Source organism: Phalacrocorax aristotelis, chromosome 4 (genome assembly GCF_949628215.1).
Source record: "Phalacrocorax aristotelis chromosome 4, bGulAri2.1, whole genome shotgun sequence".
Classification (NCBI taxonomy): Eukaryota; Metazoa; Chordata; class Aves; order Suliformes; family Phalacrocoracidae; genus Phalacrocorax; species Phalacrocorax aristotelis.
Window position 1 is genome coordinate 24,901,306 of NC_134279.1, and position 144,179 is coordinate 25,045,484.

Below are 144,179 nucleotides of genomic sequence, written 5' to 3' on the forward strand. Positions count from 1 at the left end.
TGCAGTTACTGTCTTGCATTATTAGTCCTATTGAATGAACTATAAACACCACAAAACCAGGAAGTAGGGCTATATCTTCTGAACGAAACAAGCCAGATTATTTCTCCCAGCATCACATTGCACTGGAGCTTCAATTACAAAACAAGTCTGCCAGAGAAAATCTTCCCATCAAAGCGCAAGGACTGATTATAAAGAGCCAGCCACATACAAGCCTAGGAAGACTCTCCACTGCATGATACACTCAAGTCCAACTCTCCGTTTATCCAAATGGTTCAGTAGTATCAGGGTCATAATATAATTTTGGTGCCAATATATAAGCTTGTGTACTGTGAGGATAGGGTATATCACAACTGTTATGTACGTGAGCCACCGTGCACCTTTGGGCCATCTCTCTAGGAAAGGGACTACTAAAAAAGCATAGATACAATCAGATTTTTCTGGTGATACACCATGCTGAAATCAGTGAATGGTAAGAAAAAGCGGCTCCAGGGAGGAAAGGAGTTTGCCATAAGACAGCCAAAATGCTCAATTTCAATACCAGTTCAGGCCAGCTGTGCACCTAGTCTGCACTGGCCTTTTGGGCAGACTATAAGAAAGACATCAAAGACTGGGCAATCTTTAGGCAAAGTTCAGGACAAAAAAAAAGGAAAAAAACCTATTCTTTTAAGATTTGGCATGAAAGAGGAACAACAGGCTGAAGTTATGATTTTTTTTTTTTTTTTGCATTCAAGCATCTTTCTGCAGGAAATATGGGATAGAAAAAGCTAGTGGCAGCTAACTCTAAAAATAGGACCTGTAACCATCACAGAGAAACAAGGCTGATTAATTAAGCAATTTGGAGAACCTCTAAAATTACTCAAGTCAAGATTATTGTGAGGTGGTCCAAATCACCCACTCTTATGAAAGGTATTGGTAAAGTGTATTAGCAGTACCTTGAAACACATTATGCAGATAAGTCATCCCATGGTTGTTAACTGTATTTGATTAATTAAAAATACCCAAAACATTAATGATCTAGAAAACATCAATCTTTTACAAGTCTTTCCTGTAAAAGCAAGAAAAGTAACTTAAATGTGCTGACATTCAGTACAAAAGTTCATGTTTGACTACAGGATTTCTTTTAGAAATGTATTTCATCTTAAATATGAAGACAGTAAAAGATGGAGAGTTGACTCCATTGCTGCTGCTGCGTTTTTTTTCCCCAGCTGATTATCTTCACTCAAACATTTTTCATTTTGAACTAGAAGGACATTGTTTCTTGTCATGCTTCTCCTCTATATTGAAAAGCCCTTTACTATTGAGCCCTCTCCTCCCCATAAAGACATTTAGACATTGTAATTCAGTAACAACCATGTTCCTTTCAATGAACTAGAGCTCCTTAATTCCTTCACTCCAGCACATTTTCTCCCTTTGTTCTTAATTCATTTTTGTGTCCTTTTTGCCCTCTCCAATTTTTCAACACCATTTTAAATGTGCAGACACCAGATGAGACTACACCAGGATCACTTAGCATCTAGAGACTGCTAAATTCTTAACCAAAAATAGAGATGACCTAACCCTTGCCCCAGACTTGTTTTATACAAAATTTAAACTTTTTAAGAGTATGACTTAGAGACATGAAGCTTTCTCACAAGAAATTTTCAATGAAGAACAGACAATTCACTGCCAGTGAGTCTTCAGCTGTCTGTGAATGGAGCTAACATGTGACATTATTCGTGCTCAGTAAGAAGAAACTGCTTTTGAAGGTACAGGAGAATTTACCCAAGATGTAGCTCATAAGTCAAACACATTTTTAATGATTTAAAAAAGCCAATTTACTATCATTAACATATTATTGCTAAATATTGCACATGACTGCGATTCCTGTCTCTGGGCAGAACATTTTACACTCCCTGGGGACCACAGGGGTGAAGAGTTCTTCCTGATCTTGTGGATTCTGTGCATCTCACCGGTGCGGCCATCATTTTTTCACATACTTAAATCAAAGATGGGTGTGAAGCAAATACAAAAGTTTTGGATACCATGTAAGCAAGTCTGAGAAACCCTAAGCTCTTACAAGGGTTACTATAAGGCCTTATTCCCAGGCATTGACAGGGTGGAAGTCGTATCAGTCACGTTTTCTATTAAATGTTCCAACAGGCTTCACATCTTTTTCATCCTGGATTTAATTATTCTCAACACCACCTTGATTGAAATTTTACCAGCACAGGATTATTTCAGTACAATTACCTGACTTGCATCATGTGAAAGAATATAAATGTTCGCAGGACTGAATTAGTTTACATACACCAATTTAACATGACACACACTGCTTGTGGAGATTGTCTGAAACAGTGGAGCTCCACCTCAGTATATAGCATATTTACAGAATTGGAGTTGTGCATTATTTGAGCTTTCCCTTTATTCCAAAGCCTCAAGTATAGGCTAAAGTGAGAGTAGGACAAACCTAGTAGATCTTATTTCAGTTGCTAAGTAAATTAATTAATGAATCTTGTTACTTTCTTATGTACAGTTTATTCCCAGTCTAGGTTTTCAGTTTATGCTCTTCTGTTTGTGGACACACACAAAAAAAAGAAGACAGGGGTGGTGTCTCTTTACTGTTTATCAGATAGCCCTGTCTTGAACTTCAGTGTCTCTTTATCCAACTTCTACTAGAATTATACATTCTCTGAATAATGAAGAAATTCTCACTTGAACTTAAATGAAGTGTGATTAAATGAACTACAAACCCTATTTGCTCACACCCACATTCCGCACTTGTGAAAATTACTGCATTTGTCAGATGTTGCTTGAATAATCCATATGTTTTTATGAACAAGACGCTTGTAGTTTTAGTGAGTTCTAAAAAAAAAAACCACCAAACCCAACCCAACCAACTGGAAAAACAGAAGCCTGGTCGTAAGAAAAGTGAATGTAACAGAAAAGGAAAAGCAAAAATGCAACCACAGAAACACCCCTGACTTCCAAGTTCCAAAAGAAATGAGATCAAAATATGAACACTTATGGGCTGGTGAATGAGAAGGGCACCTGCTTTAGTCACATTTCTTGGCTTGCCATTTAAAGGACCAAAAGAATGCAGATAGCCACTGAATATTTTTTTCTTCAGATTTTCCTTTCAAATGCTATATCGTAGAATCTGGCTTTTAAAAAATAATTGACAATCAAAGGCTCTGCTTACAAAAATATTGATATAACAGTCCTCAATTCACTGCATGTGGAAATAATGAAATCAGTTGGCTTTTGACCTTGATAGCAAATCATTGTGATGATGTATTTGTAGGAATAAATTCAATTTCATTTTTGTTTTGTTCTTCCACAGTGAATGTTTCACTGCACAGAAGGAATAACTGATATGCTGTGTATTTAACATAGCCAAGATGCTCAAGGTCAACTGCAATGAGGGGTTTTCAAAGGGGAGAAATCAGGGTAGTCTAGCCTTAATTTTGGCTGCAGGTGAACCTCAGACCTGAACTTCTAAAAACAGAGATAGTCAGATTGGATAAGAATCCAAGTCTTGGTCAAACCTCTTTTAGCCTGAAGGCTTAGGTAAAAGTTTTGCTTCAGGGATTGCTGTAGGATCCCAGTTTGTGCTTCAGGGAAGGAGCAAAAATACCATGCCAGTTGCCTTTTCCCCCAAAAAGTGTAGGGGGAGTCAGAGATTAAGACCACAATTTTCCGTTTGACACAAGAACTCATATAAAGGAGAAAAGTAAAAATACAGTTGGAAACCTCTTCCTAGCTAACACATCAATGAAAACTGTTCAAGAGAAAGTTTCCTTTGCTTCCTGGCATTATTGCAGAACCGCAAGGTGTGGGGTGGCTGGAAATACAGAGCACAGATCATGAATTGAAGAATTGACCTATCATGGAAGTAACAACCGCTGCTCCTTCTTCACATTCAGAGTTGAACATTTTACCAATCAGGCAAAAAGTGTGCCCTACTGCAAGATTTAAACTTAAAGCTTTTATCACTTACAGATTTGGAAAAAGCACATCTTATTAACAGAGCCAGATTTACCTTCCTGGGAAGCCAAATGCCACAATTAAGTGTGCGTTTCTGGAACAGCCTTAAAATTTGAACTGATACAAACCAGGGAGAAAGGGATTTTTTTTTTTTTTTTAACTTCTCTCCCCCAGACAGCTGTAGTCAAAAATGTTTGAAGATGAGGCATAATGTTTCACATCCTTCACCTCTGTCCACATTTCCTATTTGAAAGTAACCAATTCTGAATGTGCCCCAAAGCATCTCCTCATTTTAAACTTCCCACTGCCACAAACCAGGCTGATACAGAAGGATTGAATAGGTTTTGCTTGGAAGAAATGGGCTTCTCTGCCCTGCCCCAGAATTAAAAGGCTAGGTCTTCATTTTTACAGACTTCCTGAGCCTGAAATGCAGCTGCTGTGTCCGAGTCCCGTAACCTTCTCAGGCTCATTTCACACCAGTGCTGGGACACATGCTGGGACTGGCAGCAGTGTGTCATCTTTTCCCCCCGAAACATACACATGCATCCCAGCAAAAGCAGCAGGAGAACAAGGGAACACAGTCTGACCCCGTGCCAGATTCTGCAGTGCCGGGAGGATGCGAATCGCCCCATCACACTGCAGACTGGTAAACCACGCCCCATTTTGCAAATGCATCCTCAGCTTAAATCTGCTTCTTGAGAGGAAAAGCAAGAAACTAAGGATTTCCTTCCACCACCATTGCCACAAGGACTGTATCACACCGATGGCAAGAAAAGCAAGCTGAAGATAGCTTTCGCTCAAATTTCACCAGCACGTTAATTATCCCTAAATTATTCTAAGCAAAACAATACCCTTTCAGTTTAAATGGAAATTACTTTGAAACCGGCTGTGGCCAGCAAAAATACTGTACAGTTGCTACTGGTTCTTAAAAGGAACTTACACAGGAACTACTGAAGTCTACTTTCTTCCTTTTGTGGAAATAGTAGGAGCAAGTGGAGCTAGCACAAGGAGTAGTGTGAGACAGGAAGATACCATTTGAAAGTAAACTCTCACATACATACAAGAGTTTTTGCCCTAAACTTCAGTGGCAATGATTCATCTTAAACGAGGTAAATATAAACTGGTGCACAGAAACATTCATCTTATTCAGTTCAAAATTCTTACAGTAATTATAAATTCCAGTTTAGCCTGGGGAAAAAAAATTCCATTTAGTCAGGTTGGTTACTCCATGTTTATAAAAACATTTTATTACTCCAAGGCTGAAGAATTCTCACTGGTATTAACTATACATAGATATAGATTAAGTAGGCTACATTAATTTTTGTTTTAAGCAAACAGGTTTTTGGTCACCACTTTTGTAAATGGAAACCATCTGTTGGCTTTTTTTTCAGATAGTAGGAAAATGTCTCTTACTAGTTGCTGCTTCTCACACTTGAGTTAAGGAAAAGCTGAAGCATTTTACTTATGGTTAAACAATACCAATGTTTGCTAAAGGTAATTTTATGGATATACTTTCATTTTAGAAGTTCCTGACAGAGTCAGCTGGAAATATCTGTATGTGTGTTCATACTTGTCTAATACCCTATTAATTCAGAAATAACTAACTCTAATCCCCAAAAAGGGAGAGTGCTGAATCTTCTTTTGTTTTACCTATACTCTCCGTACCAATTATAAAGACAAACCTACTGGCTCAAAGAGATTTGGATTGCCAGCTGCCAGTACTGTGATGCCTAGTAACCAACTTGCTACCTGTCACAGCCAGTCTTGGATTCTTCCTGGAAACATTAAATATTTTAGTGTTATTGCATCCCCCTGTCTCCCCTGCCATATAAATCACCCTGCATTCTCCCTAACCTACTTTGGGATGCTGTGCAGTACACTACACATCAGATTTTAGCTTAGTATGTGGGCTGTATGTATATAATTTTTCAGCTGCTTCAGTTGGTTCGTGTAGAAGTAGACTGGGTCCAGTTGCCAATGTTCACATCTGAAATGAAGAACATTCTTGGTCTCTCTCTACTTGTTTGTTCTGTCTGGTATATTCTGCCTGAGAGCACTGTTACAACTACATTTTACAGGGTCCTGTCCTAGCAAAGTTTCCGTTGATATATTATTATTATATGGCTATTTATATAGACTCAACTGTGTTATTTCCATTTTATCACAAGGACATAAAAGCTGGAAATCTACCAAAAGTACAGAAAGGAGCCTAAGAGCCTTTGAAAGTGAATGCCTTAGGGAAATACTGGGTATTAAATGAAGTCAATTTATAGCTGTTGCCAAAATTTGTCAAAGCTTAAGCACTCCTTAAATCCAAAGTTATCTAGAAGAGAAGGTAGAAATACTTACGTTAGCAATACCAGCTGTATCACTGTTAGATAGACTGGTTGGTCATTGCCAGCATACATGCTGGCATGATGAATGAAATGGTCCCAGCCAGAATGCCCCCCTCTACCCCAGCCCCAAACAGTCCTTCCAGAGGAAGAACTAATGGAATGTAGAAACATGGAGGTTGCACGAACAGAAGGCACTTGTAATACAGAACGAAATAGGATCTGTTGGCCTACGAGGGGTTCAGATTTGTAACAGAGTTTGTCATATCAGAACTGACAGCAGTATTAGATATGTAAGAAGAGGAGAATACACAAAACTAGTCTTCATTCCCTGAATAGTTTTTCTCGTCCAGCCCAATGAGTTCTGTCTCTACTTGTCCCCAAGGCTTGGCTGTCTAAGTTACAGTGATGGAACGGGTAACAGCCACTGACAAGTCACATGTAACCTCTTTGTCCACCTCAACTGCAACATAACGTGCTGTAGCTTTTAGTAATTCATGTGATCTTGCAGTCACAGCAGGGTTAGAGCAACTAACTGAATGGAGAGCTGCCCACAGTAGAGTAGCGTGGTTGATGTGTTAGAACACGTGAAGCCATTGTAACTGAATTGTGCCTCAGACCCCCAGCCTGAACATCAGTTATACAGGAAAAAGTAAAAATATATATATGCCTCTGGTGTTAACCATTAAATCGCTTTCCCCCATATTTTTAAATGTCTTTCCCAGTTGCTTCTGTGGTTCTTACTCCCCACAGTCATTATTACCTTCCTTTCTCCTTAGCCAGCTCCTCTTTCATTTATACTGTTTGGAGATTGGTTTCCATAGACATATCCTTTGAAGGCTTCAGTTGCCCATTTAAGGCAAGGAATGAACTCTTGCTCCTGTTGAGTATTTCATTCACTGGTAGGCATTGATGTTCTGTCCTTCTGAAAGCACTCTTTACATGTCTCAAGCCCCTGGGCAGTGCTTTAATGCACATAAATTAAGAAAAACAAATGATACAGATCAGCATCACATAGGCCGAATTAATAAAACAGAGCCTAATGACTTCAAGTTGGAGGCAACCTGAACACTTAAATTCTTAGAATAAGAGAGTTTTCTCACAGATTAGAAGGCTAATAGTGTTTGGGAAACTGTCTTTTCAGACAGCTTGGTTTAACTTCCATTCTGTGTTATGCAATGCTCCAGTTCATGCTACACGCCATGGCTGGGACAGAGTCAGCAGCAGACGTGGGACTTGCTAGTAATTGAAAACAGGTTCTGAAGCAATGATTATCACACAGTAAAACTACAGTACTCCACGTGCTGCACAGAGCCAGCCAGTAACCCTAGCCATTTTCTTTTCATCTGAGAGACCCGTGCATTTGAAATTATTTTTTTTTTTTTGGCAGCTGAGCAGAAAATGCACTGTGAACTTCATTTTCATACTGTGTTGATATCTCCTGGATTTACTAATCATCAAATATCAACTCTGCACTAAAACAAGACACATGGTTACAAGTTCCAAGACAGTAAGTGAAAAGATTATTACACATTGGCCTAGTGTCAGGTTTTCAGAGGTGTGATTCCCAATTTCTGAGAAAGAGGTTTCAATCTGAATTGTGTACCTGGATTTTGCAAAGCAGCTCAGCAAGTTCCTCAAAACAGTTCAAAATCCTATCCAAATTCATTAATACACATTTTCACATAAAGACTCCTGAGGATCTCCTTTAAGCATATGTGATGGTTTTTTCTGGGATAGAGTTAATTTTCTTCACAGTAGCTAGTACAGGGCTATGTTTTGGATTTGTACTGAAAATGATGTTGACAACACAGGGACGTTTTAGTTACTGCTGAGCCGGGCTTACACAGAGCCAAGGCCTCTTCTGCCCCTCACCCCATCCGCGAGCAGGCTGGGGGTGCACAAGGAGCTGGGAGGGGACACAGCCGGGACAGCTGACCCCAACTGACCAAATATGGGATATTCCACACCATATGACATCATCCACAGTATGTAAAGCTGGGGGAAGAAGAAGGAAGGGGGTGGACGTTTGGAATGACAGTGTGTGTCTTCCCAAGTAATGTTACACATGATGGAGCCCTGCTTTCCTGAAGATGGCTGAACACCTGCCTGCCCGTGGGAAGGAGTGAATGAATTCCTTGTTTTGCTTTGCTCTCATGTGCGGCTTTTGCTTTACCTATTAAACTGACTTTATCTCAACCCATGAGTTTTCTTAGCTTTACTCTTCTGATTCTGTCCCCCATCCCACGGAAGGGAGTGAGTGAGTGGCTGTGTGGTGCTGAGTTGCTGGCTGGGGTTAAACCATGACAGCATAATTCATATGTTGAGCTTAAAACAAGAGAAACAAACAAACACAATATCTTTCCTGGATTTGGATAGAAGCTGCAACTGGAAGTCTTTGGTAAGACATTTAGGAATTTGAACAGCCCTTACCATGAAATCAAGCCAAGACACCCTCTAAAGATCCAGTTTCCCCTGCCAGTACAGAAGTACAATTCAGGGATGATAACCCAAAAGTTACCACAATGTATGTCTGGAGATCGGTCTACCAGATATTTCCTCTCTCATGTTGTGCAACTCACATAAAGCAGGGCTCTGCTCCCACCCCTGTAAAAATGGTATTGCAGGAACCTAGTGCACTGTCTCTGTTCATCTCCAGTTTTAAGTGCTCATCTACCCAGTAGAAAATGTCCTTTTCCCCAACAGCTCTGAAGTTTGCCCTTCCTTTTCATTGCTACTACTAGTCAGCATCTCAAAGGCCAAAAAAGGCCTTAGTTAACTCCTTTATAATGTTATTGCTACCCATGGCTGGCGTGGAGAGATGGAAATAAGAAAACTGTTGCACGGATGATACAGAAAGTCTGAACTCCCTTTCAAATAGCTGCCTTGGCTTTGCAGTGTGAGCAGGATTAAAGGGGTAGTAAGAATTGATTTTCTCACAGAAGTAACGTATAGCTATATATGCAGCGATCAGGTTTCTGGAGCAGGAGAACAGAATTTGCAGAGTGACTTGATTTTTCAGGCCAGAACTACACCTAATATATGACTGTGCCATTTTTGTCTTTGTCAAGTGAGCAAAGAGGGTGGCAGCTGAAAGTTGGAAGCGAGGGACACTTTCACAGGCAACTATTAAAGTGATCTTTTACTATGTGAACTGAACTTTGCAACATAACTTCATAGTAGGGACGTTGGGGGTTTTTGTTTTCACACTTGTGTCCCTAAAATTCTGACAATGTAAATGTAAACTTCATTTCATATTACTGCAATTTGTAAGTCAGTCAGTTTTATAGTCACTTGACAACCACAGTTCTTCCTTAAATATTAGCATTACACAACCACATGCATTGAAGGCTTTTTAAAATAACAGCTTTTCAGCCACTCTTAGTAGCTTAGCAAAGATGCAGTATGTTATATTACTAACTTTTGATTTTAAAAAGCATTAGTGTCTGTCGTGAATTTTAGGCATCTTTAAAGCTCTCTTTTAGGTGTTCTGCTATGGATGAAATGTAAATTGTCTTTTTCAGGCTTTCAATTACAGTCTGTAGCTTCCTCAGCTTCTTAGTCATAAGTCATTAGTTTTGCTGGAGTGAGGTTAAAGGCAAAGGCAAAAGTTTGCAAAACTGCATCTTCTTGTAGGCTTGTTTTTTGTTAGCTGTTCTGAATTTTGTGATGTTAGAGTTAAGACGATGCGTTCAACCTCTCAGCTCGCACTGGTCTTGTTTAGTTATTTTTCTAGCTACAGAGCCAAACAATTGTCAATGGCTTCTGTTGCAGAGACCTTGCAACCTGAGATCTAGAGAATTTAATGAAACATGGAAAAAAGTAGTTTCCATGTGGGAAAAAAGACGGCCCGTGTGCTTTGCATGATTCTACAATCAACATTTTCCTATTTTTAAGATTTTTTCAAAATTTTCCTTTATATGGTCTTTTTCACAGAAAAAGGAGAAGGGAAGTTGGAAATGAAATTATTTGGGGAAAAGACAAAGTTTTAAATAAGTAAAGTCAATAATCTAAAAAATAAATCCACATTCTTTCAGCTGCAAAAACCTCTTTAAAAACCTCGCATGTTATTGAAACACTAATGGATAAAAAATTTTCATCTTGACAATAGCTATCCAAGTTGAGTAAGACTGGACATGCACTTGCTTCTGCATTTTACACTGACAGAAGGCAGTGGAAGAGTTAATAATTTCTTCCTCTTTTTTGTGCCTCGGAAATCAGGGGAAGAACAGGACCTTGAAGAGATTATGAACTAGATTCCAGGATTTAACAATCCTAAAAAGAAAAGTTCCAGTCCTGAAGTGCTGCAGCTCCCCAAGCTGTGAAGAAGAGCTACCTTGGGCAGATCCTTGGCCACAGGGACAGACCTGTGATGATGATGTGCCAAGAAGGTGCAGTTTAGCAGGTAAAGTACGCACACTCTCTAGTGAAAGTAGTTCATTGAGAACAGATCAGTCCAAGCTGAAGCCTTATTTTACCTGGTGTGCATTCAAGTGATTCCCATCTAAACAAGGTTTTACACTTTTCTGCTGCATTAGCATAGTACTGTGCACCCTATAAAACATCGGATGTGCGAGATAACCAGTCAATGAAACAGAGAGTATTATAAATTCCACTCAGTTTCATGGAAAGAGCATAAAAAAAATTTTCTTCCTGGCAGAGACTAAAGTTACAATAGCAGGCATAAGGGCAAGCGTATCACTTCAAGTTGAAGATGTATCAGTACTTCCAAGGGGTAAACACAATGCTATGGGAAGAACTGTCAGTTTTATTTTTCCTTCTGGTGTTAGCACAGGGTTTTAAGTAAGGATAACTTTGATTATGCTTTATTAAGCACTTATTTCATTAAGGGATAGGATTAAGGAGGTTGATAATCTGGATTCAAAGGGTAGGTCTACCACAGGCAACCTATGTGCTCCTGGGCAAGTCACTTAACCTTTCCATGCCCTGGTTCCCAATTTGTAAAAGAGGAATAACAACACTTCAGTGTCCAACACTTTATACATCTTATGTACTTACATTATAAGTTCTGCGGAGACAGACTCTCTGTATTTGTATAGTGCCTGGCACAATGGGGTTCGGATAATCTACTGGGGACTCCAGATATCACCATCATACAAATATGTTTATGCATATAGAAATTCTTAAAGGCTCTGTCAACTTACAATTCCTAGAGTACTGCCTCAAACACAAGCACTGGGTAAGTCATATCTCCCTTTTGACAGTCTCACAAATCCTTGTGATATGCATTATTCACGCTAGTACCATTTCTGAGGTACCCAGTTCTCTTGGGGACCTCCTCTGAATGTCATATTTACAGACTTGCACTAAAGTATATTGAAAGAGGTATCAGGCCCAGGGAGCTAAATGCTGCAGTGGGTTAATGCATTAACCTTTCACATCTGGAGACCTGAGGTGAAACCCTGGTTCTGTTAAGTCCATGGCAAAGTCTCACTGATGTCAGCAGGGCCAGGAACCGACCGTGGGGGTTCAAGTACTGCTCCAATGTGCAGGTTTTGGCAGTCATGGGTGAAATAATTCTGCAGTACCACCCATGTCCCCAGTGGGCATCCACCCTCCTTGCACTGAGCTACCAAAGGGTCTGTGACACCACAGTAGTTTGGCATGGCAGCATCTTCCCAAGAGCTGGAATAGCAGAGGGCCTTGTCATTGCGGCCTGAGGTACTGCAGAAATGCTTTAAGAAGCCTCTTGCTGGTCTCTTAACAATATTTTCAGGCCTTATGCTCCTGCCTTTGCATAAAGACGCCATCCCATACACATATATGCCATATTCTTTCCACCGCATGCAAATATAAATATTGTGGTTCAGCCCCAGTCAGCAACTAAACACCACACAGCCGCTCGCTCACTTCCCCCCCCCCCCCCCCGTGGGACGGGGGAGAGAATCGGAAAGGCCAAAGTAAAAAAACTCGTGAGTTGAGATAAAGGACAGTTTAATAATTAAAATAAAACAGTAATAACAATAATAACAATAAGAGTAATATAATGAAAAACAAAATAATGAGAGAGAGAGTGAGATGAAACCTCAGGATGAGGGAAAAAAAATCCAAACAACAAGTGATGCAACCGCTCACCACCCGCTGACTGACGCCGCCTGTGTCCGGGCCGCGATCGCTCCCCCCCCACCAGCTCTCCCCAGTTCACATACTGGGCATGACGTTACATGACATGGAATATCCTTTTGGCCATCTTGAATCCGCTCTCTTACCTGTGCCCCCTCCCCTCCCGGCTTCTTGTGCACCCAGCAGAGCATGGGAAGCTGGAAAAGTCCTTGACTAGTGTAAGCACTACCAGCAACAACCAAAACATCGGTGTGTTATCATCATTATTTTCATACTAAGTCCAAAGCACAGCACTGTACCAGCTATGGTGATGAAAATTAACTCTATCCCAGCTAAAACCATGACAGGTGACTGCCTGAATTATAAAAGAATTTTCACTAAAGAAAGCAAAGAAACATATTCCATACCATAATTACCTTTGAAGTATTTGATCGAGAACTTTAAAAACAAATTTAACGCAAACAACATAATTTAAAACTGCCATACATTTAACTTATAAAATACTGTGTGTCACACGCCTAACTCTAAAACTTGAAACAATCTCTGGAGAACATCAGAAAAAAACACTCAAGATCTGCATTTAAAAGTAAACCATGACACCAATCTGTCCAAGGCTGAGAACTTGCATCAATAACAATGTACTTTCCCTCTGCGACCACCAGTATGATTTCCATACCAATTTCTGAGATGGACTTATTTCAAGAAAATGTACTCTAAGAAATATGAAGCTCAGGACATCACTTTCAGGAGAAAGTAATCTCTTCAATACCTTTCCTGACACTGCAGATATTCATTGACCCAGACAACGTATTTCTTCCTTGTATGTGGATAAGGTTAAGTCCAGCATGGTGTGAAATGATCCCTCTGTTCCCTGTAAAACTTAGGAAGAAAACTTATCTAGATTTGGGATGTTTCTCTGGGAATCTTAAAGTCAAAAGGAATTATTGCAAATATTTATGTTAAGAAAATATATGTATGTTTATTCGTATTTAAACAGGAATATAAAACTCTTCGGCAAAGTAATCTACAGACCCCATTGATCTGTGAAGTTCTTGTTCTCTGACAAATGCAACCTTCACGTGCTACAGTTGCCCCACACATTTTGTACAATTAAGGAGTACAGAAAACTGAGTGACTTGGGTCGCTTGTTTGTATTTCTGAAGTGATGTGAACTACTCTTGCCATAGAAATTTCTTTAGGTTTTTCTTTTACTTGTAAACGCAGCTGCTAACATATTACATACATATGTAGATAAAGCTACAAGAAGCATGTATTTAATACTCTGTCTTCCCTTTGAAAGGGGCAAAAAAATGTTTTCATTCCTGCAAGGCTAGGACACAGTTCATGGTTCATGATTTATTTTAGCCTTGCTATATTCTGTGATAGAGTAAGCTCTGATAGGAATTAAATATTAGCATATGTTAGCTTTCAGGGATGAAACCAAGGAACAGGAGTTATGGATAGCAATGAAATGTAAACCAGGTACAGAAGTGCTGGCATCAGCCACATAAGGGCAACGATGGCATCTACAGTCAAGTACGTCAGTTGTAATACCCGAAGGGAGCTGCTTAACAGTCATTATTAATTGCCCCCAGATACAGTTTCTGAAGTTGCACAGACCTGGTTCTCACTTTAAAATTAATCAGGACACTGTTATTTCTGCTTTAAAATACAGTGGTATACCAGGTACCAAGGAATGCCTGTTTGAGAGGAATATTAAAAATTTGCAACCGCATATGTCTACTCCAGCAAAGCCTGTCCGTTTTGACAGTCATACAGTTTCTTATATTAATTCTGAGGGCAGCATAATTCATTGTGGCAGAATCACAGGACCTACCAGCAGAAGGAGGATACTAGGGGAAACTGATCAACTTAACCATGTAAGTGTGGGGTTTTTGACTGAACTCCCCCTACCCAGATTCAAATGATTAAAAATCGGAAACTTTCACCTCTTTCCTTGGGAAAGCGTATCGCACCCTGATGGAAGTGACATCAATTATCTAAATATGTCATGAGACATCAGAATTTTTGGGAACAACCCCAGAGAACCACAAAAACCACAGAGGTTTTTGTGTAACCAAGTACTTAAACTCTACAAAAGAGAAGCTGCACAGGTGGTTTGCAGACTTTGAGTCCCAGAGGTATAACCTGGCTCATATGAAAAAACACATATAGTGTGTTAGTAAACTGATTTCTCCTCTTTGTTTAAATTCATGTCCTTGTTATAAGCAGTTGAATTACATTAACAATTCCTATTTCTCACTGAATCTTGCATGTCCGTTGCCATATCTGTGACACTACAATTAGCATGTTAGGCATTGTGAAAATAACTCACCTAGTGACATAAAGCATGTATACGAAGAATCTGTCAAATGGTTCACAAAACCAGCATGATATGTTTATATAACTTCATTTTGGGCATCTAAGCCACTTTTATTCATATATTACATCTGAGACAAAAGTAGTGTTAGTATTATACTCCTGTACACTTTATACTCAGATAGTCTGCTTTGTTCTAAGTGACAGTCCATCCTCACTACGAACACAGGAACCGGTAGGAGGAACTACAGTTTCTTGGATCTGGAGAGATGATTTTGAAAGAACTCTGTTGCTTGAAAATCTCCCTGTTCAGCTGATGAATCACTTCTTAAAACTGTTGGCAGTAAGTGCTGTTACCACTTTAGCTAAAGCTGTCTGCTGATATGCACCACACACACATATATATACACACCCACCCCATGCACAAAGGAAACTAAAAGAAATTAAGTATTTAGCAAAGGCAATGTGAATTCATACTTCAACATTTTAAGTCAAGAAAGAATCTTATACAGAAGAAAACTCCTGAATTTGCCAGTCTTTTTTATTCGATAGCTGTGACTCAGCCAGACTCAGAAGAGAACTGCTGGCCTCAAAGGGAAATGGAGACATTGCTGATCATACTGGACTAGCAATTAAAACATGCTGGGACACTGAACTTACACAGGCAGTCTGCTGACTTCAAACAAGATGATTTCTACAGTCTAACACTTCCAGATTTCCAGGAGTTTCACACAATATTTAAGGAGATGTAATTTCCACATCTGCTGATACGGGGGTAAGGTCTAGACTTCAAGCTAAATTATTCACTGCTATCTTGATACATCATATAGGAATAAGAAAAATGTAGAGAAGCAGCATGTAAGAATCAAGTTTTTTCCACATCATATCCTGTATATTATCATATGCTCCTTTTAACATGGTGGAATAAAATTTTGTCTGGTCTAGCAAGCGCTGCTGGTACAAGCTAGTGCCCATGAGGGGAGTTGCCTCAGCTCCTGGTTGGGTTACAGCAGGGGGAACAGGTTTATCTCCAAATGGATAATCAAGCTTCCCCAAGGTTTCTACTGTTTAATGAACTCACCCTCCCCCAGCACTTCCCACCACAGAGCACGAGGCATTTTCAAGCCCCCATGGAGGAAGGCCCTTTGCGAGGACCCTTCACCAAGCCGCTAGCAACACTTCAGGTCCCTCCAGGAAGGTGGCCTGCAGAGGCAGGGGAGGAAATCGGGTCCCCATTGTGGGGACACCCAACACGCAGGCACCAACGTGCTGTCAGCAGCCAGGGCTGAGCTCCCATGTGGGAACAGCAAAGTTCTACTGAGTGAAAGTGCACCGCAGGCCCTCCGATGCCAGTGTGCTAAAACCTAATTACCATAAAACAAAGTAAATGCTCTGATATGAACAACAATTAGTTGTTCAGAACCGATAACAGCAGATTCCTTTTAGCCATTTAAACCCCATCTGTTGAACATTATAGACCAACCACTGCACTGTGATTAATACTTATGATAGTGACAAACTTTTCCAAAAGGTTGTATCTCCAACAGAATCTGAACATTTCAAACGTCCTTCTTCTGAATGCCTGAAGAAAGCTTCAATAATGAAGGGTCTGGTCCTGCTGCCACTGAAGTCAATAGCCAAAACTCTCCTACATTTCAACAGAGGGAGGACATAAGGCTCTTTGACTAAGCAGAAAAATACTGCAAACAAATAGCAGCTGGTAGAAATCAGGCTGAACATAGTGATCTTTACACCTGTCAGTCAAAATGGTCATTCTGTCCTTTTTTATTTTATATAAAAAATTAGCCAACTAAATTTAAAGTGCATGAACTTTTGAACTTTAGACAAATAAGTTGCCGTTTTCAGAGATATATTTTTAAAAATAATTTTAAAACATTTTGATATGTGGATTTATTCTTTTCAGTGTCCTCGTATTAATCCGGGTTGATGGTGTCAAAGCAAGTATGTCTGTACAAAAGGAAAATTTGTTTGTGCGCTAAACAAGAATCATCAGCGTTTCTCGGTTTAACTGCACCTAATATGTGTTTTTATGATCCAGACCCTGTTTCCCGCATGCTGGATAATAACTTGCTGGCTGAACGTTAGGGGCTAAAAATTTGACAGTGATTAGTTGCTCAGCCTGTTGATTAACATTTGGCTATATAAAGGTGGGTGAGACTCACAAAATATCTTAGTAATGCTTTTTTTGACAGAAGAGTCCGTGTAAATCTTACCGTCAATGGACAGAGACCTTACAAATGTGGAAAGAAATTACGTAACAGACTACTAGCAAAGCAAGCTGGAAGACTATGGAGACCAAAATTCCTGGCAGGAATTGAGACATCTCCTCAGATCTCTGCTATTCTACAGATCCACCCCTTCAATGGAAATAACTTCACAAAATCTTTCCCCATCTTGTTGGGAACTACCACATTAAAGTCAGGAAACAAGGGGGTGAGGATGACTCCAGCAACAGGCGTGGATTCGGGATTCTGGCGCTGCACCTTTTGCAGCTGCAAGAAAGGGTTCAGCACTTAATGGGGTCTTAGTCTAGTTCGTGGCTTTTAATTTTGTACTTGATTTGTTGATTACTTGTTCTAAAAAACAATGGTGGTGGTGGCAGATGTATGCATGTCACCTTTCTCTGAAAGTTTCTGAAAGGCAACAGAAGCCAGTGTAGATTCATTTTTCCAATGTTTACTGTAGTTCATGAATTCCTCAGTCCTGCAACTATGTGTTTACCAAAGTTCTCACATTTTTTTGAAATAGTAGCTTTAATTTACTGTATTTTAAGTACACAGAACCAAACAATTTGACAAGTATAGCATGCTAACAGTTTTTGCTAAGTTCAGATATAAGGGCACGTCTACCATTTACAGATTTCTGCAGACCAGAGGTTGAATTGCATTCTTCTGTAACCAGGTGTAGTGAGATACACTGTTTGCGCTATAGAAGGAATCACTGAGTCCTTTCTGGAATCATTTAATTGTAATAATTGCTCTGGGAACATCATCTTCCGCACCCTTCAAAGCTGCACTCATGTCTGCACATGTAGGTGTGCAAAGATGGATGTTCTTCTACATAAGACATGCTAGCAGAATGAGACGAGCAAAGAAAAACTATGATTCTGGAAATTCACATTCTCTTAATAAGCACAAGATAAGCTGGCCAGAACAACCACCAGATAACTTGTGCTAGACTATATAATAACAACAAATTTTAAAACAGTCTTTCCATGCAGCACAAAATGCATGTATATGCTATATATTAATTCTAACTCACTCCACATTACAAAAATGTAGATAGCTCAAATTCTGAGGTTTTGTTGCATTATTTACATGCCTTTAGAGCCACATAACAGTTAAAACCTCTTTCCTGAAAGTTATTAGATATATAGCTATATTATCTACCAAGTATGAAATGAAAGAAAAAAAATCATGTAAACCTAAATATCAAATTAAGTAGACCTCCTTGATGATGTGCAAAGCCAGACGAAAAGGTCTATTAATTTTTACACAATCATACTTGTGTTTAACTTCATTTCAGCTGGGGAACAGAGTCATGGTACTGTACCCGAACCTTTCCCTTGCAAAACTTTAAGAGATAAAGTTATTCCTTTGAAAGGGGATAATACTTACAAGCAGCTTTTGATTCACACTGAATAACGGTAGAGTAGCTAAAAGCAAAACATGGCCTATGCTGGTTTCACCCAACAGGTCTCACTCTGCTTCCAGATTCCCAATAGCATCTGTACAGAAGAGCTGTGTCCCTCGCGCACTGGGCAGCTCTGCAGCCCAACGGTCCTGAGTAATGTTCGGGTGAGCACATCATTCTAGCACCTTAATGGAAGGCATATTTATATTGAAGATATTACTTGAGGATGTTACTGAATTACCAGCTAATCAAAACACTTCAAACAGATTAAGAAATGTTAAAAACCAAGGAAGAAACACTCAATTTTTTTCTCTTATCTGATGTGGAACATGTAGGGGTAAAGCTGTCTCTCACTGCACTAGATTCATGCCCAACCGCTCAAAAATGTCCAATTTGTGGGCTTAGATGCACCATACTTTCAGAAAGGCAAGTGACATGTCCTTTTGACATATGAGCAAAGGAAGCCTGCACTTGTGTCAAACTCAGATGTCATCCCTTGCCGAGAGAGTTGCTGTGAAATATCTTTGAGCAGGAAGCACCTTCCGGACAAATCTGTAGGTAAAGGAAGTAACGTTGCACCGAGGAACAGTTCGGCAGCAGGAGCTGTTTGAGATTCACCAGCGGTGGGTGCAGTGCAGCTGGGGCTGAACTCCAAGCCCCTACAAAGCTGCTCCTCTGCCCACCTGTGGGGTTGCCCGAGCAGCTCCCACCAGCCCTGCTCCCATGTACACCCACGCTCGTAGCAGCAACAACCAAGGGCTCTGGGAAACTCATTGAGTTCGTTTTGCCACAACTCTTCTCTTCCAAAGCCCCTCCTTTTCAGTTCTGCATCCAAGTTTGTAAAACAAGACACAGTGAAGTGACTGTTTGTGAAGTTCAGGGAATGGTAAACAGACACCAAAAAATAAAGTCCATCTCTTAATAAAGGAAAACGCTGTCCCCTCCCATTTTTCTTTGATCTTTTAAAAGTTCAGTTCTAAAAAGAAAATGTTCAAAGTGCTTTATTTAAATTAGACTCCCATAACAACCTCTCTGAATATTTTCAAAACACATTTCGTACTAACATACTAGAAAGACACCTCAGAAAGGAACAAATTCCAAATACTACAGCCATGCTTGGTCATGGAGGAAGTTAAGTAGCCTTGATTCAGATTTCTGGAAAAGTGTGCTCTTTCAGACTTTCTCCAAAGAAACTGAGATAACAAAGAGTTGCAGAAGAAACTTTCAGCTACAGACCCTCCTCCCTGTATATCTCCACTGAGCAACGTATCACATGTTTGCAATAGCTTTCGTTATAACAACTCACTTTATTTTCAAATGAAATATCATTATTCCTGTTTAATAGATATGGAAACTGAGTCAATGACTTATCTGAAAACAGAAGGGGCAAGCACAGGATGAAACCTACATGAAAGGCCTGACAAACATTCATTGAGTTAAATCAAGTGACTTTTTTTCCCCAAGTTGGAATTAGCATCACCCACATTTATATACAAAACTCTTTTGAACAAAGAGCAAAACTTCATCAAGAAACAACTGGCACAGATGCATTCATCCTTCTCACACAGTAAGACCAGTTTTGGCTGTATATTTTTTTATTAACTAGGAGCTAAATATTTTCCGTGTATTTCTGCAAATATGTCCTACTTCATAACAACTTTATGACTGGGGAAAAGGCAGATATATTGTGCACAAAATTATTTTTTACATCCCTGCATGAGATGGTTGCCCATGCAATCAGTAGATAATCTTCCTGAAAAGGCATGTTTTCCGTCAGTGGGAAAACAGTTTAAGGTCCTGATGAGTACTTCAAGTTTCTAAAACATCATAGTCCGTCTCCTGACCCATAAAGAAAATATCGAAAGAAATGTTAACAAAATTATGCATTACCAGTAGTAGATTATATTCAAGCCAATGTATTTACAATTATGTTCTAAACTAATAGTTTATCAAATACAGTTAGAACGCCTCTAATATTTTATTACCTATTGATTTCCTCAAATTTGACAGATGTTTACAGATATAGGTGCATATACTACACGTCTCTATCTAGTCCTCAGAATGAACTTCCATGCATAGAGATACTCATTGTATCATTACAGGAAACTGGAAACACAGTGTTGGTGACAACAGTCTACTTCACTGTCCTATGATGTGATTTGAAAGAGTTACCTAAAATGGGCAATATAACACTTTTGCCCCAGTATCATGACTGCCATGTTCTTGATTTATATAACCACGTGACATTCTCAAATGCTCTCCCCTCCATAAAGCCATCCATGGCCAGCTGGGTGATGTTAACTAAGAACTAATCATAAACATCTGCTTAGCGTGCATAAGTGTTGCTTTTATTCCAGATTTTCCTAAAAGAAAATATACTGTCAAGCTACGCGTACATATTTTAGTCATCCTTCTTTTTTATATTTTTTTCTTTTTAACCACACAAATCCATTAACATACTTCGATCTATAGGGGCGCGTATTATTTGATCTGACACAAAGACTAACAAACATGCTATGATTGAGCTTTGGTTTCCCTTTTCTAGTACTTAAAGGGGCCAAATCCCTTGTACCAATCTGTGCAGGTTGACACCACCTTTTTTGTTGCTGCCAGTCCTCCCGCGGCATTGTGGTCCGTGGGAGAAAGAGTTGATCCACCACCTACACCCAGCACACACTTCTCCAGCTCCACTGAAAGTGCTCAGGTGTTTTAAAGAAAGTTCTCGATTTTTGAAACACAGCTTAGGAATGAAATCTTGTGTAACACTTTACATCAGATACAAACTCCTGATTTCTTTATCTTGAAATATTACATTTTTCTACTAAGGATTAGGCCCCAGGTTCAGCCTTAGGCTGCTATGAACTACCTTCTGGAGACACCCAACCCTATGGGAAAGGTACAGTGGTACCCTAAATGTGATGTCCCTGTACCTACCCTATATAACTGTAGGGGACCCTAATACCCAGAGATGGGTTGACTGAAGTCCACAGTGCGGTTCACATGTGGCTGTGGTGATGACAGTGCAGAAGGTGGTCTTCTTCAAGATGAAAATAGCTGAAGAATCATGCATCCAAAATTCACATTGAGAAATTTTTATTAGACTTCTACCCTTTGAGAAGCTGGAGATTTTTCTCCTTTGCAACCAAAGAACATATGTTAAAGTGAAGTCTAAACCTTTCCATTCCTGACACAAAACATGAAAACATAGTAAAAAGTGAGAAACGTCTTCAGGAAGAGCCTTTCCTGGCAGTTATCACATCAGCTGTGCTGCAATTCCCTAACATGGAGTGTGTTACACGGTATCTTGTACTACTTGTTTAGAAAGAAAAAACATTTTTGTTAACTCTTTTGCTGATCTACAAAGCCAAGCTGCATTTGTATTATCATAAAAGACCAGGCTGGAGAGAGAGACACTGAGGGGAATCTGATGTGTTATTTGCTAAAATTTCACCAAGGTAAGCTCTAACTTAGCTGTTACCTTAGGGGAGGTCTAGTAAACCTCTTTCAACACATTTCATTTCTGAAGGTGAACCTTAAGTTGTGCTCTGTTGTAAGAGCAAAAATGGCCTTCATCTTTCCACAAGAAGCACCCAAGAAGGTATAGAGTCTCCGACAGTGAAGGAAAATTTGGTTAGACTGGAGGGAAAATGCATTTCATGCAGCTGAATGGCAGGTTGACAGTTTTGGACCAAGATTAGAGTACCCACCGCTGCTTCTCCCACCTCTGCTGCTTTATTTGTTTTTAAAAACTCTTTGTCACTCGGTCCTTGTCACCTTGCTTGAGATTACTAGTTAATACTGATACTGTTTCACACAGGTTTCGTGCAATGCACACAGAGGAGAGACCAACCATTTTCCACGTGTCCCTGTCTCAGTTCTGTAGGCAGAGTAGCAGCAGTGTGACAGACTGGGCGTCCGTGGGAGCCCGCTGCTTGCTCGCTCAAACTCTGCTCGACATTCTGCAACACCACCTTGTCCCTTAGGAAACGGGAATTTTTACTTCATCCTCCTGACAGTGGTTAGCTCAGCCCCCTGGAACGTGGCTATGGGCTGGTACTACACAGGTATTATTCTTACATTTTAGGAAAGAATAATAATTTATAGAAATGTTTAAACCTTTCCTGATGCAGAAGGTTATTTTCATTTACTAGTGAGTTGCACTGAATGCAAAATTTTGCCAGGGGGAAAGGATATAAAATACCACTGTAAGACTTCAGGGCTAGTCAGTACTCCAATTTCGGTAAAGTCTGTTTCTGCCTATTGATGGCACACAATCAAAACTCAAAGCAAAGAGTTATCATGGATATATCACAGGCTTTGCCAGCTTTAGGTTTGGGACTTCTAGAAGGAAGCTTGCTTACAGTACAGAAAGTCAGCAAATCTACTCCTTTGAAATTCAATGGTATCAACTTCCTTTAAAGAGCATGGGCCATTATTTTAAAGCGTTGTGTCTGAACGATTTAGCAAACCCATCCAACAAGCTTGCTAAAATTATTCTGTTGAGAGGAATTTTAGATATGCAAGAAAAATACACTTCTGACATTTTCTGGATGTCCATTTCTGGTTGAAATTTTTTTTTAAAAATCGCACCAAAACTTTCAAAAACGACATCAAGGGCCAAATACCGATCCCCTGAAAGCACAGCAATTCTCCCACAGATATCAACAGGATGAGAATTTGGCCCTATATGAAATGTATTTCACACTTCCAACAGCTCGGGAACATTATCTATATTCAGTGAGACAGCGCTGTGGATACACTTCAGTACCACAGTTTGCATGAAATCATCAGCCAAAATTAACAAGACTGTGAAGGAAAGTGAACATGTGTCCAGCTGCTTACTCTTTCCATTTGAACTTTACTTGGTGCATTCTCTTCAGTCAAATCAATTAATCAAGCACTGTAATTTGAACTGCAGGAAAATGTACGGGGAGAATTTATACACGGGGTGCCTGCTATCAGAAAGGGCCATTCACGAAATGAGTCTCGCTGAACCCATCTCTCTGTAATTCTTAGAAACCAGGGTGTGTGATGATGATTTAGTAAACATCTGTGACTCGGTGTCTAAAGCATGGTTATGACAGCCTCTGGGAGAAGTGTTACTAACTGCACTGCCTCAAGTATTTTCCTGGCCAAAAGATCACATGCTGAGTCAAACACCATGGGAAAAATTAATGATCCTCCATGCTTCCACGGCTTTTCCTTTGCATCCTAGCCCACTGGTTTGTGCACCTAATTGTTATAATTTTGTTTACCAGCGGCCTTAAAAGCTCACATTAGACAACCCAAGTCCAACAGTATGTTAGAGCTGCAGAAGCAGAGCACAGAGCACATTCAGGTTTCACAGTGTTCACAGGAGGTGCAGGGATTTGTCACGGTGCCAATAACATCTCCTCTCTCCTTGACACGGGCTCAGCACCACTTCGGGGTAAAACAAACTGTGTGTCCTTCTCTAGAGACTGATCACCAGGTGAGGACAGTCAAATCACATATTGTCTCAATCACTCCCACCCTTTTGCCCTGGCATATGATCTGCTGCCCCGGGTGTTTGTGGGACAGCGTGGGGCTTGCTCTGCCGGCAACATCTGTGCAGGTACATCTGTGCTGCAAACTAGTGCAAGGAAAAAAACCTCCCATTTCAAAAGGATCTACGGCAGACCCCTTCGTATTCTCTGTTCAGCTTGTACCACTGGGGAGGTGAGGACCTCTTCTATGCTCCTGATCCATACGCAAGCAAAAGGTAAAAAACCACATTGTGTAATAAATGGTAAGGCTAACATTAGATGCTACAGGTAAGGACACTTAAAGGTTCAGAAAGACTAAGTTTTTAGGTGAATGAAAGTGCATCTCACAAGATAAATATGTAATGAGAATGCTTATGTACAATCTGTAATTTCATTTTAAAAATCATAATAGATATTTTACTAAAAGGCCATGGCAGGAGTACTTTCTCCTACAAGATATTACACATGCAGGTCTGCATGCTATATACAGGAACACCAAAAAAACCCACTGTCAGTGGCTTTGCACAGATCACACGTGGCAGTGCCAGTCTTTGCGGTGCTGTCATACACGCAGCAGGGAACCTCAAGATTGCTTACAGCTACACTGCCGTGACTTGTCAAGCACCACGCTAATAAACAGAAGTAAAGTCAGCACAACCTCGCCCTTTGTGAGGAGCGAGGTGCCACGTTCTCACCAACACTTTCAGGAAACTCTGCTGTTGCTGTTTTGCACAGCAGCGCTGAGCCTGCTTCTCTCTGCTTGGCAACGAGCCGCACAGCCTAAAATCTGCAAGCACAGAAATAGTTACCTGAAGTAACTAAGAAGCAGGAAGGACAAAATCCATATATTTGCAGTCATTACAGTTAATCTTATTTGTCAGTTGAAGAAAGTCAACTTAAATTACTGTATGGAAGACAACAGGCTATTTTAGGTATCGATCAATCCAACCGTTCCATAACACGCAGGACTGGCAAAGCCTGGTTTCCCACAAAATTGTGCTCTGTATCTTCCTGAGTGACCCCCAGACTCAGCTTTGTCCCCCAACACCTCTTCCCTTTCAAAAGCTGTAGCTGTCAAGCGGGCAAGTGACATGAGTATTGTGGGTGGACAGAACCGGCTCTGTCCATTGATGAGATGGTAGCTACCTCTCATAAGGGGTAAGCAGTTACTCCTGCATCTTTTTAAGAGGGCTGTGGAAATATAATGCTAATATTGCATTTTATTGTCTTAATTGTTTCTCACAGATTCAGAAAGCTTGTGCAAATATAATCTCTGAGATCTTCAGCTCTTTGTCTGCTTGGGTGAAAATGGGCCAGTGGGAGCAAAAGCGTGGGGGGGGGGGGCGTTGTGGAAACAAAGGGATTTGGCAAGGACAGGTGAGTGACACTGTTCTAAAAAAAAAAGTCTTAAACAGGGAAAAAAGTATGAAAGCCTTGGCAATGGAGCACACTGCGCTAGTATATAGGACTAACATGGGAACTCAGCCTTCTGCAGGCCATACAAGAAAGTAGTGTGATGGCCTTGTGATCCTTCTTGGATATTTGCCTGTAACATAACTGCCCCATGCAGTTTGGCACATGTTTACATGCCGGTCTTTATACAGGAGAGAGAGGCAGAGACACAGCAAGCTTTCTTCACAGGACAAGGTGGGAAAAGCAAAAGTGCAGTGCCCAACTGTGCTTGCTCCCTGCTCTTCCTTGCAAGCAGAAACTTGCGTGGTTTATGAAAAGGTGAGACAACTGTGCTTGTTTCTCAAGCTGTCACTTGCACGTTTGAACTAAGACTGCCCTTATAACTGTGTGAAAAAAGTGTTATCTGAATAACCATGTAAGAGGCCAGATTCGCTGGTATGCTGCAACTGGCTTGCTGCAACTGTTTGCAGCGCTCAGATGATGCAAAGCAGCTGCAAGCCTGACTTACTTGGAGTGTTAAAACTGAGTTTATGGCCAGTCCGCATTACCAGAGCTAAGCTGCTGGAGCTTACCAGCGAATCTTTCTGTTTTTCTTTTGAACTTTTGCCCAATTGTTTCTTGATTTATTATCGTTGTCTAGTACAAACAGTCCTCCTCCCTTTCCTATATCAGATTTTCTCAAAATTCAAACACTTTCTTCCCCCTCTTTCAGTTATTTTCAGACAGCTCTTATTTACTTACCTAGGGAAATCATTCCTTCATTTTCCCAGATCAGTCAGACTTTTTATCATTATTATTATTAAACTTAGTCCTTTTTAGACAAACTCCCAGTTACTCATCATCAGAGGTGAACGTCAAGTGAAAACAACAAGACTAAATATACTTCACTTTTAATTCATTAATTAAGTCTGTAGCAGCATAGTGCAACTCCTAAACTAACCTAACTAAAAGAGTAGTTGGTCAAACAGGATTATTTCATTCTCAAACCTTGAGGGGTGGGGATGGTATATTCATGCTTGTGTAAGTTAAAAACGATTTTTCATTCTAGATGATCGAAGAGAAGCCATCCTGTGTTTTAGAACATAACTAATGTAACAGAACATATATTCTGGTGTTCACTAGAGTACCAGGACTCCTCTCAGCTAGTATTAAAAAGCAAGAGCTATGGTGTTTTTTTGGAAATTTCAGGGTTTTTTTTGGGGGGGTCATGGGGTGGGTGGGTTTGGGGGGTTTACATAAATTTTTTGTTTTCTTAAGTCATGGGTAGAAAAAGACCTTTCTTATAGGATTCCTACACAACTTGAAACGTCATATCTACTAGTCATACATAACTACATAACTGCTGGAGAGTGGATAGTTAATTAGCTTCACTTCAGCTTTGAATAACCAATGTTTAAACTGTCTCTCACACCAGTAAGATGATTGCCCTGATGATCATTAGCAGCACACCACAACAGAAAGCTTTCGGCATTCCTGTTGACCTAATCCTTCATTTTTCAGACTGTCATGAAAACCACATTGAATGCAGAATGGCTGAGCACGTCATTTCTACTGATTGCTTTCTCACTTTAGCACAGTTTGATCCCTTTGCTTTACCATGTGCTCAAAGGGGAGAAGAGCGCTTAATTCTTTTAGGAGAAACCAGATCAACAGCATGAAGCCTTCATTTATGGACCATGAAGGTGGCAGCCGAGCAAGCTATCCCAAACTTCTGCCCTAAAATTAATCAGGCTTCTCCTACAAGGAAATCCCTCTTGAGTTGAAAGGTTACTTCAAGGTTTCCCTAGCTGATATTCAGCCTGTATCATGCACTCCTGGCACCCTGAAAGCAACTGGTATTTTGCTGTTGACCAGAAGAAGCCAGGGTTTTGCCACTAACTCTGCCACACCTGTCAATGTTACCCTACAGTGATAAATGATTTTTTTAAAATAGATTAAGTTCTCCACTTCTTGCATCAGGCTGAGGTTAACAGTTTCTCTGTGAAAAATAATTGTTACCAGTGAACTGACCTGAGTAACCTCTGAACCTATAACCTACTGAAAAGATTAAAGTTGGGTTTGTTTGGTTTTCGATTTTTTTTCCTCGCTTTTTTACATACTGAAACCGGTTACAAAAGTGACTAATACTGTTAGAGGTACACATTACAGAAGAAGCTAGCGTTTAAAGAGGAATATTAAGGAAGCAAGGCTTAACTCATATATGGTCTTTTTTCTCCACAGCTTATACTACACTTTCTCATCTAATATAAACTCTTACCTCTTGCCTTTGTTTTTTCTCATTAATTTGCAAAGGAGAATAATTAATTGTTCTTTCTTCTTTCTGTGCACAGCTTTTTACACCTTTACAGCATTTTTGGCAATATTTTCTTCTTCCTAAGTCCTGACACATAACTTAGTCTTTTAGAAAGTCCAGAAGTCAAACTCTTCTGTTCATTACAAAGAGAGCACACCCTGTTTGAAAAAAGTTATGCAACTTCAGAGCTGAACAACTTGATTTTTCTCAAGAATGGCAGCTGATCCCTCCCACTTAGTAGAGACTCAGTAGATTTTTCTAGCATACAACACAGATGCTACCTAAATAATGAGTTGTAGATACAGATAACACTTTACCTAAAACATCACCATCATTAGCGAAAGGCTTACAGATAAGTAGTTAGCAGCATAATGTCAACTCCTCTGTTGCTGTGGGAAGAGCACCTACACACACACCTGACTTCATATCAGCAGCTCCTATTTGCTGCTAAGACCTGCCTAAGTCTACAGTATTTGGCTCAGCATTTGCTGCTAATTTTAAACTGGAATAAAAAAATAGCAATTACCTGTACCATACACTGAGATTATCCATGAATTGTGTTTTAATGAAATTATTTTAAGTACCAACATCAACTGAAAGGGCTGCCTCGGTATAGTGTTGTTCTTTTCTGTTCTTGTATGATAAACTACATAACACTTATTTGTATATAAATGGGCGTTAAAGATGTTTTCCATCCATGGGCTTACATAATTTTGCAAATAAGATAATGGCAAAAACCTCAGTAAAAAATAAACTCAGACGCTTTTTCTTGAAGGCCTGTGCACAGAAGCCTTACTGGTAAATCACGTACTGCTAGTGTTATGCTTGAGAAGTATTGGAAGTATTTAAGGCAGTAGCAATTATACCTGGTAGCGTTCCTTCACATGCATACCAGCCATCTGCAGAAGCTGCTTTGTGTTTTACAGACTACTTTCTGCTCTATTCAATTCTGGCGTGTCAGGGAGATAAGGTGCAGGCCTGTCCTGTCTACCAAAATCAGTTAACTGTTAACATTTTATGCATTTTAAAAAAAAAAAGGGAAAAAGGGCTTTCATGGCAGTCTACCTAGACAAGAAAGTTTATTGATACTATTTCAATTCCTTAAAAACATACATGAACTTATGAAAATTCCTTGTCTAAACTGAGAGAAACATGACTTTCAAGACACCATTAACACCTTATTTGATTATTGAAAGACCCCTGGATACACCTGCATAATTTCACGTAGTTTTTTTTTTCTTTACTGCTCCATTTTTGAGTGTTCTGTCATGATCTTGCTTCCCTAGCAAGGTTAGGTTTTGTTGAAGTCTGTTACTCCTCACAGCTTGCTATTCATTGGTGCATTCCCTCCTAGTGATAATATTTTGGAACAGCCCTTTATCTGCTTGCTTAATCCACATTTTTCTTCCCAGCTTATTACCCTTCACCCCAAAAAGTGAGCAGTGCAAACCAAAAGAATCAGTGATACAAATTTACATATTTTGGTAGCATCAGAAGAAGTGCCACATGTGCAGAGTTACATCATCTTCCTCCCTAGCATCAATCTCAAGAACTTGGCGTGGTTTTCTGGTGTTCTGTGTTGCAAAATCTACTTGTACAGCCTACAAGGGAAAAATACACTGTAAAAGGAAAAAATAAGCAAAGATTGCACTGAAATGACATGTGAGGCTCTGCTGAAACTAGCCAATAATAAGATAAGTTTGAAAAAAGGCAGTGGGTAGGATAGACTCAACCTCTAAAGAGTTTATTAAGTTGTCTAGCCCCATATCTGCTGTCGGTTACTCTGGTGTATATGGGGGGATCAACGCTTTGAACATCACAAAGCTAACTCCAGATTTATACCTTGTGTAACAGAAAGCAGAATGCAACACAACAAATATGTGGAAAGGAAAGGATATTGCCTTTCTCATCCAATGTTATTTCAAAGTTTATGCTTGCGACTCCAGAGAAGTCCATTAAAAACCTCTAAAAATCACAGTCCTTGCTTTAGGACTGCAAGAGTTGACTTCAGTTATATTGTAAATAAAGAGCCTTGAACAGCAAATCTCTTCATAATCAATGGCTTTGGTATATGCCCAAACAAAACCTCCCAACACCTACTTAAGTTCAACTGTAATTTTTCCATCACGTCCCTTCCCCCACACTCTACACGTTTGGCTGGTGATAACGTAGCAGTCGCACTGCTTGCCTTATCACGCAGCCAGCTGTCTCCTCCAAACCCCAGCAGCAGTCTCAGTATTACAAATGCATCACTCGTCTTGCGCTAAAGTCAGTGAGCCCGCTGCAGCTTTCAAAATTAAGCAAGACCATAGGAACTGGTAAAATTACCATGTACAAAACTAAATTCAGGGAGAAACCTCTTAGTCATGAGTGCATAAAGCATCCATACTTTGCACGTAAGGTTACCAAAGAGCATCTTTTCTGGACTACACACTGACGACCTGAGAAGGTTAAGGATGTCCTCTGAAATTGGGCTGAGAGCATGAAAGTTAGCAGATCAGTTTTTTTTCCTGGGAATTTCAATGCAGGGAAGGGTATTTTTCTGAGACCAGAACCACAGAAATACACAGACAAGACAAGAGATCTCAGTGATGTAAGGTGGCAGGAAAACATCAACATTTTCTGTGCACATTTTCTCTTACTAGAATTTCTAGTTAATATTTCCAAACTGTTTCTTGCAACAAGCACCCAGTTGAGACTGAGAGTTCAATATTTACATATTGAATTAAAATGATCCTGTGAGAGCAATAGTTTTGTATAGATGCACAAATACCATTAGGAACATAAATCCATGCTTAAAAATTTATTTCAGTGACTTCAGTTTCTGTTATCATCATGCGTTTGGCAGTAAGCAGGTAATCACAGCAAAGCCAATGACATCATACAAGCTGTTGAAAGTATGAAAGTTGGACAACAAAATAGCTGTTATTGTAAGTAATAGTTAAAAGTTTCATTATCTAGTTACGTGTAGGGAGAAACAGCCAGTGCTTAAAAGGACCAAAATCAACCTAAATAAAGCCACACAAAGAGTGGGGAAAATACTATGTTTAACTAGCTCTTGCCATGTGTGTCTGCTAAAAATAATAGCTAGCACTAACATTTACAACAATAAAATTTAAGAATTCGGTCATATTTTAAATGTAGATGCACATAGCTGTAAGGTGGTCAATCTGCATATGCTCACACAAGAATTTTGTGCCTTCATCACTTCCATGTATGTCTAAGGCCTCTCTATGCTGATGATTATCTGCAGCTAATTAACATCATCCCAAAGTTTTGAGGGCCCAGAGTGAACAAGCCAATCTTCCTTGTGGTTTGCTTTAAGATTTTTACTTGAAAATTTAAGTTTGTGATGTATTGATAAATGTCTTTTTAAAAAGTTACATGTTAACAAAAATCCCATCAATGTTAACACCTGCTATTAAAAAGAAAAGAACTACGAAGGACATACCCACCTATTGCTTTATGGTTCCTTTATAACAGGAGCCTGGTTTATCTCAGCACAACTTTGGTATCCTGTTTGTAATTACAGTGACATCTCTGTAGGATTCATATAAAAATACCAAGAAAACAAGCATCTGATAAACATCAGTTACACTGTTATTTTGCTCATTTGGACTACGGAACAGTCCCATCTTTTGTTAAGATTATCAATAACATTTATTTTTACTTTTTTTTTTTTCAGATTATGGCTAGTTCAATGAACTATCTGGGCATTACAACAAAATGTCACCTGCATTACAACAAAAAGGACTTTAACCTGAATGGATTGGCAGAGCCCAACATAATAACAACACTTTGTGCTATAAGCACAACCCCTTGCTGCTCTGAGGCTATATCTAACCCCCCCCCCCCCGGGGTTTCCCAGGTTTCAAAGAAATGAGGCATATGAGGAGATTCATGAGCAGGGAAGAGGAAACAGTAACTTGGCTCCTGTGGTTTTTAGACCCATACTCGTTACTGAAAAAAAAAATGTTCGTTTCTAGGTATTTTTTACACATAAAAACCCCTAATTTTCAGTAGTATTACTCTCCCTCTCCCCACCCAAAACATTGTGTGTGTGATTTAAACAGCTGGGAAAACTTTTTGCCTATTATTCATAAGAAAGAGGCCAGCTCAGCTGCCAAAAGATTTTTTGTTTCCTTGAAAGAAATTTGTGTACAAAAATACTACACCACAGCGTGGATCAGAGGATGGGGAAGAAGCTTACAGGTGTCATTGATAATGACACTGAAATAGGGAAATCTGTAATTATGAATCACAAATAGCACACATTGAATCCTCCTCCACATGATTTGCAAGGTGTTTAGGAGCTATAGCTAGACATAGAAAGGTATATAGGAACTGAAAGTCAAAGTTGCATTTCACATAAATTATCTTCTGCACAGTGACGTGAATGAGCACAAATGCTTCAGTAGTCCAATGGTAGTCCCTGTTAGACATGTAAGAATAGACAGAAAGATTTAAGAAGTGCACGTTATACAGTAATTGTTCCTTGTTTCCCTCTTCACACTTGACAACAAAATTCTGCTTTTAGGTGGATGTTTCTGAGCAGAGATCTGGTTTAAATGCTCCCCCAAAATCCTTACTGTGATGTAACCCCATTTTATTAGGTATGTTCTTGTTCATTTTTGTCATGTACTCTCCTACCTTTTAAAAAAACATCAAAATAAAACCAAACAAAAAACCAAACCAAACAAAACCCAACCAAACAACACCATGGGATTTTCACAGATTTACCTCAAACTCTAATTTCTGTTGTACAAGTTAGGTATCTATTTCATGTAATACTACATAAGGTTTTCCACAGTGACATATGCTTTCAATGAATTCAAAGCAGCTTCTGTGGTGTAGTAGAAGCCCTGCCTGAAACACAGGCAATCCACCTGAAACATGAAAAAGTTCAAACAGTAATAAAAAGCTCCATTAACATCAGCTAATAATACACTGAGGTATTGAGTAATACATCAAGTCATAAGAAGAATAAACACAGATAAAGCACAGTCTTTAAGCCTAACGACATCATGCCTCAAATTATAGTGCAGATAAACAAACATCAGAGCTCAATCATGGGCTACTTTATCATTCCTTAAACTGTAATAAACAAAATACTCCTTGTGGGGAGCAAGGCAGCAGGTATTCCAGGCACAGCCTTTCAGATGTCTCAACAAGAGAGTTTTATTCTACACAAGCCAGTGTACTAGGCTTTTTTGTTGTTATGAAATATCTCTTTTCATTTACCTTAAGTATTTATTTATTGATGTAGAAGACTTGAGCCACATATGACCACTCAAGAAGCGGAATATTGGCAATGATCACATACTATGCTTCAATCCCCAAATAGGAACCCACATAGTTTTCAGTGTTTGATAAGGAACAATCACTGATATTAAAATAATTGTGTGTATTCCAAGTATTTTGTTTTCATGCACTATTAAATCTTTTGGCTGTGCGTGAAGCCATTACAGACCGATATACAGACGATTCAAGGGAGGGACTGAGCAGTTCTGCCCTTGATGTCAAAGCAAGGACTCTTACCTCATAGTTTCCACAGTAATGGTCACATGGGAAAAGTGTTTGTTCCTTTACAAAGTCCGCAACCCACCAACTAGCTCACGTAACAGGAACATCACTGTAGGCCAAACTGAGGAAAAAAAGCATCTCCAGAACATCCATAAGAGGAAAGGCCACTACTGCTCTCTCAGCTGTGCAAATTCAGGGTTAAGGACTGAACATGGGCCAGTGCAAGTTTCTGCATTAGTTAACAAACTGACCTAACAGGTATGAAACTGGCTGATTAATAAAAACTAAAGGTTAAAAAAAGTAGCAGAAGGAAAGCACTTCCAGTTAACAGCTATTCCTTTTCGGGGCTGTCATCTGAACTCTAGGAACTCACAGAGAGATTTAGGCACAAATGCAGTGAGTAACGTTATATATATTTTGTGCAACACCTAAGGGATGTTTCCTCATCTATCAGCTAATTTGAAACACAGTGTCAGCCCAGATGAGTGCTGGAGAAAGCACGCTTTCAACTACTGCAGATTGGCTCTGAAGAGTCAGACTTTTGCATGACCTCCCTTTAAAGTCCATCTCCGCCCAGCTTCTCAGCTTTGGTGAGCACCAGGAGTCAGCCTCCGCAAACAGCATGCTTTCCCAGGCAGGGAAATTCATACTTTATTCCAGTTTTGCTTCTATGAGCTTTCAGAGAGGAAGATCCCCGCAAGTGTCTCAATCTGTGGCGTTGTTTTCTTTCCAAACCTCCCCTTTGCCTTAGTGGCAATAGAAAAGCTTAAGCCAGGCTACCCATGAATGAAGTCTATTTTACTGACCTGTGTCGTCTTCTAGGTGACTGCCCACCCTTTGTTCTTATGAAGGGGCTGCCTTGTCCTGCTGGCAACGAACACTTAAAAAACACCCAAAACAAAAAACGAAGCCCAGAAGGCTTAGCAGTTTGGTTTCATAGATGGAAACTGGTATCAGTATACAAGTTACTTTTGATTTGTTTGTAAATATTACAGATGAACATGGGAGTTAAAAAAAAAGTAAAACCAGGGTTTTTAGACACATTTGAGAACTGTGCTTCAAGCAGAAGTGCTATTGCAGCTTTGCTACCCAGGCAGCTGCGTGTCTTCCAGTAATTAAATGTTAATACAGTATTTACAGCAGATACTGAATTAAAGAAAACAACCAAAACTTATTAAGTCTCCAACAAGTAGCTGGTTCTAGACACTCAAGTCCTGGGTTCACCTTTAGAAATATACCTGTGCAAGAATACCAGATACGGCATTTTTTTGAAAGATACACAGATGGGAATAGGATTAATTATAGGGAAAACTTCTCCCTAGAAGTGCCAGAACAATGTTTTAGGCAGTTTGCCAGCATTATGACCACAAACTAGTGAGCATGGCTTTTGATTACTTAAATCATAATGAACACACTCAGCACATTCAAATTGCCTTAATGAACACAAGTAGATCATCTTTGCTTCTCCAGAAAAAGCATGCAGAGAGTTTATGGCTTTTAAATAAGTGGCCTTAATTTGTTTCATAACATACACACAGCTTTTATTCATATTACAAAAATATTTTTCTAGAGTTATGGACCATATTTGGCTCCTGTGCACGCACACACACACATGCACCGAGAGACTGTAAAAGATTGCTGCTGCTTTTCCAGCTCTGCTCTACAATAGTTCAGGAGCCTCATTTGAAGACCATCTCTTTGTGACTGCAGTTTCAAATTGACAGAGGTCCATGAAATAGCATTGATAGTTTCTAAGTCTGCTTTAAAAGCCAGGTCCCACTTAACACACGCTCCTCTGTGTTTGACTCTCAAAAATCTTTCCTTTTTGTTGTTTCTTAGCCTGAAGTTAACTACAGCATTAACCTATGTGCAATAACTGGCCAACACCTCACAAATGGAGCTTCGGTTTTTTTTTTTTTTTACAAAAGCTCATCATCTCCAGCTAAATATATATAAAGTAAGTTAAGGCACTCAGGAACATGTCCAGGCACTGAACTGAGATGCAGTTCTGCTGCAATGGCCCTGGCACACACTTGGCTTGCACAAAGATACTCTTCTCCCTTGCAGTTCCCAGACCCGAGTGGAGGGTTAACACACACCCTCTTCGCTTCCAGAGGACTGTGGTCACCGCATTGCATTTAAAGCCCTTAGATTAACCTTTTTTCTGTGACTCTGTCAAATCAAGGTAGGAACATTTTCATAGCTTGAGCACCCAATGCATCCTGTAATACTGAGTTTCATGATTTAATCATAAATCATGATTTACCATGGTTAAAAAACCCACTTCCAGTATCTCTTTCAAACTTGCTACTTAGCAATTTCTTAAATAATACACTCTAGTTCACGCAGTACAAAGAATACTACTGCTCTTTATCCAGTCTCACTCACAATCCATGGTTGTCCTGGCTTCTGTGAACATCTTTCCCAATTTCTTTCTTTTAAATTGAAAAACGCAAATCAGCTAAGCCTCTTCAGAGATTTTTCAGGATCTCTCAGTTTCATTCCTCGTTTGCTTTCTTTCCAATCCTGTGAAAGTATTTTCCCTTTTGTTTCATGACAACTTAACTTCCTTTAGCCTTTTTTTGGGTTTTTGGTCTGTTTTGGTTCCCACCCCTCCCCCAGTGACCACACGAGAAGCCTCTCCCCGCACCCTTCAGTAAGTAGAGCAGTGCTTACGTTCTAGGACCTGTAAACTTTCCCCAGCTGAGGCCTGGAGGCAGGTGCTGGCCGAGTCATGCCTCCCTGCCTTGGCAAGATTGGCATTTGTTTGCATCTGCTTTCTGTGAAAGGAATCTCGAGCCTTGGGGCTGGAGAGGTGTGAGGGTGGTCACCAGCCTGGATCACCAGGAGATAGACCTGCCAGTTACAGCCTGTAGCAGCCACCATCACTGACAGTTTCCAAAAAACTCCAGGGGACTGGTAGTTCATTGTTTCCCTCCTCTGCAGGAGCAATGCTGACTACCATTGTATCACATTCAAAGGTGATCACTACTTTCCTTATTATAACTCTACCAGAATTTTTTGTTGGCGAAGTCAGATTTAAACACCTTCCACCACCCTGCATGGTGCCTGAACCCTTTCCCGAAGGCTTGGGCTGTGCTTGCCACCTTCTCCTCCCCTGCTTTCGAGGCCAGTGTCAGTAGCCACAGTTCACAGCTCAACAAGTTTTTGCCAAATCCCTTTAAACTCCAGGTAAGGGATGCCAGGTCCTGGTGATTTGTAATACCCATTTTACAGATTTTGCCCAAAATTCTTCTTGTTGGCACTTCAACTTGAGCTGGCGCCTCTGGCATATTCCCCATGACACAAAGCCTTGAGGTCAGAGCATCGTGAAGCACCTCCAGAGCAAGTCCTACCCACTGACAGATCGTCAACTCACCTTTCTTTGCTGTGGCCTTTCCAGTCTTAAATGCTTTTTTTTCTCTTCAGCAATTGATCAGTCTAACAGATTGCTCTGCAGGTTTGTGTGTCACTGGGTTTGGAGTAACTTATTGTTAGTAATATTCAGTCACTTGTCAAGTTTTTAGTCTTGGCCTACTTGCCCACGGACTAGCATTTTAGTTTTATATAATTAAGTCTCCTCTGTATTTTTCTCTTTTGGACATCCCTTCTACAATCTAAGGAGTATCTTTTCACCTGTAATAGATTCCTAAAGGTAGTGCGATAACTGTTGCCAGTTATTATCCTGGATTAAAATACAACAATATCACTCATTTTCTGATTGATTCTGATTTTCTGATTGATGTGGCTTAGCCCATTGAACAGAAGCTGAGCCACATGAAGTTTCTATAGAGTCAGACTGCAGATCACCGACGAGGACTGATGCAGATATTAAAGTGTCTGCAGCTTCTAAATGGGACAAAAATAACCTTCTATGTGGACCAAGCCTCCTTAAAAGTATATAGTTTACTTTTTTGATGAATAGCGGCCTAATTATTGACCTCCCTGCCTTGACAGACCAAGACAATGCATTTTTCTAAGTTTAACTGTAAAAGCTCAACGATGTGTAAAATGAGCCTTGAGTAAGATTATTAGATGCTATCAGCTTTTCAAAGTGGGTGTGTGACAAGATCTGATAATGCGTTGAGGATCAATGCATCTGTCCTTCTTGCATCTCTGCTCTCCTGGAGAGAAAGCAACTGTCAGACCTAGTGAAGAGATCACAGTTGCTGAGCAACAGAAACAACACAAATATGCTCCTGGCATTGGCTTGGCAGCAGAAAAAAAAAAAAATAGTAATCTGTTGAAATGATAACCACCGATAGAAAAGAAGCCACATCACACAAAGTGTGTTAACACTGAAATATTAGTTACACTTTCCATTGGAAATCCTGCTATAAATACAATACTGACATGATAAAGTATATTCAAAGAACAAATATCACTAGTATGGAAAACACGAAATAAAGCGTTGTGAGAGTAAAGGAGGAGAGATTAATCCGAGTTCTGTGAAGTTATCCACAGAAATTACTACATTACATAGAAATTATAACATGACCCAGAAGAATGCCACAGAAAAAATTAATCTATTAAGTATATTGGATGTTTTGAATAACCCATAAAAAGATTATAATTTGTATTGGATTATATAGGGCTTTTTCCTAAAGGATCAGTTGCCACGTTGAGTTAAGCACACTAGACTTAATTTAATGAAGCCACAGGAGCTTGAAACCCTCTGGACTAATAGATAATTCACGTTATTTGTCATCTTTATTTCGGGCAATTGCTTGCCATTTTGCGATTTGTGAATTGCAGGCTGATGGACAGGAGCCTCCTGGAGCTTTCCTCGGTGTCACTTAACAAATTCAAAGAGCAGGACTCATTGGCCAAATCTCCATATGCAAACCAAACACATGAAAATTAAATGATCTAATGTAACAAAGGAACAAAATGAAATTATTTCTTCCAGTATTCTTTGTTTGTCTATCCTTAACCACTATCTTAGAGGAGTGTAAATTAGAAGTTGAAATGACTTATTTCAAAAATTAAATCGAGCACACTGCTACTTTTTCATTTCTTTGTGTATTCACTTCCTGCTTTCCTTCCCCTTGAAAGAGCTATTTCAACAAGAGCAAGTAAATGTCTATAATTGCAAAAGAAAATGTTAATATAACATTTACACAGTTCAACAGCTTCAAAGCTGTTTCACTGAGTGAACAGACCTAAAAAAAAAAAAAAGACTTATACAGAGGGCAAAAACCCACCAAATTGCTACTTCAGTGGGAAATTTTGCAGTGAAACCTTAAATGCAGAAACAAAAAAAGAAAGGGGGGGAGGGCAAATCAAAGTCTCATCTTCTACCTAATTCAAACCATTTAGGAGCTCTGTGCCTAAGCCAAGGATTACCAGTGATACCATCTCCTTCAGTATGCTGTGCCTAAAGAAAGCATCCCTCTTATTAAAAAGAGAAAAAAGTTTAAAGCCAAATAATTCAGGCTTGCATAAATCTTTAATAGGAGCTACCCTCCCAGGATTGGCTGCACTTTCTTTTCTCTGCCCAAGGGAAACACAATATGTCTTAGAAAAGAATAATAGTAACTCCATCTTGTGTGTTATATGATATCTTCCAGTAATCCAGAGGATTTTGCCTTTGTCTGTCATAAACAAAAGGCCACCCATACATAATGTGTCCAGGCTTCTTCAGACTCCTCACCTTAGCAGGTGACACTCAGGAGATGGACGGGGAATACTTAGCCCGCCAGTCGCTGCAGGCAACTTCACTCTCATGGCAATTTAGAAATGGAAAAAAAAAACCCCCAAACCCAAGAAAAAAGCACAGATTCTCCCCTTGTAAGAACAAAGCATTATTTGCACCCTGCAGTTGTCCTGATTTTCCAGAGATCTGTTTAAAAGTTATGCTACTGGGGTTTTTTTTGTTTGTTTCTACTGATAAAGTTCCCTCTTAAAAACCTCACTCTACAATTCATATGTAGAAACTAGAGAATAAAAGAACAATTTAGAGGGAAATTTGAGTCCTCAAGACTGGCATTTCACAGTTAAGTAATTATGTTTGAAATCAATAACACAACAAATAAGAAACCCCTATTCTCTGACTGCAAAGAAAACACCCGAGGTGCTAAACAAACATCCGTAACAGTTTAATCATGAAAATGGTAAGAAATATTGCAAAATCTAACAAAGCATCAGTGTCCAAAACAAGCAGAAAAGTAGGGTGAGGAGGTACAGCTTTTGAAAGGGTGAAGGTGGCAGCAGGAGGAGCGGAGCAGCCCCAGCCGTGCCCGAGCTGGGGCTCGGCCAGGACCCTGCAACACTTCGCAAACCTGGGGTTTCCCAGCTGAAAATGCAAACCGGTGTATTGGCAACAGGGGGTTTAAGTAGCACTGGGACAGACCTGGTCTGATGGCAGAGCTGCAACGGCAAGCGGGGGCACTGGTTTCTGTGGCAGACGGGACCTGCAAGGGAGGGATGCTGTTGGACCATCCTCTGGGCTCCAAGGACACATGGGGCCAGATTATAGCGCAGAGGAGTCCCTGGGAATTTTTTTAAATCAATTTGTGTACATATGCTATATACTAATTGGTGTGAAATGAGGCTTCATGGGTCTTTTGTTGACTAGCATTGAATGACCTGTTAAATTTTCAGTGACGGGCACTGGCTATCAGATAGCAACTACGGAAATTGGGGCCCATCACCCTCAGCAGCTTACATGGCAAGTGCAAACGGGCATTAATTGGAATAGTCTTTCAGGCTGACGACAAGATAAAGCGTTAGCATAAGTAGTACTTGTAGCCTGTGACAATAAATCATTTTGCTCTTTAACTGGGGGTGGATGGATTCTGTCTTGTTTAACAAAAACATGAAGGAAAGCAAAGCTGTGCTGTAATCTCCAAAGGCTAAAGTGTGAGCTAAGTTACTAAAAGCTTCTAATATTTCCAGGAGACAATGAGTATCAGAATTCAGTTTTGTTTGGTTGATAAATACTAACAATACCACTAAAAACAGACTAACAAACTTGGATTGGACTAAGTATATTATTTCACACATTGCTCACAGAGTTGTATTTAAACACACTCCCTACAATGCACAGAGATTTCTCTGGCATCTGTTGTAAACACACACATCAAGCACATGTCTCTCAGGGTAGCAAATTGGAACATAAAAATCACAAGCACTGAGCATGCCAAAATGCCCCATGCTGTTGGAAGGGTGCTTGTAAAAGCATCACCACCCTGTAGAGGTAGGCAGTAAGAGCACAGTCAAATCTATCATGCCGCCTCCCATCACTACCACTTTCCTCATACTCTGCCCCTACCCTTGCACTACAGCCTCTCCCAGACACGCTGCTTCTGCCCATACTCAAACTCCTGCACTTAAAAGTATTTGGCACACCCTGAGCTGCAGCTGGCGGAGGGAACACAGCGAGGCAATGGTATGTGTGCAAATGCGGTTACAGAGCTGACTTTGTTCCATGGCAGTCCTCGAGCTTTAATCTAATCAAATTTGTGCCAGCAGCCTTACTGGGCAAATATGTTGCTTAGTGAGTAGAAAGAAAGAGGCACCCAGAGCTGACCTTTACATCAGCTGTAAGATGGGTCTCCGAGGACCCAGTTTCGTATTGTTGCATGCAGGGGGTTTATGCTTGAATACTCTAATATTTCAGAAGCATAAATAGGGCCATAATGGCTAGCTGTCTATGAGGACACACACCTAGACGTGGGACTTGTAGCTATCAGCATCCTTCTCCGGCTGGCTGTGATCCATTGTATTAGGGTTATAGTATATTATACTCCTACTAGCCACCAGGAACTGCATCTATCCACACCAAAATATTGCATAACTCAGTCTTGGGTTAAGAAATACTAAGTTTTGAAAAAGAAAGTACAAATGTAAGTTAATTTGTCATTCATACTGTTTGGAATATCAAGTTTTGCATGGTTGGGGCTAATTCCATTAAAGAATTGAAGTATCACAGTACCAAGTGTGACCTGTAACTAACTGGTTAACTCTCAGGTTCTTGGTCCTTGAGCGGAGCCCATAACTTGAGGCAAGCCTGCAGGCTTCCCAAACAGCCCCTGAGTTCTAGCCTATGCCACCAACTGCTTCTTTAAAGAATTGGTTTTAATATTGGGCATAAAGTGTATGTATCCTTCTGTGCTGGTTGCTACTTGCAGGGAACCAAGTCCATTTCTGTCTCAAAGGCAGAGTTCTACTAGATCAGCAGAAAACATTTGTAGGACTTACCTCCCACCCTTCTTCTAACTCTTCCGTTTCCTCCCCCAAGCAACACAATGCAGTGCTGCTTTGGGTCAGAGGAACCTGCTCATTGTGCACCAAATGAAGGCATGCAAGTCCTGTCATTGGCTTCAGACAGGTCAAGAAAGTGAGAGTTACCAAAGCATCTGTATTTGGTGATTATACAGCTCAGGATGTCTCTAAGTCAGCTGAGTGCTATATCAGAGGGTGTAATTTTGTCAGAATGCAGAAAGCAGACCTTTTGCAAAAAAAACCCTCAAAACACACACCACCACAAAAAAAACCCCAAACCTTACCACTTAAGCAGAAGGAAAAAGAAAAATCAAACAAAACAAAGAGGTTTCTGTTCTAGTACATTACTAACCCAAACCTGCCAGAAATCTTCCACTTGCCTAACCCTCCAACCTGCTCTTCTGCATTGCCCAAGTCCGTGCCCCGATAATTCAACCCAATGTAACCAAAGACTGACGCTGCCTTGTGAGGCAGACCTGCTGCCCTGTTTGTTATGTGCTGTTTGGCAGCTAACTCTTCACCTAAGACACACACTATTGCTTTTGTTCCCGATCGATTGACTGAACCTTTTATAAACAGGAGTAGGGAACTCGAGATTGTCTTGCAAAGGTTCATGGCATGAACCCTTGCATACATCCAGGGATATGCCACTCCACATGGACTTTCTTGCAAACAAAAACACTCACATAAATGCTTACAGATAATGTTACTGAGGCGAGTTCATCACTTGCTATTTTTCTGCACTATTTATCTTGTTCTTTTATCAACTCCCATTTGTCACAAGAAACCTAGGAGGCACTGCAAGCTTTTCAAGGCCAACGTGCGCAGTGCTGGTTACGTGACAGGCACCTGGCAGACATTATCAGAATAGGAGAATATCAGAACGCATGATTTTTCTTGTTTTAAAACCATTGCTGTATAATATCAAGAAAGTGACTGTAATTTTATCACACATAAAATAGAACACCAGGGGATCAAACTGGAAAAGGTTGTTAATAGTGCTTACTGTTCTCCATCTTTTTTTCCCTCCCCTTTAATTCCTAAATTTCACTGATGGTTTCACCTGGATTTCAGGGATCAGTTCAGTCAGTTCAGCCTGGGCACATTCCAAGGTGCAGGCTGTGAACTCCTCCATGAGGCAGCTGGGGTCTTCCTTATCTTGATCTAGTGTACCTAGCAGTCACACCAGCAGCAAAATGAGGATGACAGAGCCCTTCCATCTAAGGCAACGTTACTACCCTGCTGTAAATACCCTCACCTCGTGCTGTGTTTTGAGGATCAGCTCTCTTGAAGCTATGCCATAAGGGCAGCTACCCCCTTTGGAAGCTACTTTAGTAGGGTCTGTTTTCCTTCTCCTGGCTTTGGAAGAAGCTACAGGATTGCAGGACATGACTGCGTCCTTTTTCTTCATGAAAAGTATCATTTTCATGGAACTGCTAAAAACTTTGGTTTGGTTTTATCTCGGGATGTTCACACACCTCCAGTTCCTCAGCAAGTTTACCATCACTTGCACATCACACAACCCTATGACTTCCAGGTAGAGGCCTTTCCTCCCTGTAAGGACCGATTCCTTTACGCAGCTTAGATGCATCCATGGACATTAGTCAGGGTTTACCATGCTACTGCACCTAACATTTATTCTTTTGATATTTTTTTAACACCTTAGACTTTCCCACTTTGCTAACATGGAACAAAATCCCAGGACGGAAGCTGGCCACTCTAGTTAAAACCACATCCCCAGCCAGAGCTCTGAATCAGTCAATGTTTTATTTACTCAGTAAGAGAAGCTGTTTAGTGCAAGAAGAAACTAATTTCTTTCATGCATTCGCAGTCACAGCTCTAAAACCTGTGGTAGTCCATGACCAGTCGAATCCCTTAGATGATAAAAATGAAGCCATTCATTCTGAAACCACGTAGGTGTAACAGACCTGTTAGATATTGTTAAACACTTTGGTTTATCACTTAATTAAGTGAAGAATGTTTTGTTGGGCATTAATCATTTTATGTAACTAAAGTCTCACTTCCCATTATGCACTTGTCATTTCTCAAAATTTCAGTACTCGGGCCTGTCCATGCCCATTTTTTCAATTCTTTTTTAGTCAACAGTATTAGAAGTTCCTTTACTCCATGCAGGGGTGGGTCCCAGCCCAGAAGAATCCTCTCACCCCTGTAAAACTTAACTTTTAAATTTCTTTGCCAACACTTTTTCTTTTAGTGCTAATATTGCTACTTCTAGCGCTCCACCGGCTTTGATGAAGCTGGGCACAATTACTCTATAAAAACTTCTAAAAGCTTTCCTTAATTACATGCTGCCACCCCACCCAACATACACATGCCTATAAAGGAACTGACTGAGCAATTAATATTCTCTTCATCCTCTTTGTAACACCACCTGGAGGTACCTATCACCAGCGAGCTGTGAATACATTGCTCTCTATTGCCTCTTTTTTCACTTCTTTTGGCATTTCTTTCCTGAGGACTGGGGTTTTGTTCAGTTTGCTGTGCACAAAGCTCTGCTATACCTGCTGCACACCTGATTTGAAGGTGACCCACCAGTTCTGCAATAGCTTGGGCTTGCCAGCAGTCTTGCAATGCCCAGCAACAATTATTTTGCTGATGACTCAGCTGTAATTACACGATCTCTCTAGTCTGGTAGAATCTATTTTTTGGTGGAATTTAATCCTGAATCTTTAAGCAGAAAGAACAGACAACTGCTGTGATTAGGATCCTATGGCACTTTTAGTCAGGCCATCAAACTTTTGATACCGTAGGGGATGAAAAAGTTCTCTTCCCAGCTGAAAACAAAATACTGTGTCTATTACTGGTTTCGATTTTTTTTTTTTAAATATCAAGTACAAAATTCTTCCCATTTCTCTAACCATTTCATCTTTCTACCTCTTCCACTTAAACATAAAATTAAGTGCTTCATAACAAGGATTTGTACTACTTGGAATGTCTTTTACCTCCCTCTCCTTTACCAGATGCAAACCCAAAGACAAGGGACACTCAGCAATGGTGGGACACCAGCAGAAGACCTGGTGCTTCAGGTCTAGGGAGGGCATTTAGCTGTTGATTTCTCACGCTATTTTTGTAGGCTTTCCCCTCCCTCTGTATCCTTTTGTAATTGTCCTCTTAAGAACCTGCAAATACCCATTTTGTTCAACATCCACATTATAAAACATTGCAGTATTGTGTGTGGGCTGACATGAAACAGGCTAATACGTTCTAAAGCTTTTTAAAAAAAGTACAGTCTCCCCCAAAAAAACTTTAGTTGCTGTTCTGAATGCAGTGCAGAGCCAGGAAGAATGGTGTGTAAAGCACAAGCTGTGTTAAGCACAAGCTGTGTTTGTTTGCCTTGGATGAAAGAGCTAACACTGCAGTATTTTCCCTTGTAAAGTATTTTTCAGCATACGTTTTTTCCTATATATGAATCTTCCATAAATCATTGCCATAATTCATTATACACCTATTAGTTATTTATAACAATATATTCACAGATTATCATGAACAGTTTTGAGCTATGAAATATTCAAAACATTTAATGAGTTGAATGGCACAAGGAATAAGGGTGCGATTGTTTGTTCCATAATTGAAATTTAAATGGGGAAATTACAAGTCTGAGAGCAAGTAATGCTCAAAATTTTGTTTTGGGAATCATTTCAACAGACACTTTTGTACCCCAGACAGACTCAAACAAGCCATATGCTCAGAAACTAGTGCCTACACCAAGAAGTTGGATATGGTTTAGATGTTCATGACACTCTGTTGTGCTGCATACCTCTAAGGTTTTCTAATATTTAATAAAAATACTAAAAAAAAGTTCTCCTGCACCATAAATACCCAGGAGGACATTGAACATGGGTTGCTACAGTAGCTACTGTGCACAGCTAGAAGCAGAGTTGAGTGTGGAGCAGCCCAAAACACAGAGGGGACCTATGATAGCAAGGAGCACACACTGGAGGTGACGCCAATCCCGCAGCTCACCTGGGGCAGAGCCAGAATACGAGCTGGGTACAAGCACTTTGCCAGAAGAAACCCACGTCACAGCAGAGGCAGTGTTTGGGGCAGGCTACAGGGAAGCATTACTGGAAGGACTAGTAATTGCTAAAGCAAAAGCCAAGGAAAAACACTGTGGCTGGACCGGAAGCCATGCTCCCTCCTGAGGGACAACCCAGACCAAGTGCAAGGAGACCAGGATCAAGCTCTCACCGAAGTCTCCACCACCCTCCAGCAGCAAGACCCCAAAGCCAAACACCAGCAACTGCAGCCCTCCTGGCCCGGTCAGACATGTCTCCACAAACCTCACACCATCGAAGGCCAGACATGTCCATCCAGGGTTCAGTTAATTCCTTTTCACATCGCTTTCCCCTTTGCAGAAGATTTCTCGTAGGCACCTTGAAGTCTTAAATTCCCCCAAAGGGGTATTTGCCATGGGAAGCACCATCTGCAACCACCCACCACCTCTCCTTCTTCTGCAGGGCAGCTGCCCTAAATACAATGAGCATCAGGTGCCACCAAGGAGACTGATTGCACAAACCAGCCCCATTTTACCTGCTCCTTAAAAGGCTTCAGGTGCTGATAAGCCTTGTGCTCTTAATGAATTGCAATCCATACTGGCTTTTTCTATTTTGGGTTGGGCTGGTGCTACTCAGAGTAAAGCAAAGGAAACACACAACAGTGCTGCAGCAGCAGTTGGTAGGATCCTGACTAGCCAGAAAATTTTCCTTTCTTTAGGGCAGGAGAAAGGTGCTCCTTTTTTTTTTTTTCTTTTGGCAGAATTTTTCCTGCTTTCATATAATTCATCCACCTTTGTGCTAAGCCAGTGCTGTTGTTCTTGACACGGTCAGCCCAGAGGCACGTCAGCACAACGGTGATGCTCCTATACTGTCCCACACAGGCTAATTAAGGGAAAAAACCTGCTTCCAGAGTATGCTTCCTCTGCAGGCCATCTTCACTTTCAGCTTGCCATGAAGACCCAGCTGGAAAAAATGTAGCCTCAACACCAGGACAGGGGAAAAGTGTGTTTCTAAATGAATCTCTGAGGTGCAAACTGGTCAGGTCATATACACAGCCAACAGGTGCTTCCCCAAATAGTGCTTTTCGTATCTTACCTTCAGGGTTATCCCTGAAAGGGTAGACATACAGTACAACTGTAACACCACCTCAGCCTGGTCTCGACTGATAGAGTACAGTGCAGCCAGACAAGCAGCAGGCATCACTTCAGCTACCCAGTTTTACACTGCCAAATGCTGAAGTAACATTGGGACCTCAAAAGCATCAGATCAGACTCTGGTCATACCAGGTGTACGCTGATGCCTCTGTATTGACTTCAGGTGGAACTACTCCACCCTTTATATTGTAATGCCACAGAGGAGACAGGAATCGACACCACTGATGCCGCCTTTTACAGCACCATATTTATTAAGGTTGACAGTAAATAGGAAATTCTGCCCTATTGACTTCAGGGACTGGTTTTCCTGAGGCTAGCCAGCTGTGTCTGTAGGAAAACCGTCATTCTGCCTTTTGCCTCTTTTTAGGTAAATGCTCAAATTTTACTATGGTCACCCTTAAATGTTCAGCACGAAGGATTTCCATGGAGCTCATTGTAGTCCTCGTGGCAGGCACTGGAACTGCATCCCCCTCCAAAACTCCTCAGCAGCTTTTGTCAGGAGCAGCTAGGGATCCATCTGTCATTAAAGTGTTAATTCGATTCATTAACATAGAAAATATTCACCATTTCCCACTTTGGAGGAGATGGGATGTGCCGTCCTTTTAATAGAACTCTGCTGGAAATCAAACACAATTTTTATTCAGGGGAATGATTACTGTGTCTTGTTTAATTCTTGCCTAACAAATGTCAGCACTAATGTATTACAGATTATTCAGTCAATTTGATGGTTCCAGGTGAAAGAAAGGAACACAAATCTCTTCTTTTAGTGTAAAAAGGGTCAGCTGGATGACTTCCACTGCAGGAGCAGAGATGAGGCTTGACATGAATCAATCAAGCAGGCTCAATTTTACAGTTATAGTGCCTAATGCCTAAACATGAGCGTATGGGTGGAAATTAGCACCCGATTATGAGCATACATGATCTTCCCTTGGAAGACAATAATATTGGCATTAAGCTTCTCAAGAGGGAGGATGCTGCTGGTTTTTAATATGTCTTAAATTATGTCAGGAAAAACACTGGAACATCACACAAAAGCCACAGTCAGTGTATATTGCTATCTCATAGAGCTGGAGATCTTTACAACAATATTGACACAGGAGCAGGCAAGCAAATGTCAGCCAATATAACATATGAAATACTTAACGTAACCAATTTTCAGCTGTCAATCAGCAGGGAATAATGACTGATGCAAGGAATCAATACACCACAATTGAATTCCAGCTCACAAACTTGTTTCGTTCTGCGCTATAAAAGACTGTCAAATGTCACACCCCAAGAGATGCAACAGGATTCCAAAGATTTATTTATTTCAAGCTCTGAAGTCTATTAGCAATAGTGCTCCTTGTGCTATTGGAAAAATAGCTTTGATGACATTAAATTTTCAGAAATGACAACTCATTGCAATGGGAGCCAATTAATTGTACCATTTTATGTCATATTTCCTCAATCCTCCACCATTTTACTAATAACTAATTACACATAATTATATTTAAACAAATTATTGTGTCTTTTAAGCTGCAAATACTTGGTTGCATTATACAGCGTACTAACGGCATATTTTTAACAATTTGTTTTGTACTTTTGGTAAAAATAATACAAAAAGAAAGCTCACTCTATCCTTGGCTCCATTTCATTCAGATAGAGTAATTGTTTAAATCAGAAGATACTTCCTTCTCAGCTGAATGAATAAGATTTACTATTCAGACGTAGAGAGCTATGTATTACCCTATATATTATCCTGCACTGTTTTTTTCTATTTTATTTAATAAGGGCAATGGAACAAAAAAGTATTCATTTTCATACTCCACAATATTGTAGTCTGATGAAAAGCAACAGAGCTATCAAAAGGAAAGAATGAGAGGATGTAAAGGGGAGGCCTGCAAGAGTCATAATATCCAAAGAGTATGTATTGTCTGTGTAAGAACGTGTGGAATATACCCATCACTTGAAAAGAAAAATGAAATCCGTAGGAGGCTGATTGCAAATTATCTCAAACATAAAAATACACATGTTCCCTAACATAATCTGGTTTTGGTAATAGACGACCCATTCACTGCTTCATTCCTGACTTCTACCTATTGTACCTTTCCATTTTTTCCTTCCTGCAACCCTTCCTTATAAAAGGAAAATGGGATGGCAGCAGCCCCTTCCTCTCTGGTTAGCTCCATTGAAGCTGGTGAGGCTCTGTGCAAGACTGGGTACCCTTCTGCATTTGGACAGTGGAATCTGGCCCACAGTAATTAAAAGACTATTAAAATTAGCATATTTTCTTTACCTGAGGCTGAGAGTTAATTAAAATCTGACAGTACAATGTATACAGAAGATAAACACTACTGTATTTTCTTTCCAATACATGGATATATAGTAATTCATTTAAGACAGAGAAGCTCATGCTGTTGAACGTGCTTATTAAAAACAGCAAGGAAGGTCAGGGGCAGTGCTTGCTGTATCCTTCATTTGTTCTTCACCGAAAATGATATAACTGAACTGCAAAAGTTGAGATTGAAAAGCCGCTAGCGTGTTGTCTAATTTCAGCCACAGAAGCTGCAGTGCACTCCATGACTTTATGAGGGCATAAGATTACAGGTCACAAGAGCTTCTTTATTTCCCACCTGTAGCTTCTAACAACATTTTATTAAGGATTTTCCCATCTTCTCTCTCTGACCTACAGGGGACAAAATTCTAACAGCTGTTACAGGACCCGTACCGAAGCGGCATTAACACAGATTAGCAGTTCTGGAAAGTAGTATCGTTTTATCAGGACTATATTTACGGCTGCTAACTAATATTTTACAGCGCTTGTAAGATAAACACAGCATATCATTATGTAAACAGGAAAAAAGGCATTTAATACAGTTAAACACTTAATGCATCATGCTTGTTTTGTCTAAAATCACACTAAGCTGCTGTTAGAAGGTTTAGTACTAATTTACAAAACAAACACTCGGGTAGAACATGCGCTCATATATATATTGCTGTTGTCTGGATTGCATATGGAGGTTATAAATTTTTTTATTAATCAAGTAGAGCCTATGTGCCCTAAAACACCCAAGTAGGGGTGGAACTTCTACCAAACGTTGTTGCATTAATACATGCCCAGTGCCCAGCCTTTCCTTTACCACTTCAGTGCAGTTTGTTTCCATAAGAGCTGCAAGGTTAGGACCTTGCTAGTTTATTGCAGAAACAATAAACTTTTTTATTAAGGTTGCTTGTTATGCAAGATGTTTTTATTCACACAAATGCAACAGAGAGAGGAATAGAGAAAGAGGAAGAAAGAAGGAGGAGCAGGAGAAAGGAGGAAGGACAGAAAAGAAGAGCTGTACTATGATGTTAGGAATTTCTAAAATGATTCTATATAAATTATCCAAAAGGATCCTATTTTTCTATCTCCCTGTCCTCCAGGAAGCGCTAAGTAGATGTCAAGTATATCTACAATGAAGCTTTTCGGGAACTTCTCTACGTGCATTCATGGTGGAAAACCCCAAACAGCTTTCTAAAAGTTTATATTAATCATCCTGAAGGCTGAAATAGATTCTTTTTCGACATCATCCTTCTAAGTGCAGCTGCTAGGCTAATCAAGTTGTATTATTATTGCACTAGAGTTAGGAAACTCAAACCAAGGACATACAGAGTAATGTCCGAAGCAAGACCAAGATGCTACATATGCCTTGCAACATTCAACTGGCCTGTTTTACCCTCCCCAGAGAGCCATTTTAGCTGATAGGAAACTAAAATAATGTCAGTGTTCACATTATTGAGGCTGATAAAGGACTGGGAGGGAAAGTAGGTGTGTGCAAACAGGGTTGCAAGGCTGCTGCACCGTATGGTGAGAGTTTTTAGGATGTCACAATAATCACAGCTGAGTTCAGATTTTCATGTTTTATTGACCTACCTGAGTAGGACAGACAGATCTCAAAAAAATGGACACCTGTTGTAATGAGACATTTGAAAATCCACCCATAAACAAATGCCACACAATAGGAGTTGCTCAGTACTTCTGAAAATCTGGCTGCGTGTGTAATTGTGCTGAGTCTTTCAGCAGTCTCAGGGATATGGACAGATATGACCAATAACAAAGACACAATACAATAAAACAGTTACACATTACTTTAAAATATGTGATAAGAAGTGATCTGTCTTTAGACACGAGTTCAGCTCATTGCTCTCCAAACTGCCCCAGAGCAGAGATGCCAAACTTTTGAAAGATATTTCTCAACAAGAGCATCTGGACGCTGGCAGGCACTGCAGCCAGTTGTGCTTGCTTCTTTGGACGGGCTTCCCCACATCTGTCAGTCGTCAAACTACTGATAGACTGTCTGGGCTGGACACGCCTTTTACTTACAGTTGCTCAGCCCATCACCTGTATTTTTGATCTCTAATCCCCTTGAAAGTAAATTCAGGACCAAATTCTTGATTACAGGACATTGGCAAAAGCAAAAAGAGCTGTATTTTGTTGTCCTAATACTCATCTTGGCTTTCCTCCCAAATTCACATCATTATTTTGAACCTTTTATCTGCTTAAATAAAAGCCCTCGATCTCTGCTTTGGAGTGGAAGTAGGATTCCTTTGACATGACTGCTGGGAGCCTTTCCTGCATTTTCCTCTGGATCTTTCTGGGAGCAATGTAGAAATGGCTACAGTGTTTTTCTGTCTGTCAATGACAGAGGTCGGTTGGCATCAGTAGAAAACAGCAGAAACGTCCTTCCCTTGGTGGGAGGTGGGAAGAGGGCAATAGCACAGGCATCGTCAAGGCGGAGGAAGGAGCGCCTCATCCTGCTTTAAGTAGAACTAGCAAATGATGAGTGAGCATGGTTTTTCCTCAAATCCTGTCTTATGAAACCCTGACTCAGGCTATAACCGCTGTAGGAAGTTTGGACTGGCTACGGTCAAGCTCCGAAAGTTTGAGATATGTACTGGAGCCAGGCTGCAGCCTCTGACCTGCCAGGCAAATGCCAGCATAGGTCTCCCAGGCTGCCTGAGGTTTGTTTCAGCTCTTGCTTTCTGGGGTTTTGTCATTGGTGGCGTTGCTGCTGCTATTGTAACAGTTTGGTGGGATGCAAAGTATTCCCTTTGCTGCTAAAGCTGGTCCTGTTGCTGTGGGTGTGATTTATGGCTACTACAGAAATATACAGCAACAGATTACTCTCCTAAAAATTCAGATCTAATGTACCTTCTGATCTTTTTGACCAGATGAAATTGGACCCAATCTACCAGAAATCCTGCCACCAGACCCCTTCTTGCTCTGAACTTGTTAAGCCATTCTCAAGTATGTTGTAGAAAAGTCTCTTGCCAAGCATAGGCAAACTGCTCGTGCTGCTACATAATGATTTTCTGTAGCATCTGATTTTGCACTAAGGAGCTGTTTTGGCTGACCAAAACAACATAATACAAGCCTAGGTGTCTGTCCATAATTTTAGGCTTTAATAAACTTTATTGATTTTGTGGGCTAAGTCAAACTCTCATTGCTATTTATGTCATTAGTCATTAAGTATTGCTTGCTCTGCGTGCAGAGTGGAGAGGATAGAAGAATTGCAAGAAATAAGAAAGGGACTTCTGCTTCTTAACCACATTTAGTTACGAAGAAACTTGGTTTATACATCTCTAACAAAAATTATATATCTAAGGCTAGAAAGTAAGACTGCCGTACTATGTTCTCATGGTAAAAAAATCCCTGACACAATAACAGCAGCGAGGTATGTGAGGTCAGCATATTAGCACAGATACTTATTTTTGTAAACTAGTAATTATTTCTGTGGATTTGGGTCAAAGCTTGAAGATTACCTTGGGCCTAATTTAATGTCTTTTACACAAAGATCCCTCCCAATGAAGTCATTGTACGGACAGCATGAGATTAAGCCAATACACTATCCTGTAACTAGTTAGCAATTCTTCAACGTATTTCTTCAGTACAGATATATTTTTTAAAGTACACGCTTGAAAAAAACAGGGATTCACAGGCTGGTGTGTGCAAATGAATAATGTTTTTTTCTGACAACCGCTGAAAGCCTTGCCTCTGCTTGGTGTCAGAAGTTTCTACAGCATTATCCTTTAGTTGAAAGAAAACTGTAACAGTAGTTAAAACTAAAAATTCCCTGCTACATATATTTCTGTAGCTTTGAGTAATAAAAGACACAAAATAGTAGCTCCAGAGGAACTACCAAAGAATTGCACCATCAATGACAAATAAAGATCGCTCAGTGGCAAAATATAATCATATTAAAAAAATCAATTAGTGGAGCCAATCCTTTCACCAGAGCTTCCGACATTAGTCATAAACAATTTGTAAGCCCAGTCATTCATTTTAAGCATTCAGAAAATAATCCCAATGGTCTTCCTGTTGTATATTTTGCTTTAGCACTTTTGGTTTTGGGTTTTACATCCTTAAAGGATCACCAGCATGTTAAAAGGCCCAGCTATTTTATAATGTGTAATACCCAGTAAAACCAACTTAATCTACAACACTGTGTGGAAACCATTTCATTCTTCTGGATGACTGTAGCTCCTAATATAGGTGGATAGCAAATAATCATCTCTTCTACAGGAATTGAATTAACCAGGGGGAAATTTGCTGAGCTACAGTCCCTTTTGTGGAATGGTTTTTTGCATGATGTGAAAACACACATGGTACTTCTAAACAAGCTAATCCTTTCATTATAAAAATAGAAAACAATTATTTTAACTCCTATAGAGCAAGAATTATCCAAATAATTATAGAACATATTATACTGTGTGAAACCCAACACATTATGCACAGGTATGTTTGCACCCATGACAAAAAGAACACATAACAACGTCATTCTCCTACCTTGTTTTAACAACTTACAGACTCATGCTGTAAGTTAATTCCTGGCTTCATTCCTGATCTTAGGCTACCTGTGAAAATTGGTTGAGGAGTTCAAGCAAAATATTAGCATTTGCCAATGGGCTTAGAAGACGCATATGCAGCTTTAAAAAAATCACAGTTTATGCTCTTTCCACTTAACTTAGCGTGTATACTGATAACCCTCTTTTGTAATACTGTGGGTACAATAATATATCCAGATTTTTCCTATGGGATCCAATCACTAAAGTTGGGGAAAGAGCAATGGTTGACCATCTACTCAGTGCTGGGAGATGGAATCTCTGGACTAAAGGAACTAAAACAGAGAAAATTTTCCTTGCCAGATCTGCCTGTTCCCAGCTATCCCTCCCGGCCCTCTTTCAGCCAGCCCAAGCCAGTGGAGACCATTTGTCTTTCATTGCCCTGTTTAGCGACTGAGAAAACAAAGCCAAGACAAAGGCAGTAGTAGCTTATTGCTGGCTTATTGCATCTTATGGTGGAATAATTCATCTGTTGGATGAGCAGAAGGTTTCTGCAAACTGTAAAGCTCCACATACATGAAACCTGACCTGTGGACATAAACCACTTAAGTTCCCCAAGTCATCCTCCAGTGATAAAGAGTAAGTAAATAAGGCGTTTGCTGTTCTCTCCAGCAGCATTCTTTTTTTTTCAACAGCACGTGCCCTCTTTCCTGAAGCCAAAACCACATGCACATACTCCATTTTGTGGACCCAATAAACAGCCAAGCAGATTCCTTTAAACAGTACCAAGAGCTAAAGATCGCTTTCAATTTTACCGGAGTAAAATACTGAACTTACCTAAGCAGGCAATTTCTAACTCTATGGAGACTCAGGACTTAATTGACAACAAGGAATAATTACTACTGTTATGATCCTCCCTAGGTCTTGTCTTATAGGGATAGGGGGAAAAAAAAGCACACGAGGATGATGAAGCTCCATTTTTGTTTTGTTTTGTCAGTAGGCTGGAAAAAAAGTCCCTGAAAGCTTAAGAAATTACACTATATGTGATTCAGATTGAGAGAGAGGTTGTGTTCAAGGTCTGGTTAAACCAGCACCCTGAAAAACCATTTTCACATCCAGTGAAAAAGCAAAGGCTTGTTGCTGCTCTCCGGCTATCATCCTCCTCTTCTGCCTCTCTTCCCATACTAGCTTCACTCTTCACTGGCAGAGATAGACCATTAACTGAAAGAGAGCATCAGAGAAGGTTGACCAATTCTCATACACACAAAAAGCTTCTTTTCTTCAGTCTGGTTCTCATCTATCAAATAGTGGGTTTTGTGTGTTGGCCCTGGCACTGAATCATGGACCTCCAGGGTATGTAATGAGGCCATGAAGTCTATGGTATTAGGTTTTTAGATGAAATATATAATTCCAGCTTTTACCCTTCTTAAAATAAATACATGAAATTGGGGAGAAAAATAAATATCTTTTTGTCTTCTGTACTTACTTTCATAATAAACGTATAGGACACACGACGTGGGACTTTCAGGTAAGCTTTCAAGCCACTGCCTAAAGTTTTCAGATGTGACTCACTTACAGGTGTATTCTGTTCATTGCACCTTTTATTATTATTCTGATTGCTTTTAAATATGTTTAAATACTAAACCAAAACTGCTCTTTAATACTTGTTAAAACCAGCCTGCATCTACTAAAAAGAAATCACGATTTTTACAGCATTCCGTTACACGTTAGTCATGCAATGATAATTAAATATCCAAATAGTTTTCTGATAATTGGCATTGATCGTGTATTTATTTATCCAATTTAAGAACAGAATAGGTTTTCTTTCCTTAATTTTAAAATTATTCACCTCAAAGCTATGAAAAATACTTTTCTTGGATCAGATATTGTATTTGCTTTCAGATTATTATTTAGAGTCTAAACCTCAAAACCATGTCAGATTCCTCTCATCTGATAAAGGTCTCTCACTTTTTGTTCATACACCATGCATTGACTCATAACCACTAAGTAAACTCTTTTCCCCTTCCCGTTTTGGCTCAAGGTTTTCTGGGTGATTTCACCTTTCCATTTTTTTTGCAATTTGGTGGCATGCTTAACATCCAGTGGCAGGGTTTCTGCAGATAATCGTATTTTAAAGGCTGTCTACTTGGCTTTTTAAAATGAGGTACAGGCCTGACACCCACTCTGGCACACCAGCTCTCTGACAACCTACTTCCAGGTTATCAAAACCCCTGCAGCAGAAACTGTGGCTCGGTCTCCCAGTCGCTCACATATTGTATTAATATGTAAGAATACCTACTTTTCCCTACACTCCATTTAAAGCCGAGAAGCCTTTTTAACAGTAGCAAAGCTCTCTGCAAATCATTGCTTAAAAGGCTTTTTCAGATGTAAAATAAAAACGTCTCACCTGCAATTCACGTTCTTGGAGCATCTCACTGCTGCAAGATGGTGGGACCGTGCCTGCTGGTGCCTAGCAGCAAGCACTCCTGGGAGGCAGGGAGGACCACCAAAAGCCACGTGGTTATTATTAGGAGGAAGATAAAAATACCTGGACCTGGTTTGGCAAAGTTCCTTGAAAGGCATGATGATTTGATTTTAAAGCAATTTTATTGAGACTTAAACTTTGATAGCATTCAGAATTGCGTACAATGTATCAGTATTTTGTAGGTACGTTGATGTTTTTATATGTGCAAACATTCATATTGAGAGACAGAGAAAAGCATATCTGTAATAACATAAGACAGAACAGACACTAGTGTGTGTGGTAGCCTGACTTCTTTGCACCTATGAGATTTGCAGTTTCTTCACATAAAAGGAAATCAGCTTTTCTAGATCAGTTCTTGCTATTAAAAAAAAAAAAGAAAAGAAAAATAAAGAAAGGAAAGGACCAATACACAAATGTTCAGGAGCAAGCATGCTAGATGAGAAAAATAAAGCTTCATACTCGTTATAGTCTACGTATCAAACATTTATTTTAGCTATCCCGTGCAAAATCATGGTAATTTGCACTAATTAAATGCAAAGACGTCTCATATCAAAGAGTACACAAAAATACCTAAAGGGCAAATCTTCTGTCTTCCTCAAAATAATTAGTGGCATTCGCCTAAATGTATGTTTGTGGCTGGCTGGGATTAAAAGAAAATACATGAGTAACACAGGGCAAAAGAGCAGTATGTTCCCCGTGGAAAAGGATGAGTAATACAGTGTAAAACTAATGGCAGTTGCTGTTATCTGAAAAAGCCACGACACAAGGTTTTTTTTCCACCATCATCTGTTAGAATGATATGGCATTTACCTGCATCAGGAGCACTCCTGCCCCACTGTTTCCAGAAATAGCTGTCTCAATAAGACCGTTCTGTTTTAACCCATTTTCCTTCTCCAGCTGTTTCCCCAAGGCTAAGGAGATAATATCATCAACCAATATGTCATGACTGGTTTTTAATTTGCGCAGAGGTACAGGCAGGTAACGGGCAGTCTGCCAGTAGGGCTGTACATGCAGTCCTGTTGGAAGAGAAAGTGTGAAAACACTTGTATTTAAACAGGGAAATGCAAACCAATGCGTCGGCAGAAGACACCCAATATTTTCAGAGCCCACAGAGCAGCAGAAATCAGCGAGCCTGACTCCTGGGCTGTACTTGAGGCAGAGTGGTGTGGGAGCAACCCTGTCCTCCCTGGGCATGGGCAGTTGTTCAGGCAGATGTGCTAGTGATGCTGCGTGTATGTAAATGCACTTACATGTTTACGTAGCAGCTGGCTGAATTTGGGATATTTTGGTTCAAGAATTGTGGCATGTGGAGGACTGTCTGCCTGGGCCGCGTCTGTACAACCCACTTATGCTACAGAGGATGTACCTGCAGACGGGATTTTGATTTTGGTTTAAAATCTATAATTTTGCTATGCCAAAACAATGTGTTTGAATAGCAAACCACATTTACATATTATTAGAAGGCATTTGTTTCAATATACATATTTATAAAATATTTTGTATTTCTTTCCATTTTAAGCCTCAAGTCTGGCAGCTTTCTACCTTTAAAAGTGCTTTCGCTCATTCTTCTCTGTAATGGCCTTCATTGGTATATTCCCATTTAAAAAGTTAATGCTTCAGTAATTATTTCCTTATAATTTCTGATTTTAAGGTTAAATTAATACTTTAAAACCTTAAGTTCTACAGTTTTGTCCCAAACACCACAGCTTGAGTTCTAATTGCAGATTAAATATGAAGAAATGATTGGCTGAACACAGAAAATGAAATAAAATCCACTGGCTAACATGAAAACTTTTTTTACAATGCTTATTCCCTTCACTTCACCAGGCATCTTACTTTTATTTCTGAAGTTTATTTTGAAGGAGCAAATAGATACCATGCTGTCTGCAGAGTAAATAATTTCAACTGTAGCTGCAAATTGTTAACTGAAAGTGTTTTCATTTTACTTCATCTGGAAGATGCTTTTACAGCAATACACCACAAGTCTTTATGCAAATGCTAAACTCCAGCAGCTGACGCCTGATTCAGTGCTTAGAAGCACAGAGGACAGGAAGGACCAAGATCTAGGTAACTCAAGCCATCCCCTGGAACACCTGTAGACGAACATACTTTGTTTTCTTCTTTGAGATGTAGAAAAATATGCATTTTACATGGAATGCAGTCGTCTCATGGAAAGCCCAGTTAATTGGCCTTTATATGGATGAAGCTCATGGAGGAAATCACCCTCTCCTGTGCCAGCCAGCGCAGTGCCTTTCCCACCATTTGTACTTCCACGGGCTCTCTGCTGGGCACCCCTTGGCTCCTTCCCATCCTCATCACCCTGAGAGTGGGAACGAGTGCCTGCTCCTTCACTTTTACATTCAGTGATTAATAAAACCCCTAAAATTAACTTAGCCAATTATTTCCCAGCAAAAACATTATGGCTCGATTAATTCAGAAGTTGTGTGCCAAAATTCCCAAGCAGGATAAAAAGAAGAGAAAAAAGGCGGCTGAGCCTTCAGAATAGTACTTGGTATCACATGTAAGTTAAGTGTCTCTTCAGACCCGTTTTAGGGACTGAAGGATCTGGCATCCGGGATCTGGCCTCTAACACAGATTCTACAGTGAATATTCCCAGTATGAAGCTGAAAGTGTTAAAGATTACAGTTCGTTAAATTCATGTAATTAATTAACTTTAGCCTTCACAGTATTTTTTAGTTTTCCTCTTTTAAATCATTTCATGTCAGCATTTCATGGGACCCAGAGCACTTTTTTCTCTTCTCTGCCTCACTTTTTGGAAAGCATTCCTCTCCTTCCTTTTGCCTTCATATTGTGTTATTTCTGACCTCTTGCTCATCTTTTATTACTCTCTGGTTCCTAGCTCTATTATTCAAGCTGATATTGCAGCTGTGATTTCTATTTTTTCTTTGCCCTTTTTGGCTTTGCCAGGCATTTCATTAGCAGACTCATGGGGAGCATTTATACTGTCTCTCTGCCATGACAGAGTTCAGTGGGATTTACTAAAACTGATTCCTTGGCTATATCTGCTTCCAGTTACGATTAGAAACCTTTTTCCACTGAAGCGCATCGAGGAGATCAAATTCAGAGCTGGTGAAAGCACGCACAAGCACAGGGAGGCACAGAAGCCGTCAGCAGAGGTGCAGCTTCTTAAACCACATCTCGAGCTGGACCACGGCACGTCAGTAAAAATCTCCCCAAAATAACTACAGTTTAAGTCCAAACACCGTTCCTGAAAGTCACGTCCCCTACAGAATAACTTGCGATATCAGAGCTCCGATACTGCGATCCAGCCACAATCAGCTGAAATAACTCACGGATGGGTTTTTATTTAGAGCTTTTCAGATCAATATGTTTATTTTTACAAAGGAAAGGTAAACACAGAGACTTTTCTTTGCTGCAGAAGGGCATGGTAGCTAAGATATTGGAGCATTCATCCCTTTTTTTGCCTTGTGCCATGTAGGTTCCTGGTTCAGTTCTCCCCTCCTGCAGCTCCTCTGCTCCCACGTATGTTCATAACTTTCCTTCTGCCCTTTTTTTTCCTTCTTCCCCACCCCCTTTGTTGCCTTTTAAGCTTACTGAAAATAATGAACTCCTGTGGCCTTCAACCTTTCTAATGTCTCTGCTTATTTCTGTAAGTTAGTTTTGGCTGTTAGGTTATGTTACAATGTTCCAGCACAGATATTCTTTTTGTGATGACAGTAAATAAGATACACACAGACTTTTCTGTTTATTTTTTCAGCTGTTCATTTATAGTAAATTTTAATAAAAACTGTGAAACAATTTTGTTCCGTGGGGGAGGCTTGACACAAAAGTAGAACAATAATGTGCCAAAAATGCGTTGTTATGATCTTTCAGATGGGTACTGTCACTAGGAGGGGTCTGCACTTCAGTCAGTATGAACATGATAAAGTATGAACAGTACAGCTGCAAACTCCCTTTGGATAATGCTGCAAAACATATGGAAAACGTTTCCTGACTTATGAAAAATAATATTGGGGCAGAATATAGTAAAGGCACTGGGTCAAAAGGGTGCATAAAGCGTTAGCACAAACCTTAAGTGCAATCTTGTAGTCATAAATTCCCTACTAATGAAATGTATATGTAATTCTTACAGCCCCTCCGTGTTTAAAAAATCTATAGTGTTAATAAAGTGACATAGTTAGAAATCTATATGGGACCATATTTATTCATTATTTATTTTAAGAGATGGCCCTGAATCTAAACATTCCCTTTGGGAAAGTTTGGACTGTGAATTAGGTTCAAATCCATACTTTTCTGGCAGCGACCCATTCCTAATTCTGCTTGGTTTGCATACCCATGCGCTGCCTTGTTTAATCCATCTTGCACAAAGCTGGACATTGACCTGGCAGCCCCACAAGTCCCCCTCGGGGCCACCAGCCAGGCCCGTCCTCCCTGTGGAGCAGGGGCCAGAGCCATGGCACCCCTGCCTGGAGCAGCTTGCGTGCCCAGGAGAGGTCCCAGCCAATGCCCACCCGCCTTTGAAAAGGTTTTGCTCCCTCAGGGTAGCACTGGGAAGGGCTAAGGGGGTCCCCTTGCATGTGGGGGTGCCCTGCACCCTCTCTCCCTCTGCTAGGAAAAGCTCTGATGGGGTCAAAGTCCTCCCTCCGCCACAGGCTTGGATGGGATTTGGCAGGAGGTTGGCTCCCCGCTCCCCAGCTTCTGCTGTCTCCACCCAGCAGAGGCGTCTGGGCTTTCAAACCTCTCCCAAAACGGTCAAGTGGATCAAAACAAAAAGTGGATAAGACCACCCTGCTGATACAGAGGAGCACGCAAGTGCCTGGGCTAGAGGGGACAACTCCCAGATGAAAAATTAAAGCAAAGGCTACTAGCAGGAGTTAAGCAGCAGGAGCCTGACCCCACGCTTGATAAGCCCAGCTGATTTAACAAGTCTCCTGGGTGGTTGCAGCCGTCCCTGCCTGCGCCACTGCCAGCAGGAACCAGCACCACGACACTTGCCAGCAAAACGGCCAGCAAACAAGTCAGCATGGGGCATGGCGGGAAATACCGCTGAAGTAAAATAAACCTCATTTCAGGCCTCGGAGGGACTAAACCTTTTTAATGATTATGATTGAGTATCTCTTACTTGGGGTAACAGCCACGAGGCGCGGGATGTAAGCACTTCTCTGCGCTCTAAATTGACACTGTCACTTTTCTGTGGTTTTTACTTGTTTTATAATCGCTCACTTGATCCTACCAAAAATAAAATAGCACGATCAATGAAATAGGTAGACAGTGGGAGCAATGAATATCCACATGATTAAGGGTTTTCAGGCTTAGGTCCTAAATAAACATAATTGCCACTCTATTATCTACAGAGCTAGAGAACAGAGAAAGGTGAAGAAAGAAGTTGTTACTGGGAATTTATGACAAAAAGCCTATTCTCACACAGGAGCAACTATGCTCACTCTTTCAGATAGCAATCATTAAATTCCAATAATTGAATTAAAGCAATAAAATGTTGAAGGGTACATAGTAGAAACAAAGAATACTGTCTGTACTAAATTTCCACAGCATGAAGATTTATCAAAAAGGTCAACTTTGCCCAGAGAGCCTGGTCCCTGGTACAAATGCTGGAGCAGGAGGGACCCCTCCAAACAGACAACTGAAACAGCCACTATTAGACTTCTGCTCTGGATTATCCTCTGTGAACAGCAGAGAGATACCAGGAAGAATATGTTATCAAGGCTAAATTTTTGTCTTACACCTCTGGCAGGATGCTGTCAGGGTCATGATCTGCAGTTGTACAGGTAAGAGAACATGTGGGAAAGTGCATTATGTAGCTGATGTGCAGTCGAAAAATAGTCAGAGTGGCCACTTTAAGTTGCTTACACCTTCCTGCAGTTACTGATGGGCACATTCTTCCTAGTCTTATCAAATTTACCCATATGTCAAATTTATGATAACTGCCCTGTGGGAGTGGGGAAAAGACATACGGCAAAGAAAGGGAGATTGGTTGTTACTCTCTCAGTCACTTTTTTCAGTGAGATGAGTGGCAAAAGAAAAAAAAAAAAGCATTTTCCCTTGAAGGAAAAAAGAATATTTTCCCTTTCCCATAATTTGGTGTGTTAGAAACATTCCTTCTTTACAGTTTTATTAACATACATTTGGCCCTTAATGAAGAGTATTTTTTTCTGAAACTGAAAAAATGAAGCAATGGTAGGTTTTAAGGTAAATTATTAGCAAAATTAACCAAAGCTCCAGGAAGGCTCATAGCAAGAGGATGATGAAATGAAGTCAAATGAGATAATTGGCCTGAAGTAGGGTAAGAAACACCACTCACTTTGCTTACTTAGTAGCCTATTAAGCTGATTCACTGCCTTATCTTTTTTGTTAGGTGAGCTTCACATGAATTTCTGATTTCACATGCACCAGTGTAGTAACCAGAAGCTCCTACCCAGCTGTGCCAGCTGTGGGGAGAGCTTAGCCGGCACAGCTCTGGGACATAAAACGTCACACTGCCCAAGACACAAGGTGCCAGGGCCTGTCACCGTCCTCCAGAGTTGTCACTACTCGATAGCAATTGGACAATCAGTTAGTCAAGTGGTTCACAAGCCCATGTCAGGAAAAGAAAGACAGAAAAATGCTCCAAGAGTGAGATGCTAAACCAAAATTTTGTGAACAAATTCAGCCAACATGCCAAGGACAGGCTCAGAATAATTCCCTACTGCTAACAGACATGGAGGTAAAAAGGGTAAATTTGTTAACATTTTCACTAATGTTTCCATGATTCTTGCAGAGAAAAATGCAGCAGAGGAACACATCAGAAAATCACGTCATTTTTGCAAGCGACTACAGCCATTCAAACGCACCCTGTGAGACACTAAGGGCCATCGACCATCACGAAAGGGAAGGGTCCCTCGAGAACCAGCTGGTGAAGAAATGAAGCAGTGTGTGTGTGCATGGAATATGGTCATTCTTATCCACCTAGCAGCTGTTTGCCTGTTTTCAACACTGACGGCGCACGTGCTGGATGTAATGACAGCCTGCTTGGTGATACCTGTGCTCCAGAATATTTGGAGAAGGACCAGCTGCTCGCTACAGCACCCAAGTCCTTTGGAGTCAGCACACTTCTGTTACAAATCTGGCTCTCTCTGGAAGTTATTTGATCTCATTAGCGCGCAGGTGCAAGGAGGCCACAATGGCAATTGTTTAGCCATTACTAGGAAACTTTAGGAATCCTAGAAAACCTTCCAGAAGAAGCCAGGTATGTTAAGATACTAGTAGGAAGAAGAAATTGCCTTTGTTTCAGAAGAGAAACAAGTAGAGAAGCTAATCTTTGTCACTTAAGGGTGGGTTTATGAACACAAGATGTTCATAAACCAGGATACTGAAATCCTGTGCAATATTGCTGTGAGAAATAAACATGGCATTGTGTCTCAATTTCAAATCTAAGAGCTCCATATCACGTAGGAGGCCCAGACGTTAGACCTGTCAAAATACGAGAAAAGGAAGTAAAGAGATGGTGCATGGATACTCTCTTTGCCACCTGTGTTGGACCACACTAAAATCTGAACACAGCTAAAAAGCCAATGTAAGAGCAGTGTCTATTCACCTATTGGTTTCTACATGCTACTGTGAAGACTTGTGAGAACCAGGAATATATGAAGCAGTAGGCATGCTGCTAAGTCGGCATGTTCTCTGCAAGACCTGCTGAGCCTTTACTGGGGGAGATGAGAAGGACAATAGCTGGGAAGCTGCTTTTACCAGGTTCCTCAGGACCAGAGCACTGATAACCCTAAGAAGGAAATTCCAGCAACAGAGCTGCAGGCAAAGTGTTGTCCACATCATGTCTCCTGAGGAGTCGAGGTACTCCCTACAGTCTAGGGCTAGCTGGGTATATGCAAGAGACTGTGGCCTGTAACATGTTGCCTCACTTCCCTCCCACCCCCCCCCCGGATTTATTTCCAGTCATTTATTTTCCCAGGTGGCGATTTCACGATTAACATGGAATATATTAATTAGCTCCTTGCAGTCTGCAGCTCAGTTAAGGAAATACAGAAAACCAGAGGCAGCAGCTGCTAGAAGTCAAGCTCCTTTTTCTTAATATGAAAAGAGCAGCGTGGCTCTTACCGGGGCAGTAGTGCTGTCTCCTACAGTTACAGCACGCTCGGGGAGCACCAGAGTTCAAAAGCATTCTGCAAGGTCCTGGTGTTAGGGCGAGGATATTTGAGTCCTTGACTCCGGTCCTTATCCTTTTACAGGACCAAGGATTTCAAATGTAAGCTTCAAATAGCAATTAAAAATAGCAACTAAAAGCATTCTTTAGGTATTTCATGTTGTCCTTGTTCTTTGTCTGTTATACACCTGCCATGGAAAATGTTGGATATGAAAAGTGCAGCGAGTTTTGACAAATGATTTCGTGTTTAATTGGCGGTATGTATGGTTGACATACAATACAAGATGGAAGCCAACAGATTGCTCATGGGACATCCTCAGAGTGCCTATAGTGGGGCTGAGCTTGTAGCTCTTTGTTTTACGTGTTTGTGTCTGAGAGCTCTCAGACTAAATATCTCAGAAAAATAGTTCAATTTCAAATAGAGATGCATGTTCCTCTTCACAAAGACACATCTGTCCTCGCTGTGCTGAATCATGAGGTATTTATTTTCTATTTCAAAAACCTAACATCTTAGGACAAAATTCAGTTTTAGAGCTGTATAGTAGAGGCTGGATGTATTTCCTTTTCACAACAAAATATTATTATAATTGGGCAGAGCCCAGCCCCACTCTTTTTATACGTATATAGATTATACATATATACACACACATTTTATATATATATTTTTATATATATAAAATGATGATTTTCTGATCCATACACTCTTCAAAAAACAATATGGGGAGGGACGTTGGTCTCTTAGTGCTTCTGCATTATGATCTACTGACCCTGAAAATAGGGTCAGAAGGAGGTCTCACTGCTAACTGGAAAACTAATCAATATAATTCTACCAAAGGGCTGGTACACACCAAGTAATATAGTCCCCTCCCCCTCAGCAAAAGTCTGTCCCTCATTGTAGAGAATATAAACATCACATTTTGATACTCGGGGAAAAGAAAAAATATCAACCAAGCACAAAGGTTTATGTTTTGTGAGGCTGGGGATATCACCAAGCCGTATCACGGTTCTCAAATTTTAATTATGAACAGTTTGATTGGTTATGTTTTATGGTTTAGGCTTCATTCCTTAGCAAGACATGTAGAATTGTGCCTTTGTTTTCTTCTACAGTTAAAAATAACAACCAATGATGAAAAAATTATTTTCTTCCTCTGTCCCTTCCCTTTCCCCTCCCGCCCCCCCAATATTACAGTTACACAATGAGAAAAATAAGCTGGTCTTACACTACGCTCATGTAATCGTACTCACAGTAAAGGAGGGTAGCCCTGTGCAGCCTGGAGGGTGCCATCATACACCGGAGCTGCATTTGATTCTGATCAGGTACTTTTACTGAGAAAGAGAGCAAGACAAAGGGTAAAAGGTCACTGGTGACTAATTTTCTGAAACCCAGCAGCTTGTGTAAGTAATAGAACATTTATTGTATTTCTCTGTCATCCCAGCAATGAGCTAGAAAATCCATAAGAATTCCCAGCACTAGCCTTTATTAAAGTATAGCCCTGGATTAGTTTAATGTCCAATTTAAAGTCACTGCCTGCACCTCCTTTACTTATTTTTCTTAGAGACACCTATTTTCCTCCAGTTACTTCCCAATTTAAGTTGCCAAGAATATCTTTTCCCTTAATAAAAAGTAAGGTTTCATCTATTTTATACGTATATACGTGTGTGTGTATGCTGAGGAAAGAACACTTGGGTGCTGCATTCCTACATTAGAGTTATTTTCCCAACACTGAAATACTAAAGCATAATCAGAACAGGGAAAATACTGCAAAATCCAAGCACAGCCTTCCAAAAAGCAACAGGACTGGAGTCACAAACTGCCTTTACAAGGTTTGCACCCCTTCCTTTTGCTCTGTGTAAACATTCTTATGGTTTCAGAATATTATTTCTCTGAAAGGATGTTCATAGAGCTCAACTCTGTTGTGGACGAGACAGAAACTGTCAACCTGAGTTCCTCAGGTCCATGGCCAAGCCACACGTCTAAGGCTAATCAGCTTGAAAAGAAGGGAAAAATGCCCCTTTTCCAATGGGAAGCTGCCAAGTGCTTGTGGTCACTGTGCTCCTCATCCGTAATGATTTGCCTGGAGACCCCGAGTGGCCTGGTAGCGCTGGAGATGGCAATCAGTGTTTTCAGTCAATATGCTTGACAGCTATAAACACAGTTATTGGACCTTCAGTGAGATCCTTGATACATGTTAACCCCACAAAATGTAATTACCCTCTAGACTAAACTAGAACAATGAAATATAAACACCGTTTTGTGTCGAGTGCTTACCTTTTCCAGAGGGTTTTATGAGGCAAATTGTCTTTTGCTGGCTCAGTTTTCACTACATCTATGCCTAGATGAGCTTCCTAGTGGATGACCTGAATCATACTTCCCCTCCAGAGTGTGCTGTCCCAGTGTGCCTCCACATGAATTACACCAGAGCAGATGCTCCATTATCTGTACTGGCCACCAAAGTCCTTCAGAAACAAGCCCACAGCCCTCTTACAGCACCTGTAACAGTGACTGTTCTGTGAGCAATCCTGAGCTGCTTGGTAAAAGCCACTGCACTGGCGAAAGCTTCCACTATCTGAAGCCCACCGCAAGTCTGGAAGTGCCTCTCCTCCCACTAACATACCTGATGGAAAGAGCTCCCAGGAGAGCGAGGATCTGCCACGGTAGGTGGTCTTTCACATTGAGCACTTCCAGCCTCTCCCCTCTTCCCATTCAAGTGTTTTTCATCTCGACAGGCATCATCAGAGTGGTCAGTACGGGAGAAGACATGTTCTTCTTCACTACACCTGCTGTCAGTTTTGATTTGCTCGTGTGCTCAGGGACCTTGGAGAAAAGGGGAAGGGAAGAGCCTACCTGAGTATGACTGGCTCTCCAGGCTGCGCTCCCATTTTTGGTGTCGGCAGCTTTCTTCACTCACTGACCAGCATTGTTTTTTCAGCTTTCTGCTATGGCAAGGGCGAGTCTACAGCAGATTTCCTGTACCTGGCTGCACTTCTCACTCCTGCCTGAGTTGCCAGAGACCACGGGGCATATGATACTGAGGGAATAAAAAAGACAAATGGAACAAAATTTTCTTCAGATAATTTAAATTCCTGGTCTAAACTCCCTGCCATGTCCAGCTTATAATTCATGCTTACAACGTCACAACCAGGAGTCATGGAAAAGACAAGTGTTTAATATGAAGGTTTTCCTGTATGGCCAAAGTTAATTAGACAGGATTCATGTTTTACATTTATTACCTATAACTACTGTACACTTTCAAATATATCTGAACCAGTATATTGTAAATTCACAGATTCTGGATTTAATGTATTTTTTGCAGGCAGTAAGCCTATGAAATACTGTTTAATGAAACTGTTTGTGCTCCCATACAAGCCAGTTACTTGGTGGATGTATGATTACACATGCTTTAAATCAACATGGATGTACAATTAAAAATCAAATTCACAGCTCTTTAACTCCCACTTTTTGCCATTTAGTTATTTATAGGAGAAAAAAAAATATGGTTGAAGTTTATGGTTAGAGCTAACAAAAAGCACAAGAGGTATAATATACAGACAGACAGATGACAGATGTTTCAGTACAGTCAGTATGACAGTGACAATACTCCTGTGCCCTAGAGTGGTTTTAAAGTAAATAAAAGATGCAGAAACAGCAGAAATGTGTAAAGTAAGGTGTCCATTTTCAGAAGTGCCACCACACGGAAACCTCCTTGATTTTCACCAGAGGAAATCCCATCAGAGAACACACAATAAAAGAGACAACCTGTTCACCTAACATCAACAGAAGCTGATTGTTTGTCTGGGACAAAACTCAGCAAAACTGAACCTGCCAGCACGGTGACTTCAGAAAGGAAACGCCTAACAAGAACATTTCATTCCGGTCTATGTCTGATATCGCATACAGATCACACAATACAATTGCTTTGCATTTAATTTTGGTCATGAAAACTTGCAGTTCAAAAGACAGCAAAGTGTAGTAATTACTCTCCCATCCTGCCCCTTTCAAATCTCTGCTCTTCAGAGAGTGGGCAAGGCGGAGAATGTGTCCAGGTGCTAAATGGAAGTAAAATTTACTGAGGCGCAAACCCCCAGAGACATTACCAGCTGGTTACAATTACCAAGGTTCAAAACCTGAGTTGAAGGAAGTAAGATGGTAGGTGGAACTGAGCAGGAGGCAACAATAAACTAATATGGCTTTGAAAGGAGACAGAAAACTAAGTAGAAATGGGAGTATTCAAGTACTGGATATAATCTGGGGCACATTAAGTGGAAGAAATAAATCAAGCAATAGCTTTAAGCACATGGTATAGAGCTGTGCTTTCCTTTATAATTTGTGAAATGATAGAAATTTTTGACAGAGTTTTTAAGAATCAACTGGACACATATTGGAGATGAAGAGGTAAATCTGCAAAGCCACACCACTGCAAATCTGGAAAGCCTGACAGAAGTACTCTTACAGCAGCATAAGGCCGGAGTTTAAGCAGCTTCAGGCCAATACAGTGCATCCAGGGATTATTAAAGCATTAGGTATGACAGTTCCAGTTAAATGTTAACTAGAAGGAAACAATACTTTTTCATGGAAAATACATTGGTGAAAAATGACAAATGATGTTCAAAATAATTAAAAAGAGAAAAATGCTGTATGCAAAAAGATCATGTTTTAAACATAACCAAGAGTTTGAACTGTGTATGGAGTAGCCATTACGTATATATGAAATAGGAGGGAAAAAAAGAAAAATGCAATTAATGCTTACAAGGCAACATATCCTTTAAGGACAATATAGCACTGTGATGTACTATGGCTCTAGTCATGGAGCCTGTTCTTCCTGTTTATGCCTCCACCCATGCAAAATAACTCACAAGAAAGAGATCTTAAACAATCTGAAGTCCCAAGCCTATTAAATGGAAGCAGCAAAATATCCAGTGACGTCAGGAGATGGGAGAAGACTTGAAAAAAAGGTGCAATTTTCAATCGAACCATTTTGTGTAAGAAAGTGTCAAAACCTTTTATAATCTTGTAAAGACGGTTCTTGATTAAATTTTTGGACAAAGCATGTAGAAAGAACAGCTAATAACCCAACGGTTGGGGCATACTTGTGAACTGTGGGAAGGTATTAACCCCAATTTTACTCTACTGGAGATGAACTTTGGCTAAATAATTATTTGACTAGAAAGATAGACTGGTCATAAAATCTAGTGATTTGGGGGCTTATCTGGAATGGGACAAAGGCAGAAACTTGATCCCATATCCCATACAACCCAACAAGCACCCTAGCCACTCAATTATTGATTTTACTGAATTAACCTGCACATACTGAATTAACCTTACACATATATTCATTTGCTGTCTTAAGCCCCTGCCTTCATACTCACAAGCAGGATATTTTTTAAAGCTTCCAGTTCTGTTCTGAGAAAAAAAAATCTAGCCAATTATTTGCTTGAGAACGTCATAAAAAGTTGTAAATAAAAGTACAAATGGTACAGGAATAGCCAGGAGTTATTATGCATGGATTTTTTTTCTCAAGTATTTTAGAAGCAAGAGGTCACACAGAAGATCATGAGGCCCCTTATGGCTGATGACAAGACTAATTTGTTGACAGAAGATTTAGCATTACTTAAGAATTATATGAATTCTTTTTATCAAAGGGAAGAATGGCTGATAGATACCAGAAACAGATTTATTTCCCTAAGGAGGAAGAAGAAATACTAAAGGAAATCAATATCAGATCAGAACAGGTGATTGAGAAATTTGAAAGTTCTACTTGCAGGAAAAAAAAGTTTTCTATGGCATTTTTTTTTTCTCAAAAAGACTATGACTGTGTGTTTAGCATTCTTATAATTTGAAAAATGGAAAATCAAGACTAAAGAAATTCAGAAGGATTCAAACTAATTGGTTTATATCAGGAGCATCTCCAGATAAATGACATTTCAAAACAGTTTGTTATGACAAACTGGATGGGTGGTTACATTTTTCACTGTTTTATCCAATTCATCCTGTTCTAATGAAAATGAACCAGGATGTGAATGTGGGAGAGTTTCACAGCAAAGGAGCTCTTGGGCTGGGCTTGTGATCTATCAAGAACCAGACATTGTCAGCTGAGGAAGAAGCAGGCGCAGTAGTTGCAGGCAAGCAAGCTGGAGGCAGTGGTAGGCTTGTCCTCAAGGCTGATTTGTGTTTTTTGCCATTCATTTGGAAATCAAGCTCCTACATCATTCTCATAAGTATTTTCCTGATCAAGTTCCTTCCCTTTCCCTCCGATAAAAATAATCTCCCTCAAAATAATCACAGGCTTTGTGCACACAGAGCAGCGAGGAGGCAGATATTATTGCAGAAAACACAGGAGAAAAATAAGCTCCTTCTCAAATAAATTTCTTCTAAAACAACCACTAAGATTAAGGGTACTGGTCCTCCAAAAAGTGGAGCATGATTGATAGTGTCTGGTTACAGCATGACAGTTCTGCCCGAAAGAGAGCCAAGCTTTCCAAAACCACTACTGTTTAACATGCCTCTTCTCATGAGTGTTCAGTATAAGATAACTTGATCAGAAGTTTTGAGCACTCCCTTCACATAGTGACTTCTCAGAGCTCAGTACTGCTGAAACCTGAGAGATGGCCATCAGGAACTGAGGCCTTTAGAGACAAATACCAGGTTTTGACATGTTTTTTTGACATGTAGACTGTCCTCACAGCGTTGTCTAGGAAATACCCACAGTCTTCAGTAGAGAGGCATTTCAGCACTTGGGCTGTCCCTGGGCTGCAGACAACCCTCTTGTGATGGTGCTGCTCCAATTAGAGGGACCGAGGGATCAGCTGGAGCATGACGTGGCTCTCTTCCTCTCACCATATTCACCCATGTTTCCTTCCCATGGAAACAGGGGAGGGAAAGGCATCTGAGCCTTGTCCAAACAGGGGATGGAGGCTGGGCAGGGGGCACATCTGGAATGGGATGGCCCTTGGAGGTCCCAGGGTACGGCCAGGCTGTGTCAAAGAGGAAACGTCAGAGCACATTGATCGGACAAAGTGCAGTTTTGTTTCCCGCTGCATGCTGCTTTGTAGATTTATAACTCCACAAACAATCCTAATAAAAACAGGAATTATTTCCACACTAAGCTGCTCCTCAGCATGAATAAGAAAACAGGAATCAAGCTAAATTACCTAATACCAGCTCATGTTTCTTCAAGCATTTGGGGAAAAGTGAAGAAGAAATAAGTAAGCTTCAAGTACAACTACAATAATGTATGGTCTCATAATGAGCTGTTGCAGAAAGATGGAGAGTATCAAGGTGAACTTCTTCAAGTGTTTCAAATAAAGTTGGCTATATTGAGTACTGAGCTATCTTAGGATCAAGAAAATTAACTAAGGAGTAGTAATTGTAGAATATTATAGAAATAGTAGTTCACTGAGAGACTAATATATACTCCATAAAGGCACAATTTAACATTTGAAGTTTTTTTAGGGAGACAGCAGAAGAGATGATGGAAGCTTCAAAAAAGCTACAATGAGGTTACAAAACACTATTGACTTTTTCAATTTGAGCTCAGAAGAGTTTAAATGCAGAGACCAGCACGAAGCCTACTGAATCAGAGATACTTCTGAGCCAAAGGCACAAGCCTGGGTGTTTAAAGGCAGTGGTGCTTCCCAGGCAGCAGGGAAGATGGTCTCAGGGCAGTCACTCTTCCACTGCAACACAAATGGTCTTTCCAAGCTGGGAAAATTATTCAAGGCAGCAGATGAGGCCTGACACCCTGTCACCAGGCCTACCTATCACATATATATATATGTCAAGTATGTACTGCTACTTAAAAAGAAACCTTCCTCTGACTCCAGCTGTTCCTACTAATTTGAGATTGCATGATTCTCTATACTTTTCATGCAGTAACTAAATGACAGTCACACATGCAAATCCTGGATAAAAGCTGCCTTTCACATCACACTTAGTAGTTAACAGTCACTGCTGTGAGGTTTTCTGTAGCTCATGATTCATCTCTTCTTGGTGGCAAGTTGATGTCCTACTGAATCAAAGTAGGATGACCACATGAATAATTTTAGTCTTTAGCTGTTTTGACAGTAGAGGTTTTTGAAGAAGGTCACAAGAAAATGACTGGCACTTGCTCATTCTTATCTGGTTCAGAATTTCTTCAGACTCAGTAATGGTTAATATTGAACGACTCCAGCTTTCCTTAAAAATAAAAAAAAAAAATGGAGGAAAAATGAAACAACTTCTGGGAAAATCCTGCCTGTGAAATAAAATGTGAAACATTTAAGAGTACCTGAAGATTTGAGGGTAGCCTAAATGAGTGTCAGAACACAGCAGATGCTGCAGTTGCTGCTGGGTCTGCTACAAATCCCTATTAAACATTAAGTTACCTCTGGACAATAGGGTACCTTACCCCATGAGAGCTTTCCACTATGCACAAAGAAAGTCTGCAAGCCCATGCAATGCAAAGGAAAGCCTCTCCTCATCTTTTGGAAGTCTCTAGTATTTTGACAAGATCCTTCCTGTAAAGACTCATGTGCTGACTGAAAGTACCTAATCCTTGCAGAGGATCCAAGGACAACAGGAGAAGGATGCTTTTCCTCTTTTAATCCATGGAAAACTAAAAATAACCTGGATCTCAGATGTCGTGATGAACATAGATGAACTTCCTGATTTGTGTTGGGAGGACTATTTATCCCCTATGCCAATAAACACCAAAATGAGGCAAGAGTGCCAATATAGAAAAATAGCTTAATATCTATTTTGTCTTGCTTCATTTGTTTTAAGAGCAATGCAGTTTATAGCTTGCAATAAAGTTACTCCATTGCAACCCCGTCTTGTACTTCACTCCCCTCCTTCTTATATTCATGAACAACATTAATGCCTAAGAGCCACCTCTGACAAGCAAGTCTTTGCTACAGTTTTGGTGCTAACCCAAAAGGTCATATTAACAGAAACTGGCAATGGAAGTCCTTGAATTGACGCCCATGTCAAATTTTCTAACCAGAAAGCCATTAATAACACTGTAATCTGTATTTCTGCTCTTTGTCGACACTGCATTTACCTTGTGTCCTGCTGGAACTCAGCTTCAAGTTTCAAATTTGCGAAAAATCGTCACTAAAGTGTCACTAGGAATCCAGGTGATGGTGCTTCATGTGAGTGGATCATGCCTCACTCTAGTCATCTCTTAGATCATTTTCCTTATTTTCTGCCCTTAATGTACCAAACATTTCAATGCTGTCAGCATTCCTGTCACTAAATTACTTTAATGCTATAATCCCAACCTCTCATCTCATGTGACACCTTCTGGCTTGGCTTTCACAGGTGGGAGCAGTAGCACACTAAAAGATAAAGACTGAATTAAAAACTGTTTTCTTTTACTGCTAAGCCAAGTTGGCCCCATATCTCTGGGGGAGTCGAGCGACTGCAAGCATGGACTGCAGACACTCCTGACAGCCCTTTCCAGCAGGACAACTTTAGAGGGTCCAGGCGTTGGAAAGTGTTTCCCAAAGACCTGTGAAGGTCCTGTTTGAGGTTCAGAGAACTGCCAGCTGCTAAGCCTGGGGAGGAGCCCCCTCAGCAGGAATGGGTTTTGCCCTCAAGCAAGAAATGGCTGAAAGACGCTTTCACACAAACGCAGTTGCTCCTTGTAAGCAGCTCAAATCCAGTAATGTCATCTTTCACTGTTGATACATTGTCCAGTCACTCTCTGAAGTGATGAGTGGGGCTGTGGATAAAATACACTCAGTTGTCTCCACTTTCTGGCACCACCAGTAAAGACATGGGATCACTTCTGTTGGTTAACTCCTTTTGGTGACAGTCACTTCTTCAAAGCACCCCTCAGCTGTTAGCGTCGTGGACAGCTACTTTTTGTGGTAGGAGAGCTTTCTAGCTTTCAGTGTCCCCTATGTACCTTTGGGAAATAACTGTAAAGAAGATATTTACTGTGTATGGGTCTCAACATTTTTCAGAAAATATAGCATTGAATTCACACCTTACTACACATTGCCATGCTGACTAAGGAGCTTCTGTTTGCCACGCTCAGACTAAGGAGCTGTTTATGAGACTTCTTGGGAGAAAAAAGTCACAGGGGCAATGGGGGAGGAGGTATGTTTTCATTTTAAGTGACCTGCTATGAAATAAGTGCAGTGCTGGAGCAAGCGGGGGAAGGAGCCATGTTTGTTATCCCTCCTTCCACTCCTTGCTGCTGCCAACTGAAACAAAAACAAGAGAAGGAGGAAGGTTTATGCTGAGAAAGAGTTTGCACACATTCAGTTTTGGAAAGTGTCCACTCCTTTCCTCTTCAGTGTCAAGCCCCCTGGGTAAACCCTCCCAGCTAGGTATAAACAAGGCGCCCTTTGGAAACACAGGGTGCGGTTCTGGCGTGGGGTGGGCTGCTGCCCTACATGAGGCACCAGAAATCAAGTGCTCTGCATGAAGGCTGGCTGCTGTGACATGAAGGCTAATGCCTGCCATTCGTATGCCTGACATCAAACACTGGTTCTTCACGCAAGAATCAATGGGCACCCTCTGCCACCCAAGAAACAGATGAATCAAAAAAACCTCTTTCCTACTTGGAAATAAAACAGTGGTGTAAAACACGGGATGCAAAAAATCATGTAATTACTGAAGACCTGCCTTGGCCTTACCACATTTTTAGGAGATGGAGCACGGATTGCCTGCTCATCTCCTGCCTTACCGGCAGTATTTTTCACTGCACAAAAAACTGTGAAGCACTGTGAAAGGCTGTTTTATTTAATCTTTCTTCATCTTAATGCTCTGTTTACATATTGGTTGTGGTGGGTTTTTCGTTAAATGTGCTCAGGCCAGAGGAGCATCACTGCTGAACAGATAATTCCCCCTACACAGTAAGAGACAGCAGTAGCAGCACTCTTGCTATCAGTCCTCGGGGCTAGCCAAGAGGATTTTGTTAACAGGGGCACCCTGTCCTACGCACCACAGGAGCACTGGAGAAACTGCCAGCCCCGAATCCTGTCAACATGTTTGGTGAGGAGGGGAAGCATGCAAACAGCATGGTGCAGGTGACTCATTTTACTGGGTGGCACAAGCAACATGCAACACAACTCACTTTGTGTTTGCTCTTGCCACAGTCCATAGGCGTCACACCCACCTCTGCTCTCCAGGAGTAGGTTCAGTGCAGTGCTTTGACTATTTCGAATAACATGTCTGCTAGGGACAGGGAGAAAACTACAGCCAGTGGGAGTGGAAGGCACCTGGGATGGAGAGCCAGTCACTTTCTGGAGGTAAGAAGGTCACAGTGAAATATTTCATAACCCTGGGTATCTTGTGAATTTTATTCAGTCCCCACGGGAGGGGAAGATTCAGGGTGTTCTCCTTTGAAAGCAAATGTTTATCCCTGATTCCAATGCATAAATTACTTTACGGGTCCAAAACCCTCGAGGGAGCATCTCAGAGTCATATAATGTTTCCATGGGCTTCTCAGATTTACAATAGCTGATAGATGTGTAAAATCCCAAGTAGCCAGAAACTCCCTCGTGAATCCAAATGTGCAGATGCCGCAAAACAAAAATTATCTCTGCTAATGTTACCATTAACTTATACTCAGAATTTTCCCCTGCAGATTCTTTTTTTTTTTTCCTTACTGGATCCTACATGGTTGTGGATATTGCATCTACTTTTAATTAATTCAGGCCAGTTTGGATAACGCTTCTCACATGAATGTGGAGGATGTGAAGTGCCACGCTTTCTGAAAAAGTCAGGCATATCAGTGGGTTTTTAATCTGAAGGCTCTGAAAGAGAAAAATAAAATCAGAATTGAAGTGATCTGTGAGGTTGATATAAAGGCATCGCCTGGTCTAAATTTTGTTATTTCCTTCAGCAAAAATATTTGAAATATAAATGAATATTTATGCAGAGTTACACTTTCAATAAACTACTTTGAAATAATGAAAATGCTATTCCACTACTTCTGTCAGCACAGCATAAGCAGCAAAACTGACCTTCTTCCATTAGGACAGAGACACCCATTTCTTGTTGGTCGCATTCTGGCTGGTCAGGTTCGGTGAGATGAGCACATGCTAATGTGTTGGCAGCTACAAACACAGACCTATTAAACTCTTCCCTTGATTATTAAGAAAAAGAGGAAAGCACCCAGATGTCTTGCAAGAACAACATTATAGCCCAACCATTTTGAAATGCGCCCTTTTGGTGGATCAATTCCTGGGTAACAAGGGGTGCTTCAAAATGACATTTTAACCTTGTTCTTGGGTAGCTGCTGCTCAAGCCTGTCAGTCGCATCACCAAGTCATCCCCTTTATGCATCCGCCCAGCCCTGCTCCCTGGCACAGGGGCAGCCCTGTGAACTCCTGGCCACGGGAGCCAAGTCCGTCACTAGGGAACTCTCCTGAAGGTCTGTTTTCACAGCATGGAACCCATTTCACACCGCCCCTCTCCTTCAGGTTTCCCTCCCCCTGGGCCTAAGTAACACTACTGTGGCACTGGCTTCAATAAGTAACTTTTTATTGTGTCTAATCATGTGCAAATGTGTTAAAATTGGTAGTTTTTAGCAAACAGTTATGGAACATATTACCGTAAGGCATTTGTTCATGGCGTGACAATGATTGGCCCCATGCCACTTAAATGTTTTATTTAATAATGTGGGAATTTCAGTGTGTTTTCCTTTCATTATTTTTAACTTGAAAACAGAAACAGAAAGCCCCTTCTTTAAAGTTAAAACTTTACCGCCTAGAGTCTGTCAAAAGCAATATAAGCATCTGGATTTTAAAAAGGGAGCTTTTGCAGGATGTTAATTTAATATACTGGCATATTTCATGCATACTTTTTATATTTTGTATGCTTGAAGCTATCTCCACAGTGACCACCCAGGAACAACAGACTTTTCAGAATTCAAAACTTACGAGCGAGAGATGATGTTCATGTAACATTGTTCATTTCAGGTAATATCTGCCAATCTTGGAAACCAAATGCGATGCGTAACACTTCAGCTGTTCCCTGCAATGCATTTATATAAGCCATCAGGTAAAACAAAAGAGTTTACATTACAAACAATCTAACCTTTAGCTCCTAGAGGGTTACAATTCCAAAGCAATTCCGCTTTTAATAAGGTATGCTATGAATAGAAACATTTTCAATCTTACGTTAGTAAGAACTTTGCAAGGTAACATCTCAAGCCCACACGTTTTTGGCCAAGATGCTATATTGCATTGTAAGTTGTGAGAGGAACGAATAACCAAGTACGTGTTGCTGTTCTAAATTGGGAACTTCATTAGAATAGGGAAAAACATGCATGTCTTCCCCTAGTTTCCTGAAAAAACTTCTTCCACGACCTTCTGCAGCCACCCCTCATCTGGAAGAAAGAGATCTCCATTGCTTAAATTTGTGAGTACTGATTGCTGGCTGGTCTACTCTTTTCAAGAACACACACATTTCTTTAGAAGCATAGTTTAAAAATACAATGTGTTGAACATGAAGCAGTTCTGTTTGTGCAAATTATTTGCTCATACATTTCCATAACTGAAGTTTGGAAGCAAAAAGGAAAAAAAAAACACCATATTTTATTTTCAGCTGAACTCTTTCATTTCAGAACTCGATTTTTTTTTTTTTACAATTTGCCAGTCTGCAACTATTCTGTAACTATTCATTTCATATGAAATACATTTCATACAATCAGTATGGCACATTGTTCTTCTATTGACTGCCCCATAAGAGACAGTTGGAGAGAAAAGCAAGAATATGTTGACAAATAAATGCTCCTAAGAATGGCCTGCCCTGACTTTTAAGGTGAATTTGAGTGATAAATATACAAGACAGCCCTGACTCCCAAATTACAAGAAGAGAACAGAACAGAAGGAAAACAAAACAGAAGCAAAAAAGGGATATTTAGCAGTTACAGACAGACCTAGAATGAAATATGCAGGGTCACATTTCATGCTTCATCACTGACAGAGAAAATTTTTTGTTAGTTAATCTTCTTTTGGACCCTACTGTAATGGTCTTACTGTAGTTACCCAAGCATTCAGCGTTTCTTGTTTTATTTTTGAAAATGACCAACTGTAATGCAAAAGCCTTACTCTTGGAAAAGCAGAGGGCAAAACAGCACTAGGAAGAACAACCTGGGGCTTTTACCTGACAACTAGAAGATACGCCAGCTCCACCACAACAGTTTCTGGGGTGAAATAAAGTAATTTTCAAGGGTCTTTCAGTTTCAACCATGGAAGCATTAGCTAGAGAGCCAGAGAAACTGGGAGTATTTTGGAAGCTGGAGAATCAGGAAGTGGAAGGGTTACTCGATTTTTACATTTTTGTTTTATGTTTTAAACCCAGTTTGAACTCAGGCACTGAGATTCATCCCACTTGAAATAACACAGTTGAAATAATTGCACTTACTCGGAGCCGCTACGGGCACTAGTGGCCACAGTTCAAACTACCTAATGGCTGTGGTGGGCAGATTACCAGGGGAGGACCACTCACTGCTTGTGCCAGAGTGACTCTTTGGCCTTTTGTGGAGCACCTGAACAGCTTTGGATATTTCCTGCTCAATCAGCCAGTAACAGAGGAGAAATAGAATAATTTTAAATTAAGTACAATCACCATCAGTACGTTTATGTATCTGAACAAATTATAGGGAAAAAACCTCCCTGCACTTATTTCAACTTTTTAAAGAGTTGATTGTAGTACCCTAAAGAAAATTATTTCACATATATATTGTTTTAAAAAAGCTATTATGTTATAAAATAAATATTGGCAGCAAAATGCTAAAGCAGAGGCATCCAGACTCTCTCTGAGCAAAGGCTGCATTAACAAGCTGCCAGGAGCCTGACAGCTGCATCTAATTTTCATAAAAGGGAGCAGATTGCTTCAGCTGCCCCCCGTAGGAAGGTGAGGCCCAGGGTGTCTCCTAGCAGGCATGAATGCTGCCACCCCAGCCATCCCACGCACAATGCGGAGCAACCTCACACCATGTCCCACAACCCGCTGATCCTCTCTCGTGTGGAGTGGTAATTTGGCATTTTCCTCCTCCCATCCCACTAGCTTGGGAGTGAGGCTGTGACAGAAATAAGGGTACTTAACTGCTTCCTAATACACCTGTACTCCATGGATATGATAGGATGGAAAATAATTAATGACTAATACAAGCCTTTTTTATGCCCTCAGAGGAGAACAGCTCCCCTCCCTAGCTGTTAATAGGTCTGCTAGATATCAGTTTCAAAAGTCCATGCAACTCTGGCTGCTCAAAAGGGCAAAAGTTTAGGCAAGCGGAACCAGAGTGCACATCTTTCAGAGGATTTATTTTACACCCAAGTCTAGAAAATATTATTTATGGTTCCGCGACCGCTACCAGTTGCTGATGATGTCACACTTGGCTTTTTACATCTTTTCCGCCACCTGAATTCCAACTCCAAGAAATCCTACACTGCAGTGAAAGGCAGGAAGATGTCAAAAAGCATGTGCTATGACTTATCACACCCCAAACACGCTGAGAACACAGACACTATGTAATGCCTGATAGAGTGCTTTCGCATCGGGACATCAACAGCCTTTCCTTTGTCAGTAGTGCTAAATGAATTGGAAGATTGCTGTGCTACAGCTTCTCAGCCGGGAGAGCTGTCAGCAGCTTTGCGATGGCCATCTGGGGAAAACAAACGCTTGGCCCAAAGCAAGATGACGTAACAGGCAAGGAGCACTGGCAGGGACATGGTGGATTATATTAAAAACCTATCTTATTTGTTAGCTAGCTGTGGATGACAGTATCGGAGTGCAAAATAAAATGCTTTCATGATGCTCTGTAAATCCCTTGGGTTCACCGCACTTGTGTACATCTTGAGCTCATCTATTGTCCAGGAATGAAACAGAAGTCAGTTATGTTTCATTCAAGATTAAAATTGTTCTTTACGTATAACTCAAAAAATAGCTTCTGTATAGTGCAGAAGCCTGTCAAGTATACTTTGCATTTTTTTGGCACGCACCTTTTCAATTAATTTTCCTTGTACATTTGTTTGGTAAGAGATCATAAGTGCTTTTCTTAATGTGCTGTGGAAAACTAATGCAGTAAGGAAAAGTGTATTATGTATTATTCTTATTCTACAGAGAAAAAGAGAAAACCCATCATGGTGATGAAAAATGCCAAAACTCAAGTGTCTGCTACCCCAGTTTTATGAAGAACACAACATTCTTTGTGCTTGGCAAGATTTAATCACATTAATAACAAATTAATCTTATTGATTAGCCAATAATATCATGATGCACATCAGGTTAACAGAGATCAGAAGCTGGTAAAAAAACCCCAGATTTCTTTTTGGCCAAATCTACAGCACAATGGCAAAAAAATATTGATGAGGGTGCAGTGAATCAGCAGACCAAAGTGCCTACATCCCTATTTTAACATAACACTGAAAAGTCTGCATGGTTGTCGCTCAACCAGAACCCCTCCGAACTCAAAAATAACCTGTGGAGATGCAGAAGGCAAAGGAGGCAAAACCAAGATCCTACCTGTATCTTCACTATTTAAAGAACACTCAGAAATGGACAAGTGATACAGAATTTACTACACTCGATGCTAGCCCAGTCTCTGGGATGCAATACTCTGTGCTGAAGAACCTCAGCTAATAGACTTTCATCCTAGCAGTTTACAATACGTGTGCCACTTCAGTAATAAAATTGTGTATGTTGAAACATAGCCAGAGAGGAGAGATACAGAAATCCAGTGCGGGATTTATTTAGAAAAATATGTTTGCCATTGAAGCCTGCATTAGCAATCAAGCTTACATTCACTCAGAACAAGATGAAGAAAAGTACCTTGAATGGATTTCAGAGGATCACCTCTGTCAACCAGGACTTCAGCAGAGACCCAGATTTAATTTACAGTTTTTTCAATGGAAAGGTGAACAGCACACGCATTCTGAAAATTAAATTTCAATGATTAAAGACATTATTTATTACACATGAGCTTGCTCCTGGGCAATTACTGAACCTAATTTTGTTTCTTTGTACATTTCAGTATGATTCGCTAAAAAAGCTTCTGAAAAAAATGCATTTGCATAGCTCTGTTTCCTTGGTCTGTTTCTTCATGGTTACCATAGCTTTGAAACACCTTCTTTTAAGGAATGGTAAAATCCAGGTAATAATTAAAAGCCATAAATTCACCAAAATTTGTGGCTGCACAAATTGTCTAAGAAAAAAAAAAGAATGAAAACAAAAACCCAAACCCAAAGCAAGTTGCAGAAGAAGCAGCTCTGGACCCTGGTATCCAGCAGACACCTGATTCTTAGAGAGTATATCTGTGCAAATACCTGAAATCAAAAGTGTGAGTTTTGGTTGTTTTGCTGGATTTTGGTTTTTTTTTTTTCGGTTGTTGTTAGTGTGGTGGGGTTTTTGGTTTTGGTTTTTTTTTTTTTGTCATGAGAAGATAAAATAAAGGCTAGTTGTAATACCACAGGACAGGGATATTGCATGTAGCTGAAACATCCAAGGTCTCAGAGATGCACTGAAAGACACCATCTCCACTGCTTGCAGAGTAGGCAAACAAAACCAGGAAGAATGATATCTCTGTCCCAACCTCAAATTAGCTTCCATAAAAAATAAGAACCAACAAAATCAACAAACACCACATGCTGCTTCTCAAACAATTCTAAAGACTGAAAATATTTCTTTGCAAAAATTGTGCCATTCTTTAGATACTCAGTTAAATTATTGAAAGAGCCATCTGAAGCTATGCATAGATATAATTTCAGCTGTTCTCTATCCAGAAATTAATCAGAAAAAAAAAAAAAAAAAGAAACCTTGCCTTTTAACATGAAAACTTCAAGTAGCACTTGATAAGTGGACTTGCAGGTTCCCATTTGAATGTTCAATTGGTAAGTGATAGCTACGAAAGGCGTGGAAGAATCTCCATTAGTATGTGGGTTGCTGTATAGTGATAACGGGAAGAAGCAGGAGCTGCAAAATTTTGCTCTCTTGTCATAGTATTTCACAACTTTTATATAGCTGCATAGACAAAATGCTTAAAAGAAATGGTACAAAAGTCATAGTTGAAAAGACAGGAAGATTTTTTTAAAAGAATGTATTTTGTAATGCTCATGTGTTACTTAAAATGTTCGCATAGATCTCAGTAGTAAATAATTCCTTTCTCCCTGCAAAGCAGGCATTTTTCATGTGATTTGAGGGAGGCAGGAGAGTTTAATGCTCTGGTCCAGGACCCAGGTTAGTGAGGTCCTGCTACTGGTTCGAAGCTGTGACCTTAAACCAGCCGTTTCTTCCTCTCCCTTTATGGGCCCATTCTTTTCCCTTCGCTTGTAACTTCTTGACCATTTATGGTGCTTCGTTCATCCACTGAACAGCTGTCAGTTTGCCTGCATTCCTCCTCTCCTGTCATTGGGATGGTTCAAGGTTTTCTTCCTAATCACACCTAATTGGCTGTTTAAAATGTATAATCCTCTTTAGAAGATTACTGTAGCAGAGGGTTTCAGGAAATGCATGCTCTTGTGTTATCAAAGGCCTTTGGCATAAATGGCTTGTGGCTTTCTACCCCATCCCTCCCGCCACATCATTAGAGATATTTGGAAGAATGCACAAGGAGCTTCCAAAAGTCTTCTACAGCATTGCGTTTCCTCCAGGAAACAACAGTGGCTGAAGGGGGAGATACAGGTTTGGATTGATGCTTTGGAGGAGGTGAAGTAATGTAACAACAAACTGGACTAATTAGCATCATTTTAAGTTAATGAACTGCATTCTAAGCAGCTCACAGCGTGCATAGTTTAAATAATTTTGTCAAAAATAGAAATAAAATCAATATTTACAAGAAACTACACATCTACTGATCTACCATCAGTAGTTTTTCCTACCCAAAGACTGAAATGTATGATACTACAATCTACTGAAGTCCTTAATCAATCAAGGGGAAGAGAAAAGGTGAGGAGAAAAGAGAGAAAGAGAATTACACAAGAATTAAGATTCCTAACCTGCTAAAGATCCAATAGCCACTGTTGGAAAAGGGATATCTTCTATAATAACCACATTTATTATGCATTGCTAGTAAAATCCTGACAGGTTTATCAAGTCATTATACAGAAACCCTACCACCAGTGCATGCTCACATACCAAAACCCCACAATCTAAAATTACATGTTTGGGCATTCATTGGATAAGACTATTTCAGGGGGGAAGATGGGTGAAAAGAAGAGAAGAGATAAAAAGAAAGAATCTCCTAATAACATGAGAGGAGTCAGGCATATCTGCAATTCCTGACAACTATATTATTTCCACCATCATTATCTGGACATTACCCTGTAAGCCCCCTGAAAATACGTTGGAAAAAGAATACCTCAGAATCCACTGGTCTTATGAAACTACGAGTTTTAATTGCCTAAACCAACGTCCTCCTCCACACGTTCTCTCTTTACAAAAGATCCTAACAGGCTTGAAGTGCCCGGGACAGAAACAGGGCAGTAGTATGGAACACAGCAACTTTAAACACAAGCAGGGTGAAAAATTCACCAAAACACTGCAAGTTTTTGAACTGAGGAACTGGGTGTTCCAGTAGACCAGAAACAATATGGATGGAAAGTGAGGTTGTTATTTTGGAGGAAAGGTTATGATGACACTTGAGAGCGACATCTGGTTTACCCAGGAATAAGTGCCAATAAATAAATACCTTAAGATGGAGAATTGACCATAGGCCTCTGCAATCACGCTGGAGACGTGTGAAATTTATCATAGGCCTCCCTGTTATTTACCTCACTAGAAGAAGCACAGTGCTAAAAAGCAAGAACAAACAAACCAACAAACAAACCCACCAGTTTGTGAGGCTGCCAAACAAAATGAAGCAGGAGATGAAGGCAGTGAGACCTCGTTTAGCACAATGACACAATCAGTGCGGTAGACACAGGGGTCCTGGTTCACAGCTCACATATCTGCCTTTATGTGGCCAAGTCAGTGGAGACCTGAGAACATTAGCTCCCACCTTTTGATGCTTATTTATTTGATTTACACTAGAATAGCAGAGAACAAAGGCAAAGTAAATTAGGGTTCATGCAGAGGTTATTAATAAATTGTGGATGGACACCATTTCAGGTCACAGAATTCAGCCTAGGTAGGTCTGTAATTAATTTCCTTGCTGAATTTGCCCAAAGTCTTCCTTGGCATTGTGCTCACCGGCAGCAGCCCCCACTGCAGCTACAAGTCAGAAATCGCACAGGTATGTTTAAAAGTCAAGTCCTAATGGAGAATTTGAAAAAACTGACCTGAAACAGAATCACCAATGCCTCTCTCAGGGAGTTCTATGCAGAGTCATAAGCAGGGAACTGTCTTTTCCGTGCTGGCTCTGTTAGAAGCAAAACAAGGTGTAACAGTCAAAAAAAAAAGAAAAAGGGCAAGATCTTTAATCTTTGCACTACAAAAGATTAGAAACATAAAAAAGCCCAAATGGCCAGGTTTGCTTAGAGACCTGAGAAGCGAAGCAAAGGATATCAGAAACGTGAAAATTTAGGCAGAGGGATTTGAGCAATGAAAGCACCAGAGGCAGGCATGATTGAAGCACAGTGAAGACAAAATGGGTCTGAACCCACACCACAATCTCAGGGCACTGGGTGAGGTCTTTCTATCAGATGCCAGGCTTTAACACAAAAGCAGCAGCTGCAAATCGAGATATCAGGCTTGTCTCTCAAAAACTTCCAACTTTTGTCTGCTTTCTATGTTTCAAAAAAAGCTTACGTTTTCACTGAAACATGTCTGGTATTTTGCTAGAGTTAGATCTAATCAATAGTTTATCAAGGTGCTGTTCACTCATTTTGTCTACCCGCTCTGAACCAGGAAGGCCAGAGAGCTCTTGAAAAAATCTATCCTTAAAGCATTTCCCTAAAGAAATCTGGACATGTGGGAAAGAAATTAAAATGCTCCTAAGTTTTTTTTAAAAAAACAAAGCACTTGCTGCATGCTAGGACAGAGATTATTGACTGGATTGACCAGGGAAAAATGATCTGTGAAGAGGGTTTAGACATTGAGCCTTGATAGACGGTCACAATAACTCCAATAAAGCAGCTGTTGTTGGCACTACCAAAGTTTACATATAAATTTATGACAGTGTGATGTTTCAGTATAGTATTGCTTAGTAGCAATTAGTTTTATTTGGAGTGATTAGGTGTTCAGTTACTTACAAAGGCCCATGGTCTTAGGAACCATTCAGAGGTTTTTGCAAATTTCTGCTTTGAAAAGTCTTTGAGTATTACAGATATTTCTTGCAACCCAAAATCCTGGGAAAAAAAAATGATGGAAGCAATGCTTGCAGTAAAAAAATATCAGGCAACCTAGAATGAATGTGATAAGGCCAAGTTATCTGAAAACAAACTACCTAAATGTCAGTGCTGCTGCCTACTTACTGGAGAGGAATCGGTTTCAACCAGAGCTGCAGCACTGGCACAGCTCCCCCCGAAGAGTGTTGCTGGGGTGCCTGCAGAGAGCAGGTCAGCCACAGGTAGGCAAACATAAGGTCACCCCTCTTTTTCTATGGACAGCCTCCCTCCATCCTGACACCCTGATCTGTTGGGAGAAAAATCATGTGCTTTTCCAGATGAGGCTCTGTTTGTGGAGACAGAGCAAAGTTCTGTGATTGCAGGGGCTGCGCAGATAGAATGGGGTCTGTGCTAGTGCAGAGGATCCTGACCACCACTCCAGGTCAGATCCTAGACAAAACCCCCTTGGCACAACAGCAATAGCATTACAGTAACACTGCCTGTTGTACAAGAGGGTTGCACGTTTTCCTGTGGAGAACTCTAAATCTTATATATAACCTGGTTCCCCAAAACAGGGGATGTTTTAATTGTCCCATTAATGAAGCCTTAAATATCAGTTGCTCAGATGACAATGATGTTAAAGGAAATGTAAATATGAACTGTCAAAATTTTAATATCCCAGTGGCCGTAAGATACTTTACCGGTTTTACATATGGATTTTGGTGGAACTGCACCCACTTCTGGAGCAGTGGCCCTTCCCTTAGTTAAACAAGGTATGAATTAACAAGATTAACATGGTGCTACTCTAGTAATATTTGCCCTTGTATACCACTCGTGGATAGTATGGAGCATGTGATATACTCCAGTCCTCCGCATGTTAATTCCAGGTCACGGTTTAATTAGCCCATGCATAATATATTTGAGGGATCTCTGTTTGTGATGTGATTGCTTTTGTGTTGGGGGTTTAATTCAAGAATCATTTCCCATATCTCTCTTCCGGGCAGGGGAAGACCATGCTGGTTCTTGCAAAGGCACAGCAGCCTTCAGAAATCCTTTGCCAATGATGGGGTGAACCAGTGTACATTGCGTGCCTACCTACAGATCCTGATCCCTAGTGATTTTAGCTACTTCTTTTCCAGCATGTAAACCCAAAATTATTTCCAACACAAATGTCCATCTTTGGGCCACAGCTGAAGAGTAGCTGATTGCTTTCCTATGAAAGTTAGACCTTGTGTGTTACATAGAAAACGGTAAGCACTGACACTGAAGCCTTAAAATATTTTACAGATAATACTTTCAAGAAGCAATCCTGTGAGGTCCTCTGAAGGAGATACAGAAAGCTCACAAATGTAAAAATAATATTTTAGAATTCTCTCTTCTTTAATTTTTATCTTTTGTCTTGTATAGATAGATGGTTTCCTGACTCTGTAGTAATTAAGACTAAGATTTTAAAATATTCAAATTACTGTTATTTGGGTTGAAAAATTAAAAGTTACTTAGAGTCACAAAATATGAATTAATCACTTGTAAACATATATGTAATACTGGAGTTTGTATCAATGTTTCTAATAATTAAGGAATTATTGACTACATTAAAGTGTAAACAGTATACATTATGTACGGCCAAAGATACAAAGTATCACAAAAAGAAAAATCTAAAGAGTTTGAGGGCATGATATAAAAAAGAGAAGTATATCCATGTAATTATTCAACACCAAATGTTAATCCAATGAATAAAAGTACTAAGGGTTGAAAGTAATTTGGCTAGCGCACACAAGTCTGCTACAAGAAGCACATGCTTAGAATAATTGTGCACCTGATTCTAAAATAAACCTCACAGCTTAAAACATTAAGCAGAGGGTTAAGACACTGATGCTGAGGGTGATAAGATACAATTATGTGTTCATTGTGTTTTAGATAGAGTTGTTCTAAACGTCGATGTTAGCCTTGTCTACAGCAATCCAAGAGCCAGACTGAACATGTTCATTGAACATACACTCTTTTTTTTCTGATAATATTACAATTTGCCTACACAACGTACTGACAGGGTAGCAGGGGAAGAAACAAACAGAACAATTAATTGATGTAATTTATACATACCTTAGGTTCATTTCATTTCTTTAATATTAATTTAAGTTAGTTCCCACTACTTTTCTGCATTTCTGTGGTCACTAGCGGCATTTCTTTCTCAGACAATATTGTCCTTTACACAACCTGAAAAGGTCTGCAGGAAAAACCAAGTCATCTAGATTTCTGAGAATGTCCTGTTCCCCCTTACGGTAACAAGTTGCCTCTGAGGATACACTTGAAGTAACCTGTCTCCAAATATAAACCATATCTTTGCTTCACTGTTTTCAGATTCTTCTGTACCATCTTTGTTCCAAATGAGTGCCACCTGTTTCCAATAGCAAAATACCTTATTAGTCAATTGCTATCAATTAACCTTCAGCAACCGCACACTGCATTACAAAAGGATTATGAATGTAGATCAGAACACAGTCCATCACAGGGAGGGAATTAGGTGTATACATAATCAAAGTCCATTACAACATATACTGTGTGTAAATTACCATAGCAGGGCAGCATCGGTGTTTTCACTATATCTGAAAAACCCTTGGTGCATACTAATACTTGTTGGAGCTTCTCATGCGACGAAGGGACCTAGCGGTAGTTAGCCTGACTAAGACCTATGGTATTAGAATTTAACTAAATTTTATTCTCCTGTCTTTCATCCACATCTCATGTCAGGGCACATTATGCATTTCTTATGACCAAAGAGAAATATTCTTCCCCACAAAAAAGGAAACAAATCTCCAATCTATTAATGACAATTATTTACAGTGACATAAAAAATTATGAATGTGAGATCACAGGAATTATTTCACTACAGAAATTAATCCTACATCGTATTACGTACTATGCATGAAGAATTCCTAGGTTTCTCCTTAATTCCCATGTTTTCTTGGTATTCAGATGTCCCATTTTCTTTCTGTTCTTGGGTTTGGCAGATCAACAAATAGGATTGATTTTGTGGTCCATCCTGATTCCAGTGCCATGACAAACCTCCAGCAGCAGTGGTGTCACAGCTGACAATTAAAAACATGACAACTTACTGTTGAGAACTGGAAAGGGATGCACTTAGCAATCCAACACTCCTTCATTTCTAAAATGCTGCCTCGGCTCTTAAGCTGCATGATCCCTGTTAACACCAATACAGATTGGGAAGCTGAACTCAGATGTAATGATTGCAAGCTTTTAGAGATCATAGCCTTGTTACTAGACACCAAACTGAATGGACTGCAGAAACAAGTGACAGCAAAAATGTTATTAACTGTTCCCAGTAGTCACTGCTTTGAGATACAGGTTCACCCCAATATTCTCTCCGTATCCGGTCCTTTTAGATAAAACGACATGCACGAAAAAAATAATCCTTTCTCTCCAGCTGCCAATTTTTCTGTCTACCATTGTCTTTTCTTGCTCTGTTTCACTCCTATCGTTCCCATGTTTCCCCAACTATTTGTAGTGTTGGCTGGTCTAAAGAAAAATGAAAGTCAAATATAGTCCCCTAAGGAGTAATTTTAAACTCATATAAAACCCAGTTCTGAAATCCTCTGCCTCCGTTTCTTGATCCCAACCTTTACCTTGCGCAGTTCCTGTTCCCTCTGCTTCCTCCACATGATGGCCAATCCAACCTCTCACTGCCGCTTTCCTCCCAAAACCATTTCACGCTGGGGCTCTCCCTCCCTGTCCTGGTCTTTCCCATGAGCAGCTGAATGGAGGCTGGCACCTGAAAGCTTCAAGACATGTTACATCCTGGATCCAAAGTGCTTTCTCATGATAGTACTGAACACACCCGAGGCAGGCAATGCACTGCACAGGTGCATAACTGGAAAGAGGACTCCGTGTTTGGGGAACCCAGCGTACGTTATAGAGGCTACTGTTCAACAGAGGTAGTTCCCATGCCCCAGCTGATGTCCCTGTGATCCATGACAATGCCTACCAAGAACCAGCACAGCAATGTCCCCGCTGCTGCTGCTGAGGTCAGAGACAAGATTCCCACCTGTTTCAGGGGTGCCAGTTCAAGGCTGGGAATCCAATGCCTACTGAATTACAGCCCCGTTTGCCAACTGCCTACACTGGTTTTCCAGACCTGCATTCCTGAACTACACCACTGTAAATGAAGGAAGAGCCATGTACTCAATTACTTGGTTGAAAGCTATCCATAGTAGACCTACAAAAACAGATGACTAATACTGAAGAATGTGATGTATGTCAAACCTATTCAAATGTCAGGAAGTGTCATATATGCAAAGTACACACAACGAGGCTTCAGCCTGCAAAGATACTGGGCAGAAAATAATATTTCTCCCAAAGTCCCAGCATGTGATGCACTTCCCATTTTCTTCACACATGAGTACTTTGGTGTTTACATCACAAAGGCATGGATGACAACAGAGCATATACAGGACCCCATACAATAATCCCGCTAAAAGCTCTGAAGAGAAGTCTCACAGATCACGCAATGCTCTAGTGTATCATTCAGCCATACAGAAATACATTGTGACTTTATTCCAGCATTAAAGCCACTAACTTACCTTGGACATAACCCTTTCTATAACTTGTCCCCATGAAATTATTTCCCTACTACCTTGCTCGGAGCATTCATCTCTCTATTACCCATAATTATTTCAGTGTGCTCCCTTTTGCCCTTTTATTTCCACTAAGACAGCTATAATTACAAAGCTCTTTCTTGTTTTAGACATCCTTGCATCACTAAGAGCAGTAGACCTCCATCAGGCTGTGCTGTTAATCTTACCCATAATGACAGAACTTGTAATATTCTGGAATCAAATCCATTTTACAGCTCATTTTACAGCTCCAGGGTTAGTTGTAACAGTGACAGATCCTGTGAGATGAGATTAATACATCTTTTACAAAACATGTAGAAAATTTGTTCTGATAAGGTCCTCTGGTAGTTTCAATGTCCTCCATGACTTGATTTTTTTTTTCATAACTACAGTATTACACACAGCAGTGCAAAAAAAACCCATTAGTTTTCATTCTGATGCCTGAAAAAAATGCTTCCCTGTGCTCTCTCTTTTTTCTTGTCTTTTATTTTTTTTTTAACTACTCAGAGACTTAAAGAGTCATTATGAAGGTTTCCGTTTTAATTCTTCTTAAATCTAGTCTACAAGAAGAGATGCCTCTTATAGATTTCCTGACAGCTTTATGACCTGGACTTTTAAAAATGTTTTTTCTTTATTAGTTATGCTGTAAAGGAAAACAACATCAGCACTGTTTCTAAGGGAGAAACAACAACAACAAAAAAAACAACACCAAACACCCTCATCTAAATAGGGATTGGACATAAGGAATTTTGTAAGTCTGGATTTAATATGCTTGTTTTCTGTGGCAGGCAGCTTTAGGAACCAATTATACATAACTTAAGTACATAGAAATTGCCACTGTGACTCACATTTATGGGGTGTGATACGAATAAAAGACCAGCCTGGATTTTGGGCAGACACATTCTAGGCAGCAGATCTGAATCTCTTTGAACTTTGGAGGAAATAGATGCAGGCTGACATTTGTGGCTTTGGTTCATCTCCACAAGGTTTCACAAAACCAGAATATCAAACCCAATTTCCTCAGAAATTGGCGTTGCTCTGATCTACCTCTGAACTTCATGGAGGCAGTAAGTGAGTAAGGTTCAACAAGTGGTTTACTGAAGTTCAGTGAAGGATGTGAAAATTAGAAAACACCATCCTAAATGTTAAGAGAAAAATGTTTATGATTACACAAGCAAGAAAGTGTGTGGCTTATACAGGGCAGAGTGCATGCAAGCATTACAAGCAGGTGTGAGAAAGCTAATTTTTGACATAATGTACTTTCTTTTTACCAAAATCCTTCCGTGAGATTTTTTTTTTGTGTATCATAACCTGAATTAACAAGATCCAGACACGATTAGCTTTACTGGAACTTGTCATAGCTGTTGTGTTTGAAAACATCAGTGTTAGTGCACCAATGCAAGCAATCCTTTTGACTCTGTTTCCTAGGACTATTCCCTCCATCAGCATAATAATATCATTGGACTGGCTATTATTCATCCCGAGAAAATCCTATTGATTTCACTGGGGTAGTATTAGACTTTGAACATTTACAGATGCTGGATTATACTCCTGGCAGCTTCTTATGGATCTCTCCCATCCTCCTCTGGTTTCAGCCCTCCACGGAGCTTTCCTCAGTACACCCATGTCCTCTGTAAGGGTTTCACCCAGAAGTCTTCACCCTACCCATTAGAGCCCAGGGATCCTTTGGGATGTGAGTGAGGGCAAAAGGCAATCAAAGGTTGTTCTAACATCTATTACTTGAAATTGTGCCTTGTTATGTTGAAGAGTCAATTAGCTGTCAGATAGGCAATTAAATCAACCTATGTTGTGTCTCATTAAATCAGTTATGAAGGAAAGAATGATTTTTTAAATTTTTTTTTTTTAAAGACAAAGATTATCGTGGTCTCAAAAACACCTGAGCAGCTTCCATGCATAAAATTTATCCTGGAGCTATTTAGGATAAAATTGCCAAAATGTTACGTGTCCTTTGACTCATTGGCTTTAATGAGAGCTGAGTGCCTGAATCTTGATGTACTGCTTAGAAGTTTGGGATCATGGGAAACGCATGTCTCAAGTCCGTGAAAGCATAGTATTGCATGGATTTTAATTGCTCTATTAGCACTTATTCATCAAGACAATGCCGAAACACAGGAGTAAAAAAGGTAATCCCTCAGAGGAGTGATGGACAATTCCTTATACGGCTGGAACAAAAGCACACAAACAGTCAAAGCCATTCAACTGTCAGCACATTTGACCAATGGCTGCCGAGATGGAAGCTGATACAGGAATGAAACATTTATGAACTTCAGGATTTTCACAAATCTAACAGGACCAATTCAGAGGATCCTCAAGATCTCACTTTAAGAAAATATCTGAAGTCTCACTGAAGACTATGCCATAGTTCCTCAATACCATCTATTTGAAACAGTTTGTTTCCAGTGATCTGGCTCCAGCAGATGTAAGACCTAGTCAAGAAGCAGGTTTCAAGAAAAGAGGAATACCATCAGAGGAATGTGGAAGGAAGACAATACTGTAAATTATAATGTAAAAATATGAAGAAAATAGTATTGAAAAGATAGATCTGCACTATTCTTCCCTCTTTTTTTTTAATTATTAAAAAAAAAAAGCATGGGGGAAGACATCTAAAAGTCTCACCTGCCTGCTAGTTACTTCTAGTGGTGTTTGGTTATAGGCTTAAAGAGCCCCAGCTGACTGATAAGGACTGAAAAGAAATAACACAGCTACAGCAAGTAATTAAAAATGGCTAACTGGGCTTGTTCGGCCACTTGTTTGTTGTGGATGTCTGTTTTTAAATGTTTTCACTACTTCAATTGTAGAAACATATTCTAGAGCCAGGAAATCTGTCAGGGTGACTGGCAGCGTCCAAGTAGTCAAAGAGTTCTCCATGTGTCTGTATATTTTTCAAGACTTATCTTAACCATTATCTAGTTCAGTATTGATTTATCTGCATTTGGCCGTGAAGGAAAATCTGCTATAAAAGGCAACTTCTCAGGAAACAAACATAAACCAAAGACGTGGACCTGGGAGTGAGCTCAAGGAGTATCACAACATGAGGTATGAGTGTCACATCCCGCCGGTGGGGTGGGAATCAGCCTCCCCAGATCCCCATGTCCTGCCCCCCTTCAGGGGCAACACAAAAACGCCCTGACCCTTACCCTCAGAAGGTTGTAAGGTTGTCATCTAGCCCTCAAGGATTAACTAAGACTAATTTAGCTCCCACTGTGCTCAGGGGAGCTCATGGTTGTTCCTCATGTACTGTCTTAATGCCATGAAATAGCATTTACCTCGCCTGTACCTTGCAGCCCCTCAGCAGTTCCAGGGGAGTCACAGAGGCAGGGTGCATGTCCCCGTTACTGTGCTGGATTGCGAGCTTCCCACCCGAGGATATCCAACAGGCACTCGGAACTGTCTTATCCAACTGAAAAGGCAGAAATGCCACTTTCAGAGGCTTTTTTGCTTCTCTCACAGGAATCCTCAATCTGACAGTAAAGTTGAGAGAGCTGTATATATATGATATAACGATCTGGCATTTCTGCGAGTAACTCAAGTCTCACTAGTATTACAATAGACTGTTATCTGCTGGTGGTTACTGCAAATGCCATGTAAAACAGTGCTCAGGCAGGTCACTCAGATCATCACTTTTTTTCCATTTTGGGCTTTAGCCACCCTACCTAGCAAAATGTTTTGTGACAGGCTCCTTGGCAAGTAAAATTTACCAGTCCATGGTAAATCTGTGGAGAATGGTAGCTAGGAGAAACACAGCACTTTGGTGAGTATATTGGTCTGTATATTTCTAGCCATACTAAAATCAAACAGCTCTTTAGCTACATTAGAAAGACATTCAGTGAGAAACCCAGCTCGGTTTTAAGACTGTGGATTTAGGTAGATTCACATCATTCAGATGAGCTTAATGCAACTCAGAATGCATGTAATTTGGCCATCATATTTCTTCCTCTTTTTAACTCATACTTACATGTTGTCAAGAAAAATTTGCAAGAAACAGGCAGACTCTAATGATGTGTCTTTGGTCTCTGCCAATATGAAACCTCTCACAAGTTATTACTCTGTTCAGCACACGCAAGAGTTTCTGTGTACCATTGGTAAATCACTACATTGTTTCCAACCTCGCATGACTTGGGTTTCTAAAGGCAAATATCTTAGTAAAATTTGTAGTTGTCTCCATCTATCCTCAGAGTAATCTTCAGATTAAGAGTGAAATGAAAAATCAGGAAACAAACTGTCCCTCATTTGCTAAAAAGTCACTGTTAAGATTGTAACTTTTAATTAGGCAAGAAATAAATATATGAGAGTTGGGCAGACTATAAAACTGTAATTACCTTTGAAAATTACTGCTAACAAGCAAATTAGCCACAGCACGGAATAGCAGCAGATCAATAGCAACAGTAAAACTGAAAAGATTTTGCTGATCGTGTATTGTCTGTGGATGCAAACTGTAAAAGAGGTCCCCACAGGCCTCACAACAATAACCTACAAAAGAATGAGACACAAAGGGTATCGAGCTCAAAGATGCTTCAATTTCCCTAGGTGGTGAGTGCTCGTCCCATCAAACCACCTATTAGTCACAAACTCATACAACCAAGAACTCTCAGGCCTCTTGAGGTCTCCTGTCATCTTGAAAGAGGTAATACCAATGAGAGGCACTAGTTCCTCTTGAAGCATGTTCAGTTTATTGTTTTTCAATGGCTCAAGCAATTTACGATGGTGATGCTGCCAACACATATAAATAAGTTTGCACATCCGCTCTTCAGCAAAGGTTTGGAGGCTCATTGTAAGTTAGTGAACTCAGAGAATTAAAACAATAAGTGGCCAGAAGCATTCAAAATCACAAGACTTTTCCACAGAACAAAAAAAAAATCTTTTCTTTACCTGCTTTAAAAGTTATTGGCTGACATATGGTAGCAACAGCATGTTTACAAATGTTTTGTATGGTTGTATATTTCATAAAATAATTATGACTTTGCTGCATACGATTTTGCCACAGCATACTTTTAGTTCTTTCTGAAAACTCTGAATGATACAGCTATGCTTTGTAAAAATGTCTATTTTTTAATACTGACTACTAGCAAGATCTGAATTTGAAAAGTGAAAAATGTTGCTTTGAGATACCTGGAAGTAGAATTTCCCTTTTTTTCCTTTTACTCACTATACAGTGTGCCCGCATAATGCAAACAGAGAAATAATCTCACTGGAAATACCTGTTTAGGTATCCAAAGAAGTTGTTACATTTTCAAAATCTATATTTGTATGTTTGCATATGTATACATTTTAAGCTTTATACAAACCATAACAATAGGTTTATTTTAAAATAAGCTGATGTAATACAAAATACCTTCTGTCAATGTGTTTCCTTATCTGTACTGTGTTCAGTTTTGGGCCGCTCACTACAAGAAGGACTTTGAGGTGCTGGAGCGTGTCCAGAGAAGGGCAACAAAGTTGGTGAAGGGTCTAGAGCACAAGTCTTATGAGGGGCGGCTGAGGGAACTGGGGTTGTTTAGTCTGGAGAAGAGGAGGCTGAGGGGAGACCTTATCGCTCTCTACAACTACCTGAAAGGAGGCTGTAGTGAGGCGGGGGTCGGTCTCTTCTCCCTCGTAACAAGCCGTAGGACGAGAGGAAACGGCCTCAAGTTGCGCCAGGGGAAGTTTAGGTTGGATATTAGGAAAAACTTCTTCACCAAAAGGGTTGTCAGGCATGGGAACAGGCTGCCCAGGGTGGTGGTGGAGTCTCCATCCCTGGAGGTATTTTAAAGAACGGCAGATGTGGTGCTTGAGGATACGTTTCGTGGTGGACTTGGCAGTGATAGGTTAGCGGTTGGACTCGATGATCTTAAGGGTCTTTTCCAACCTTAACGATTCTATGATTCTATGATTCTATGAAAACTAATAAATAGGCTTAGGAAATCTTTAAGATGGGATATTAACCGAAATTAACAATGTATTAGTTATATGGTTACTGTCAGAATCTGCACATACGGCATCACCATTTTAGGGGTAAAGATGTGTTGTACAGCAATGCTTCACATTCTTCCTATTACATAGCCATTGTGTCTGTGAAGGCTGAAAGGAGGGAATAAAGTTGATATTCATAATGGTAAATAATGTCTGTTCTACTATTCTAATTATTAATTTACAGCCATTCTGCTTATTATTATGCTATTAATTAGTCAGAGCATGTTTTAAGTGGCTATTCTCGGTTGTCTTTCCTTGTACAACTTACAGCAACAGAAATCAATCGATCTTCAATACAAAGCCCAATCAGCACTCAGAAAAACTCCTTTTAATTACCTTGAGTTGTATGTTGTGTTCCACAACACCAGAAATACTAAATGTTTTCAGCTTCACCAGATACAGTCAAACAAAGAAGATTCGCTGTACATAGCTTTTAGACAATTCATCACTCCAGTATTTGAACCCATGCACTAAATGGGAATCCTGTAGAAAAAAAAGTACTTCATGGTCATATATTTAAAGATAGTGGTCATATATTTAAAGATATTACTTTTCTGGTGACACACAAGGAAACTTTAATTCTGCAATTGCTACATTTTGAGCACTTGACTTTGCAACCAAAATGGAGCATGCATGTATTTGAATGTTTTCTGTGTTTTAGAACCACTGAGGAAGCACAGTACGATACAGAGGCTGTAGTCAGAAAACAGGCCATAATTTTTAGAAGACACATATCCTGTAGAAAGCTGCCCACTGAGACATGGCAAGAAATGGCTTCAGTCAACTGATCCCCTCTTTTACTCTGGATAAGGCTCATACCCTGTGCAAAATGGATGCTGTCAATATAGGGTTCTTCCTGATGGGACCAACTTGACCCCCACGTTGCCGCTCAGGGTGGTGGTGGAGCCACATCTCCAGCAAGAGATGCTGCAGGACCAGCTAACACAGCAGCCAGGCTGTGAAGTCAAACTCGGGACATGGCACTGGGGGGGACTCCCCAAGCATCCACAGACCCCGTGGGCTGGAGGAGAGCCCTTAAGTCCTGGTCAGCCGTCCCAGAGTCTGTTAAAATTCATGGTGAGGGGAGAGGTGGATGAACTGAAAGAGTGCAAATGTCCTGTGGAAATGAAAAACCTTGACTTGCTCTCAGTCAGTGGGGCAAATAATAATTGTGAATCAGAGGCTGGTATTGCCTCCGCCACATTATTCAAGGTATGCTTCATTTCATTTTTAATATAAATATCTGTGTTACGCTGTGTGCCTGTGGTTTCATATTCCCAAGAGTGAGACTGGGGAAGAAATACCTGTAAAGGTGACTACAGGGCTTAATTTTTAAGTCCCTAAAGCCTGGGAGCTTTAGGTATGGGCTTGAGCCATATGTTTTATTTATTTTAGGAAGGGTCCCCTAGACATATTATTGAACCAGCCTTGGTTACTGTTATTGATATCTGACATAAGGTTATACTTAATCACTAACATTTAGTACCACCGCCATGAGGAATCTGAAAAATCCAGTCTGACCAGCCAATCTACCATTATGGGAAATCCTTTCCAGACCCCAACAGGCAACTGCATAAATAAAGCACACAGCAAAATATCAAACCAATGAATAAGCTGTCATATAAACAAGCCAAACAAGCTAGTAAAAACCACACTAGCATGTAAAGTAGGAGAACAAAGATCTATGCCATCAGAATAAGACATACAAACCAGGACAGCAAATGCACTTTCTTGCAAGGGATCAGGCGACGGAGGGGAAGGCAGAACAGCTGAATTGGAGGCTCTGACTCCCTCTCTGCAGCCACACACTAGAGGCAATAAGCAGTAATTTTTTAAAAACAGCAAAGGGGCAAATATATGTTAGAAGTGTAGGACTTGGAAATGTGTGGGAGAACGGAAAACCCCCCTTCCTCGCCCATAAGAGTTTGACGGAGGGAGTTTTTTACTATTTCCGTCTTGCGCCCGTGCATGAGCCATTCAGCCAGTGGGGTTTCATATTATAAAATTGATTTTAGTGCAGATTTCAAAAGCTGGCAAATGTTTCTATGGATTTGTAACTACTGGACCTATACCTTCCAGTGCAGTGAGGGAGATTTTAGAGAAAAACCTTCACCCTTCATAGCCAGTTGAATGTTACCATTTACTTTTTCACCCCTTCAGGACAGACAACGACACTATAAAGATGAACGGAACTGAGCAGGTAAGTGACCAGTTCAGCAAGTACTACAACTCTCTACCACCTGTGAAAATTAAATTCTGCTTATGTTATACATTTTCAAATTTTAAGGAGCCGATGAATTTTACATTGCTGGAGAACAACCGATCCTCATCTTAGGTCAGAAATTGAAAGAGAATAATCTGACATACTTAAGTCACTAAGAGACAGAAGTGTAAAGCTGAGTCCATACTGTTTACACCAGCAAAATACTTAGCCCAGTAAGCTTAGCCCAGCCCTGTATGTACTAACCCTCACCAGATAGGTTCCAAATTAGGCCTTTTCCAATATCTGTATTAAATACCATTTATTTCTCTTCCAGTTTCAATGTTGCTGAATCTGCATTCCAGCTGAGACTCAAAAGACGTTATATCCAATTTATCCTTTCTGAGAATAAGAGAGAAGTAGAAATCATGCAGATCATGTACACCACAGTTACAATAAAAAATATTTAACAGACTACTAACAGATGCTTTAATCACAGTATTGCGTACAGTAACCATCCCCTTTTTCCCACAAGCTAAGTCAGTAATTACTATGTATTTGTGGGGGGGACTCATATCCTAGACATGTGGTTGTAATGACAGGTTTTTGTCATATTTTTCCCCATTAGTGTTGTTACATTTTTATTTTTAAAGTAGAAACAAGAATCCACACAATGTCTAAAAAAACACACACCAAAGTATTTTCTAAGAAATTAGTGGGCAAATCTGTCAATGGAAAGTTATTGTGTGCCACTGAGTGTGGTTTTAAAAAATAAAACCATCTATGAGATTTGCGATATTGCTCATGTGTACTCTACTCTTCCTCCAAAACGAAGCTAGCTAACTTGTTTTAAGAATAAGTTTCACAAGAGTCTTTTATTTTCTTCTCACACAGAAACATGTTTGGTTCGGGAATAAAAAATCATTTACTTGACCTGTTGTGATGGATCACGCGTCTGAGTCAATACACCACACTCATTTCAACTGAAAATAAGTCTCTGCAGAAAGGGGAAAATATCAGTTTAAATGCACGAGCTCCTGGTTGAGGACCTCCTTACTTTATTTCCAGCAGAAGGCAGTGGCAAGAGCTGCACAGCACTGCAGAGAGCAAGAGAACAAAGGCTGTCTCTTTGTAGTTCTGCCATCAAGTTTTATGCTCTTCTTCACTATTCATCTCTAATCCAAATTCCCAAATGCCCCTCTGATTGACAAATGATAGTCAGGAGCCTAAATAAGCTCCAAAAGGACCTTCTGAGCATTTAATTTTCATCCTTACATCATGTAAAATTCCTCAACTAAGTTCAAGACCAGTATGTGGAAAGACAGGGTGAATATAGGTTGATGAAATAGGATGGTGATGAGTCAATTACAGAGGAGTTAATGAGGAAATGGGTAGAGGTTGTACAGATAGGAAATGAAAAGGGAAGGATATGTGCAGGAAGCCAAATATTGAGAAAATAATAACCTCCTGTGGCATGTAATTTTTTTGCTTTGGTATTATTTTTTCTATTTCAACACTGGGATAAAACAGGGGACACAGTACTCTACCTGCCAGTTCTTGTGGCTTATGGTAGATTACAATCACCTACCTCTACATGAACTCTTTGACAATCCCAGTTGAAAGTCATAGGATATTACAATCACAGAAGTAAGTTGAGAGCATCACAGAGATGACTAAGTTTAAATCAAACTGGTTAGCACAGGTCCCTGCGGGATGGACCTTAGACACCTGTAACAGCAAGGAGTTTGGTATTATGTGTTCACACAACCTGGCTGCCTGTCAATGTATGAATATCCTGGGAGTCATAAACAAGGTAAACTGTAAGCAGTTTCCTACACGGGTTGTGGACCTTGGGTATTGTAACTGTCAACATTTCTCAACCCAGTCTTGGACTCAGCAAGTTGTCACCAACTGTTCAGCTTTTGACTCAGTTGATCCTGAGCAATTCTCCTACCCTTCTAGCTTTTGTGGCTCCTCTGCAACTGGCTCTTCTTTTATCTCTTCATTTTTCCTTTGGTTGTCCTCTTTGGCAGGAGCTTTCTCAACCCTTTTCTCAGCTTTCTGTGGAGAGCCTAAATAAAAGGTATCTTTGATTCTCCTTTTCTCTTTATTTTACACCTCACCACTGGCTGATCTTATTCTCCCATTTTTTAAAAAAATGCGTGTAATCTCTCCAGGCTGTTGGCACACACACCTACCTTTCTGCTTCAGAGCTGCCAGCCAAACTGAAATTTAACTTTGTTATTCTGACATTGTCTCTGATATGACAAGCCATCATCTCAATATGGCTAAAATAAAGATCTCCCTTTCTATTTTTTCAGTCATCTCCCACCTCCTAGCATTGAGCAGGATATTTTTTCCTAGATATATCTTCTTTACATTCAGTTCTTGTGCCTGCTTTCTACAACACATAGCTAGGATGCAGACTTCCCTTTCTGCCTGTACAATGAAACTTGGGTATACACCATATCCGTGGACAAAGCAAATGCAAGTTTGACTAATAAATATCTTCCCAGATGAGTATTGCTGCTAAGATCATTTTCCTAGTTCATTGTTTTGCCAATGGCTGCTTTCTCTGTACATTCACCTTTGCTGCAGTGTCAGACATAAGCCATTTTGTCTTTGCTTTCAGAGCTCTTTGCCATCACCTGTGTCCGTTCATCATCAAATGATTGACTTCTGCCTTGGGTCTTCAGTCTGCTCCCAGCTCCAGCCTCCCTCATATTCCTATTAAGCATAGAAATACCTATCTTCATACTTTCTACCATGCTGCACATAGAGCTACCCATAAATACTTGTGAAATTACTTCCTTAACCTCCTTCCAATCTGTCTTTAAAGCTCTCTTTGACAGCAGTTACTTTGGGGACATGCTCTACCACTGCATGAGGCACTGATCCTTGTTTCCCTGTGCTCTCCCCTCTGTCTGCATCCACCCGTTTTCTCTCTTCTTGTACTTGGATATTGGAAATGCTTGACTCCAGGGACTTGTCTTTTGTTCTTCATTGGTATAGCAAGTAGTCAGATGGGCTCCTGGCCTATAATTGGTCTCTGATTCATGATGGTAGTACAAATAAAAAACAATAACAATAAGAAACAATAATAATAACAGGAAAAACAATAATAAAAGAACCTAAGGAGGCTTTAGTTATTTAATACTAAACACACTTCATGGCAGTTTTCTGGAACGTGACATAAAAGAGCACTGGCAATGACAAGGAAGTATGGGGAGTGGGGGAAGAAACAAAGCCAAGCGAAATAAAAATCATATCTTAAGATGATATTTTATACTCTTTTTTAAAACTAATTCTGGTCACTAAGAAAAAAAGAAAACGCAAAACAAAAAGCAACAAAACCAAAACCCCCACAATCCAAACAAACAAGTAAGAGCTAAAAGCAGGGAGGAAAAGAAACAGTCATAGGAAATGAGAGGAGACATGCAGATGACACACAGAATGTCAGACAGAAATAATAATACAAACCCAGGAAATTGTTGTCCCCTAGTGATGACTTTGGCCCACAGTCATGCATAGCACTGCTTACCCTACCTTCCAATATTGTTTGGATAGTTAACTGTAATGCATGCTATAGTGTTAGTTTCTATATTTATATTTACTCATTTTGATATGAATTCCACTTGCAGAGCTTAAGGAAAACACGTCTTTCTGCAATCACTTCCTTAAGGTGGATGCTGTCTCAGTGCAGAACTAGCTCACTTTTATTGCCTTTCACCTCCTTGTCTCTGACATCAGTGGGAAATAACCATCTGTGTAACTACCCAAATACACCTGTGAGAAAAAAACTATGCCGGAAAATAATATTACACTCCTGACCAGCATCCCCTTAAGCAAAGGAGTTCAGTGATACAGACGTCTCTCTGTCCCTCCTCACTGTGCCCACACAAGCGGGTCGGAAGCAGACAAGAGCCTGGCTTTGAATGCTTGATTTGCATGAGGCTCCTTTGGCTTTGCTGGCACCTCTGTCTCTGGTGCTTGCCTTGCAGCTTGTCATGTCCCTTGTAGCTGTCTGTCAGAGCAGATGCTAAGAGATTTTTCATGAAAAAAAATCTTGTGGAATTTTTACTCATTTTTGAATGCATGAATGTTGAAGTTTAGGGGTTTGTTCTTCTGTTGAGTTTTTTGGCTATTACAAAAAAAAAAAAACTAGGAAAAGATTAAAATAATAAATTAAAAAACTAGATTTCTAACAAATTTCTGGAATAATGTATTGCCTTTAGGTTTAAAACAGGAATGTTTCACAGTAGCATTAATAAGACAAACAAAAGCAAACCCAAACAATTCAAAGGACGTTAATAGTTGATGTGCAAACACACATTTAAGAAACAGCAGGAATTTTGGATTAAATAAAAGCAGAAGTAAGGAGAGACAGCTGGGAGAGGGGAACAAGAAGGCTTGAAACTTTGTGCCAAGAAATGATAATGTACAGTTTTTACAAGCCTACTTTCTTTATTCTCTATTCAAATAAAAAAAGCATTTTGCTACTGTCAGTAACATTCATTCACTAAAGCAAAAAACACACAGGCTGTGTGAAGTTTAGTTTTTGTTCAGCACAAGCTGGGTAAAATATTTGCAAAAAAAACCCAGTGCATTGTGCTCAAACTTAAGTTTCTTTATAAAAAAAAATATGAGACACTGACTTTGCAACCTTTCTGCACAGGAGTAATCACTTCAGGTCAATAATAACCATCCAGGTACTTCAAAGCACTGCCCATGCGTTCATGTATCAATGGGAAAATTTAGGCATGTAAAAAAAATTCCAGAAAATAAGGATTTACAGGATCAGGTCCCAATTTTTATCTGTCATATTTAAACTGATTTAAAACTAAATACCTTCAAAAGCCTGAGGTAAAATACAGTACATACACTTAGGAGTTAAACAGCCTGTAGAAAGCACAGAAGATGAACGTAAGGAGGCAAGAACAGTAAGTTCAGTGCCTGTTTATAAGCTTTGGGTTCAGCATCCATATGTTTTACAATTGCCAAAACTTTTTCAGCTTTCTCTTGCTCTAAAATACACTTTAAAATAAAACACTGACATTGCTGTATGTGTACAAGTGCATGTGTGTATCGTATATAAAAAATGTTTATTTCTGTACAGGGTGGAGAAAATGATATAATTTCATTGAAATCAGAAGCCATGGATTAGAATTTAGTTATATTCTTAGGTAGAACATAAAAGGTTCACAAAGACACATTTTAAACACAGTTCTTCTGGCCACAAGCAATGACGACAGTCTTTCTTAGAGCACCTCTGTACTAAGGAAAGCATATTTCTTTCTTTAGGTCTTCTTGCGCCAACAATTTTTGAGCGGTGATTTGCTCTGCCTAAAAAATCGATGGCTTATGTGTAACATACTACAGAGTGGTCCAAGACACACACATGGAGCTGCACCTAAAAGAGCCATCACAGTAGTCCAGAACAATTCCATGATTTTATTTCTGTGAATTACAGCCCTCCTTTGTTGCATTTCCCAGTAGTCCAGATCTCTATAGAAAACCATTCCTCTTTTGCAATGAAGTGACAGGCGCAAAGAAACCTTTTCCTGGTCCAAATATGTGCATTTGTAAGCTTTCAGTGCAAGCACCATGAATTGTGGGCACTTTGGCTGGAGTACCAGAAAAGGTAACTTTGTACTAGTGAAAAAAAATCTCCCTGTGAGCCAAAGGCTGAAGCAGCGTGTGTTATGGAGCCAAGCTGGCAAACGAACAAGTGGAGAAGAACCTTACGCGGGCCTGTCAACGCAGTAACGAGGAGAACATTCCAATGGTAAATTAAATCACATCGAAGCCTGTATTGCAAATGGCATTTTAAAAGCATGGAAGAAAGGAAAAACAATCACTCTTGGTGCGAGACGGTAAGCAGCACCGACAACAACGAGCATTTCACAAAAGTTTGGGTCCATTATTAGCACAGGATTTTCTTATACTTGCACTCTAAACTAGCACTGGCAGCTGAACATGAGCAATATCAGCCTCAGTTTTGTCCCAGCTGGTAAACAAAACCAGTACAGACCAAAACAAATTTCTCAAGTTGAGAATGAATGCTGCTCATCAAAAAGCATCATGAGGAACAGCTACAGGGTGACAGCCCTACAATAATCAATCATCAATCAGTCCCAGAAAGTGCTTATTCTACCATTATACAAGGATCTTCATTACTATATGTGCACTGTTCTCAAGAGAGAAGAGATAAAGGTTTCTTTCAATGATTAAAGCAATAGTTTTCCTGCAGTAAACCACATTTAATTCTAGGGGAAAATAACCAAACCAAACCTAAACCAGGCAAAAAACACCAAATGACATAGACAGAAGCAGTAATGTTAGTGAAGGAACCCTATTCTTCTATTTCTTACTTAATTTAAAAAATTGCAAAATTATAACATTTCTAGTTTAGGAAGGGGGGAAGGATATTATAATCCACAGCAAAATATTCTTGAAAAATTTAGTACTTAATATTCCCTTTCAAAACAACAGGGAATACTGCACTGGCCCAAAATTTGACAGTGGAAACTGACCCAGTGAAATGTGTGCCCTTTCAGAGTAAGCAGAGGGCTATTTTAAGCTCCATGGAAAAAACATTGAATTATATTAGAAGGTTGATAATAATATTAGTTTAAGGTAAAGGTTAAGTATCTAAATAAAATGTGTACAATTTCTCAGTATAAATGCAAAATTAGAGTGCAAAAATGTTTTTAATCTGCAGAAGTTTTCAATATTATAATTCATAACTCTTGAGATCTGCAGACAATAATATTAAATCCCCTGGAAAAGGGGGGTGGAAGGAGAAGAAACATTTCTGCTGTTTATTTTTGAAACATAGGCATTTTGTTTCCTCTAAGTGAGCCTACAACCACCCTGGCACCTATTCTGCACCACCAAATAACAACTGGAGGCTCATGCTTGGAAAGCTGGGTGAGGGAAGCAATTTAAAATTTATTTTCATAGTGGAAAATAGGTTTTGCCAAAATAGTTTCAGTTTATGAAAGGAGAGAACAGCTGTATTTGGTTTATAATAAATCTTTCACAAATCAGTAAAAGCAAATAGACAGCACAACTGTAACCCATAAAAGTGGAAAATATTAAACAACAGACAGTGAAGTTGTTGAACTTTCCCACAGATGCTGTTGGTAAAAGCCTCTGCAGAATACGTACATGAAATGTGCATGAAAAGCGAACCTGAAGGCAAGGGGCATTGGAATGAGGCAGAATTACTTATTAGAGGAATATCCTATTAAGATGGCTATTCTGGGTCCAGAAGAAGATGTCTCCAGCAGTTTCCTACTCCCATTACTGAATGTTAGTGCAGAATAATTACTTGCTTGCCAAAAATGACAGGACGTTGACCCTGCAGACATTGAATTCACAGTGCTTGCCTCCAGGCCATGTCGGGGGTTATTCAATTTTGCCTGAGGAGGACAATCTATTATGAGAGATGAGTCAAGAAGGCATCTTCCCTGATTGCCCACCAAAACCATTATCACAGCGTAGAGGGGACATGAGCAGCGAGTGGACGGACAAGGCAGCGCTGATCCCAATTACCGGGGGACCAGATACAATTTGCATTACGAGCAGCAGCAGAGCTTAGGGCAATCAGCCGGGGACGGGGCTGCCAGCCGTGCGAGCGCCGCACAGCTAATTGCTTGTGCTTGGCCTGGCAACCTTCACCCTTGCGAGGAGGACGCTGATTGGCTTGATCTGCAACTGGATGGATATTTTTACATTGACAAAAACCCACAAGTTATCCCCAAAGGGAAACCCAAATGTTTAAGGTGCATACATTTTCACACCTCTGACACTGCCTCTTGTTGCAACATAATGGTTTGACATTGACATTGTTCAGCCACTTAATGAGACAGAGTTAAGTCACAGCTTCATTGAAAATGAACAGACTAACAAAAACAGCAAAAATATTTCCATGGAATTAAAAAAAAAAACCAAACCCCAGCAGATTAATTTTTGTTTAAAGATAATTATGTGAACCTTTGCAACAAGCTTGCCCGAACATCAGTGGGAATCTTTCCAGCAGCTTTTAACCACTTTAAATCAGGACCCCTTTTTCAAATGAAGGTTCTGTTCTTAGTGGTTTTTTACAGGTTCCTCAGCGTTGAAAGAAGCAGTGCTGTATTACACACCTGAACGCAGTTGCTTAATTTATGGAACTAATTGGACATGTAAAATAAATCAATGTTTTCCAGCTCTCAAAGGATAGGCTCTTCCCAACATTGCCTGGTGCTAGTGAAATTGATCTGAAACCTGACTCAAAGCAAAATGAAACCACTGGAAACGCTATGTGGCTCATTTAAATCTGTTGGGTATTTTTATTTGAACCATATTAAACCCTTTGCTTGTGAGAAAACAGAAACTTAGTGCACACAAAGGTATCAGCATGGAAAAATCCAATTGTTTCCTCAGTTCTGTTACTAGAAAAGTGGGTAATTGTCCTCTTGACCTTGCACCCTATTTTCCAATATTTTTGGTAGTTTGGAAGTGTAAAACTGTGATGGGAAGCTCTTATCTCCACAAAACATTTTAACAAATCCTGACAGCTAAGAAAGCTTGAAATATCTTTGTTAAGATTTGAAAGTTGGTCGTAGGTCTAGTAAGCTTACAGAATTAAAGTCAATGTTAATTTTAACACATCCTAGTAAACATTAAAAAAAACTTTGCATTGTTTTGCTGTCCATGTCAACATAAATTATAACTTTTAAAAGGAGAACAGAAAATTTGAGAGAACAGAAAGGTCTAATGTTACCCATGGATCACCAAAACCGAGAGCAAGGCAGAGTGGGTATAAACTTAAAAGAATTTATTCTGCCATGGCGACCTGTCTGTCACTAGCCTGTGGGGATGGTTTGATGGGTAGAGTGTGTATTAATCTGCAAGTTACCGAACTGATTCCTCTTGAATCCACAGCTTGGATTACAGTGAGGGCATACAAAGGAAGATGAAGACATTGTGCCAAACTTGCTTGCAGCAAAAAAAAGCAGCCCATATTTCAGGTCTTTGCTTAAGGCCTCTAGGTGTATTCAGACTAGTGAAGTCAGTCCTTTCCTCATGAAAGTGCAATCCTGCAATTAACTTTGCTCCTTAAAACAAAGCAAAACACAATCAAACTGTTCCCAGTAACTTTTTCCATTCACACATTCCTTTCAGGAAGCAGAACAGCAATCGTCAGAGGAACAACAAGGTGCATAAACACAGATATTGAGTGTCACTTGGGCTACCTGGCACATCCCTTTTGTCCAGTTGTTGCAGCAGGGCTCAGATGTCCCACCCGTCCTGGGCCACCTGTACCAGCCTCACACTGACCTCTCCAGTTGGGCTACCTAGAAGGATACAAGGTAGCTCTGTTCAGGCACTTGATTCACATCATACAGAATTATTACAGAACTATTATAAAGCAATATATAATATTAAGTGATCACCAAAAGCATTCAGAACTTGGTCTGAGAAAGTTTTCTTAATTTTCTCCCTGGCTTTTCTGGAGTGAGCATTTCTGTAACATTAGACAGCTTGAAAACACTGGGACAACTTCTGCCTGAACTGAACCAAGTCACCTCTGGCCGAGACCCTCCTTACCACATTCTCCATGTCCCCGAGTGCAGTATATCCCACACATTGCACGATGAAAATTTCTTGAGCAACATATTGCTATAATGAGATAACGATAATAATAACATTTTGCATTCTCAATGGGTGTTTATTCAGTTGAAAGTTAAGTCCCAAGTTACATGCATGAAAGAGCTGTATTAAAGAAGACTCCATTTTAATATTTACTAAATTCTTAGTGCCTGACTTGGCAACCACCATAACAGTTTTTCTACCATAGGGGTTTTTGAAGGCTTTGTGTTCTTTGAGCAGGATTGGGGAAAGCTCTGGGTGGATTTCCTTTGTTTTACTTTCAGGCATGCTAATGAAAGAAACTGTTCTGTGGAGCCTCATATGGACATCCAAAGGCTTCCCAGCCATGCTGAGCTTTGAGGTACCTTGTCCACACCAGGAAGAAATGTACAGGTCAGAGCAGGGAATAGACTTGACTGTTTTTCCCTGAATCATGTAGAAAGAAAAGAAGCAATCAGCTGGCTATTGCATTTTGAAAATAATTGCTAACAGCAGTGGAACGGTGACGGCTGAGTGAGAAACTTCCTTATTGGCAGTGGAGAACAGCACAAAAAGGCAACTTTCCTGCTGTCCTGGTCTTCCTTGTTCGGCCTCTTTTGGTCTGCTGGGAGGGCAGGATGTGCTACCTGAAATGTACTGAAATGGCTTTGTGTTTCACCAAAGTAAAGATTACCTTCCTAGCATATTTAGCACAACCTGCTAGTGTTAAATAGTAAACCCCCAACTACTTCCTGTAGTCTCTACACAAACGCCACCTACCCACGCTTTCCACAGAGACCACAATTCACATCTCAATCATGTCAGCATCCCTCTGATGTTTACAGACACCTGAAGATTATTCTTCAGATGAAATTCATTTTTAATGATTCATTCTCCATCACAACCCTGCCCCAGCCTAGAGAGACAGCTAAATCTGCTGTCCTTCCAGACGACTTCTAAGGAAAAGATATTTAAATGCAGCTTTTCTTTAAAAAGTGCAGACAGGTAGGTAGAGAGGAATAACCACAGCAATTCTGTGGCGCCAGTGGCTTCACTATAGGTGCAAGTATTTTTCAGGTGATATTCACAGTCCACATTCCCTGAGGAATGTACTCTAGCGCAAGATGGATCTGCACAACCCACAGAAAAGAAAAACTGCAGGATAATCACATACCTTCCAAAGGGCTGTTTACCAGCAGTATATGGCTGTTTATGGCCAGAAAATCAAAGCTTTAATGAATCAGGAAGAAGTGTTCCCGCTTGTTAAATCCCTGACATGGATATTTTAGAAGTAGGTGCATCAGATAGATTTCTCTTCTTTTCCTGGCATTTTTGCTTTCTTTCCTTCTAGGTGACCAGCCTTACTAATATACCCAGCACTGGATTCCTGAAAACTAGTATTCTCTAATATTTCCATTATGACAGAGTAAGATTAACCAGAAATTACAGGATAGAGAACAAAAGACACGTTGCCCAACTCTGCCCTTTACACACGATTCTCTCACAAAACCATCAACAATTTTGCATGATTGAAGGCAGGACGATTTGGCTGAGGAGGTGACAGTGCTGAGCTGAGTCCGGCACCACAAAGAGGCACCCAGACACCCACATTCTTCTGTGGGAGAAAATGGCTCTTTTAGCATTTTACATAAAATAAAATTACTCCTCTGAAGAGATTGGCCCTTTATTTTCAAAAGCAACCTTCCTCCTACCACTGGAAGCACCTGGAACTCAATCAACACCTCATCTGGAAGGACTGACTTGAGACATTGATTCTTGAGGTGCTGGATTAAGGCAGCAGGAGTGAGGCAGATTGATCCCATTTGTAGATTTGTCTCTCAGCTTTTATGCTATAGGAGCCATTTTTACATTTTTCAACTCCTTTTCTGTCCAGATTTTAAGAGAGAAAATGCTTTTCCCCGAGGTCGTTTTAGGGTCGCAGATATAAAATCATATCTGTGGCCATTTCAGGGAGCTGATCAACTTTAAATGGAGTAGAATTTGAAAATTCAGTGAATTCACTAATTGCAGCCAAAGCTTCAGTTTTATTTGTGGCTTCATATTAAATAAGGATTTTGTCTAAATGTATTTTGGAAACAAACTCTTTTACACAATCAGCATATTACTACGTAAATTACTTTTGTGTAAGAAGGTTGCTTACCTAAGCAGTGCCACAAGTTCAAAAAAGCTGTTAAATTTTGATATAGAAACAATTAGCATGTCTTACTCTTTAAAGAATGTCAAGGCTCTAATAAGAAGTTTTTCTCCCAGACTCCAGGTTACACAGAGATCTTTTTGTACCAATCCACAAGAGCAAGTTACCAGAAACTCAATGGGCCCTGTAAATTAAAAATGCCTGGGGGAAATGATGAGCAGCACAGGACCAACAAAACATCTTTCTTCACTGTTTTTCTGCTAGTGAGAATTTGGCTAAAATAAAAGAGAGGTTTTCTTCCCAGCAATCCCTGAGTGCCAGTGCAATCCACAGGAGCCATCGTCAGCCATACGTTCAAGTAAAGCATAAACATGTTAAACCTGTCTATGTAATGAATAAGGTCCTCTGGCACTACGTATGTTACTTCTGGTCATGGACCATAATTCTGAGCTCAGAGCTGTTCATATATATATCTCCATTTGGGACAACAGCAGTAAAAACTTAAAGGTCTCTGGCTTCCATATGATATTTTCTGGCATCGATGGATTTTGCTCTGCATTGGAGGATTAGGATTAGAGTACAGACATAATAAAACTACATGGCTTCTTTCCCAACCTGGGTTCTTCTTATTAAAATCACATGGGGACATAAACTGATCATAAAAATTGTAAATCTGTTATTATTTCAGTTATATTTTATTATTCATACATGGGATATATTGTGAGAAAAATAAATTCTAAACATGTATCAGCAAAGTGATATTAATAAATCAATCACCCACACTCAGTTTCCCAGACATGAGAATTGCTTAAACAAATAAAAAAACTTAAAAATCAGCTTTTGACTGGCTTGCACTATTCCATACAGCATATCAAAACCTGGCACGTAAGGTGAAGTCATTTCTACAGCAGTGCTGTCAAGGTTTGTATGCATAAAAGGCAGGAGCACACATAGCTAGAAAAGAAGGCCATCAGACCAGCAGATGAAGAGAACCACCAATGAGAACAAAATCTACATAGGTGAATGAGTGAAGGGGAGACCCTGCCTTAGGAATAATATTAGGAAGAATATAATCTCCCAGGTTTAGACATAGCTTGGGTGACAGGACCTAGAGAGAGGCTGGTCAGAGCTGGGTGGAGTGAATAAACCTGACTGACAGGCTGCTATAGGCAAGTCAGAGCTGACCTGCCTTGCCTACAGTGACTGAAACAAGAGGCACCGGTGGGAGGAAATAGAAGTTATTGTAAATCTTTGAACCAGAGGTGATGACAAAATGTGTAAGAGGAAATGGCAAAGAAACTGGCTACGGTACTAGCTTGAGTAGAAGAAAACAGATCCAAGGTAATGGTGTAGAGGTGGCAGTTTGCTTAAATAAAGTTATCATTCAAAAGACAGACAAAAAGACAAGAATAAGGTCCTCTGAGTTTGAATATGCACTTCTGGCCTGACTGCAACCACAAATATTGTAATAGAAAAATCAGCTCAGCAGCCGTGATTTGAAACAGAATAACCAGCTTCAGTACAACAGGGAGCAAACCTTTTGAGCTCTTTTCCTCTCCTTAATTGTTTTCTTTGACAGTGTGTTCCCTCTGCCCATAGCAATTCTCTGATGTTTTCTCCCAGAATTTTTCTCTGGGTTCTTGCAGCACCACTGAAACACGTAAAGTAAGAGTGTTAAGCCAAATTATATCTCAAAACTAGCTGTCCAGCCTCAGTTCCCCAAGGAAGTATTAAATTCAAGCACGTGGCTCAACAGTTTAGCACCTTGCACTCAGATAACGGCAACTTAGTGTATTTCTGGAGGAGGCAATTGACTTTTCTTCCTTAGAGATGTGGGAGAAATTAAAAACATCACTTTGTTTTGTTTACAAGACAAAAACCGCAGACCTGCTTCTGTGGATTCCCACACGATGCATCTGAAGGTGCAAAATCACATGGCAGGCTGTACGCACTGACCGCTGTGTTTAGACTTTCTGTATTATGATCAAGCCTGAAATGAGCAGCACAACTCTCAGTGGCCTCTAGTTATTGGTCAGCCATAGATGAATTTGCAATGACACACACTAGTCTTAGGATGAAGAGAGACCTTGGATAACTCTTCCTAGGGAGTGTGAATGGTGCATAGAAAAGGGTGCTCAGAGTGGTGAGCAGAAATAAGAAGGGAGGCCAGGTATTTTAATATGTGTTTTAAACCAGGACCTAGCAGGGAGGTGGCCCACAGCTTAAACATTAACAGTGGGAAAATGTGATGTGGCAGGTGGGTCAGCTCTGTTACCTGTGTCACTCACGGACGATGCTGCAACACATGCAGGCTGCTACTTTCCAAAATAAGTGTGCACAGATCGGGGCAGTGGTGCATCGTCCAGCCTCACAAATGCTGTGCCCTATGTCCTCCCCCGTGCCTGACACCTGTCAAGAGTCAGGAAAGGAGCTCACCTCCCTTTTGTGCCACTGGCAGGTCTCAGGGGGCCATGCCGCATGCTGGGTTGCAGCCCCTGCATCAGCCCCAGCCCGACCCTGGGAGCGGCGGAGCAAAGCCTCTCCCAGCACTGCCTCTGCTGGAGCAGCTGCTACAGCCAGGCTCAGCTCTTCTCCCAGGGCCTAATACATTTTCCATTTCAAAATTTATTTGCTACAAGCTTTCAACCTTTTGCTACTGTACAGACACTCAGTACGTTTGCCATGTCTTACCATGACTTTTGGATGGAGCCAAATTCTTCTAAATCATTATTTTCTGTATTGTTTCTCTCACCTTTTTCAAGAAGCTGGACAAATTCTCACCTCACCATCGGAAATGTTCTTCCTTTCAGGCTGACCATTCCTCAAAGAACCTTTTAAAGAAAAGAAAAAATAAATTCTGTATTGTGATCTAGCAGCTATTTTCCTTTTTAATATGGGAGCACCAGCTCCACTCGCTCAGTTGTTTTTGCCTAATGTTCATTTAAACATATGTGTGAGAAAGCTGGTGTATAAAACATTAGGCTAACATTTGGCATCTGGAACAGAGTTGGAGAATTTAATGGCTCCAGCTTGAAGATAACATTCATATTGACCACTGACCTATTGAACTGGTATATTTAGAAAGATCATTTAAAGGAAGATCTCATAGGCTATTGAATTTGAAGCTTTTCCAGCTATTCTGCAAGTCTTTTTTTTCCTTCCTTTTCTCTCCCCTGCAGTGGAATTCTCCAAGGCAAATGGAGTAAAATATTTTGCTGGAGGGGATACTTTACTTTCAAGATTTATTCCTTTGCACCACAAATATATCAAGGAAAAAAAAAATCAAAGACAATAGCAAAAATGTTGAAAGAATTGGAAAGTTTATTTTCAATCTCAGTATGAGAGTTTGACAGTCAAGCAGGGATTGTTTGTTTTATCATGTGAGTGGGTTAATTTGTTTGTTAGGCAGATACAATCAAACGGAAATAACTCACATTATTTTATTTTAATATTAGTTGTTTCTCCTTTGATGCCATGTCAGGGGAAGAACTGTCGTTCCTACTTATCTCAGACATCTGCTACAGAGCGATTGTTAATTATCTTGACAGATACAACCTGCAAGCTTGTTTTGATGAGCTGTGATCTGTACGATGTAAAATATATCAAAGCGTTATGTGTACAAGCCTATTTAGCATGCTAGTAGCATGTATTTCTAGATGCTTGGTCTTTACTTTTCTCCTACCAATAGTTTGTATGTTGAGCTAATACTTGCCTTCATATTTGCAATATGATGGCCAGACCACCATGCGCATACCCTATTACCATCTGCCTGTCTCTGAGGGTAGAAATATGTATTAGACTATTTAATAGTCTGCAAAATCCAAACCTGAGGGGATATTTTGCTGGTCATTTCACCTTGTGCATTCCCCTTGTCTTTATTTTCGTCCTAAAGCATCGTGTGTGACTTTTCTGCCTTTATCGAGTGTTGATATTGAAAACAAAAAAATGCATGTTATTATTAAAGAGATTCTTGCCAGGAGGTAAAAGAAATATGTACTCCTATGAGATTTGCTTACATATTCTGTGGATTGTAGATAGTATAGCTTTACATTTATTGAAATTGTCTTTCCCCCCGAGTTCTAAGAAAATGTGCCTAAAGCTATTATCGCATCTATCGACTCTGTGGGATTTAACGGACGTGGCTCCTGCTCCCAAGTGGTTGGAAAATGACCTCTATGAAGCAAAGTTCAAGCAGAGTGAAAGCTCTGAGACTGAGATTAGAGACCTGTCAGTTGCCTGGTAGGATAAAAGTGTAAAATTATATGTGACGCTCAGTTCAGTCACATCAAACAGCTCAGAAATGTTTACTGAATGAACTACACAGTCGCTAATTACACTTTCCCCTTAAGTATTCACATTATCATGAACAACAAATACCCAGAGAATCTGGAAAGGGAAAGCTTCTAATAAGTATGCAACAATTACAGCAGGCATGGGTTTGCACCTTAATTTTCTTACACTGATTATTTAGAGTGAAGAGGCAAATTTGGCCTGTCATCACATACAGTATCTCCGTATCTCTGCTTCAGGTCTTCCGAGAAACAGATATGATAAATTTTAAATCAAAACATAGCAACAGGAGCATATCTACTAGCACTAAAATAAACACAGCCTCTCTCACAACTTGGTACAAAACATTGCCTTAACCTAGTGACCTTTAGCGACCAGGCTGTCAGTATGGCCATATATATAATATCTAATGATTACAGCAGCAATTAAAAACCTGATGAATCAAAGCGTGTTGCAATTACTCTTCCACTTCTTTCTGGAGGAAGTGCATTCATCTTGTACACTGTGGATTTTTTTTCACTCTTGCAACTTCCCTCTATTAAAAATTGGCTTTCTCATGATATTCACTAATTCCAAACTTTATAACACAATACAAAAGACTAATAATGAAGGGTCCTACTTCTACAAGCAAGGACCCTGCTCTACACTTTAACTGTTGCCCACAAAAACCTCTGGCCATGGACATGATCCAGAAAGCAAAAGCAAAGTGCAGGGCGCCCAGGAGCTTCTGAGCTGAGCTTTGTGGTGCAGCTGTGGTAGGCTGATGTGAGACACTTCAGGTGGGAATGGAAAACAAGGCCAGGGGAGGCTCTGCTGCTGCCTGCTGGAAGACTTGCCACTGGATGTCCTTTGACGCACCAAGATCATTAATAAACACAGAGAGAGAGAAACCTGAGATGATCCGTTTCCACAGGCACACAGGCAACGAAGCACTCAAGCATGCAGCCATACAGAAAGAGACGTAACTGCTCAACCTGTTGCCATTTGCACGCTGAAGGTGGCCAGCTCATGGTTTCTGTTGGGGCTTTTTTTCCCCATTCTTTCTTTGAAAATGCAGTTTACACAATGGGAGCCTTTCTTTTTCTTCTCAGTGATTTTTTGGAGTCATACTATACTCTGGTCAGGAAAGGAAGAACTGATTTGTTTGATGGCAAACTACAGCAGATAAAAAATGATATGTGCTAAAACTCACAATTATACAAACTGCTGAGTTAGTCTAGAAGAAACTACAGTTTTGCCATCTAAATATTTCTACTGTCTACTCAAAGCACAGTTTAGTTAAACAGTTTTACATTAGCAAGTTTAGACAACAAATTATTTCACAGAAAGGTATTTGCTGTAACAGTTATCAAAACAAATGAAGCTTTATCTCTGGCTCTGAATTCAATGTATACCTTTGATTTTTTTTTTATTCTTGTAATTTTTCTCAGATAAAAATTAGCTTTTTCCTGATCTTTGATAATTCCAAATTCTGTAACATCATAAAAAAGCCTAATTAACAAAAGCAGAACCTTAATCTTCTACAATATATTCAATAACCTGCTAGTAAAAAACTATGATTTTTTCTTCTCTCCACTTTTATATGATCTCTAAAACATGTGCTTAATTAAAATTGATCTCTCTTACTTGAAATCTTTACAGAGTGACTTAGAGAAACACGGCCTCAAACACTGTTATTTGAATTTACATTAGCAGAAGATCTAACCAATAATATGTAATTACTGTTACATAGTGTCATTTACACTTAATGCTACAGTCTGAAGCATTTTAATCACGATAAAGCATACATTGTTTCCAGGTAATTTTTACAGACTGCTTGATTAAACCCCCAGAAGTTTATAAACCGTTGTACCTGGCTCAACGATCAGGACAGGTTAGTTGAAGTTTTAAAGGGCTTTATGCTCAATATGGATATTCTGGAGCAGTGGGAGTCTGAAGCTGAGTTCTGGGGTCCAGTTCACAGTTACAGGTCACAAGGGGCACATCCCACAATGTTTTTCCTGTTAGCTGAATTAGCCACACCACGAACACTGAAGAATTAACCCAAGATGACAGCACTGGGGACATGTGTGTAATATTCTGCTTTTTAAGGCTGCATGTTTTAAGGCTCTGTAACCTTCCTTGAGAAATCTAGTATAACCAGAAAATACAGAAAAAAAAACCCAAAACAAAACCGAAAACCCCAAAAACCAAACCCAAACCCAGCTTTCCTTTTAATTTCTACCTGTGTCTGATTTTAAATAGATGGTAGCCTCATTGATTCATTACTTTCCCTAATCTCTTCTCAAATGCCTATTTAATTTTCGCCCAGTTACCAAACTTTACAAATTTCTCAGTTTTGTTGTCACAAGTGTTAGTTCTACCAAGAAAATCCAGAAATGGATGTCAGAAAAATTAAACCTTTACTGTGGCCAAAACAGGTTAAGGACACAAGGATATGCTCCAAGGCATCCAAAGTAGCTCAGACAAATTTGCTTATGTGGAAAAAAATTGTAAATATGTGGAAAGAAAAGGAGTACCTCTTCCACAGTGCTTTGCTAGAAGGAAAAATCCCACAGCACTGCCATTCTCCAAATTTTTACTTCCACTGTCTCCAGGTATTTTGAAGGTAGATGTCTCAAAGACAGTCTGATATGAGAAATGCAGCTCAGGTGACTTAGCAGAGATCCCAATGGGCAGAGACAAATCTACACCCTAGACTGGCTGATGTATGAAAGATACCTCAAGCCTCTCTTACGCACAATCTGTTAAGAAATGGTGGAATTTTAACATTAAACCAGATCAAAATTTGAGTGAGGAGTGAGATCAAGATAGAATGGACAATTGGTTTACTAAAAAGGTTTGGAAATCATGATGAAATAAAACACTTTTAAAAAGTTGTGCACATATTCCATAGCCAGAATTCAAAAGGAAAGATGACCTTTCGGAGGAGATGATTTCCTTCAAACTCTGCCTTCCCTGGACAATTCGCAGAGCTACCCCTGGTCAGAGTTTACACAGTCCTGAATGTCTTCATAACTCTCCTATTCTTGATTGCAAAGAGAACAACGCTCCCCCCTCCCCCCTGCCCCATACTCTGTTATTTGGAAATTAATATCCAAATCTTCCTCTCTGCTCTCCTTGTTTTCTCCCTTCCCAGTATTCAGAGGGTATTAGCAATGGTAGTGAAGAACGACTTCTGAGGCTCCTTCTAATCGCAGGGTGATGGCGAGCAGCGGAGATGCTGAGGGAGTTCAGCAGTGTCGGGTCCCCAAGTACGTGCTGACAGGAATCCCTTGTTCCGTGCACATGTTCTGTGGTAGGGATGCTGGTGTACCAGACAATGTGACCTGAGGTAGGTACAATCTGGAACCAGGTCCTGAAAAAACAGGTCTAGGTTTTGTTTCTGGGAACTATTCCTATATGACTTTGACAAGCCCTGCCCTCTGCAATGACAGTTATGAAAAAGACATTTCAATCAATCCAAAGGAAAAAAAAAGTGGAAGGTCAATTTAAAAGACAGAAAGTGTTTTTAGATGTTTTAAACTTTTTTTTCATAGAAATGATTTTCAAAAAAATAAAGATGTGAAGGATCTGCCCTGGGCTTGACTTCCTGTGGGCTAGGAATGGAATAAATTATGTCTTTGCATTGTAAAATGTGATCTTTGCTTCCTACCAGTGCTATCACCATCTGCAGGTCGTTATCCACAGGGAACAATTAATTTTTTCCCAAACAAGTTTTCTCATTAGAGTATCTGACTACCACTTTATTTATTTCCAATAGATGGTGCCCTCTTTTTGTAGCAGATGTTGAAACCAAAAATAAGTTCCTTAAACATAAGCTATTATGACTGGGGAATGTCAAGTGTAGCTTGCCGCTGGTTTGCGCTGGAACTAGTACGAAACACAGGCTCTCCCTCTGGTACTCAGTGGGAAATTGTAACCGGCTAATTGGCAACCTGGGAAAGGACAGGTTGAATCTTCAACAAATATTTCCTTTGTATAAAACAGGAATTATACGCTGAAGTCAAATATCATGTGATGAAACAGAAACAGATAAAAGCCCATTCCCTTTGCAGATGCTCAGTCTTAACTCCCCCTTCCTGGTAGCACCATGGCCCCTCACCTGCAATGCTCTTTTGACCCAGGCAGGGCCTCGATGTGCACAGAAAACAGCCATTTGCAATGCCCTCTCCTGCCTACTCCATCTCATTTTTTTTCCTTTCAAAAAATCATATCTGATCTTCTTTCCCCATTCTAAAAATACTTCGAGAAATATTGGTTTTCTTTGAAATACACCTTTAATAATTCCCATCCTTTCACTCTTCCCACACCCAGTAGCTCTGGATGGCTGGGTGGATTGCTTTTAACATCAGAAGAGAGGGCACAGCAACCTCACCACTTCCCTCATCATGGGCAGTTTGAGACAGGCCTCCAGACAATTTAACAACGGCTTCCCCTGCCACAATAAACCACTTTATAGCACTCTTGTCCAATTCAAATTGACCTGCAGGGCACATTTCAGTAGCAGCTTAATTCACTTTCTCCCTTCCTTTGAGCTGCAAACAGGAGGGCATTAGTTGCCATATAAAGTGACGTCTATATCTTGTCTCTTCTATTATCTAGACTAAGTAAATCATAACAGCAGCAATATAGTTGTGTGTTGATTTAAATGAAGAAATATGGTTTGATGTTAAAATAATTCCTCTAATTTATATATAGCAAAGCCTCATGCAACGTATTATGTCAATGACATCCCAAATCAAGATGTGCAATCTTGAGAAATTGTTTGATTAACTTCTGCCTTGTAAAACATCTTCTTGTGGCAAGTACTTAAGCCTGTAAGAGCTGCCAAGTTCAAGCCAGTGTGGCTCATGCTATAAGTCTTTCTGTCCTTTGGGCCACTCCGTAACAGGAACTACCATTTTGCTGTCACTGTCACTTCGCATATCCAGTCTCTAAAGCTCTGTTTGTTGTTTCATTCTGTTCTATGTCTCCCTTAGGAACTTCTTCATTTTAATATAAATAGAGCGCTTCATCATGCAGTGCCAAAGACTCGTGGAAGGTACAACTCTCAATATTACTGAAGACGATGCATACAGATGAATTTGGCAGCAGATCACAAACAAAGGATCTTAATGAAAAGGGACAAACTTCCTAACCCAAACGTATGGAAAGGAAGACTTTGAAAATAATAAAGGAAAGGGGAAATGAACACCTCCCTCTGCTAACCATTGTACGACTGTTATTCAAAGACGTCGCCAGAAGCAGATAATTATGCCCTTTTACTATGCGTCATAAATACATCATACAGTATGCATATTTTTAAAGTTTGTTTTTAATGGGATTTTTCTTTTAACATGGAAATTAATTTTTCTTTTGAAATGGGATGGGTTTTTAAAAATCCCATAGTATTTCTAAGCAAAAAATTTATAACCGTTTTAGAAAACTGTTCTACAAAAACATTCATTTTGGAAATCTTAATAGTTGTTTTTTGATGTTGTTTAAAACTCTGCATACTTTCCAGTTTTGTCTTTTTGTATCCACCCATTTATATGATGATCAAGGATATGATAATACGATATGACTTAATATTAAAATAGGAAAATTAGGTTAGTATAGGATAATAGGACTAAGGATGACCAGGCAGAGGCATGAACCTTGATATGTTATGTATTTAAAAAACCCACAAAATAATAATGCAATTTCTAACACTTTCATAGTAACAGCAAATAATAATAATAATAATAATAAAGTGTGCTACAACAACTGCATGTCACTATATGACATGATAGCTACGATATGTTGGGTTCTGGTCACATAATACTTAGTACCAGGATAACTTTTTATATTTTTGGAAGAAAGTGTCTCCTATAAAAATGACACTTAGGACATTTCAGGAGAGATGAATGAAATCAGGGGTTATTTTAGTTCTGCAAATTTTACCTCTCACGTGTTGGCATATAATCCCTGTACCACTGACAGGTCGGATCTCATCCCATTCTGTACGAAGTAAAACAAAAGGATCAAATAAATGTTGGGTTTTGCCCTAGCAAGAGTTTCTAATTACTTAATTACATTTAAACCATCTTATCCACAACCCATTGGCTTTAGTCTCTTACTTGGACAATGTTAACTGTTTCTATCATATCCATATGGAAATGCTTTGGGGACCATATCAGCTCATGCTTGCATATTTAATGTGGTTGTGCCCGTTCAGCAGCTTACTGCATGACAGTTCTTAGCATTTCTGTTTCCTTTTGTGCCCGCTGCAGTGAATACGCAGGTTATCTCATATATTTACTACGCTTTTTCAAATACTACATGTGCATAGACTTCCCAGCCGTTTGGAAATTGCTAATATCCAGTTACGAATTCAAAAGTGGCAAATATGCAACCGTGAAATTCAGTAGTTACAAAGCAGAACATTTGTACATTGTAAATTCCTGTACATTTCTTAAGTTGCATGATGGGGAGCAGCAGGTGACATTATCCAGTTTTATGTGCACTTTACCTTTCTCTAACACCCCTCTAACTCCCTTCCCTCCTACTGATGAAATATAGAGTTTCATTCATTCACTTTAATGCTAAAACCCATTGTGCTGAAAAAAAAAATAATTCAGATAATTCAATAGGACCGTAGCTGATGCCGGCTTTTATCTGGGTAGGTATATTTGTATGGTTATGTATGTGCTCATGTACATAGATGAGAGTGAGCACAGAGGGAGGGTGGAGGTCACATTACAGTATTTAATGGATGTACGGCACTTACACTTTCTGCCATCTACCCTGTCTCGATACCTCAAAGGTATTAGCATATCGAAACTCGTGACACTTCTGTGTGGCAGAGGACTGTTACTATCCCTTTTTTAGAAAATTCAGCCTGGAGTCAGCCGGTCAGGCCAGCATCTCTCAATTTGCCACCCAGCAACAGAGCTCTGGGCCTGCATGTTTCGTTGTTGCAGCCTTTCCTGCTAAACAGGAAAGTTTAACAAGACTTTAAAACTAAACAGCACTAAGGTTAGGGCAACTGAATTCACCAGCAGCAGTGAATGGAGGGGTCAGTGTCACAGCTCCATTCCCTGCTCCCAGTGAGGGCTTCAGTTACATTACATTGAGGAGTGCAACATGGTTCCCCTCCCTCCTACAAACCTTCCATAAGGCTGAGGCCACAGGGTTGTGATTTCTCCCTCCCTTTTGGCCGAGGAAATCATGCACAGAAAGCTCAGACCAGACCCAGGCCTCCTGAGCCTCAAGCGCAGAGCATGGGTGACAGAGCCCCCGCATCCAGGCACCTCCCTCCCGGGGACAGGTCTCCAGCAGGGTGTTCCCCTTCCTGCAGAACTCAGCAGGTGGCAAACATCCTGTGGAAATCTGTGGAGTAGGACAAGCTAAAATGAAATTTATTTTTATGCACCACAGAAGTGCTCCTAGATGTAGGTAAGGTTTTTTCTGTAGTAGCAACTTGTCTCTGGTATATTCGCCCTATGTTCTTTTTACTGTAGCTGCAAATTCTAGCTTTTTTAAAAACAAACAAATTACTTAAATGTTAGAGAAGAGGTATCATAGGAGTGTAAATGAGGCAAAAGCCAAGCCTTGCAAAACAGACATGCAGAAAGGAAGAATGAGGCTACTATCTAATGCCTTTTCATACATTTTTTCACATAATGATCTGCTCCCAAGTTACATTTAAAAAGCTGTGCAGTATATGTACTAATCACATCTCAGACAACTATAACGGAAAATACTGCTTGATATCTGTAGGATGCCCTTTCACCAGGCCAATGAAACACAGAGGTATATAATTATTGTTTTCAAAAGCACATATTCTGCTTTATAAGTAGCCCAGTGTACCTTCAGCCACACTAATGGAGTAAGATGCTACTTGGTGAATAAAGGGGGATAGCGTCTACCCCATAGTAATAAAAGAGAGTCTTAATTTGGGACATAAGCGAAGGTTGGTATTTAATCATCTTATACCATAACTGATATATTTTGATGAGGCAGAGCAGCAGACACATGCATATTTGCTCAGAAGGCAAAGGCTAGTGGAAATCTGAAATAACAGTAGTCAAATTCTGCTGTCTTAGTGCAAATTAACTGATGGCAGAACTTACTTTCAGGAGGCTGAGTAAAGTCCGTTCTTACGACATTTTTGGTGTATAAATAATATGTGGTATTTTTGTGAGGAAATAGTTGTGTAACTCATATCTTCCCTCTGTTTGTGCTTGGAGTTTTTTGCCTCACCTGTGTCAAAACATCATAATCTTACAGCTGCTAATTACAGCAGAGTGGCGCCTTGAGTTATTTTTGTGGTCAGCATGAGATGGCATGTGACATTATATGTTATAGTAACCCTCAATGAGGCCTTTCTATCATAAAAGATTTTAATACAGAAAGAGGAGGAAGGGGAATCTCCCAGAATCACTTTAATCTGTAAGTACATTTTGCTTGATCAGTGTAAAATTAAGCAGATTTGAAAATTTGTCAGATTTACTACTTTAATACTAATGCATGATGGTGTAACATATTAACCAGCTCATGCTTTTAAGGCATTTCATCAAAATAAGTGCATATTAGTTCAGTTCTGACTCTGCTGGGCTTTTGCCTGAGCAGAAAATGAGCAAATAAAAGCGAGAATTTAACATGATGAGTCATACCAATCATATTAAAAGCTTACCTTTTAGGGAACACATTAGGTGATATCCTCAGCCCATATTTAGTAACCCTCTGATTGACATTGGCAAGAATTTTGCTGCATAAGAGCCATGTAGGGACTCCTGATTTTGGCTTGCTCTGTCTTTAAAACGCCAACAGATCAGAGGTGTTCTGAGAACCACAAACAACTGATTTCTTTAAAAGAGCATTTTCTAATCACTACTGGTTTCTTAACAGCCTACAAATAGGCATATGCTCTTTCAGCTGAGAACGTGTATCAGGTTTCCTGGAAACCATCCCACTAGGGCATGACTATAGCTCCAATATAAGCAGTGAAGCACTTAAAAGGGGGCTAATTAGCTATTTGCTGTACTTGACAGATAAAAGATGTATGCAAGCACAGAGAAAAGACTGCAAATATAGATATCCCTGATTATGTTATTGTCCAACATTTTAATTAATTTCTTAGACCATCCTTGTGTAATGTAAAAAGGTTTTAAAAGACGTGATAGTAACAAGGCTGTGATGTTTCTTTAACTAATCACCGTCACTGCAGGGTGCTGGAAATTTTAAAGCACGTTTTATATGCTCAGTTCATTGAAGAATTACTTTTATTTCTACTGGCCTTAATTTTTCCTTTGTTTGCAGAGCAGCAATGAGAAAGGTGTGATATGATTCAACCAGCGTGCTGCCCAGAAGCCATGGCGGATGCCATTTTGGCATGTAAATCATCTACAGAGGAGACAGACTGGCTGGTAACTACAAATAGGGCCAGATAAAACCTTTGGGCTCCATCTGCAACTCTACAACTCATTCACTGGGTGAGGAAGTAACACAGATTCTGAGAGACTCATTTTAGCTACTCATAAAGTTGGGGCATCATGTTTGGCTGCTACTTGTGAGCGTTCTGTGGTTTTACACCCCACCACCCCCAAGTTCTCTCAAAGCCTCAGATGAAATTTCCTCACAATATATTTTTTCTTCTAATTTTAGCCAAAACCAGACATAAGGTTGCATACAATGTGAGGCTAGCCAAGCAAATAAATACATTAAACAAACCTTTTGGAAGAAAAACATTTTGGACCAGGGTTTAGATTCCAGGAGGACTTAGGGCTCCTTCCTGGTTTACTGGTATGGCTTCACAAGTTCACAACGATACGCAGTCACCTTGGCTATGAATCATTTTGGTGTGTTTCCAACAAAGTCGCAGGATAGAAGGATGTGGCCCGTGCCACATCAAAATAATGAGGTATGTGAGTAAGCAGACAGGTACCAGCAGAGTAAATAGCAGTACAGAAACCAGCAGTGTTTTAAGCTTTGTTAATAGCGAGGGGCCAGGAACATTAAAGTAGCAGACAATTTGTTCGATAAGCAATTGATATTTGACAGGCCAGTGACAGCCTTGTTGTCAGGAGAGCACTGTTCCAGTCTCAGTGTGTGACTTTAAAAACTTCACTAGGGGAAAAATTACAGTCAGGCAAGCGGCAGCAAGGCATAGCCTAAGGCGCTATCTGCCAATAACTAAGTCCTAGGGAAAACTGATTTGTGGCTTCTGATCACACGAACCTATAGCCTTCACTATTGACTAATTGTGGTTCATCTGGATGTAGATCTATCTTGGCTAACAAGAAAGCACTAGAGGTCTTCATTTAGCCATTGAGCTGAGCCTCTGGAGACATGTGTGCAGCTGTCTTTACCTTCTTACCAATCAACACATCAAAAGCTGCAGAATATATTTCCACTTTCAGAAATGCAAACTGCAAGTGAGATAAAGTTGCCAAACTAGACTTGAAAAAGAGTGAATGATTATGACTCTACTCCAAATACAAAAGATAAATCATTTATGACCTGCAGAACTTTGCTATCTATATAAATTTAGAACAGATACAATGGAGTCAATTTATCAGCCAGACAGCCGCATCATTTTAATGTAACTGTAAAGGATTAAAAGAATTTTAGGTGCCTTTTTTTCCTACAAAGCGTCAAACTGGGGAGAACACAAGCAGACCAGGTGAATGCACATTCCCTTGCACAGAACAACCATTGAATGATGATGTTTTGGTTTGTTTTACATCAATGAAGAAAGTATAGTTAAAAATAATGTACTTGGCACCATGAAAATCAGCTGTTAATTAATATGCAAAACATCCTACCTAGTCCAAACATTACACTAAAATAGGAACAAAAATTATCAAGCACTACTAAGGAAGTATTTGAAGCTAAAGCTACAGAAGAGATGGGGTCAGCAATTTTGACTGAAATCACTTTCTTGACTTCTGCTCAGGTTAGCAATTCATTCAAAGAAAGGCAATGTTGGGAAGACACAGAACCCCACCACTGAAGAGGCTGAGCTTCCTCATGCTCCATAAATGCTATCAGAATTTAAAAGTCCACAGCAATTTTAGGGCTCGATTATAATTTTACTTAAAGTCCAGATTTAGGTCACATTGGACTTAATAGGCAAATAATTTGCTTCAGTCCCAAATGAACAAGATTTTTGTGATGTCCATTAATCAAGGCAAGATCAGCCTGTGCTGGATCTGACTCTTAGTCTCACAATATGAGGCATACCCGAACCACCACTGCTGCTTCTTAGTTGTACTGTCTCAGTAACTCAGGAGAAAAACTTTTCTTGTGAGATTTCTGTTTCCTCCCACTCCAGAAGAATGAGTACAGAGAGGTGCAGAGTCCTTGCAGGATTTGAGTATCTCTGCATGTCAGTTTGGCTGCAGAAGGGAACTGGCAAATATTTTTGCCATTTAACATTCTGCCCAGTTATTTTGGGGTTTGCAGCCTGGCAGAGAACAGCAAATTGAGCATTGAAAATTAAAAGCAATGTAAAGATCCCCTTAGAATATCAGTCCTGAAGGTAACTTTGCACATTTTTAGTTATATTAATGGTCACCTGTTTCTAGATTGCCTATCTTGATCGAGATCAAAGAGGAAACTAAGACTAACTGAGGGGTTTAGGACTAGGAATTACGAGAAACATAGAGGGAGAGATTATTTAAATTTCAAGCCTGGTCTTCAGGGCAGATTGTTCTATGTAGGTAATCAGAAAAACTTGTAAATATGTTTTCAAATTTCTTAGGGTTTAACAGAATACATTTCTGCATCTGTCGAGGTGTACCTATTGGTGCTTATTATTATTACTACCGGTTTTGATCTAGAACATATATGCACTTTTTTTAAAAGTAAAAAATAAATATCTCTTACATATCTTTTTGTTTGACTTCCGCTGTGAAGCTTTTGCCCAATAAATTTACGGTAAACTTTCAAAAGTTCTTGCAGGTGGGGCAAAGAGTTCAGCCTGTTCCCAAAGATGCCACATCCTCCTTGTTACAAGGCCCACTTTTCACATTGCTTAGAATTTTGTAAAATTAACCCCCAAGGATAAATTTTTCTATATTGACATAGTTACTCTGGAAAAGATCCCGAGATCTTGCTTCTTGTCTTTGAAATACAGGACTGCCTCTATCTTCAAAGCAAGGATGGCTTGTTACCACCTTCTCAGAAATGCTTGCAGTAGGCCAAATTGTAAAACTTTGTGAGGAAAAAATAAAAAATAACGAAAATCACACTTCAGTACAGGCTGACTAAAAATAGCTTTCACTTTTAACAGCTTTTTCAAAGTGAAAAATCTGAAGATTTCACCTTACTGATCTCACTCTGACCCCACAAAAGACAGGATGGGCGAGGGGGCAAGGGCGACCTGGAAGCCTTTCTCAGATTTTCTCTCAAAGGGCTGCTCCTCTCCAGGGCTGCTGCCATGTACTGTAGCTAGGAACAGGTCATCACCAGCATTTCCTACACTCCCTGTTACTGTTCCTTGCTACTCTTCCCACTGCAGGTAGGGAGAAGCTGCTGGAGCTGGAAGCCAACACAATGGAAAACTACAAAGAAGGAAACATGGCGGTTGCAAAAAGGAGCCCGCTGGGCATGCAAGCAGAGAGAAGAGAGAAAAAACTGTGATGACAATTTTATAGAGAACGGGGTAGGGGTAGGATGTATGAGATTTAATGAGAAATTTGGAGCTAATTTTTTTTTTTATTAGGAAACACTAGTTTATCAAGCCTGTAACTTTTCTATAAAAAATGACAGTTTTCCTATTACCTTTCATCCAGGAAAGGGTTCTCACCTCCCAAATGGAAATTTTGGAAGGAGAAAAAGGCCACGGGGAAAGGGAGGAAAAGGGAAGAGAAAATTTATCCCAGAATAACTCAGTGCTTCAAATGTTTGCCTAAGCACTATGAGATTACCCTCAAGGGCCTATTTCGGACCTGGACTTGAACCTCAGCCTTCCAGTTTCCACAGAAATGTCCTAATAGCCAGTGCATCGGTTGGTCCAAGGAGAGCCTTTTTTTCAAATGCTTCTCACAACAAGCTGCTCTTCGATTAGAAAATGCTAACATTCAAAATCTCTTCCTTACTCCAGTTCCCCCTCCACACCTTCTAATTGAGTTTTTAGTGATACAAACATGTCTTGTTTTCTCAGCTCTCCCTCTCCTCACTCAATGATCAGGATTGAGCCATTCTGAAGATGGATCCAAGCTGTGAAGGTAAGAGCTGTAGTGTCCTTGCTTCATCCATCACAAAGGTTACCAAGTCTGCAGAAAAGGAAGCTGACCACCACAGAAGATGACATCTCGTCGTCAGAGCAGCGCAGCATCACACTCAAGAATTAGCTTCTCCTGGAATGTGCATCTCTGAAAGAAAACCTTTCACAGATGGACACTAACTAGGCATTTCTTTCTACCTGCACACCTGAACACAGGCTGAAGGTGCTGAACTGCAGAATACACCACTCCTGGGTATGCTTTGTATATTTTAATTACATACCATACATTCACAAGAAAAAGAAAGGAGTAAAACAAGTTCTGGATGAGGAGGCACAGGACTTCTTTAACTCTGAAATGTCAAGCCTAAATAAAAGGTTGTTTCCATGAGAAGCAGGAGCCAATGACAGAACTGTTTGCTTACAAAGAAGTACACACAAAACAAGGAGACAAGTTATTGTGTTTTCTCATCTTAAGACCTCTCATGTTTCTTGGTACTTGTTTTGCAGACTGGATAGCTGCTTTGTGAACAAATTGCCTTTCTTCCCATTTGGAATTTGAACTCTCCAACTTTCTGGAGGAAACACCCTGAATCACTCTGATATTCTGCAGTGATTAAAAAGCAACTGAAGGAAATATTTGGCACATCGTAACATTTGTGATATGCCTCATTTCTGAAAATATCTAAGCATAGAAGCCAGACTCTTGAGGCAGTCTGTGCAAAGTGGTTTTTTTTTACTACCTCTACAGTAATTTGAGAATTGGTTGGGTAAAATTACTTTTTCTACGCCTGAGTTGCACATTTTAAAATTAATAGAGCAGTAATTTCCATAATAGAGACATAAATCTGTACCTGTGATATAAACAAAAACAATTATTTTTTAAATCTATTTGCAGAACTCTGCAACTCCAGAGACATAAAACATACATAAGGAATATATGTAAACAAAAAGTAAAGCCCAGCTAATTGCACCATGCTAGGAAAGAGATTGCACAGTTCTGATAAATCCATCAAGGGAGGGTCTTCAGAATTAGAAGATGCGGCAGCAGGCTGGCACATAGAGATGCCAGCTCTCAGGAGGATAGGTATGACAAGGACTCGCAAGCATTTGAAAATGGGATGCAGCTCTTGAGCTCTAGCAGATCAGATCTCCAACACCTTTTCCCAAAGAGCCTTTAGGAGGTTGAAGGCCTCTGTAAATAGCCTCCACCAGGGATACAGCACCCACACACTTCCTCAGTGGACACAGTTTATGCTTAGCTAATGAGTACAGCTGAAACCACAGCTGTACTCATTAGGTAAGCATAAACCATTGGCATTCAATCCTATTTCTCCTGAGCTTCTGCCATCCTTTTGCAGGAAGCCAAGTCAGAAAGGTCTGAAGTTCCGCTTTTACAGGCTGAGGAAGACACTGGCTCAAGATTTGATACCAGGCTCCACTTTCAATAACTAGGGCACACAAGAGGTTTCACACACAGATTCATGTTCCAAATAACTCCTTCTCTCTCTTTGCTTTTGCTATCCCAAGAGCACAGCTAAACAACTCCCCGCATTGGTCTTACTTTTTATTTTTTTTTTTTATTAATAGTAAGGTAACTCCAACAGATTCAGCACAACAGACTAACCAGAACATGAGACTGATTACTCTAATATGTGCCATGATTGATAAAACCTGAAGGCGTTACCTCATGGATTGTTTCTACAAAATGAGTGAGTCCTACCTATAGTAACCCCAAACGAAAGCCTATTAAGCAGAATTGCCCCGAAGCTCTGTGGTAGGGCACATCCCTCACACCTGTGTGGTTAGAGGAACCAAAGGCCACTGATTCACCCGTCTCCATCAGCGTAACACACTGCCATCATTTCTCAGCCAGCCTCATGAAATCCAGAGCCTTGAGAAGAAAAAATTGGTTCAAAGCACAGAAACTGTTTACTCGACCACTACCACTAATATTCTAACACTGTTTAGAATACATCAGGTGATCTAATGAGGCCACTACTAAACACTGCAACCAAAGAGATTAACTTGAGGACTGGTACAAGTGTCCTTAAAATCACACTCAGCATGTGTGTACCACCTACCTCATTTTTATGTGCTTCTCTCCTTTTTCCTTAACTCTGTTTACCAAGAAACATTTCATTCCCCCACAGGTACAGTTTTCAATTATTTTCTGCCTTACAGATTAAGCACTATATAATAACAAAAAAGACACCACCTTGTTTGGTGAAGGAGACCTGTCTTACACTTTGCTAACATTACAGCCAGATTTCATGGTCATGGGAAAACAAAACACCCCAAATGGAGCAGTTATTAATTCAATAAATCCAGCTGCTCTCAGTGCTCTGGGCAAAAGGCAAAGTTAAAAGCAGCTGCTCATTGACGACATGTGCGACCTGACCAGGGGAAGGTAGCTGTTTTAGCACATCATCCACCACTTTGAAGGCTGACTGCACTCAATTTCTTAGACAATCTACACACCATTTTCAGTTCTGTACCTCCATAATTTATCACAACAATACCTCAAGCATACAGATGGAGGGGGGAGTGGAAATGAAAGCAATTTACAGTATCAAGATGAAAGAAGCTGGACGGCTCAAGAAGACCTACTATGTAAATCATATCCACAACTTAAAGGAATGTCACCATAATATTCTGGAATTAATTTTTCCAGCATTCCTGTATAGGTCATGCAAAGGTAAATGTAGTTTCCTCTTCCCCCTACCACTATATCTGGAGTTGTTTATCAATATGTTAAAGAGGAAATTGATTCTACCTCCCCTTTTCTACATGAACAATAGAAACCTTATGTATAAAAACTTCTGATAAAAATAACAGCAATCGGTAAAAAATTAGTGTGCTATATGTGTTCCCTTTAGATTTTTGGGCACATCCTTCAAAATTACTCTTCATGATACTCAAGATTAAGAAAGGAAAATATTTTTTTCCCAACACAGTCTAGATCACACACAGCATATCCCATTCAGACATATCTCACCAATCCTAGCTAACTTTAAAAGTGCAAATGTTATGTGCAGCCTTCATAACATTTCAAACAAACTAAATATGGTATTTTAAAACCATTATTTTTAAGTTGGTTTCAAACACAGATCTACATTTTCAGACAGTTTTCTAAATTTTAATTGCTAAATATGGCTCATTAATCAAGGGTGTGTTCTCCCATGGGAAAATACTAATTTTCCTTTATAAAACTATTTGAAGATACAACTTTGGGTTTTTTTATTGGTGGCTAGGTAACCATCATTTGCACACAAGTTTATTTTCTCTGGGTTCAGCAGGTGCACCATGTATCCTAAGGAGAGCCAAAACTATGTGTGCAAATGTCCTTACACAGTTTTCCCTCTTCTCTCAATTATAAGTGACATATTTATCTAAGAAACCTCTGATTTTAACTACATTTATTGTGCACTTCTCAGCAGTTGAACTGCAATCTGCCTCTCAGTCCCTCTTTCCCCCAGGAGTTACTTTTAAAGGTACAAGCATGTTAACAGTTTCAAACAGCTGCTATGGAAAAAAATCATCATGAATGTTTCCTTCTTCCTCCTCAATTGTGGATTTAAATCTCAAAATACACTGAGGCTGAGTTCAAGAAGCAGTTGCAGTTACAGGATTAACTCCAGACACCTCCTGCTCCAGCAGGCTCGAAGTTGAGGCTTATACCAGTGGAAAGGTGATACAAGAGATATTCATCTCTTGCTTTTCACACTGGTGGGTCCTGACATTTTGGGTCAAGCAAACTTTTAATGAATGGGAAAACTATTTGAAGTTATATTTAAGTACTTCTAAATATATTCCATGTTTTTCTCTCCTTCCAAGGAATATATTTTTAGACTTCAGGCAGCCAGTTTTAAAGCCAAGAGGCTTCTGAAAAGAAAACTAAGACTGTATTTCAGCAGAATATGTAGTACATTTGTAATATGTGGTTTCACATAGGAAAGCTAACCCATTCCTATGAAAAGGAAACGGGGAATAACATATTGCCTCTTGAATGGATAATCCCCATATCTCAAACCATGCTTCATCTCAAATCATTAGATAACCTCCTGTATGCACAACAGTCATATCCCCACTATATGTCTAAACATTGTATTTCTAATACCATCCTTCACGTAGGCGTGTGTGTAGACCCGTCGCTCCTGACCCAGAGTACTTTGGACACAGGCTATTCAACTTAACATTATCATTACCTCATCATTCATTTAGCAAACAAGTGTATAAAACTGTGCTTGCAATACTATGACTCCTGTTGAAATCACCCACTCCTAGGTTTGACTCCACCCTACCACAGAAACTGCTTAAAATTACAATTTTATTTTTTTCTCACTTAGTTCTAACACGTCACTTTGAATCTTCAGCTGATTTTCCCAGGGCAGATCCCCTCTGAGAGGCCTTGATAATCTCGCTAATAGTTAACTCTTAGCCATCAGGCTACACGTTAAAATACTGTTGTATTTTGGGGGCTGATCATCATACCCTGTTTCACTGAGGCTCCACTGGGATACACAGTGGAGAGAATCACCAGGTTTAAGGCTCACAATGTCACGAACAAGTGTTTGCCTCTTTGCCTGGCTAAACGGTGTTGGCCAGAGAATGCAAATTGAACAGGGACTATTGCACAGTTCTTGTCTAAACATTAAAAGCTGTTCAGACAACAGTTCTGGCTTTCTAAAAATCCCAGACAATCCAATGTTTACAACCATACAAGTGTAAAGGGTTTTAAAAGGACTTCTGTTAAAAAGCAGTTGATAATGACTTACAATACTGAAAAATATTATGGCATCTACCAGGTCTCCACACTATATAGTACAGATCCTTCCATTCAGTAAGCAGTCCTGTACTAGCAAGCAACTGAGTCAATACCTTTATTCATACAGAAGAGAACTAATTGGTAGGAATATGGGTGAAATTGTGCCTCAGTATTCAGCTTCCAAATGTGCATCAGTGTTAGCATTTTACTAATAAAAACACTATGATTTAATCAAGATTTGGAAATAGACATATTTTCCTACTATAAAAAATAAATCATTAATTTAAAAATTATTAATATCTTCTCCCTTGTTTTTACATAGAGAAATATAGAAAATAAATTCTGACCTGATTATTTCTCATAGGGCTATATTAGCTTGAACCTGCAGTGGGCTGGGGAATGGTTTCAGTCACTTTCTTTACAACAGGTAATGATCCATTACCTGCTCTAGGTCTGGGTACACTGACTGGGTGAATCAGTGTACCTAGTGCACAGACAGAAGGAAAGGGAGGAGCTGGCAGAGCTGCCATCACCAGGAGCGCAAAAAGCAGCAGGTCAAGACTGATTCATGTTAGATTTACAGCACCTAACCTAAATTTGCACCTGTCTGTTCAAGTATGAAGGACATCCCCCAGCAACACTTGGACAGTCATCTCTGAAAAAGGGAGGAGCTGGATGTATACGTACAATGAATCTGATCAATACCAAGTCCAGCACAGCTCAGGGGCTTGAAATTCACTCTGTATTATGTATTTCTGTATTATGGCCATGTGAACTTCATGAGGTTCAACAAGGCCAAGTGCAAGGTCCTGCACCTGGGTCAGGGCAACCCCCAGTATCAATGCAGGCTGGGGGATGAAGGGACTGAGAGCAGCCGTGCAAAGAAGGACTTGGGGTACTGGTGGATGAAAAGCTGGACACGAGCCAACAACATGCTTTTGCAGCCCAGAAGGCCAACTGTATCCTGGGCTGCATCAAAAGAAGCGTGGCCAGCAGGTTGAGGGAGGTGATTCTGCCCCTCTACTCTGCTCTGGTGAGACCCCACCTGCAGTTCTGCATCCAGCTCTGGGGTCCCCAGCACAAGGAGGACATGGACCTGTTGGAACAGGTCCAGAGGAGGCCACAAGAATGATCCCGAGGGCTGGAGCACCTCTCCTACGAGGACAGGCTGAGAGAGTTGGGGTTGCTCAGCCTGGAGAAGAGAAGGCTGTGGGGAGAACTTATAGAGGCCTTCCAGTACTTAAAGGGGAACTATAGGAAAGATGGGGGCAACCTCTTTAGTAAGGCCTGTTGTGACAGGACAAGGGGTAATGGTTTTAAACTAAAGGAGGGTAGATTTACACTGGATATAAGGAAGAAAGTTTTTACAATGAGGGTAGTGAAGCACTGGCACAGGTTGCCTGGAGAGGTTGTGGAGGTGCCATTCCTGGAAGCATTCAAGGTCAGGCTGGACGGGGCTCTGAGCAACCTGATCTAGTTGAAGATGTCCCTGCTTATTGCAGGGGATTTGGACTAGATGGCATCTAAATGTCCCTTCCAACCCAAAGTATTCTATGATTCTATCAGCAATAGCTATGTCTGCAGGTTTTCCAGACCATGCAGAAATGCTGAATTTGCCCCTGGCATTTTAGCCAGATGAAGATACCTTGCTCAAGCAGGTAGTAAAAAACACATCGCTGTATTCTGCAAAGCACATGGCACCTCTCGTATTGTACCACATCACCTTACCTGCCTGAATGCTAAGGAGACTGTAAAGCTGCTCAAGTCATATGTTTTAATATGACAAAGTTTGTGACATGGGGAAAAGGCAATCAAGGGTGGAGAGAGGAGAAAAAAGTGCTTGTGGTAGTTGCTGGCGAGGGATGCAAAGGTTTACGGAACTGGACCCAGAACTTCTGTCAAAGAGCTGAAGCCAAAAAAAAAGTTGGTACCACCCTCCACCTGATTTTGCATCACTCATTGAAGTGGCATGAATTTGTTTCTCCGTTTCAAATCAACAAAGATTGAAAAGGAAGAAGTTTGGAGTTGTGAGGCAGCTCCTCAGGCCACCAGGGTGCTGAGACAGCGTGAGCTTCCCTCATAGCACTGCGGGACCTGGGAGGGAGCAGCAGCCACTGACCCCAGCTCCTGGTCAAGCCTAGGCAGAGGGGACCAAGGGGCATCCCACAAGCTCTCCTGGGAGGCTGGTTCACCACTGTACCAGCATTTTTAAGTTCTATAACTGCAAAGCAGAACACCAGAAAATGTGCATACAGCCTAACTGTTGTACCACGCTGCCCTTTAGGAACTCTTCTGCTGCTATATTGTTCAGAAGGGAGGGAAATACATTCTTTTCATCTTAGTTTGTTTTCCCACAAGGCATTTGTAACTATTCATTTTCTATGTTGGGAAACATAGGTTGGGCTTTTTTCCTCTTTCACTATCCTGTATATTTTGGATATTCCCTCTCTTAATCTGGAAAAAGTAGCAGAAAAGCCATTGTTGCTTGGAAACTTCTCAAGTTTTTATTATGTGATTCACAGCAAAGATATGTGTATGATCTGTATTACAACTATTGCAAAATAATCACACCGTGAATGTTGTATTACTGCTGTCTTAGGATAGTTGTCAAAAACTTAAAGAAGGGAAAACAACAAGGAGCAGGAAAAAAACCACCACAGTCATTTGTGCACCTGAAGTACTAGTTGTTGGAGAAAAACTCCAGTTGCAGTAGATCTTGTAACATACAATCTTCCCACGCAAGTTCAGAAGAGAGAGCTTCTGCTCAGGAAATTTTATAAAATTAGTGATCAGTGCTTGATATCTATAATCTGGAACCAGTCGTAGGTCAAATGCACCTAATTATCACAGCAACATGTATCTTTATTTCTAATTACTCCTCTTCTTACATATACAATCAAATGGGTGAAAGTCAGCTTTGCTTTTGTTCTTCTATTGCATTAGCCGTTGTAGTACAAGGGGAAGGAAGCTGTGACACTCATGCAATCTCACTTTCAAGGGACAGGTCCTTCTAGGGATGAGGAAAGAAAACCATGGCTGCATTTGATGGCATATGTGATACTAACATGAAAAATAATCTGCTTTTTCTACAGCTGACTAAATGCTGTGTGGGATCCTAAGCAGATATAGATTAGTGTATATATCTGTACTTCATAATTACTAACAAATAACTCCCACTAGCTCATGACAGCTGATGGGCAGTGTCACAGTAAGTGGCAAGGCTTGACTCTTCTATTACCATCAGTTTAAATTTGGTGTTTTTTCCTGTGAGAGCTTTAAAAAAAATTCCCAAGTGTTTAAATTATGTTTAATCTGATATATTGAATGTCCCTGAAGACTTACTCTATAATAGCTTTCTTTAGAATGATACACTAACTCCTTCCCCACACACACACCATTTTCCCTTTTCTTTTCAATAACAAACTTCTTTAAAAAATAAAATAGATCGTGAGACAGAAAGCTTATATTTCAGGGAAGAACTGTACGAGGGGCCGGGGAGGCCACATAATTGGGTGTGATGTGTCAGTTTTTCTAGTGACTGTAGGGACTATTCTGTCATCACTTCCGCAGCGCGTAAGCGAGAGGACTGCACAAATCCCTGCGTCTCCCGTGACTTAACCAAACACTGGAGTCTCCTCTAAGAGAAAGTTCGTCAGGAGGCGTGCAGGTGGTTTATACATTAGTGAAGGAAGCAAGGGGGGGGGGATGTAAGAGAAAGGCAAAGGATGAGATAGTGTGACATGAAAAGAGGAGGGCCTTGCCAAAACTAGCATATTCATACCATTTTTCCTAAGCAAATTGTACTCCTAAAAAAACATAATTAAAAATTGAAAAAACCCCAACAATCTAAAGCTACTCCAGCTAAAGATAGCTATAGCTTACTTTACAGCTTTGAGCTACTCTATAAACACAGGTCTTTCATTATTTCACTGGTTACTTTCTCTTCCCCAAAGGGAAAACGGAAAAAACTAACAATGCATCACACTTCACCTACCTTCTGAACAATTTCTGAGCGGGCAGATAAACACATTTGGTAGTTAAGAGACACTGCAGCTGTAGTCCTTTCTCTCTAAACCTTCTTAAGAGTTATCCTGTCAGTCACAATGAGCAGGATTCATCCCCCTACCTTAGGTGGTAGAAATACAGGCATTCAGATTGGAGCTGGTCATCTCTTTATATTCAAAGGAAGAAACAGGCAGATCTGCAGGATGGTTCATCGGACAAATTTTAGATATCAGTCTTAAAATAAGAAATGCACCCTAATAGTGCCATTTTCTTTCCACGGATTACAAAAGAGTATAGACTTATAGTTCAGATGTGGACATTTACATATACAGTGTGTATAGTCTCACTTTATGGTGATGACTCAGTGGCTTCTTGTATGAGAGAATGAAGCATCAGCATTCAAAGCAGCAAATAAAGAAACCTCTAGGTTTCTTTATTTTTGTGTTAGCAAATTCACACTTAAACCATGCCCACTTCTGTAGAAGAAAAGATTGTACACTGTACTTTGTTTTGCTATACTCCTTTTCTGCACTTCCACTGTACTCATTTCAACCGGAGTCCTCACCGTAAGCCATGGTCACGGAACCTTCCCCTTTCTGGTTCCGGAGTCTTAAAGGACTGAGAAATTTTTTTTAAAAATCACAAAATTAAATTAAGTTCACTGTTTGCCTACTGGAACTCAATTACATAGATTTTCTCATATAAATATTTTTTGTCTTTGGAAACTGTCCCACATCAGAAGGAGTGGTATTAATTAAAACAATCCCAAGTTTATTTCAAGGCACACAAGACGTGTTCCAACCTGTATCAAGTCATGGACCAGAAACGCCTTTTTGCCAATTTCCCATGTACCTAGCCAACTTCTGATTTGGATGGTAAACTGGACACACACTAAGAGTAAGGGTTTATACTTAGGCCCTGTGAGGAGACTGACAAAGCAAATCTCCCCTGTGTTATTGTACACTGCTTTGATTTACCAGTGAATTTGGCACTGCAGAAGTTCACTCATACAGTACAAGCTGTTTCAGAGCCCTTGCACCTGAAACAAGAATTCTGCTTACTAGTGCCTAATGCTGCCATGATTTAGATATACACACATGCATTAAATTCCTCAGGTTACCAGAACAGAGAAAATGAGGGTTGTACTATCATATTTGCAGTGCCTAGTTTGTGATACAAACTCTACTCTGTGGATGGACACTATTTGTCACAGGAATTCAGGAACAGGATTTTCAGGGCACCATCTGTTTCTCTGAGTCCCATCCCTTGCACTCAAAGGCAACCACACAATAAAAGAGGCCAGAAGGGTTTACAGATTATGAGGTCTATGCAACGCTGTAGCCTGTAACAAACCAAGATCCAGTGTAAAGAAAAAAAGTAAAAAAAACAGACATGGAAAAGAAAGTGATAGAAAGAAGATAGAAATGTACTGTTAATATTTTACTACTTTGAAATAAGAGTAAATATGCAAAAGGAAACAGCAAAGTGTGTGTATGGTGTGCGTCACACCTCAGACCTGTTTCAAGGCAAAGTAATCTCCATTGTTTGAAAACCTTTCAAGTTAAGGCTGGAGAAAACAAGCATACCCAGGAGGTTATCTGAGAATCAGACTGCTAAAAAATTTACCATATGTAAATTATTTCAGATACTATTAGAAATGACCTGAAATAGCACGTGAAGCTCAGAACTAAAGCTAGCCTGAATGCTCTGATTAAGCAGATTAATTTTGCCTACAATCCTTGTTTTTTTCTGTGCGTGTTTTTACTATTAGGATGGGAATCAGGGATGCAAAACACCAAAAGGAAAAACTTTTGCAGTAATAATCCTTTGATCTGAACCAGGAAGCATGAGAAAACTTACACGAAATCTTGTTCTCAGGAGAGGGACTCTATCTTCATTGGAGCAAACAGCATCCAGACACCAAAGCTAAAGCAGGTACATGAGAAATAACATAATGAGCACAGCCTTGTATCTTGCAGCATTTGAAAGGCTTGCATTTGAAGAGCATGCAAAAACAGAAACAGATTTTCTTTCTACTCTCTCTGCATTATATATTAGATTATTATTGCCATACGTGAGACCTGTGGAATTTGGAAAAGAGCTTTCTTTATGGGCATGACAATGAATAGGATGAGCTCCAGAAATACTATGCCGTAGGGTACATGTTCTGGGACAGGTGTCCCAACCAAAGAAAATTTCTTATTTGACTTTGCTAGTCTGAAATGTACATTAATCACCTGACAGGGTCACTGCAGAGATCATAGGATTTATTAGTTCAAACATCAAACATTTATTACTCCATACATTTCACATACAATAGGGCAGAAAATTATTAGCTTCATATTATATACATGACTATAAGTGTCTTATGTGGCTTGCAAGTCTGCAGCTCCAATGGATTGAGAAGTAAAAAAATGTAACCGCAACAATGCCTTAAACCACACTATACATAGGAGATTTTCCATCTTGGGGGAAAAAAACCCCAAATGTAAAGAACACAATCAAATCCTTTGTTTTAAATGCCATAATTACTGGTTTTACTACAAAGTGCCTCTAAATGAATTTCTTTTAGGACCAGAAGCATTTATTCACTCAGAAATTTTTTACTTGCAAATTCTACAAAATAGTGGTTTCACTTCTGTGTTTAACAGAAGTCTGCTTGACTGTCCTTCATTGATTGTCATCTTGTGCTTAGCAGCAAAACTCTCCATGTGAAGGGACTGTGAAGAAGGCAGAAGCTATAATTCGCCAGTATGAATACCGAAAAATGAAATAGAAGAGAACTGCACAAAACTTTTAAACCAAAACCACAGACAGGGCTGGTTGTGTTTCCCTTCACGAAATTTTTATTTCATATATATGTTTATAGCTATAAAATGTACTTTCAGTCATTTTACCATTTAGAGCAGAAAAGGTTTTGGCTTATAGTATTTTTAGAAGCTTTTACTCCATTTTTAAGTTTTATATATATATCTACTTCTTTACTAATGTTTATGTTGTTACCCTCTTGTTTAGAATAGGGATTTCCAGTTTCCATAGAGTTAATGCTGGAAATATTTATAAAAAAAAACGTGTTTGAATAACAACTTTTGACAGACACACTTTTCTAAAAACCTATCCCAGTAATGAGAATTTACTGATCAGTCTTGCAAGGCTGAGCCCAAGTAACACTGGAGTGAAGAAACAGCAATCAAAACACACAGTTAAATACTTTGAAATTACTCTTAGTTTCTTAACCGAGGGTATCAAATTGCATATAAAGGAGATACTGATGATAGAGAGCTTCAGGGAGAACTCAGCGCTATTCAACATCCTTAACGAGACAAGGATTTCTAATTTTGAGGAATCAAATTCCCATGTATTTTATTATACTTGCTGAAGCAGCAGCCAAACAAAACAGCAGCCAAGCTGACATACTGCCCACAACTCAAACCAAATGTAAGGTCTGATCCTCCAACTTAGAAGCCATCCCATATCTTCACAAAGATCTGGGGCAGAAGCAAAAGTTTATCTGAGCAAGATGAGTTCTGACTGCAAAGCAAAGCTGCATGCAGGTTGACCAAACTTTTTAATTAAATGTGCCTGTGTGCTCAGTTAGAGCAGAAGTAGAAATTGATCTCTGGGCCAAGTGAACCAGTGGGAAATAGCCTAATTTAAAAAAAAAAATTATGGGGTCCTCGCCAACACTTTTTAAGGTAATCTGTTGCAGAATAAGATATAAGGTAATGTCACTGGGAAAAAAGAAGTTTGAAATAGGAAGACAGCCTTTAAAAGAAACCCAGCTTTCACAATGGAGGGCAGCTGTCAGTGGATTCCCATGGGAATCTGTGCAGTTAAACGGCCTTATAAATGACCTTGAAAAATAATAAATTTTGAGATTACAAAGATGCTTGACACCACAAAAATTAATCATTTGATTGCAGAAAGATTTCATGATGATGAGATTGGGAAAAAAATTTACCGTCAATGAATATGAAGTAAAGACAACAGGAAAAGCAATCCCTATTACATAATGATGGACACTGAAGTCAAGTTTCAGGAAAGCAACTGTGGACACGTTGTGGACAGTAAGAGCCAGCTCAATGTGTGGCAAAATAACAAAGCAGCAAACAAAATGTTCAGAATTGTTACGTAAATATTAGAGGAGAAACAAAAAATACCATGGTAGTGTAAGTCATTGGTGTAGCAGCCACTTCTTGAATACTGGATGCTGTTCTGACCTCCATAAAAATATAGCAGAGCTTCAGTAGAAACAAAGAAGTTTACCCAGGATGGCCAAGAATGAACAAAGATACATGAGCCACTCTGTAGATGAAGAAATTAATTAGACTGGGTCCCTTCAACATGGTAAAAAGAGGCAGGTGAGAGAATTTGTTCCCTGATTATGCTCTCAAGTAAATGTTTCCACTGTGTCTCACAACAGGAGAACTAGGGAATATCAAATTAAATTGTTAGGCAGTCCATTCAAAATAAGCACTTTACCAGGAAATTTTTTTTTCAGATAATTCATAATTAAATTCATTGTTTAAACTAACTCATTGCTACACCATGCCACAAGTGTACATAGAATTAAAATGCAGCTGGACAAATTTATTAAAGAAAGGAGTATTAAGGGCACTAAAATACAACAATATGGTAAAGCATATAAAAAGAAATCTCTAAAGCTGAGATCATTAGAGGATGGAAAATATTCTTTACTGGACATGTTCTCGGACTCTTTCCCTAAGCTACCAGCCACTGTCAGAAATAGGCTAATGGACAAAATGTACTTCTGGTGTGATTCAACACAGTCACTCTTATGTTCTTATACCAGAACACCAAGGAAACAAGATTCTTTTTGTCTAGTGGGATGGAAGAAGAACTAGGTAGTAGATAACGTTGTAGCAGAAAAAACTTTTGCATTTCCTAGAAAGAAATACATTTTATGCATTTCTTCCATTTTTGTTTAAAATACTTAATGCAAGTTAAGAAACTGGTATTATGTTCAATGCAAATTCCATGAATGTTCAATTCACTTTGAACTAGTCTTAATCACAAGGAAAATTCCTCTTTCTCTGAAACTGAAAATCTCTATGGGGTTACAAGAATAGATTAGCTGTGACTAATCTGTACTGGTTTGATGGTTGTCCTTAGGTACCTACTTCTTTCTTAATTGTCCATGGTCAGTAAATTACTGTGCTGCCTCAGAACAAGAGAAATTCTAGCATTTATTTCTGTATTATTTTATAATACTTCATAAAAATCTGAAACACTAATGTAACTGGTTGATATATGTTGAACATTTAAGTAGGTAAGATTTAAAGTCATTACAAGAATTGTTTTATTCTTGAGCTACCTTTTCTTGTACACTAATGGAAGTTACAGAAGATCATAATTTTAGCTTAAAAAACCCACTAATCCTGGAAAATTAGAGGAATCAGCCAAGGCTTTTTCCATTGACGTATGGCTTCCAGACCTCGAAGAGGCTGAACATGGAAGCAATCTGTCCACCCTGTAGCAATACTCAGCCTGATTCATCAGAAACTCTTTTCCTATTCCCTGAGCTTCCTGGGATCATCACTACTCAAAAAGACTGACAAGGTTTGGTCATCATTCAACACTGAAGCTGCTTTAAAGTGATAAATGTCACATTTTTACCAGTAACTTCAGTTTCCTCCGAGTAAACCCTTCTATCTTCTGTGTCTATTGCAATTTGATGTTTAAATTATTTCATTACTTGTCCGTTACTTCTCTTTTGATAGGTTTAGTTACAGTATCTCCTTTTTTATTATTTTTTTTAAATCCCTAATACATAAGCAATTTCAAGCTGCTTAAAGAACCCAAAGCTATAGATATTGGTACAAAGTTGACTGTGGTCTTTAACACTACAAATACTCTCACAGGACTTTCTTTTTTTCTCCAACACACTCGATGTGCTAGTATTTCTTTGTTTCACTGACCTTTTGATATTCTAAAGCTTTAACTGTTTTTACTACTCTTACTAATTTCTTTTTTATGGGGAGCACCATTATTGTTTACTTTTCTCATATATCAATAATGATATTTCCATGATATTCCATGGCTGAGACAGTCAATTGTCTACCAGTCTACCCCTGTAAAAGGCAGAAGGGGTCAAGAGTGTTCAGCTATAAGCTCTATAATTTCATTTTTATCCTAACTCATCTTTTCCACTAAGGAAAACTGCAGCCCCACTTCTTTCAAAATGATGCCTTCTCTGCAGCTTCAACCATGAAGAGGTGTTTTGCCTTCTTAACCATTTCTTGTGTGTTAATATTTTCAGGGTCAGGTTGTGCATGAGCAATTCTACCATCTAGTTCTTATTACTCTTTATACTAAAGGAATTTCTTCCACTTAACCCTTTTCTTTCTCTAATGTAAGAATCACTGTTACATGAGACCAATGGTCCCTTCGGTATCAATCACAAAAAGCCTTTGCTGAAAGGTGTGGGGAAACTCTGTGCTACACACCCTTGTAATGAGCTACCAAGTAGGGAAGTTTCTTCCTCACCTACTTCAATTAAAGTTTGACTTATATTCTGAAGATTGAAAACTTAAATCCCTGCCCTAAAATCTTTTCTGATGTAAGTCTGGAAACTTTTACTAGTGACATACATTTCCATGAAAGAGTATTTTAAAGGCAGAGACTCTAGGATGCAGAAGACCACAACAGTTATATACACACCAATCTATAGCATATAGTGTGGCATTAGAAATAACATAATTCTTTCATGTGATGCTTTAAAGGAATAATTCTTATGTTAGGAGCAAGATTTGTATGTTATGCTTCTTGCAGAATTTCTTTTTAGCACAACAAACATGAACATTACCTAAAGCCTATTTCAAGTAAAAGTAATGCAATTCTAACAATAGTTAAAAAAGAAGGTAGTGAGTTAAGTGTAGAAAGGTTTAAAAACAGGAATAAGTCTTATTGAGATATACTTTATTAAAAATACAGAAATGAACTTTAAAGAATTTTAATTATTCACAGAGAAGATTCTAGCTCAAGTGTGTATTAAAGTACTTTCCTCTTATTAGCTTTTGCATTGCATTAATTACTTTCTTAACTATTTCCTCACCTGAGCTACGAATAAAGGAAGGTTGCTTTCAGTTTTTCCAGTAAGGGTGACGGAGATCTGCATAAATATATCCCTGCAGAATAAATGCATTTAATTTATTATGAAAATTGAATAGGAAGGAAAAAATGCCTTTACCTTATTTTCCATTTGGCCTAAAACAGTGATACAGACTGGACCATGCAATTAAATTATCTGCTGAGACCAAACATTTCCTGTACCGTTTTTCAAGAAATGACCTGTCTTTCACCCTCTTCTCTTCCTCTTTCAGCAGTGTTATTCACCATAAGCAGCCACTGCCACTGGCATTCAGGAATCTGTATTTACCAAGAGTTGCCCCACATACTGTCATCTGAGCTGTCACTATTACGTCCATGTTTATAAACAGGGAAAAGTCTGAAGTGTCAAGTGCTTTCTGCATGTATCTGCTTGTAGTATGTCTGAATGCACCCATATCCCCCCTTTTAATGATACTCTTCCTGCATTCCAAGTGATATTTGTTTTGATTGAGTCGTGTGTACTTACGATGGTTTTCTGAAAGCTGTGCAGCTTCACAGAAAACCACAGCTACAAACGTTATCCTCACATAGACATATATTCTTACACTTTTTTTGTTAATAATTAGTGACTATACAAAATAATTGTAGAAACTAAAATAGAGGAAGTAAGTGTTCTCCCTCTTTTACATTTTCATTGGCCAGCTTTTGTAATTGTGTACCTATAACGTTGTACGGTATGGCTGCCACAGACACACTGAACGTTTCGATCAGGGAATACAAAGAAATATGTTTAACAGCAGAGAAGTAATCATCAAGCAAATCACTCCGCGTACCAGTTACCATCTATTTTCCATGAAGCACAGGGTAAAGCATGTTAATGTAAAGTACAGATATTGCAATGCAGTGTAGTATTACACCGTGCAGTGAGAGCCCAGCCGTCTGCCTCTGAGCTGCGGCAGTCTGAAACCGTGCACAAGTGCTTACAGCTGCAGTGACATGGTGCTAAGCATGTTTTAAGACTAGTCCCAGTCGAGCGGCATCTTATCCAACCAGAAACAATCCCACAATCCAGCTCTTTTTAAGTGATCATCCTTGTATCATAACAGATTAAGGTTGCAGCTACTTTGGATTATGGTTAATCTAACCTTTATCCATTCACATCTTCACCTGAAACTTACA